The sequence below is a fragment of the Loxodonta africana genome, chromosome 19, assembly GCF_030014295.1.
Source record: "Loxodonta africana isolate mLoxAfr1 chromosome 19, mLoxAfr1.hap2, whole genome shotgun sequence".
NCBI classification, from domain to species: domain Eukaryota; kingdom Metazoa; phylum Chordata; class Mammalia; order Proboscidea; family Elephantidae; genus Loxodonta; species Loxodonta africana.
The window spans coordinates 50,135,497-50,279,675 of record NC_087360.1 but is presented as its reverse complement, the minus strand read 5'-3'; positions in this window follow the sequence as shown (position 1 = coordinate 50,279,675).

The following is a 144,179-nucleotide window of genomic DNA, read 5'->3' as shown; positions in this document are numbered from 1 at the left end:
ATTTTTCTGTTATTGATTTCTACTTTTATGGCCTTGTGGTCTGAGAAGATGCTTTGTAATATTTCAATGTTTTGGATTCTGCAAAGGTTTGTTTTATGACTTAATATGTGATCTATTCTAGAGAATGTTCCATGCGCACTAGAAAAAAAAGTATACTTGGCTGCTGTTGGGTGGAGTGTTCTGTATAAGTCTATGAGGTCAAGTTGGTTGATTGTAGTAATTAGATCTTCCGTGTCTCTATAGAGCTTCTTACTGGAAGTCCTATTCTTCTCTGAACGTGGTGTGTTGAAGTCTCCTACTATAATTGTGGAGGCGTCTATCTCACTTTTCAATTCTCTTAAAGTTTGTTTTATGTATCTTGCAGCTCTGTCATTGGGTGCATAAATTTTTAATATGTTATATCTTCCTGGTAAATTGCCCCTTTAATCATTATATAGTGTCCATCTTTATCCTTTGTGGTGGATTTAACTTTAAAGTCTATTTTGTCAGAAATTAATATTGCTACTCCTGCTCTTTTTTGCTTGTTGTTTGCTTGATATATTTTTTTCCATCCTTTGAGTTTTAGCTTGTGTCTCTAAGTCTAAGGTATGTCTCTTGTAGGCAGCATATAGACGGAGCGTGTTTTTTTATCCAGTCTGAGACTCTCTGTCTCTTTATTGGTGCATTTACTCCATTTACATTCAGTGTAATTATAGATGAGTGTGAGTTTAGTGCTGTCATTTTAATGTATTTTTGTGTGTATTGTTGGCTATTTCATTTTTCCACTTACTTTTTTGTGCTGAGAAGTTTTTCTTTGTAAATTGTGTGTGCCTCATTTTCATAGTAGTTGAATTTATTTTTGCTGAGTCATTATGTTTTCCTTGGTTTTTATTTTGATGTATGGAATTGTTAGACCTCTTTGTGGTTACCTTAATACTTACCCCTATTTTTCCAAGTAAAAACCTAACTCAGATCATCTTGTATCACCTTGGTTTCCTCTCCATATGGAAGACCTATGCCTCCTGTATTTAGTCCCTTTTTTTTGATTATTGTAATCTTTTACATAAAGACTTCAATGATTCCGTGTTTTCAGTATTTTTTTCTTTTTTAGATTAATCTTATTTTGTTTTTGTGATTTCCCCTTTTGAGTAGATATCAGGATGTTCTGTTCTGTGACCTCGTGTTGTGTTGGTAGCTGATATTATTGATTTTCTGACCAAACAATTTCCTTTAGTAATTCTTGTAGCTTTGGTTTGGGTTTTGCAAATTCTCTAAGCTTGTGCTTATCTGTAAATGTTTTAATTTCACCTTCATATTTGAGAGAGAGTTTTGCTGGATGTATGATTCTTGGCTGGCAGTTTTTCTCCTTCAGTGTTCTATATATGTCATCCCATTGCCTCCTTGCCTGCATGGTTTCTGCTGAGTAGTCTGAACTTATTCTTATTGATTCTCCTTTGTAGGTGACATTTCTTTTATCCCTGGCTGCTTTTAAAATTTTCTCTTTATCTTTGGTTTTGGCAAGTTTGATGAAAATATGTCTTGGTGATTTTCTTTTTGGATCAGTCTTGTGTGGGGTTCAATGAGCATCTTGGATAGATATCCTTTCATCTTTCACCATGCCAGGGAAGTTTTCTGCCAACAGATCTTCAACTATTCTCTCTGTATTTTCTGTTATCCCTCCCTGTTCTGGAACTCCAGTCACACTCAAGTTATTCTTCTTGATAGAGTCCCACATGATTCTTAGGGTTTCTTCATTTCTTTTAATTCTTTTTTTTTTTTTAATAACTTTTATTAAGCTTCAAGTGAACGTTTACAAATCCAATCAGTCTGTCACATATAAGTTTACATACATCTCACTCCCTACTCCCACTTGCTCTCCCCCTCTTGAGTCAGCCCTTTCAGTCTCTCCTTTCTTGACAATTTTGCCGGCTTCCCTCTCTCTCTATCCTCCCATCCCCCCTCCAGACAAGAGTTGCCAACACAATCTCAAGTGTCCACCTGATATCATTAGCTCACTCTTCATCAGCGTCTCTCTCCCACCCGCTGACCAGTCCCTTTCATGTCTGATGAGTTGTCTTCGGGGATGGTTCCTGTCCTGTGCCAACAGAAGGTCTGGGGACCATGGCCGCCGGGATTCCTCTAGTCTCAGTCAGACCATTAAGTTTGGTCTTTTTATGAGAATTTGGGGTCTGTATCCCACTGATCTCCTACTCCCTCAGGGGTCCTCTGTTGTTCTCCCCGTCAGGGCAGTCATCGATTGTGGCCGGGCACCAACTAGTTCTTCTGGTCTCAGGATGATGTAGGTCTCTGGTTCATGTGGCCCTTTCTGTCTCTTGGGCTCTTAGTTGTCATGTGGCCTTGGTGTTCTTCATTTTCCTTTGCTCCAGGTGGGTTGAGACCAATTGCTGCATCTTAGATGGCCGCTTGTTAGCATTTAAGACCCCAGACGCCACATTTCAAAGTGGGATGCAGAATGATTTCATAATAGAATTATTTTGCCAATTGACTTAGAAGTCCCCGCAAACCATGTTCGCCAGACCCCCGCGCTTGCTCCGCTGACCTTGGAAGCATTCATTTTATCCCGGAAACTTCTCTGCTTTTGGTCCAGTCCAATTATTTTTTTTTAATTCTTTTATCAGATTTTTCTACAGCTACATTGGTGTCAATTGCCTTATCCTCCAACTCCCCCACGCTACATTCCAATTCCTCGATTCTGCTCCTCTGACTTCCTACTGAGTTGTCTAATTCTGTAATTTCACTGTTAATCTTTTGGATTTCTGAATGCTGTCTCTCTATGGATTCTTGCAGCTTATTAATTTTTCCACTATGTTCTTGAATAATCTTTTTGATTTCTTCAACTGCTTTATCAGTGTGTTCCTTGGCTTTTTCTGTAGATTGCCTTATTTCATTTCTGAGGTCATCCCTGATGTCTTGAAGCATTCTGTAAATTAGTTTTTTATATTCTGCATCTGGCAATTCCAGGATTGTATCTTCATTTGGGAAAGATTTTGATTCTTTAATTTGGGGATTTGTAGAAGCAATCATGGTCTGCTTCTTTATGTGATTTGATATCGACTGCTGTCTCCGAGCTGTTTATAAGATATTGTAATGATTTATTTTATATTTGCTTACTGAGTCTTATCTTCTTGTTTTGTTTTGTTTCAATATACCCAGATGGGCTACTAGATTGTGCTGTCTTGATTGTTGTAGCCTTTGAATCACTTATGTTCCATTACCAGTTGGTTTGAGCTGTTACCAGATATATAAGCCTAAGAGTCTATTCACTATTCTTGAATAGAATCAGCTTAGGTGTTCTGATTTTGGGTCACCAAAAGTGTGGTGTAGACTGCCACCTATTAACTTAAGGGAGTAGTGGTGATAGTTGTGTGCACCAGATTCTGGTAGCAGCAGGGGTCACACTCCGAGGAAAGCAGGACGCTGACAGCCTTCCCCCATGTGCCAGTGAGGTAGGTGTGTCTCTATTCCTAGAGAACTTTGGTGGGTGGGCCCTGCAGCTGTACCTTAGGCACCCAATGGTTGTACCTCTAAAGATTGGTAGATGTCACTATCCTCAGACCCCTTTAGCAGGTGGCTAGGTGGTTTGGGTGGAGCTTCAGCCCTCAGTTCCCCACTGTGGATCAGTGAGGGCTCTGTTTAATAGGCAGAGAGGTATCAGAGATTGAAAACTTGTCTTTCCACTGCTCCCCTAAAGCGATTACAGTCAGATCTCTATCAGAATTGCCTTTGCATTGTAATAGCCACCTTGTTCCCTGTAGGGATGAAAGCCAAAGACTGTGGATCTCATATGCTTGGCTGGAGCTGGTTCTGTATTTTTATTCCAGTTTAGGGTAGTCAGGGAAGTGTCCCCCCCCCCCGCCTGGGTTGTTAGCTGCTGCTTCTCTCAGGCCAGGAGAATGGGTTAGGGTAACCCCCACCCCCACAGAGCACTTCAGTCCCTGGCCCAGGAAATTCCAATGTTAATGAAGCCACCTGGGGCAGGGAGGGAAGAGATCAGATAGATAGGAGAGAGTAGCACAGCAATATACACAAAGCTTATCTTGCTTGGTGATGAGTGTTTTATCTGAGATTCCGGAGGGGTGTGTAGCCTGTGTGTGCTGGCTGGGTCGAGATTGCCCCCGAGGTTCAGGCCTGCATCCCGTGCTTGTGCCATCTCAGGAAGCTGTGATCAGCTTCTCCGCTCCTAGTCCAAAGCCCAGCGCCAAGGTTTTCTGGCTGGGACACTGCATTCCAGGCTCCAAAAGCAGTCGCTGCTTTTCGGTGATTTCTCCTCCTGTCAGCCACATCATTGTGCAGCCTGCGTGCACTGGCTGGGTTTCTCCCAAGGTTACTTCAGGGGGCTAGGGCTGCGTCACATGCTTGCGCCATCTCAGGAAGCCATGCTCAGCTCCTCTGCGCTTAGTCCAAAGCCCAGGGCCAAGGTTTTCTGACTGGGATGCTGGCTCCAGGCTCCAAAAACAGTCGCTGCTTCCCTGTGGTTGCTCGTTCTCTTGTCAGCCACGTCAGCGTGCAGCCTGCTTGCACAGGCTGAGTCTCTACCGAGGTTACTTCAGGGGGTTAGGGGTTAGGGCTGTGTCCCGTGCTTGCCCCGTCTCAGTAAACCACAATCAGCCCCACCTCTCTGGCACCAGGGAACCGCCAGGGCTCAAGGCTGTGGCATGGGATGCCAGTTCCAGAAGCAGTCGGTGCTTCAGGGCATGGATTTTCACTCTCCCTTCACTCAGGTCAACTCTTTAGTTCTGTGTTAGATGGTCAGGGTTCGTAGCTTGTCATGTATGTGATCAATTCACTTGTTTTTCTGAGTCTTTGTTGCAAGAGGGATCCATGGTAGATTCTACCCAGTCAGCCATCTTGGCCCCATCTCTATTTCTAGCTTTTTAAGGAAGTGCCTAATTGATTTAATTTTACTATCAGTGTATAAGTGTTTCAATCTCTCCACGGTCTCTCCAACATTTATTATTCTCTGTTTTTTGGATTAATGCCAACCTTGTTGGAGTGAGAAGGAATCTCATTGTATTTTTGATTTGCATTTCCCTAATGGCTAAGGATTGTGAGCATTTCCTCAGGTATCTGTTAGTTACTTGAATGTCGTCTTTAGTGAAGTGTCTGTTCATATTTTTTGCGCACTTTTTACTTGGATTATTTGCATTTTTGTAGTTGAGTTTTTGCAGTATCATGTAGATTTTAGAGATTAGGCACTGATTGGAAATGTCATACCTAAAAGCTTTTTCCCAGTCTGTAGGTAATCTTTTGACTCTTTTGGTGAAGTCTTTGGATGAGCATAGGTGTTTAATTTTTAGGAGCTCCCAGTTATCTAGTTTTCTTCTGCTCTGTTAGTAATGTTTTGTATACTGTTTATGCCATTTATTAGGGCTCCTAATGTTGTCCCTGTTTTTTCTTCCATGATTTTTATCATTTTAGATTTTATATCTAGGTCTTTGTTCTGTATGAGCTCATTTTTGTGCATGGTGTGAGGTATGGGTCTTATTTCATTTTTTTGCAGATGGATATCCAGTTATGCCAGCACCATTTGTTAAAAACACTGTCTTTTCCCCATTTAACTATTTTGGGGCCTTTATCAAATATCAACTGCTCATATGTGGATGGATTTATGTCTGGATTCTCAATTCTGTTCCATTGGTCTATGTATCTGTTGTACCAGTACCAGGCTGTTTTGACTACTGTGGAGGTATAATAGGTTCTAAAATCAGGTACAGTAAGGCCTTCCACTTTGTTTTTCTCTTTCAGTAATGTTTTACTTCTCCGGGACGTCTTTCCTTTCCAAATGAAGTTGGTGATTTGTTTCTCCACTTCATTAAAAAATGTCATTGGAATTTGGGTTGGAATTGCATTCAATCTATAGACCATTTTTGGTAGAATAGATGTTTTCACAATGTTGAGTCCTTCTATGCATGAACAAGGTATTTTTTTCCAGTTACGTAGGTCTGTTGGTTTCTTGCCAAAGTGTTTTGTAGTTTCCTTTGTATAAGTCTTTTACATCTCTGGTAAGATTTATTCTTAGGTATTTTATCTTCTTGGGGGCTACTGTAAATGGCACTGATTTGGTGCTTTCCTCTTTGATGTTCTTTTTATTGGTGTAGAGGAATCCAACTGATTTTTGTATGTTTATCTCGTATTCTGAGACTGCTGAACTCTTCTATTAGTTTCAGTAGTTTTCTTGAGGATTCTGTGTATAAGATCACGTCAATCTGGGTGCCCTTTATTTCTTTATCTAGCATAATTGCTCAGGCTAGAACCTCCAGCACAATGTTGAATAAGAGCAGTGATAAAGGGCATTCTTGTCTGGTTCCCGATCTCAAGGGAATGCTTTCAGGCTCTCTCCATTTAGGTTGATGTTGGCTGTGGATTTGTATTAATGCCCTTTATAATGTTGAGGAATTTTCCTTTTATTCCTATTTTGCTAAGAGTTTTTATGATGAATGGGTGTTGAACTTTGTCAAATGCCTTTTCTGCATCAACTGATAAAAGAGGCTTCTTTCCCTTCCATATGAAGTCGGTGATTTGTTTCTCTATCACCTTAAAAAATGACATTGGAATTTGGATCAGAAGTGCATTGTATGTATAGATGGCTTTTGGTAAATAGACATTTTTATTATGTTAAATCTTCCTATCCATGAGCAAGGTATGTTTTTCCACTTAAGTAGGTCCTTTTTAGTTTCTAGCACTAGTACTTTGTAGTTTTCTTTGTATAGGTCTTTTACATCTTTGGTAAGATTTATTCCTAAGTATTTTATCTTCTTGGGGGCTACTGTGAATGGTATTGATTTGGTGATTTCCTCTTCGATGTTCTTTTTGTTGATGTAGAGGAATCCAAGTGATTTTTGTATGTTTATCTTATAACCTGAGTTATAACTCTTCTATTAGTTTCAGTAGTTTTCTAGAGGATTCCTTAGGGTTTTCTGTCTATAAGATCATGTCATCTACAAATAGAGATAATTTTACTTCCTCCTCGCCAATCCAGATGCCCTTTATTTCTTTGTCTAGCCTAATTGCTCTGGCTAGGACCTCTAGCACAATGTTGAATAAGAGCGGTGATAAAGGGCATCCTTGTCTGGTTCCCGTTCTCAAGGGAAATGCTTTCAGGCTCTCTCCATTTAGAGTGATGTTGGCTGTTGGCTTTGTATAGATGCCCTTTATTATGCTGAGGAATTTTCCTTCAATTCCTATTTTGGTGAGAGTTTTTATCATAAATGGGTGTTGGACTTTGTCAAATGCCTTTTCTGCATCAATTGATAAGATCATGTGGTGTTTGCCTTTTGTTTTATTTATATGGTGGATTACATTAATGGTTTTTCTAATATTAAACCAGCCTTGCATACCTAGTATAAATCCCACTTGTTCGTGGTGGATTATTTTTTTGATATGTTGTTGAATTCTATTGGCTAGAATTTTGTTGAGGATTTTTGCATCTATGTTCATGAGGGATATAGGTCTGTAATTTTCTTTTTTTGTGATGTCTTTCCCTGGTTTTGGTATCAGGGATATTCTGGCTTCATAGAATGAGTTGGGTAGTATTCCGTCATTTTCTATGCTTTGAAATACCTTTAGTAGTAGTGGTGTTAACTCTTCTCTGAAAGTTTGGTAGAACTCTGCAGTAAAGCCATCCAGGCCAGGACTTTTTTTTGTTGGGAGTTTTTTGATTACTGTTTCAATCTTTTTTTGTTATGGGTCTATTTAGTTGTTCTACTTCTGATTGTGTTAGTTTAGATAGGTAGTGTTTTTCTAGGAATTCATCCATTTCTTCTAGGTTTGCAAATTTGTTAGAGTACAATTTTTCGTAATAATCTGATATGATTCTTTTAATTTCAGTTGGGTCTTTTGTGATGTGGCCCATCTCGTTTCTTATTCAGTTTTTTTGTTTCCTTTCCTGTATTTCTTTAGTCAGTCTGGCCAATGGTTTATCAATTTTGTTAATTTTTTCAAAGAACCAGCTTTTGGCTTTGTTAATTCTTTCAGTTGTTTTTCTGTTCTCTAATTCATTTAGTTCAGCTCTAATTTTTATTATTTGTTTTCTTCTGGTGCCTGATAGATTCTTTTGTTGCTCACTTTCTGTTTGTTCAAGTTGTAGGGACAGTTCTCTGATTTTGGCTCTTTCTTCTTTTTGTATGTGTGCATTTATCGATATAAATTGGCCTCTGAGCACTGCTTTTGCTGTGTCCCAGAGATTTTGATAGCAAGTGTTTTCATTCTCGTTGCATTCTATGAATTCCTTTATTCCCTCCTTAATGTCTTCTATAATCCAGTCTTGTTTCAGGAGGGTATTGTTCAGTTTCCAAATATTTGCTTTCTTTTCCCTAATTTTAATGTTATTGATTTCCACTTTTATGGCCTTGTGGTCTGAGAAGATGCTTTGTAATATTTCAATGTTTTGGATTCTGCAAAGGTTTGTTTTATGACCTAATATGTGATCTATTCTAGAGAATGTTCCATGTGCACTAGAAAAAAAAGTGTACTTTGCAGCTGTTGGGTGGAGTGTTCTGTATAGGTCTATGAGGTCAAGTTGGTCGATTGTAGCAATTAGGTCTTCTGTGTCTCTATTGAGCTTCTTATTGGAAGTCTTGTCCTTCTCCGAAAGTGGTGTGTTGAAGTCTCCTACTGTAATTGTGGAGGTGTCTATCTCACTTTTCAGTTCTGTTAGTTTGTTTTGTGTATCTTGCAGCCCTGTCATTGGGTGCATAAATATTTAATATGGTTATATCTCCCTGGTCAATTGTCCCTTTAATCATTATGTAGTGTCCTTCTTTATCTTTTGTGGTAGATTTAACTTTAAAGTCTATTTTGTCAGAAATTAATATTGCTACTCCTGCTCTTTTTTGCTTGTTGTTTGCTTGATATATTTTTTTCCATCCTTTGAGTTTTAGTTTGTTTGTGTCTCTAAGTCTAAGGTGTGTCTCTTGTAGGCAGCATATAGACGGATCATGTTTCTTTATCCGGTCTGAGACTCTCTGTCTCTTTATTGGTGCTTTTAGTCCATTTATAATCAGCGTAATTATAGATAAGTATGTGTTTAGTGCTGTCATTTTAATGCCTTTTTATGTGTGTTGTTGACAATTTCATTTTTCCACCTACTTTTTTGTGCTGAGACGTTTTTCTTTGTAAATTGTGTGTTCCTCATTTTCATAGTATTTGACTTTATGTTTGCTGAGTCGTTTTGTTTTTCTTGGTTTTTATCTTGAGTTATGTAGTTGTTATACCTCTTTGGGGTTACCTTAATATATATATATTTTTTAATATTTACCCCTATTTTTCTAAGTAAAAACCTAACTTGTCGTATATCACCTTGTTTCCCTCTCCATATGGCAGTTCTATGCCACCTGTATTTAGTCCCTCTTTTTTGATTATTGTGATCTTTTACATATTGACTTCAATGATTCCGTGTTTTGAGCGTTTTTTTCTTTTTTAAATTAATCTTAATTTATTTTTGTAATTTCCCTATTTGAGTTGATATCAGGATGTTCTGTGGCCTTGTGTTGTGCTAGTATCTGATATTACTGCTTTTCTGACCAAACAATTTCCTTTAGTATTTCTTGTAGCTTTGGTTTGGTTTTTGCAAATTCTCTAAGCTTGTGCTTATCTGTAAATGTTTTAATTTCACCTTCATATCTGAGAGAGAGTTTTGCTGGATATATGATCCTTGGCTGGCAGTTTTTCTCCTTCAGTGCTCTAAATATGTCATCCCATTGCCTTCTTGACTGCATGGTTTCTGCTGAGTAGTCTGAACTTATTCTTATTGATTCTCCTTTGTAGGAGACCTTTCTTTTATCCCTGGCTGCTTTTAAAATTCCTGTTTATCTTTGGTTTTGGCAAGTTTGATGAGAATATGTCTTGGTGATTTTCTTTTTGGATCAGTCTTAAATGGGGTTTGATGAGCATTTTGGATAGATATCCTTTCGTCTTTCATGATGTCAGGGAAGTTTTCTGCCAACAGATCTTCAACTATTCTCTCTGTATTTTCTGTTATCCCTCCCTGTTCTGGGAGTCCAATCACACGCAAGTTATTCTTCTTGATAAGAGTCCCACATGATTCTTAGGGTTTCTTCATTTTTTAAAATTCTTTTATCTGATTTTTTTTTTCAGCTATATTGGTGTCAATTCCCTTGTCCTCCAGATCCCCCACCCTGCATTCCAATTGCTTGAGTCTGCTCCTCTGACTTCCTATTGAGTTGTCTAATTCTGTAATTTTACTGTTAATCTTTTGGATTTCTGAATGCTGTCTCTCTATGGATTCTTGCAGCTTATTAATTTTTCCACTATGTTTTTGAATAATCTTTTTGATTTCTTCAACTGCTTTATCAGTGTGTTCCTTGGCTTTTTCTGTAGATTGCCTTATTTCATTTCTGAGGTCATCCCTGATGTCTTGAAGCATTCTGTAAATTAGTTTTTTATATTCTGCATCTGGCAATTCCAGGATTGTATCTTCATTTGGGAAAGATTTTGATTCTTTAGTTTGGGGAGTTGTAGAAGCAAACATGGTCTGCTTCTTTATGTGGTTTGATATTGACTGCTGTCTCCAAGCCATCTCTAAGATATTGTAGTGATTTATTCTATATTTGCTCACTGAGTCTTATCTTGTTTTGTTTTAGTATACATAGATGGGCTACTAGATTGCACTGTCTTGATTGTTGTAGCCCTTGAATCACTTATGTCATATTACCAGCCGGTTTGGGCTGTTACCAGATATGTAAGCCTAAGAGTCTATTCCCTATTCTTGAGTAGAATCTGATTTTGGGTCATCAAGTGTGTAGTGCAGACTGTTACCTATCCATCTAGAGAAGTAGTGGTGATAGTTGTGTGCACCAGATTCTAGTAGCAGCAGGGTTTCACACTCCGGGGGAGGGGGCAGGATGCTGACAGGCTTCCCCCAAGTGCCAGTGAGGTAGGTGTGTCTCTATTGCTAAAGCACTTTGGTGGGTGGGCTCTGCAGCTGTACCTTAGGCCCCCAATGCAAATACCTCTACAGATTGGTAGGTGTCACCCTCCTTATACCCCTAAGGCAGGAGGCTAGGTGGTCTGGGGGGAGCTTCAGCCCTCAGTTCCCTGTTGTGGATCAGTGAGGGCTCTGTTGAATATGCAGAGATATCAGACCTGGGAAACTTGTCTTTCCAGTAATCCGCTAAAACAATTACAGTCAGATCCCTATCAGAATTGCCTTAGCATTATAATAGCCACCTTGTTCCCTGTAGGGATGAAAGCCCTAGGCGGTAGATCACATATGCTTGGCTGGAGCTGGTTCTGTATTTTTAGTCCAATTAGGGAAGGATTTTTGGTCCCTGGGTTTTTTGTAGATGCTTCTCTCAGGTCAGGAGAATGGGTTAGGAAAAGAACAAAAAAAAAAAAGGAAAAACTGCAGCGCACTTCACCCTCTGGTCCAGGAAATTCCAATGTTAATGAAGCCGCCTGGGAATGGGAGGGGAGGGTTCAGATAAATAGGGGAGAGTAGCACCCTGGAATATGAACAAAGTTACTTATCTTGCTTGGGATGACTGTTTTACCTGAGATTCCGGAGGGGTGCGTCAACTGTGTGCACTGGCTGGGTACAGATTGCCCCCGAGGGTCAGGCCCACATCCCGCCCTTGCACTGTCTCAGAAGCCATGGTTAGTTCTTCCACTCCCAGTCCAAAGCCCAGAGCCAAAGTTCCCCAGCTGGGATGATGCACTCCCAGCTCCAAAACCAGTTGCTGCCTCCCAGTGACTTCTCCTCCTGTCAGCCACATCATTGCTCTGCCTGTGTGCACTGGCTGGGCTTCCCCCGAGGTCACTTCTGGGGGATAGGGCTGCGTCCCGTGTTTGCACCGTCTCAGGATGCCGTGCTCAGCTCCCCTGTACCCAGTCCAAAGCCCGGCTCCAAGGTTTCCTGACTGGGACGCTGGCTCCAGGCTCCGAAAACAGTCGCTGCTTCCCCATGGTTGTTCGTTCTCAGTCTCTGTCACTCAGGTCAACTCTTTAGATCCGTGTTTGATTGTCAGGGTTCTTAGATTGTCATGTATGTGATTGATTCACTTGTTTTTCCAAGTCTTTGTTGCAAGAGGGATCCGAGGTAGCTTCTACCTAGTCAACCATCTTGGCCCCGCCTCCAGCTTCTTACCTATGTTTTTAATGACCTTTTGATTTCTTCATGTATGATGTCCTTGATGTGATTGCACAACTTGTCTGATCTTCTTTGGTCATTTGTGTTCCATGTATCAAATTTATTCTTGGGATAGGCTCTAAATTCAGGTGGGAAATACTCAAGGTTGTACTTAGGCTCTTGTAGACTTGTACTAGTTTTTTCACCTTCAGCTTAAACCTGCGTATGAGCAATTGATGGTCTGTTCCAAAGTTGGCCCCTGGCCTTGTTCTGACTGATGATATTGAGCTTTTCCATCATCTCCACAGATGTAGTTGATTTGATTCCTGCGTATTACAGTTGCTGTTTATGTTGTTGAAAGAAAGTATTTACAGTGAAGAAGTTGTTGGTCTTGCAAAATTCTTTCATCTGATTTCCAGCATTGTTTTTATCACCAAGTCTGTATTTTCCAACTACCAACCCTTCTTCTTTGTTTTCAACTTTCACATTCCAGTTGTCAGTAATTATCAACGCATCTTGATTGCATGTTTGATCAATTTCAGACTGCAGAAGTTGGGAATAATCTTAAATTTTTTCCATTTTGGCCTTAGTGGTTGGTGTGTAAATTTGAATAGTATTTATTTTATGTATTTTATGGGCTTAGTAGGTAATAAATACATGCAACAGTGACATAGTTTCATTTGGTAATAAGTTCTGTGTAGTATACTCTAAAGGAAGTTTTTTAATTTTTCTGAGCCTCAGTTTCCTCATCTGTAGAAATGAAGGTGTTGATTTACCTGCCTTTTAAGCTCACCTCCAACTTTAACAATCTAGGAGTCTAAGAATCTATTGGATACGTATTAATAAAATATATAAACAAATAAAATGAAAAGAAAGTTATAAAATAATCATTACACTTGGTGTTGTCAAAGTGGTGGAAGATGAGTGGTCACTAAAAAAGTATTTATGGAAAATTCAGTACTGATGATCAGCACCACCTTTGCAATTTTGGGAAAAGACAGCTTTTAGGGAAAACTGAGAACTCAGAGGTGGTTAGAATAGTTGACCAAGAGCTGACGACATGGAAAAGGCATGGAACTATGTTGACCAGACCAAAATAACTAAATCAGAAGGGTTAGGGCTAGGTGGAGTACAGAGGAATGAGGACTCGACTCAAAAGACCTGCCTTACCACTTTCCAGTTAGTTGTATAACTTTGGGGCAGTGACTAGAGCTCCGTGAGCCAATGTCCTCCTCATTTATAAAATGGAGATGAAAATATCTATAGTTTTTTTGAGAATTTTACATAAGTATAAATAAAACATGAAAGACACAAAAAAAATATTTTCTTTTTTAAGCAAGGACTTACTGAATGGTTATAGGCTCTGAAACTCATCTGCAGATTTCATTCATTTCTTTGAGGCAGAGTGGTGTGGTGAAAAGATCTGCTTAGGAGGCAGATCTCAGTTTGAATCCTGACTCATGTACTTGGAAAATCACACCTCTGAATCTCATTTTCTTTCAGTGCAAATATGAATATTTGCTTTCTTTTTTCCTCTTTCTCTCCATTTTCCTCTCTACCTTTGACCTACCTACCCTCTTTCCTTTCTCCCTTCCTCTCCCTCCCTGCTTTCCTTCCTTCCTTCAGTTCTTTCGCAGAGTTGCACATTGTAAATATTGAAACCTACCAGACCCTGGAGGAGAAGGGTGGTACCAGTACCAGTTAAAGGAGCGCTTGGCCACATAGAACCTTTGATTTATATGTGAAGAAGTCAAGCCTTCCTGAAGAGTACGACTTCTTGGAAACCAAGTGTGATGGTGGCAACTACAACCCCAGCTGGAGATTACAGCAGAGTTTACTAGATAACACAGGGAAAACCTGTTAAGAGGAAGATTCTGTAACAGCTTAAATCCTGAGCTGTTTCCCTACAGCAATGGCTCTGCCTTTAGTAAACATCAGCATCACCCAGAGGACTTGTGAAAATGTGGATCGCTGGGCCCAGCCCATGAGATTCTGTTGCAGTAGGACTGGGATGAGGCTTGGAATACCATTTTTAAAAAGTTCCCAGTGGTGTTAATACTGCAGACCCAGGGATCACCTGTGAGAATTACTACCTTACTGGTTGTTCAGTTTACTAACCTAACTTCGCTTGTCTAGCTTTGCATTTCTCAATTATGTTGAGATTAATGGGGATGTGTCTCAAAAGACTTTACAGTTTATGAACAATTTACATCTTCTGATGGGTTGAAATGACTTCAAGGTTGTCTCTATGATAACACTACTAACTTATGGGAATTCTGGCATGTCTTCCTGAGTTGAGTCATAGCGACATTTCAGGAAATGTACAAAATCATGGGCAGAGCTTTAGGGGAGGAGAGGGGACATGTCCACCATGCCCACCAAAATGGCAGTGCTAGCTGGAGATAATATTCTCTGCTGGACACCATGCTTAGAGCCAAAAATAATAATAAGCAAGATGTTGTTCCTGTATTCAAGAAGCTTATAGATCAGTGAGGGAAACAGATGAAATAACTGATTAAAGTGTAGCCTGATGAGAGGCATAAATAAAAACAAACCCTATGGGAGATTACAGGGCCTGAGGGATGCTAAAAGCTGAAGTAGTCAAGAAAGGCTTTTGAGAAGACTGTGCATTTAAACTGGCCTTAAAACATTCACACAATGGAATACTACACATCCATAAAGAACAGTGAGGAATCTGTGAAACATTTCATAACATGGAGGAACCTGGAAGGCATTATGCTGAGTGAAATGAGTCAGTTGCAAAAGGACAAATATTGTATAGGACCACTATTTTAAGAACTTGAGAAATAGTTTAAACTGAGAAGAATACATTCTTTTGTGGTTACGAGAGCGGGGAGGGAGGGAAGGTGGGAGAGGGGCATTCACTAATTAGATAGTAGATAAGAACTACTTTAGGTGAAGGGAAAGACAGCACACAATATAGGGGAGGGCAGCACAATTGGACCAAACCAAAAGCAAAGAATTTTCCTGAATAAACTGAATGCTTTGAAGGCCAGTGTAGCAGGGGCAGGGGTCTGGGGACCATGGTTTCAGGGGACATCTAAGTCAATTGGCATAATAAAATCTATTAAGAAAACATTCTGCATGCCACTTTGAAGAGTGGCATCTGGGTTGTTAAATGCTAGCAAGCAGCCATCTAAGATGCATCAATTGGTCTCAACCCACCTGGATCAAAGGAGAACGAAGAGCACCAAGGACACAAGGTGATTACAAGCCCAAGAGACAGAAAGGGCCACATGAACCAGAGACTACATCATCCTGAGACCAGAAGAACTAGATCGTGCCCAGCTACAACCGATGACTGCCCTGACAGGGAACACAACAGAGAACCCCTGATGGAGCAGGAGAGCAGTGAGATGCAGACCCCAAATTCTCATAAGACCAGACTTAATTGTCTGGCTGAGACTAGAAGGACCCCAGTGGTCATGGGCCCCAGACCTCCTGTTGGCCCAGGACAGGAACCATTCCCAAAGCCCACTCTTCAGACATGGATTGGACTGGACAATGGGTTGGAGAGGGATGCTGGTGAGGAGTGAGCTTCTTGGATCAGGTGGACACTTGAGACTATGTTGGCATCTCCTGCCTGGAGGGGAGATGAGAGGGTGGAGGGGGTTAGAAGCTGGCGAAAGGGACACAAAAAGAGTAGAGGGAGAGAGCGGGCTGTCTCATTAGGGGGAGAGTGATTGAGAGTGTGTAGCAAGGTGTATATGGGTTTTTGTGTGAGAGACTGACTTGATTTGTAAACTTTCACTTAAAGCACAATAAAAATTATAAAAAACAAAAACATAGCAACAGATAACTAATTCCCAGGCACTATGCTCAACAACTAATTAAGTTGCTGTTGTTATCCCCATTTTATAGATGAGGTAACTGAGTCAACAGATTAGAAACTTGCCCAAGGTCACACTGGTAGTGTTTTAGGCTGCATTCTTTACAGAAGCAAAACCAGTGAAGCATATATATGGAAATGGATACAAGGATATTTTGTTTTATTACACTTTGTTTTATTGTGCTTCATAGATATTGCATTTTTTATAAATTGAAGTTTTATGCAACCCTGTGTTGAGCAAGTCTATTGGTGCCATTTTTGTAACAGCTTGTGCTTACTTCATGTCTCTTGTGTCATATTTTGGTAATTCTCACAGTATTTCAAACTTTTTCATAATTATTATCTGTTATGGTGATCTGTGATCAGTGATCTTTGATGTTACTATTGAAATTGTTTTGGTGCACCATGAATGACACCCATATAAGATGGTGAACATAATCAATAAATGTTGTATGTGTTCTAACTGATCCACTGACTGGTCATTCCCTCATCTCTCTCCCTCTCCTTGTGCCTCCCTATTCCTTAAGACATGACAATACTGAAATTAGGCCAATTAATAACCATATAATAGCCTCTAAGTGTTCGAGTGAAAGGAAGAGTCACTTGTCTCTCACTTTAAATCAACAACTAGAAGTGACTAAGCTTAGTGAGGAAGGCATGTCAAAAGCTGAGATAGGCCAAAAGCTAGGTCTCTGAAGCCAAACAGCCAAGCTGTGGATGCAAAGAAAAAGTTCTTGAAGGAAATTAGAAGTGCTACTCTGTGAATACACAAATGAAAAAGTGAAGCAGCCTTATTGCTGATATGGAAAAAATTTAATGGTCTGGATGGAAAATCAAACCAGCCAGAACATTCCCTTAAGCCAAAGCCTAATCGAGATCAAGGCCCTAACTTTCTTCAATTCTATGAAAGCTGAGAGAAGTGAGGAAGCTGCAGAAGAAAAGTTTGAAGCTAGCAGAGGTTGGTTCATGAGGTTTAGGGAAAGAAGCCATCTCCAGGCCATGAACATGCAAGGTGAAACAGAAGTGCTGATGTAGAAGCTGGAGCATGTTAACCAGAAGATCTAGCTAAGATAATGAATGAATGTGGCTACACTAAACAACAGATTTTCATTGTAGACGAATTGGCCTTATACTGGAAGAAGATGCTATCTAAGACTTTCATAGCTAGAGAGGAAAAGTCAATGCCTGGCTTCAAAGGACAGGGTGACTCTTTTTTTTTAGGGGCTAATGAAACTAGTGGCTTTAAATTGAATCCAGTGCTCATTTACCATTCCAAAAATCCCAGGGCCCTTAAGAATTATGCTAAATCTACTCTGCCTGTACTCTGTAAAGGGAAGAACAAAGCCTAGATGGCAGCACATCTGTTCACAATATGGTTTACTGAATGTTTTAAGCCCACTGTTGAGACCTACTGCTCAGAAAAAAAGATTCCTTTCAAAATATTAGTGCTTATTGACAATGTACCTTGTCACCCAAGAACTCTGATGGAAATGTACAAGGAGATTAATGTTGTTTTCATGCCTGCTAACACAACATCCATTCTGCAGCCCATGGATCAAGGAGTAATTTCAACTTTCCAGTCTTACTATTGAAGAAATACATTTCATAAGGCTATAGATAGTGATTCCTGATAGATCTGCCATAGATAGTGATTCCTGATAGATCTGGGCAAAGAAAATTAAAAAATTTCTATAAAGGATTCATCATTCTAGATGCCATTAAGGACATTCATGATTCATGGGAGGAGGTCAAAATATCAACATTAACAGGAGTTTGGAAGAAGTTGATTTCAGGCATCATGGATGAGTTTGAGGGGATCAAGACTTCAGTGGAGGAAATAACTGCAGACGTGGTGAAAATAGCAAGAGAACTAGAATTAGAAGTGGAAACTGAAGATGTAACTGAATTGCTACAATCTCATAATAAAACTTGTACAGATGAGGAATACTTCTTATTGATAAACAAAGGAAGTCTTTTCTTGAGATGGAATCTAGTCCTGGTGAAGATGCTGTGAACATTGTTGAAATGACAACAAAGGATTTAGAATATTACATAAGCTTAGTTGACAAAGCAGCAGCAGGGTTTGAGAGGATTGACTCTAATTTTGAAAGAAGTTCTACTGTGGGTAAAATGCTATCAAAAAGCATCACATGCTATGGAGAAATCTTTCTTGAAAGGAAGAGTCAGTCAATGCAGCAAGCTTCATTGTTGTCTTATTTTAAGAAATTGCCACAGCTATCCCAATCTTCAGCAACCACCACCCAGTTCAGTCAGCAGCCACCAACATTGAGGCAAGATCCTCCACCAGCAAAAAGATTACTACTCGCTGAAGGTTCAGGTGAGGTTTTAAATTTTTTAGCAATAAACTGGAAACTATTATTTAATTTAAGTGTGTAAATTGCTTTTTTTTTTTTTGACATAATGCTATTGCACACTTAATAGACTATGGTATAGTGTAAACATAGCTTTTATAAAATATGCAGTGGGAAACTAAAAAAGTCATGCAACTTGATTTATTGTAACATTTGCTTTATTTCAATGATCTGGAACTAAACATGCAATGTTTCCAAGGTATGCCTGTATTGAGAGATTTATCTCAAGGATATGGCTCAAGCAGTTGTGGAAGCTGGAAAGTCACAAACCTATGGCTTAGGCATCAGGCTGGAGGCTTCTCCTGACTCACATGGTTGCAGAGGCTGACAAACCCCAAATCAGCAGGTCAGATGGCAGGCTGCTGGTCTATGGGGCTGTGGAAGCTGGCAAATCTCAGAACTGGCAAGTCAGATGGCAGACTGCTGACTCAAGTCCCAAGAACCAGGGGTCAGATGATGACGAGCCAGACGCAGGGTCCAGAGCAACAGAGAGCTTTGCCAAAGCATCTGTATATATTGGATGCAGGCCACACCCTCAAGGAAACTTCCCTTACATCAGATACTTGAGTAAGGGTGTGACTTGAGTAAGGGTGTGGCTTGAGTCACACCCTCTAGTAAGGATGTGGCTCAAGATACACCCCACACTAATTCTGCCTCATTAATATATTGATGCTCTGATTTACAACACATAAAATGGAGGATAATTACATAATATCACAAATGGAGGATACATCAGATCACAAAATGAAGGAGGATTACACAATACTGGGAATCATGGCTTAGCTAAATTGACATATAACATTAACCATCACAATTCATACCTTGTCAACTTGACACTTGTACAATTCTCCTTAAGCCATACATAAGCTCTAAATAAAGATAATTATAAGGTCATACTTGCACCTAACGTGATACAACTAGCATGCATACAACCAAAACACGCTAGCCCCATTTACATGTTATATCTTATAGGTTATGGGATAAAGAAGGAAAGAAAGCAAAAATATTTGCTATATATAAATATATATGTATATTATACATGTATGCATGCCTATATATGTATATATGTCCATGCATACATGTATAATAAAACAAGGAAGAAATACTCCTAACAATTACACTCCTTATTTCGGCAGCTGGTCACGTGGTTGTAACTGGTATTTAGAACTACCTTCTTCCACCCATTCCATATTCCCTTTGCCCTCAGTTAGTCATGGTTCTTTGCTTGGTAGGGTGACCCAAACCTTCATTCCTGAAGGGCCTGGGCCACAGTTAGCCATGTCAGAATTGGGTTGCTGTAGTTTTCCATTGATACTACTAAAAGACTACCAATGGGACTACTAACAGACGCCCTAAAGGACATCTTGTATTCCAGACATACTCTTGTTTACCTCCATTATGCAATATCAATCCAATTTTCCCTTGGTAATCAGATCAATCACACCAGCCAAAATGATAATTCCCTTTTTTCCTGTTGATCCAGAGATATGAGGAACTCAAAGTGGGAAGGTGACATTCTTAATTTCTGATTCAATGAAATCCATGTTGTGTCTCCAGGTGGGAGCATTCCTCACTTTGGAACTAAGACCTCTAGGTCCACAGAGCATAGGGTTGCAGAGACAGGAAACAAAAATATTCTGAGTGGGTCAGTAGAGGTAATAGTGATCGGTGCCACTCCTATCTCCACCTCTTGATTACTCCACGGATGAATCTGGGGTATGGGAGAAATAGCACCATATACTGGATGTTTGTTAGGCCATATACAGCACTCTGGTTGCACAGTGGTTAAGAGCTTGGCTGCTAATCAAAAGGTCAGCAGTTTGAATCCACCGGCTACTCCTTGGAAACCCTGTGGGACAATTCTACTCTGTCCTATAGGGTCACTATAAGTTGGAATCGACTCAATGGCAATGGGTTTTGGAGAACACTGCTCCAAGCCTACAAAGTACTGCCACATAGCTGGTGCTATAATTATGTCTTTAGGAAGCCATCCAATGTTCTAATCAAGCCATCTACTTCAGAACAATGAGGAAACATTGTAAGACCAGTGAATTCCATGAGAATGGACCTACTGCCACACTTCATTTGCTGTGAAATGCATCCCTTGATCTGAGGCAATGCTGAGTGGGATACCATGACAGTGGATAAAGCATTCTATGAGTCCTGTTCTGTTGTGCATAGGGCCGCTATGAGTCAGAACTGACTTGACAGCACCTAACAACACCACCAACAACATGAGTCCATGGATGGTAGTTTTGATAGAATCATTGTGTGCAATAAAGGCAAATTCATATCCACAGTAAGTGTCTATTCTAGTAAGAATGGAACACTGGACTCTCCATGATGGACATGCTCCAATGTAATCAACCTGCCACCAGGTTGTTGAATAATCCCCTCAAGGAATGGTGCCGTGTTGGAAACTCAGTGTTGGTCTCTACTGCTGGCAAATTGGGCGCTCAGTAGTGGCTAAAGCCAAATCGGCCTTGGTAATTGGAAGTCTATGTTTACGAACCCATACCTAACCTCCACCTCTGTCAAAATGCCACTTCTTTAATAAGCCCCTTGGGTAATGACAGGAGTGGCTGGGGAAAGATAATGACAGGTTTCCACAGAACGATTGTGAAAGTCCTTCTCTGCAGAGGTCACCGTTTGGTGAGCATTCATATCAAACAAATATCTTTACTTTCTTGGTCCATTCACAGAGGTCTATCCACATAACCCTTCCCCATACCTCACTGTCCCCAATTTTACAATCATGTTCCTTCCAAGCCCCCAACCATCCAGCCAAACCATTGGCCCCAGACCATGAATCAGTATACAGTCACACATCTGACCATTTCTCCTTCCAAACAAAGTGAACAACAAGGTGCACTGCTTGAAGTTCTGACAATTGGGAGTATTTCGCTTCACTAGTGTCCTTCAGTGAGGTCTCAAGGGGCTGCAGAGCTGCCACTATCCTCATATGAATGGTCCCTGAATATCGTGCAGAACCAGCTGTAAAAAGGGCACAAGCTTTTCCTTCCTTAGTCAACTGATGGTAAGTAACTCTCCATGAGGCCATAGGTGCAGACTAGGAGAGGGCAGATAATGTGACAAAGGTGGAGACCATGGGTATTGGGCCACTTTCTTATGCAACTTACTTGTGCCTTCAGGTCCTGCTCTGGCCAGATCTCGTACACACAAGTTCCATTTAATGATAGTGTGTTGCTGTACACTTCTGAATTTATGGCTTTGCGAGTCAGACAACATCCAGTTCATGATGGGCAGGTCATGCTGCTTGGTAACTTGGTGGCCTAAGGTTAAGTGTTCAGTCTCTACTGTGGCCTGGTAACAAGCCAAAAGCTGTTTCTCAATTGGAGAGTAGTTATCTGCAAAGGATAGCAGGGATTGCCTACAAAATTTTTAGGGTCTGCTCTACGATTCACCAATAGAGGCCTGCCAGGGACTCCAGATAGCATCCCTATCTTCCACTGACACTTCAGCCATCACTGGATCAACAAGATCATATCACCCAAGTAGAACAGTGGCTTGCATGGCAGCTTGAACTTGTTGCAGAGACTTTTCTTGTTCTAGACCCCACTCAAAACTTGCAACTTTTCAAGTCACTTGATAAATAGGCCAGAGTAGCATACCCAAATAAGGAATATGTTGCCTCCAAAATCCTAAGAGGCCAACCAAGCATTTTGTCTCCTTTTTAGTTGTTAAGAGGAGCCAGATGTAATAAATTATCCTTAACTTTATAAGGAATATCTCAACATGTTCTACACCACTGGACCCCTAGAAACTTCATTGAAGTGGAAGGTGCCTGAATTTTTGAGGAATTAACTTCCCACCCTATAGCAGCTAAGGCTCCCACATGTCAATCAGTTTGTTGCACTGTGGGGGCTTGGGTGTTGCTGTGATGCTGGAAGCTATACCACCTGTATTTAGATAGCAGCAGGGTCACCCATGGAAGACAGGTTTCAGCTGAGCTTCTAGACTAAAGCAGATTAGGAAGAAGGATCCGGCAGTCTACTTCTGATAAGAATTAGCCAGTGACAACCTTATGAATAGCAGCAGAACTTTGTTTGATACAGTGCCGGAAGAAGAGGCCCCCATGTTGGAAGGTGCTCAAAAGATGACTGGGGAAAAGTAGAGTTGACCTTAATGACGTGGATGGAGTTAATCTTTTGGGACCTTCATTTGGTGATGTGGCACGACTGAAAATGAGAAGAAACAGCTACAAACATCCATTAATAATCGGAACCTGGAATGTAGGAAGTATGAATCTAGGAAAATTGGAACTTGTAAAAAATGAAATGGAACACATAAATATCAATATTCTAGGAATTAGTCAGCTGAAATGGACTGGTATTGGCCATTTTGAATTGGACAATCATATAGTCTACTATACTGGGAATGACAACATGAAAAGGGATGGTGTTGCATTCATCATCAAAAAGAACATTTCAAGATCTATCCTGAAGCACAATGCTGTCAGTGATATGAAAATATCCATACATGTACAAGGAAGACCACTTAATATGACTATTATTCAAATTTATGCACCAACCACTAAGGCCAAAGATGAAGAAATTCAAGATTTTTATCAGCAGTCTGAAATTGATCAAACTTCCAATCGGAAGGCATTGATAATTACTGGTGATTGGAATGAGAAAGCTGGAAACAAAGAAGAAGGACCGGTAGTTGGAAAATATGGCCTTGGTGATAGAAACAATGCTGGAGATTGCATGATAAAATTTTGCAAGACCAATGGCTTCTTCACTGCAAAAACTTTTTTTTCACCAACATAAACGGTGACTATGTGCATGGACCTCGGCAGATGGAATACATAGTAATCAAATCAACTATATCTGTGGAAAGAGACGGTGGAAAACCTCAACATTATCAGTCAGAACAAGGCCAGGGGCCAACTGTGGGACAGGCCATCAATTGCTCACACGCAAGTTCAAGTTGAAACTGAAGAAAATCAGAGCAAGTCCACGAGAGCCAAAGTACGACCTTGAGTATATCCCACCAGAATTTAGAGACCATCTCAAGAATAGATTTAACACATTGAACACTAATGACTGAAGACCAGATGAGTTCAGGAATGACATCAAGGACATCATACATGCAGAAAGCAAGAGGTCGTTGAAAAGACAGGAAAAAAAGAAAAGACCAAGATGGATGTCAGAGGAGACTCTGGAACTTGCTGTTGAATGTTGAGCTGCTAAAGCAAAAGGAAGAAATCATGAAGTAGAAGAACTGAACAGCAGATTTCAAAGGGCAGCTCGAGAAGACAAAGTAAAGTATTATATTGACGTGTGCAAGGAGCTGGAGATGGAAAACCAAAAGGGAAGAACACATTCGGTGTTTCTCAAGCTGAAAGAACTGAAGAAAAAAATCAAGGCTTGAGTCTCAATTGTGATGGATTCTATGGGGGAAAATATTAAACGATGCAGGAAGTATCAAAAGAAGATGGAAGGAATACGTAGAGTCATTATACCAAAGAGAATTAGTCAACGTTCAGCCATTTCAACAGGTAGTATACGATCAGGAACTGATGGTACTGAAGGAAGAAGTCCAAGTTTCACTGAAGGCATTGGCAAGAAACAAGGCTCCAGGAATTGACAGAATATCAGCCGAGATGTTTCAACAAACGAATGCAGCGCTGGAAGTGTTCACTTGTCTATGCCAAGAAATTTGGAAGGCAGCTACCTGGCCTATCTACTAGAAGAGTTCCATATATATGTCTATTCCCAAGAAAGGTGATCCAACCAAATGCAGAAATTATCAAACAATATCATTAATTTCACATGCAAGCAGAACTTTGATAAAGATCATTCAAAAGCGGCTACAGCAGTATATCGACAGGGAACTGCCAGAAATTCAGGCCAGGTTCAGAAGAGAATATAGAACCAGGGATATCATTGCTGATGTCAGATGGATCCTGGCTGAACACAGAGAATACCAAAAGGTTGTTTACCTGTGTTTTATTGCTAATGCAAAGACATTTGACTGTGTGGATCATAACAAATCATGGATAACATTGCAAAGAATGGGAATTCCAGAACACTTGATTGTGCTCATGAGGGACCTGTACATAAATCAAGAGGCAGTTGTTCAGACAGAACCAGGGGATACTGAATGGTTTAAAGTCAGGAAAGGTGTGCATCAGCATTGTATCATTTCACCATACCTATTCAATCTGTATGCTGAGCAAATAATACAAGAAGCTGGACTATATGAAGAACAGAGCATCAGGATTGGAGGAAGACTCACTAAGAACCTGTGTAATGCAGATGAAACAACCTTGCTTGCTGAAAACAAAGAGGACTTGAAGCACTTACTAATGAAGATCAAAGACCACAGCCTTCAGTGTGGATTACACCTCAACATAAAGAAAACAAAAATCCACACAACTGGACCAATGAGCAACATCATGATAAATGGAGAAAAGATTGACGCTGTCAAGGATTTCATTTTACTTGGATCCACAGTCAACAGCCATGGAAGCAGCAGTCAGGAAATCAAATGATGCATTGCATTGGGCAAATCTGCTGCAAAGGACCTCTCTAAAGTGTAGAAAAGCAAAGATGTCACCTTGAAGACTAAGGTGCGCCTGACCCAATCAATGATGTTTTCAATTGCATCATATGCATGTGAAAGCTGGACAATGAGTAAGAAAGACTGAAGAAGAATTGATGCCTTTGAATTGTGGTGTTGGCAAAGAATATTGAATATGCCACGGACTGCCAAAAGAATGAACAAATCTATCCTGGAGGAAGTACAACCAGGATGCTCCTTAGAAGCAAGGATAGCGAGACTGCGTCTTACATACTTTGGACATATTGTCAGAAGGGATCAGTCCCTGGAGAAGGACATCATGCTAGATAAAGTACAGGGTCAGTGGAAAAGAGAAAGACCCTGAACAGGATGGAATGACACAGTGGCTACAATAATGGGCTCAAACATAACAAGAATTGTGAGAATTGCACAGGACCGGGCAGTGTTTCACTCTGTTGTACCTAGGGCCACTATGAGTCGGAATGGACTCGATGGCACCTAAAAACTATGACCACAGCAGTTAAGAGCTTGACTGCTAACCAAAGGTTGGCAGTTTGAATCCACCAGCTGCTCCTTGGAAACTCTATGGGGCAGATCTGCTCTGTCCTATAAGGTCCCTATGAGTTGCAAACAACTCGATGGAACATAACAACAACAAGCGCATACATATTTTACCAATAAGTCCAGAGTCACTGATACTTCTTCCTTCCTCAGTCCAGTCAGCATGTCATCAAAGTAATGTACCCATGAGATGTCTTCTGGAAGGGAAAGGTGATCAAGGTCCCTGCACACTAAATTGTGACATAGGGGTGGAGAGTTCATATACCTCTGGGTAGGACAGTGAAGGTGTATTGCTGGACTTGACAGCTGAAGGCAAGCAGCTTCTGGTGTTTGTTTGAAAGCGGAATTGAGAAAAAGGCATTGGTCAGATCAATTGCTGCATACCAGGTAGCAGGCCATGATGTATTAACTTCCTTAAGAAATGAAACCACATATGGAAAAACAGCTGCAATTGAAGTGACCACATGGTTAAAAACCCAAACGAAACCCAGTGCTGTCAAGTTGATGCCAACTCATAGCAACCCTATAGAACAGAGTAGAACTGTCTCATAGGGTTTCCAAGGATCACCTGGTGGATTTCAACTCCCAGTCTCTTGCTTAGCAGCCTGTAGCTCTTAACCACTATGCCATTGGGGTTTCCACCATATGGTTCTGTCTATGATAATCGACTCATTCTCCAAGATCCATCTGTTTTTTGGACAGGTGAAATAGGCAAGTTGTAAGAGGATGTGGTGGGAATCACCACCCCTGCATCCTTCAAGTGCTTGATGGTGGCAGTAATGTCTGCAATCCTTCCAGGAATGCAGTATTACTTCATATATGTATATATATAATTTTTATTGTGCTTTAAGTGAAAGTTTACAAATCAAGTCAGTCTCTCACACAAAAACCCATATACACCTTGCTACACACTCTCAATCACTCTCCCCCTAATGAGACAGCCCGCTCTCTCCCTCTACTCTTTTTGTGTCCCTTTCGCCAGCTTCTAACCCCCTCCACCCTCTCATCTCCCCTCCAGGCAGGAGATGCCAACATAGTCTCAAGTGTCCACCTGATCCAAGAAGCTCACTCCTCACCAGCATCCCTCTCCAACCCATTGTCCAGTCCAATCCATGTCTGAAGAGTGGGCTTTGGGAATGGTTCCTGTCCTGGGCCAACAGGAGGTCTGGGGCCCATGACCACTGGGGTCCTTCTAGTCTCAGTCAGACAATTAAGTCTGGTCTTATGAGAATTTGGGGTCTGCATCTCACTGCTCTCCTGCTCCATCAGGGGTTCTCTGTTGTGTTCCCTGTCAGGGCAGTCATCGGTTGTAGCCGGGCACGATCTAGTTCTTCTGGTCTCAGGATGATGTAGTCTCTGGTTCATGTGGCCCTTTCTGTCTCTTGGGCTCGTAATCACCTTGTGTCCTTGGTGTTCTTCGTTCTCCTTTGATCCAGGTGGGTTGAGACCAATTGATGCATCTTAGATGGCTGCTTGCTAGCATTTAACAACCCAGATGCCACTCTTCAAAGTGGCATGCAGAATGTTTTCTTAATAGATTTTATTATGCCAATTGACTTAGATGTCCCCTGAAACCATGGTCCCCAGACCCCTGCCCCTGCTACACTGGCCTTCAAAGCATTCAGTTTATTCAGGAAAATTCTTTGCTTTTGGTTTAGTCCAATTGTGCTGCCCTCCCCTATATTGTGTGCTGTCTTTCCCTTCACCTAAAGTAGTTCTTATCTACTATCTAATTAGTGAATGCCCCTCTCCCACCTTCCCTCCCTCCCCGCTCTCGTAACCACAAAAGAATGTATTCTTCTCAGTTTAAACTATTTCTCAAGTTCTTAAAATAGTGGTCCTATACAATATTTGTCCTTTTGCAACTGACTCATTTCACTCAGCATAATGCCTTCCAGGTTCCTCCATGTTATGAAATGTTTCACAGATTCCTCACTGTTCTTTATGGATGTGTAGCATTCCATTGGGTAAATATACCATAATTTATTTATCCATTCATCCATTGATGGGCACCTTGACTGCTTCCGTATTTTTGCTATTGTAGACAGTGCTGCAATAAGCATGGGTGTGCATATATCTGTTCGTGTAAAGGTTCTTATTTCTGTAGGATATATTCCAAACAGTGGTAGTATGGTAGTTGTAGTTCTATTTCTAGCTTTTTAAGGAAGCACCAAATCGATTTCCAAAGTGGTTTACCATTTGACATTCCCACCAGCAGTGTATAAGTGTTCCAATCTCTCCACAGCCTCTCCAACATTTATTCTTCTGTATTTTTAGATTAATGCCAGCCTTGTTGGAGTGAGATGAAATCTCATTGTAGTTTTGATCTGCATTTCTCTAATGGCTAATGATCATGAACATTTCCTCATATATCTGTTAGCTACCTGAATGTCTTCTTTAGTGAAGTGTCTATTCATATCTTTTGCCCATTTTTTAATTGGGTCATTTGTCTTTTTGCAGTTGAGTTTTTGCAGTATCATGTAGATTTTAGAGATCAGGCGCTGATCAGAAATGTCATAGCTAAAAACTTTTTCCCAGTCTGTAGGTAGCCTTTTTACTCTTTTGGTGAAGTCTTTGGATGAGCATAGGTGTTTGATTTCTAGGAGCTCCCAGTCATCTAGTTTTTCTTCTACATTCTTTATATCATTTTGTATACTGTTTATGCCACATATTAGGGCTCCCAACGTTGTCCCTATTTTTTCTTCCATGATCTTTATCGTTTTATATTTAGGCCTTTGATCAATTTTGAGTTTGTTTTTGTGCATGGGGTGAGGTATGGGTCTTGTTTCATTTTTTTGCAGATGGATATCCAGTTATGCCAGCACCATTTGTTAAAAAGACTGTCTTTTCCCCATTTAACTGTTTTGGGACCTTTGTCAAATATCAACTGCTCATATGTGGATGGATTTATATCTGGGTTCTCAATTCTGTTCCGTGGGTCCATGTATCTGTTGTTGTATCAGGCTGTTTTGACTACTGTGGAGGTATAATAGTTTCTAAAATCAGGCAAAGTGAGGCCTCCCACTTCGTTCTTCTTTTACAGTAATGCCTTATTTATCCGGGGCCTCTTTCCCTTCCGTGTGAAGTTGGTGATTTGTTTCTCCATCTCACTAAAGAAAGTTGTTGGGATTTGGATTGGAATTGCGTTAAATGTATAGATCGCTTTTGGTAGAATAGACATTTTTATAATGCTAAGTATTCCTATCCATGAGCAAGGTATATTCTTCCACTTATGTAAGTCTCTTTTGGTTTCTTGCAAAAGTTTACTGTCGTTTTCTTAGTATAAGTATTTTACATCTCTGGTAAGATTTATTCCTAAGTATTTTATCTTCTTGGGGGCTACTGTAAATGGCATTGATTTGGTTATTTCCTCTTCGATGTTCTTTTTGTTGGTGTTGAGGAATCCAACTGATTTTTTTTTATTAACTTTTATTGAGCTTCAAGTGAACGTTTACAAATCAAGTCAGTCTGTCACATATAAGTTTATATACATCTTACTCCGTACTCCCACTTGCTCTCCCCTTAATGAGCCAGCCCTTCCAGTCTCTTCTTTCGTGACAATTTTGCCAGCTTCCCACTCTCTCTATCCTCCCATTCCCCCTCCAGACAGGAGATGCCAACACAATCTCAAGTGTCCACCTGATATAATTAGCTCACTCTTCATCAGCATCTCTCTCCCACCCACTGTCCAGTCGCTTTCATGTCTGATGAGTTGTCTTCGGGGATGGTTCCTGTCCTGTGCCAACAGAAGGTCTGGGGACCATGGCCGCCGGGATTCCTCTAGTCTCGGTGAGACCACTAAGTATGGTCTTTTTATGAGAATTTGGGGTCTGCATCCCACTGATCTCCTGCTCCTTCAGGGGTTCTCTGTTGTGCTCCCTGTCAGGGCAGTCATCGATTGTGGCCGGGCACCAACTTGTTCTTCTGGTCTCAGGATGATGTAGGTCTCTGGTTCATGTGGCTCTTTCTGTCTCTTGGGCTCTTAGTTGTCGTGTGACCTTGGTGTTCTTCATTCTCCTTTGCTCCAGGTGAGTTGAGACCAATTGATGCATCTTAGATGGCCACTTGTTAGCATTTAGGACCCCAGACGCCACATTTCAAAGTGGCATGCAGAATGTTTTCATAATAGAATTATTTTGCCAATTGACTTAGAAGTCCCTTAAACCATGGTCCCCAAACCCCCACCCTTGCTCCACTGACCTTTGAAGCGTTCAGTTTATCCCGGAAACTTCTTTGCTTTTGGTCCAGTCCAGTTGAGCTGACCTTCCACGTATTGAGTGTAGTCCTTCCCTTCACCTAAAGCAGTTCTTATTTACTAATTAATCAGTAAAAAACCCTCTCCCACCCTCCCTCCCTCCCCCGCTCGTAACCACAAAAGTATGTGTCCTTCTCAGTTTATACTATTTCTCAAGATCTTATAATAGTGGTCTTATACAATATTTGTCCTTTTGCCTCTGACTCATTTCGCTCAGCATAATGCCTTCCAGGTTCCTCCATGTTATGAAATGTTTCACAGATTCGTCACTGTTCTTTATCGATGCGTAGTATTCCATTGTGTGAATATACCACAATTTATTTACCCATTCATCCGTTGATGGACACCTTGGTTGCTTCCAGCTTTTTGCTATTGTAAACAGAGCTGCAATAAACATGGGTGTGCATATATCTGTTTGTGTGAAGGCTCTTGTTTCTCTAGGGTATATTCCGAGGAGTGGGATTTCTGGATTGTATGGTAGTTGTATTTCTAACTGTTTAAGATAACGCCAGATAGATTTCCAAAGTGGTTGTACCATTTTAGATTCCCACCAGCAGTGTATAAGAGTTCCAATCTCTCCGCAGCCTCTCCAACATTTATTATTTTGTGTTTTTTGGATTAATGCCAGCCTCGTTGGAGTGAGATGGAATCTCATTGTAGTTTTAATTTGCATTTCTCTAATGGCTAATGATCGAGAGCATTTTCTCATGTATCTGTTAGCTGCCTGAATATCTTCTTTAGTGAAGTGTGTGTTCGTATCCTTTGCCCACTTCTTGATTGGGTTGTTTGTCTTTTTGTGGTTGAGTTTTGACAGAATCATGTAGATTTTAGAGATCAGGCGCTGGTCGGAGATGTCATAGCTGAAAATTCTTTCCCAGTCTGTAGGTGGTCTTTTTACTCTTTTGGTGAAGTCTTTAGATGAGCATAGGTGTTTGATTTTTAGGAGCTCCCAGTTATCGGGTTTCTCTTCGTCATTTTTGGTAATGTTTTGTATTCTGTTTATGCCTTGTATTAGGGCTCCTAAGGTTGTCCCTGTTTTTTCTTCCATGATCTTTATCGTTTTGGTCTTTATGTTTAGGTCTTTGATCCACTTGGAGTTAGTTTTTGTGCATGGTGTGAGGTATGGGTCCTGTTTCACTTTTTTGCAAATGGATATCCAGTTCTGCCAGCACCATTTGTTAAAAAGACTATCTTTTCCTCAATTAACTGACACTGGGCCTTTGTCAAATATCAGCTGCTCATACGTAGATGGATTTATATCTGGGTTCTCAATTCTGTTCCATTGGTCTATGTGTCTGTTGTTGTACCAGTACCAGGCTGTTTTGACTACTGTGGCTGTATAATAGGTTCTGAAATCAGGTAGAGTGAGGCCTCCCACTTTCTTCTTCTTTTTCAGTAATGCTTTGCTTATCCGAGGCTTCTTTCCCTTCCATATGAAATTGGTGATTTGTTTCTCTATCACCTTAAAAAATGACATTGGAATTTGGATCGGAAGTGCGTTATATGTATAGATGGCTTTTGGTAGAATAGACATTTTTACTATGTTAAGTCTTCCTATCCATGAGCAGGGTATGTTTTTCCACTTAAGTATGTCCTTTTTAATTTCTTGTAGTAGCACTTTGTAGTTTTCTTTGTATAGGTCTTTTACATCCTTGGTAAGATTTATTCCTAAGTATTTTATCTTCTTGGTGGCTACTGTGAATGGTATTGATTTGGTGATTTCCTCTTCGATGTTCTTTTTGTTGATGTAGAGGAATCCAAGTGATTTTTGTATGTTTATTTTATAACCTGAGACTCTGCCAAACTCTTCTATTAGTTTCCGTAGTTTTCTGGAGGATTCCTTAGGGTTTTCTGTGTATAAGATCATGTCATCTGCAAATAGAGATAATTTTACTTCCTCTTTGCCACTACGGATGCCCTTTATTTGTCTAGCGTAATTGCTCTGGCTAGGACTTCTAGCACAATGTCGAATAAGAGCCCCATGTCATTTCTTATTTGGGTTATTTGTTTCCTCTCCTGTTTTTCTTTTGTCAGTTTGGCCAGTGGTTTATCAATTTTGTTGATTTTTTCAAAAAACCAGCTTTTGGTCTTGTTAATTCTTTCAATTGTTTTTCTGTTTTCTATTTCATTTAATTCAGCTCTAATTTTTATTATTTGTTTTCCTCTGGTGTCTGTGGGTTTCTTTTGTTGTTCTCTTTCTATTTGTTCAAGTTGTAGGGATAATTCTTTGATTTTGGCCCTTTCTTCTTTTTGCATATGTGCATTTATTGATATCAATTGGCCTCTGAGCACTGCTTTTGCTGTGTCCCAAAGGTTCTGATAGGAAGTGTTTTCATTCTCATTGGATTTAGTGAATTTCTTTATTCCATCCTTAATGTCTTCTATAATCCAGTCTCTTTTGAGCAGGGTATTGTTCAGTTTCCAAGTGTTTGATTTCTTTTCCCTGCTTTTCCTGTTATTGATTTCCACTTTTATGGCCTATGGTCAGAGAAGATGTTTTGTAATATTTCACTCTTTTGGATTCTGCTAAGGCTTGCTTTATCACCTAATATGTGGTCTATTCTAGAGAATGTTCCATGTGCACTAGAAAAGAAAGAATATTTTGTTGCTGTTGGGTGGAGTGTTCTGTATATGTCTACGATGTCAAGTTGGTTGATTGTGACATTTAGATCTTCCATGTCTTTATTGAGCTTTCTGGATGTCCTGTCCTTCACCGAAAGTGGTGTGTTGAAGTCTCCTAGTATTATTGTGGAGCTGTCTATCTCACTTTTCAATGCTGATAGAGTTTGTTTTATGTATCTTGCAGCCCTGTCACTGGGGGCATAAATATTTAATATGGTTATATCTTCTTGGTGTATTGTCCCTTTAATCATTATATAGTGTCCTTCCTTATCCTTCCTGATGGATTTAACTTTAAAGTCTATTTTGTCAGAAATTAATATTGCCACTCCTGCTCTTTTTTGATTGTTGTTTGCTTGATGTATTTTTTTCCATCCTTTGAGTTTTAGTTTTTTTGTTTCTCTAAGTCTAAGGTGTGTCTCTTGTAGGCAGCATATAGATGGATCTTGTTTTTTAATCCATTCTGCCACTCTCTGTCTCTTTATTGGTGCATTTAGTTCATTTACATTCAGGGTAATTATGGATAGGTATGAATTTAATGCTTTCATTTTGATGTCTTTTTTTGTGTGTTGACAGTTTCTTTTTCCCACTTGATTTTATGTCCTGAGTAGATTTTCTTTATATACTGTCCTTTCCTCATATTTGTTGTTGATTTTGTTTCTGCTGAGTCTGTATTTTTCCCTTGTATGAGTAGGATAGTATGTCTCCTTTGTGGTTACCTTATTATTTACCTCTGTTTTTCTAAATTTAAAACTAACTTTTACTTCTTTGTATTGCCGTATCTTCCTCTCCATATGGAAGGTGTATGGTTACATTTCTTAGTCCCTCTTTATTCTTTTAATGTTGTCTTCTTTATGTAATAACATCACTGTTACCCTGTTTGGGGCTTTTTTTTAATTTAATAAACTTCCTTTTTTTTTTTTTTTTTTTTGGATTTCCCTGTCTAGGTTGACTTCTGGTTGCTCTGCCCAGTGTTCTAGTCTTGGGTTGATACCTGATATTTTTGATTTTCTAACCAAAGAACTCCCTTTAGTATTTCGTGTAGTTTTGGTTTGGTTTTTACAAAGTCCCTAAACTTGTGTTTATCTGGAAATGTCTTAATTTCACCTTCATATTTAAGAGACAGTTTTGATGGATATATGATTCTTGGCAGGCATTTTTTTTCCTTCAATTTTTTGAATATGTCATCCCTTTGCCTTCTTGCCTGCATGGTTTTTGCAGAGTAGTCTGAGCTTATTCTTATTGGCTCTCCTTTGTAGGTGACTTGCCGTTTATCCCTTGTTGCTCTTATAATTCTCTCTTTATCTTTGGTTTTGGCAAGTTTGATTATAATATGTCTTGGTGACTTTCTTTTCAGATCTACCTTATGTGGAGTTTGGTGAGCATCTTGGATAGATATTTTCTCATCTTTCACAATATCAGGGAAGTTTTCTGCCAATAAATCTGCAACAATTTTCTCTATATTTTCTGTTATTCCTCCCTGTTCTGGTACTCCAATCACTCGTAGGTTATTTCTCTTGATAGAGTCCCACATGATTCTTAAGGTTTCTTCATTTTTTTTTAATTCTTCTTTTATCTGATTTTTCTTCAAATATAATAGTGCCAAGTGATTTATCTTCAAGTTTAGAAATTCTGGCTTCTACATGCTCAATTCTGCTTCTCTCACTTTCTATTGAGTTATTGAATTCTGTAATTTCATTATTAATATTCTGAATTTCTGATTGCTGTCTATGGATTTTTCCAGTTTATTAAATTTTTCATTATGTTCCTGAATAATCTTTCTAATTTCTTCAGTTGCTTTAGCTGTGTGTTCCTTGGCTTGTTCTGCGTATTGCCTCATTTCCTTCCCGATGTCTTGAAGGGTTCTTTATATTAAACTTTTGTATTCTGCATCTGGTAATTCCAGGAATGCACTTTCATCTAGAAGATCCCTGGATTCTTTATTTTGAGAGCCTGCTGAGGTGATCATGGTCTGCTTCTTTATGTGACTTGATATTGACTGTTGTCTCTGAGCCATCTATAAGTTAATGTGTTAGTTTATGCTTGCTTACTGTGTCATAGCTCCTTGCTTTGTCTTGTTTTGGTATACCCCTATGGGTTGCTTGAGTGACCTAGCTTGATTATTTTCACCTTTGGAGCTCTGGTGTCCTGTCCCCAGCTGGCTAGAGCTATCATCAGGTATATCAGTCTAGGAATCCATTCAGTTTTCTTGTATGAATTCAGCTCAGGGTTCCAGGTAGCTAATATCAAGTGTGTGGTACAGGCTCTGACCTACAGTCTTAGATGCGCAGGGGTGATTGGCTTATGTACCGGTATCTGATTGTAGCAGGGGATCACGCTCTGAACAAGGGGGGGGGCTGATAACTGACCCCCAAGTGTCTCTGAGGAAAATGCATCTCTGTTCCCTAGAGCAAGCTGGTGGGTGGGTTCTGCAGAGGGACCATGGGCACCCAAAGTTTTTGGTTGTAAGGACTGGGAGGTACCAGTTATCTTTGGACCCCTGTCGTGGATGGCTTGGTGACCTGAGTGGAGCTACCAGTCTTTAGGTCCCTGATGTGGGTGGGTGAGGACCTTGTTTAATAGGCAAAGCATTGTCAAAGGTCAAACACCCACCTCTCCACCACACAGCTGAAATGGTTGGAGTTTGCCAACAAGGGCCTATTCTCCTGAAATAGGCCCACACAGGTCCATGCAGAAGGGAAAGGTGCTCAAGTTCCACGGACAGTTTATGCCTGGACAGGAGCCGCTACTGTCCTGAGCTTCCCCCATTAATGGAGCTAGCAAGTTATTTTTTCCCCCCAGTTGCAAATTTTTTCCTTCCCCAAGGCTGGGAGAATGGCTCTAGGTGCTCACCAGGGTCTATCTTATCCCCAGGGATTCAGCCGCTGAAGCTGGCTTGGGGGGGGTGCAGGCACGGTAAAATATACACAAGTACTTAGCTTTTGCTGAGAGTTCGTCATTCTCCTCAGGTTCTGGAGGTGTGAGTAGGCTGTGTGGCTGGCTGTTTCTCCCAGAGGAAACTGTGGCCCAATGCTAGGACCAGCCTGCCACCACCGCCTCCAGGTCTTTGTTGTAAAGAGGGCTCCTCGGCAGCGTCTGTCTATTCCACCATCTTGGCTCCGCCATCAATCCCCCCGTATTACTTTTGGTTTACTATTTTACTGGGTATGGGCAGTTCTAATGTCTTCCATGTGGCTTTTCCTACATCATAGCCCTTTGTCCACGTGTCAGAGATCCAGTGTGACAGTTCTGCCAATTGCTGAGTAAGTCTATTCCAATTATACATTCTGGAACTAGGGAAATCACTACTGGATGGGGCTGGAGACCCAGTGTACCCACTCTGAGTCAGACTTGAGCAAAAACCCCATAAGTAACCTGACCTCCTTACTTCCCCACTCTCACTGGTGAGCCATGGTGATGTTTTTGGTCACCAGAAATTAGTGTCAATTCAGAGCCAGTGTCCAGTAATCCCCTGAATGTCTGATTAGTCCCTTTTCCCCAATGAACTCTCATAAAAGGCTGTAGATACCTTTGGGGAAGGCTGGGAGAAATATTCAAGTATAAATTTTTGGCAGTGCAGTGAGTTCCTTCTTCAAAGGGATATGGCCTCTCCTTCATTCATGGGGTTGTGGGTCTGCAAACTGGCTGAAGTCTGGGAATTGATTAAGGGACTATCACACTCTATTCTGGCTATTCAAGTTAGACTGCCATTCACTTGACCTAGAATTCTTCTGCTTGTACAGATCAAGTAAACACTTAGTATATGTCACATCTATCTCACTCCTAGGAATACCATGACTAAGTAGCCAACACCATAAGTCCATACAAGTCAGACTATTCTGATTACTGCTTCCACTCTGCTGTCCATTATGGTAACCATGTCTACCTTGTCTTTGTTGATCAAGTGCCACCACTAGGTGCCTAATACCACGGAGTCCAGTCAGCCCCATTGTAGTTAGGTGTCTTAATTCAGATAGGGCAGTTTCTACTGTCAGATCTGATTTACATAAGATAGCAATCATAGCAGTCTTCAGAAATGCTGGGGCTCCCTTCAAAAACTCGTTCCTCACCTTTGTGGTAAAAGGTATGTCCTCTGGTCCAACCTGATAAATCCACTCTAAAATGCCAATTTCCCTAAGCCTTTGGATACCTTCTTCTACAGTATTCCAAGGTAGGTCTGGCACTTCAACTTGATTTAGCGTAGGCCACTGCTTAATTCATGCTTCAATGAACCAACAAAATAGACTGTTAGCTCCTTTTGTAACCTCTTGAGCTGAAACATTGGATGAAGGATCTGTGCTTAGTGAACCCATATCAATAAACTCAGACTGATCAAACTTCATGTTCTTTGCATGATTGTCCCACACCCTTAATAGCAATTCCTGCATATATTCCCTAGGTTTCTGTTTGTATATATTAGAAAAGTCAAGCAGTTCTTTTGGAGTGTATCGTACTTCCTCCTGGGTGACAGTTGGTAATTCACTTTTGGGGGCTTGCTGGGACTTAAGCCTAGTTGTAGGTCTAGAAGCAAAAATGGATGGTGGGGTGGGTCCTGGAAACATTCAGCAATAGCTTGTAAGGCATTGCCTCCGGTGATATCTCAGGCAATGCCCAGGTACCACCCTAGGCAACATCTCAGAAAAAGACTCTCCAGACACAGCTGGGTTAATCTCATCAAAGGGTGTGGAAAGGATAATGGCTGTCCTTACTCCATCCTTAGCAGACAAAGATGGAGTAATCTCTTCCAACGGGAGGGGTACTGCTGTTTGCAGCACTGATTCAGCAGAATTTAGGTGTCCGGTGTTCCCAGTCTCCCAGTTTCCCAGTTATCTGCCCATAAGTTCCCATCCCAAGTTTCAGGATCCCATTTCTTCCCAATCAATGCCCTAACTTTAACTCCAGACACCATTAAACGTTGGGAATTCAATTGGCATCATAATTCAGGCACTCTTATGATAAGACTCTGGGATTGATTTTCAGCAATATCAGGTCTGTTACTACAAGAAATAAGACTTTCTTTCAGGTCACAAGTGGCAACTTTTAGATCTTTTATGTGGCATTCGAAGTGTGACTCTGAAGCCCTGAGCTTATCTCTTTCTTTCAGCACTTTGTCTAGTGAAAGTAGGACCAACCAACCAGCTTCCTTATACTTCTCATTCTGACAAAATGGTAGAAAAGTATCCAGTATGCAATCATCCAGAGCCTTTTTTCTCACAAATATTTGTGAGAAAATTTTGTGTATTTCTATTACCACTTCATGTCATAGATTAGCAGTGCCCTCTTTACTACTGGAAGAAGAGTCATCATTGCATTTAAGATGAGCCAGACTTGATAACCAATTTAGAAAATTACAAAATTGTACATCTTTGCAATTTCACTTTTCTGTAACCACTCTCTGTACAAATGTCTTGAACTGCATTCATATACATACCAGTATATAAAAAAAGATATAGAAATATTTATCTTGAGAAAATGGCTCACACAGTTGTGGAGGCTGCAAAGTCCCAAATCTGTGGATCAGGCATCATTCTGGAAGCTTCTCCTGACTTACATGGTGCAGGGGTTAATGAACCCCAAATCAGCAGGTCACATGGCAGCCCCTGGCCAATGGGGCTGTGGAAGCTGGTGAATCCCAGAATCGGCAGGTCAGATGATAGGCTGTTGGCTCAAGTCCCAAGAGCCAGAGGTCAGATGTTGAAAAGCCAGATGTAGGATCCAGAGCAAGAGTGAGGTTTGCCAGAACATCCGTATGTATTGGATGCAGGCTACACCCTCAAGGAAATTTCCTTTTCATCAATACTTGAGTTAGGGTGTGACTTGATTCAGGTGTGGCTGAAGATACACCCAACACTAATTCTGCCTTATGAATATCTAGAGGTTCAGATTTACAACATATAAAATGGAGAATAATTATATAATATCACCAATAGAGGATAATTATATCAGATCACAAAATGGAGGAGGATTGCATAATACTGGAACTCATGACCTAGCCAAGCTGACATATATAACATTAACCATTACAGGTAACAGTTGATAAAAATGTGTGGGAATTTCTACAGTCTAGCTCCCGAGACTGTGTGTTTGAACACATTAATATACTAGCTGCTTTGAGGAAGAAGGAAGAGCATCTCTAAGCAGAGTGATCAGTAGATCCTAAAAAGCACAGCTAGGTGAAAACGTTCAGTGTATTTAGGGAATCAGAAAAAGTACATTGGAAAAATGGGAGGTGGATAAAGCTAGTTTTATATGACATAATAAGTAGTTTTAATTTATGTAGTAGACAATCAGAACGAACAAAAAAATCTTCACAACTGGACCAATGGTCAAAATCATGATAAACAGGGAAAAGATTGAAGTTGTCAAAGACTTTGTTTTGCTTGGATCCATAATCAATGCCCATGGAGGCAGTAGTCAAGAAATCAAATGATGGATTGCATTGGGAAAACCTGCTGCAAAGGACCTCTTCAAAGTGTTAAAAAGTAAAGATGTCTCTTTGAGGGCTAAAGTGTGACTGACTCAAGCCATGATGTTTTCAATCGCCTCATATGCATGTGAAAGCTGGACAATGAATAAGGAAGACCAAAGACACCTTTGTATTATGGTGTTGTCAAAGAATGTTGAATATACCATGAACTGCCAAAGTATGAACAAATCTGTCTTGGAAGAAGGACAATCAGAATGCTCCTTAGAGGCAAGGATGGTGAGACTTCGTCTTACATAATTTGGACATGTTTTCAGCAGGGATCAGTCCCTGCAAAAGGACATCATGCTTGGTAAAGTAGAGGGTCAGTGAAAGAGAGGAAGACCCTCAGTGAGATGGATTGACACAGTGGCTGCAACAATGGGCTGAAGCATGACAATGATTGTGAGGATGGTGCAGGACGGGGGAGTATTCTATTCTGTTGTACATCGGGTTGTTATGAGTCAGAACTGACTCAACAGCACCTAACAACAACTACAAGTAGACAATGGGATGCCATTAAGAATTTAAGCAAAAAGTGATTGGAACAATATAACTCTGGAAGAAGTGAGAAGGTTAGATTTGAAGGTTAATTTATTGGTAAGATATGGAATATTTTATCTAGGTCAAAAAAAAGAAAAAAGCCATTGCTGTTGAGTTGGTTCCTACTCATATCTAGGTTAACTTAGAGTCTTCAAAATAGGATACGCAACCCTGGCCCACTGGAATGAGAACAGAAAATATTAGAATTGCTATTTTTATTAATGTTTTATTTTAAAATTAAGATTTTAAAATGTTTAATATACAGATTAGATATAGCATATTGCATAGTTTATGAACAAATAGACATATACTGGTGTGCGTTTTCAAATTTCTTTTTATTGGTGAATGAAAAAAAAGTTAGGAGATAGGATTGGTCTAGATAGGTGATTCTTACCTTGTTTGAGGTAATTGACTCCTCTGAGAATCTTAATAAGATCTTTATATTTCTTGCCTGAATATTGCACGTTTTATTCATTTGTATATGTTTGAGATACAATGTAATAAATTAAAAACAGATAAAACATACACATTTAAAGATAATGTTTTAGGTAAAATTTCAGGAAGTTTATAAAACATCCAAGACCAAAATAATGAACCTTTAATCTGCAGTAAAGGAGGTTGGGACTGAAGAAAATAGGGAAATTCAAGAAATATTTAGATAGTAGCCAGAGATTTGGCAATAAATTGGGTTTTGTGAGTGAGCAAAAGAAGTGATTGTGGTTGACTCTCAAGTTTCTCTTTCAGCATATGTGGAGATGGTGATATGATTATTTAGATAGGAAAGAGGGTCATGTTTCTGGTGGTACAATGAGTAGAGTTTGAGACATTTTGAATTTTAAACTTCACTGTCCAATATCTGTGAGGATAAAAAAAAGAAACCAGTAGATTTTTGGAGCTGAAAGTTCTGGGATTCAGGGGAACAGTGCATTTGGAGGTACATATTTGAAAGTCAATTGCATATATAAAATAAAACCCTTGACACGGATGAGATTCCCCAAGAGCATGTGTAAAGTAAGAAATAATATTCTAGGAAAGAACCCGAATGAATACCAACATTTTAGGGCAGGAGCCAGTGCAAAAAGACTGCGATGGACACTCCAGGGAAGCAAGATGAGAACTAAAGATATAGCAATATCATGGACGACAAGTCAGTGGAGTAGACATTCTACCAAGGTATGGATGGTCAGTGTTGTCAAGTGCATAGAGGTCAGTTAGATCTAATGAGAATATTAGACCTGAGGACCTTAAAGAGGACATTTTAAAAAATTGAGAAATAAAATTCTAATGGCTTAGGAATGAAAAAATGGAAAATGTAGTTTGTGTTTTAAGGAATTAGGTTTGCACCTGGACCAAGAGGAAGAATCGGGGAAAGTAGGTTTGTTTGTTTGTGTTTAAGAACTGAGTGCATTGGCCTTAAAGTCTTAACTGTGAACCTCCGGACATGTTGCTCTAGTTGATGAGACATTTTCCCTCTCCCACAGCTTTACTTGGTTAACTCTGCTCATCCTTTAGGTCTCAGCTTAAGGACCATTCTTTCTATAAAAGCTTCCCTGACCTCTCAGACTAGGACAGAACTCCAGAACCTCTTCAGTGTTGTTCTGTAGAGCCCTCTGGTTTGTCTTTCATGGAATTCATTATGTTGGCACACAGCAGATTTTCAATAACTTATAACAATTACGTTGAGTTTGAAGTGACCTTAGGATGTCTAAGCAGAATGGAGTGAATAGGATACAGTTGCAAAATGTGTTTATTTTTGTTGCTGTTTTTGTGTTTGTTTTGTTTTTTAATGCCCTGGGTGACTTTTGGGCACCAAGAAAAACATTCAGAGGCACACTTCTTTTTAAATTAGTACTTTAATTATTAAAGTTACAAATCCTCGCAACTGATCTTAAACTTTTAAATTTAGCTTATCCATCAATTTTTCTATTTATAAGTTTAGGTAATTTTACAAATTACTTTTTAGGAAGCATCTGATTAATATTTGATGCCACTTATAAGCTTAAGCTTAGTTAATTAAAGCTTTTTAAATATTTTAAAATGTATTCATCATTTTAATATATCGTTTCTTTTTAAAGTACTTCGGTTATCGGACAAAACTTCCCAAGTTCTTAAGTAGTTTTTATAGTCTGATAAATTAACCTTTTCTAAAGGTCTCTTGGAGCCCCAGTGGAGTGGTTGTTAAGAGCTCAGCTGCTAACCAAAAAGTCGCCGGTTCAAATCCACCAGGCACTCCTTGAAAACCCTATGGGGCAGTCTATAGGTCGCTCTAAGTTGAAATAGCCTTGATAGCAATGGGTTTGCTTTTTGTTTAAAGGTCTCTTAAAACTTTTAGTTTGTATAGAAGATATCAAGACTTAAAATATCAGTTATTCAATCTATCAATTATTCAATTATATATTTTAAATTTGGAATCATAAGACTAATCAGCCAAATTATCTTAGTATTACTTGTTATTATTGACTATTAATTCTCTTGTTATATAAATGGTCTAAAGATGGCTCCTGTGAATTGGCCTAAAGTGGTCTCCAGGTGTTTACTCCCACGGTGAGCTATGATCATTAGCCCAAAGCCCACAGTGCCAAACTCAAATTCTCATGCTTCCATTTGCTTTAAATATGGTCCAAATACATATTTTTAGCCATTTAGAGCCTACCTACTTTCCATATCCCATGAAACTAGACCCAATATCTGCTAAACAGAGGTAAAGCAAACTCTGTAGCTGTAAAAGACCCCATATGGCTGCTGTCCTTCAGAGGAGCTCTGTGACCCAGAGATTTCCAATCTTACTGCTGAATGACATCAGCTAGACATGTAAGCCCCCTGTTTGATTTCCGCCTTTCCCCAGGGAAATCCCTAGCTCTATTTCCCCTTCTGGGTGGTGGCCTCCCGCCATTGTCTCTGAAAATTCTCTTACAGGGAGTCACTTCTCTGCTCATGCAATCCTGTCCAAGTCCACCCAATAGAACTTATCGTGTGTTACTGCCTCTTGTGGTCCAGTGTCTTCCTTGATCAGCCCCCAAACCCTCAAACATACCACACACCTAAATACAAAATAAATATTGTTTAGGACCATAAATTCATAATTCTACCGACAGTAAAGAAATAAAAACCACATATGTACAACTTTTTCAAGAAGTCATCAGAGATTTTCTTAGATATCTTGTTCTTCCCCCACCCAATTTGGAACCCTATTACTTTATGGAACAGCTTAACCTGGCATGACTTAGCCTTAGTGAAATATGCTGCTTCCTGTTGATCAGCAATTTATTTTGGTTATCTCGAGAATGAATTTTCTCATTATATTATATTATATTATATTATATTATATTATATTATATTATATTATATTATATTATATTATATTATATTATATTATATTATATTATATTATATTATATTATATTATATTATATTATATTATATTATATTATATTATATTATATTATATTATATTATATTATATTATATTATATTATATTATATTATATTATATTATATTATATTATATTATATTATATTATATTATATTATATTATATTATATTATATTATATTATATTATATTATATTAATTATGGATTTTCAGTCTTCTCCTTATCTTCTGTTGGCTAGCAGCAGGTACAAGAGATAGGGAAGATTTTGCTCTTGTAAATGCAGCACATTGATGATGGAGAGGTATTTTTGAACTTGAGCTCTTCCATCTAATGGCAGTGGGATGGTTTAGGTAGTTTTCAAGGGCAGTGCTGATCATGTTCCTGGCTCATTCTGGCACTTAAGAACTCTGAAAGAGTAGTCTCATTCTCCTTCTGCCCCTCCAGTAGCAGGTGTACCTCAACTCTTCAACTGAGGTAGCCAGAAAAATATCTCCAGCATACTTTACAGCTCTCTCCCATATCTTTTTGAAAATCCCAGTTTACTATAAAGCTTCCCCTGCAGCCCCATTGTTTTCTTTGATATTTTCTTTCTCTGTAGAGTTTTTTCTTGATTATTACAAAGTTTTGGTTAACATGATCATTTGCCCCCAAGATTCTGTTCACTCTAAATAAATTCTTTTCCTTTGGTCTGAATTAAAGTGAAAGAAGTATTTTATTTTTTCTTTCCTTTTCCTTCTGAGAATTTAAGTTGACTTTAGGGCAACTTAGGAATGTACCTGATATATCTGATTTTAGCAGAATTAAACCTTGAGTTGATCCCTCCCCTCCATATTAATTATATCATTGTTATATTTTGCTTCTCTAAAAATTCCTATGGCATCATCATCTACAGCTTCCATAATGACAAATCTATAGTCATACATAAAACAAAATCTTTGTATATCTCTTATCACATTAGACTACCTGACCCCCTATTTGGTGCAGTGATGCAAACAGTTAAGTGCTAAGCTGCTAACTGAAAGGTTGGCAGTTTTAACCCACCAAGGGATGCCTCAAAAGAAAGGCCTGGCAATCTGGTTTTGAAAGGTCACAGCAATGAAAACACTTTGGAGCTCAATTCTACTCTGAAATACATGGAGTTGACATGGGTTGGAATCGATTCTACAGCAACTTATTTTTTTTAGTTATGGAATACAAGAAAATATTTGAAAAATACTTTAGTTCATGTTAATTCATTTTTAATGTATATAAGATAATAATAAAAATTTTAGAGCAATACATGGCTAATTACCATATCATATATTGAAAATGTTGAAAATGAGTGCTGTAGGCATTCAGAAGGAGAGATGGTATCAGGATGAGGTTGGCATATATGGTCTTAGGGAAGAAATGGCATTCAAGCAGATAGAAGAAAGGTAAGATTCAGAAAGACAGAACAGCATTGGGTGGTAAGAGCAAAGTCTGAAAGTATAAGGTGAGATTTGAAGCAATTTGGAGAAAGCTGACTTGTTGAGCTCCAATGGAACATTTGGGGAGGATTGATGCAAGATGTATACCTGTAGGAGTTCAAGTGGAAGAGAAACAGAATGCTAGAGATGGTTGAAGTGTTGACACTTAGAGCAATGAAGACTGAATGGCACTGATCTCTGTAAATGGAATGTTGAATATGTGAGGAGAATAAGAGAGTGAAGAATAGCATGGACTCTGGAGTTTAACATTAACTGGTGCAAAGCCATCCTGTTTGAGATAACTTATAAATAGGAAACGTGGCAGAAATGAATGGATGGAGACTATTCATGGGTGAATCCCATGATGTGGTGTCTGCAGACATTTATATAAGCTCACAGGGTCTTGTTTGTGTAAACGTTTAAAAATTATGTTGCTCTTCCTTCTCATCCTCATACTGCTTTACAGTTCACCTGGAAACTTTCGCTTGCACAAAAAGGCTCGTGTCATGCTGGGCATCTCAAAAGCCAGAGATTAATCTGATATTGAATCTGGGTTGGCTTGCATGTAGAGATGAAGAGATGTTCGTGTCCAAGTTTGGCAGTCTCTTAGATGTTGAGGTCCCAATGTTTCAAACTCAGTTCAAAACCCTTTGGTGTGTTTTGAGTTTGGCTCTTGGCAAGGGATGATTTCCTGTTTCTAAGAAAAAAGACTCATGAGAGAGCCTCAATAAAGCTTCTTGGACATCAAAACAACATTTTGATGAATTAATTGTAAATGAATCAGAAACATATGGATTCATTTTCTTGAGACACACACGTGTTTTAAAAAATGGGGAGTTGTTGCTCAGGACTAAATGTGTTTTAGGTTTTATAAAATGCAAAATGCTTAGGGAAAAAAAGAATGAGAAGGATGAATTGGAACTTCTGCCTTGTCTTTAAATAAAGGCCATTTACAATCTTATTTGCTGCCACCTATTGTTCCAGACGGAATTCAGCAGTCATGACTAATCACAGCCAGCCAGCCTGGAAGCTTATATCATTACACAGTTTTTAGTCTTAGTGTCTTGAGAATCTGTTTTCGTTGTTAAGTGCTATCAAATTGGTTCGGACTCATAGCAACCCTATGTACAGTGGTATGAAATACTGCCCTGTCCTGCTCTATCCTCACAATCCTTGCTATGTTTGAGCCCATTGTTGCAGCCATTGTGACAGTTCATCTCTTAAGGATCTTCTTCTTTTTCGCTGACCTTCTGTTTTACCAAGCAGGGACTGTTCCCTCTTGATAACATGTCCCAAGTACGTAAGACAAAGTCTCGCCATCCTCCCTTCTAAAGCTCCTTCCCACACACACTTGCTTTAAGCAAATGGAAGTAAAGCCAAAACAAACTAGATTGCCAAATTCCTTTGTGTATATAGTAGTCATTTTCAGCCCACAGATGACATCCCAGTCTCCTTCCCCCTCCCCTTTGCTAATGTCCCTGTTCTTTTAATTAAAGAAAGCATTCTTTTTGGACCCTTCCATGAAAGAACTCAGAGGCACTGTAATAAAGATTTTTACATTCCTTTTAGCAAAATACCAAGGTTACACTAAAAATAATCCTGTCCACCAGTTTTAGATTAGGACCATCACAGGCAATGTTGTGGAGAATTACTGTAAATGTGTGTATGATGATTGCTCCAAGTTCTACCAGTAAATTACCATGAACTCTACAAAAAAAACAAAAAACAAACAAACAATAAAAACGAAAACAAGACCTATTTTGTAGGGCAAGACACTGGGGGCTTAGGAGAATAGGTCTTGTTTTCTTTTCTTTTACTGTAGAGTTGAACTCAGACTATCTGATTCGGGTTGTTTTCTCTTATGAAGCACATGTAAATCTTCTCATCCTTTATTGAAAATTCTTTGTCATATTAAATATAATGGCAGAAATACAGAGCAGTGTTTACAGAAATCCTGCTTCAAAGACTAATGGACCCTTACTTGAACACAGTTGACCAGAGTGGTCACAAGAATATATGAGTTCTGTGATCCCAGGGATTTTGTTCTATGGCCCTACAGGGTTCAATTTCTGAACTAAAAGGATTTGATTATACATATCAGTAGATGTATACACACACACACACGCTCACATGCTTACATGCATGCGTACACATCTCCTGCTCTAACCTCCTTCAACGATGCCCTCAGACTAAAAGTTCTATGGCATTTCCCAACACACGCTCTGGCACCAAAGGCTGTGCTTGGTGTTCGTTTTAATGAGATGCCGCCTGAAAATTAATTTTGTGCTTGAGGGAGGGAGAACTTTTTATTTTCCAGGTTCTGCTTCCTCAGTGGTGGTCCTATTTATTTCTGCTTATGATACGCAACTTATTTCACTTACTAAAGACATTACCGACATTCAGGGAACAAAGGAGAACATTGTTTCTTGACTAAACATCATGAATGACATTCTCACCACTACATATAATACGTTTTCCCCTTGATGCTTCTTTTTAGTTTATGCCCATAAACGTTTTATATTTTCTCAAGGAAAAATGCATGGCTTATAGATTATATAATTGATTTATACTGTAATTCATTCCAAAAAGAATTCAAAGTAATATACAAATAAGGGAAAATGAAAAGAGAAAAAATAAGTTGGTGATAGGGCTGAGATAGGAGCCTGGGTGGTGTAAGCAGTTTGAGACAGATTGCTGATTTAAAGGCTGGCAATTTGAACGTACCCAGTGGCCTGGTGAACTGCTTCCACAATGGCTACAGCCAAGAAGTGAAGTTAGACCAGGTGGGGCTAGCACTTGGGGTTGTTTTATTTCTACCCTCTGTGACAGTATGACAAGTGGTTTCTCTGTGTCTATTTCCTAGAATCTGACACAGACAGAAGGTCCCTAGGTGGTACAAATGTTTTGTGTTTGACTACTAACCTGAAGGTAGAAATTTCAAACCCACCCAGAGGAGCCATGGAAGAAAACCCTATGGAGTGGTTCTACTCTGTAACACCAAGATCGCCATGAGTAGGAATCCACTTTACAGCAATGAGTTTGGTTTGGGTTTGACACGGGAGGGTGGATAGATGGTTTCTTAGGTCCTTCTCAACTCTACATTAAACACGTCATTTAATCTGTCTGCTCAGAGAAAACTCAAGTACAGGAAAATATCTTTTGGTGTAGTATTCATTTTTAATAATATATACTTTAGCTGAAAAATGTTGGTGATGAAAGGACTACTTAACAATGCCTCTGAATTTCTTTCAGGGAAGAGACCAAGAAGAATGCTTTTTTTAGTTAAGAAGGTAGGTGTAACAATAGACACATAGACCAATGGAATCAAATTGAAAGTCCAGGAATAAACCCACACATCTGTGGTCAACTGAGTTTTTTTTTCTAAGTCCATTTGATGGGGAAAGAAGAATCTCTTCAATAAATGGTGCTGGGAAAATTGGATTTCCACATGCAGAAAAGCGAAATAGGATCATATCTGACACCATACACAAAAACAAATTCAAAATGGATTAAGGACCTAAATGTGCAAAATAAAACCATAAAATTCTTAGAAGAGCAAGCAGGGGCAATGCTGTCAGGCATAGCCTTCAACAATGGATTATCTAACATAAGAACAAAAACACAAAAAGCAAAGGACAAAATAAATGAGACCCCATAAAAATTAAAAAATTTAGTTCATCAAAAGATTTTACCAAAAAAAGTGAAAGACAAGCTACTGACTGGGAGAATATCTTTGGAAACCATATATCCAACAAGAATCTAATAACCAAAATATATATAAAACTCCAACAACTTAACAACAAAAAGACAAATAACCCAATCATAAAATGGGCAAAGGACTTGAATAGACATTTCACTAAAGAAGACATTCTAATTGCCACCAAACACATAAAAAGATGCTCAACATCATTAGCCATCAGAGAGATGTAAATCAAAACCACAGTGAGATACCATTTCACTCCCATTAGAAGGGTTAAGATAAAAAGAAAACAAAACAAACAAAGAAAATAACATGTTGGCAAGGATGCGGGGAAATTGGAACCCTTACCCATTGCTGGTGGGAATGCAAAATGGTACAGCTGTTGTAGAAAACAGTGTAGTGATTCCTCAAAAAACTGAAAATAGAACCACCATATGATCCAGCAATTCCACTCCTAGGCATATACCTAAAGGACTTGAAAGCAGAGACTCAAAAAGAGACTCAGACAACAACGTTCACTGCACCGCCATTCACAATAGCCAAAAGGTGGGAAGACCTAAATGCCCATCGACAGATGAATGGGTAAACAAAATGTGGTACATTTATGCAGTGGAATACTACTCAGTCAGTAGGCAAAATGAAGTTTAGACACATGCTGCAGTATAGACGGAGGTTGAAGACATTAAACCCAAACCCAGTGCAGTCAAATCGATTCCGACTCATAGCGACTATGCTGAGCAAAATATGCCAGTCACAAGAGGACAAATATTGTATGACCTTACCCATATTAAAAAAAACAAGAAAAGGTAAATATATAGAGAAAAAAGTTTATTAATGATTACCAAAGGCGAGAGGAGAGGGGAAGGGGAGTTGAAGGTGATGGAAGAACACATTGATTAAGGACAGGGTTGCACAGCCAATTATTGTAATTGCTGTCAGTAAGTTGTACACCTGTAAAAAGTTGAAATGGCAAAAGTTGTGTGATAGATATATTTACAATAACAACAAGAACAAAGACAAAGAGTAGCTGCTCAGGCTGCTTATGTACAACCAAACACCTCATGGGATTTGGTTCTTTGGTTTGGAAGTTTAAGGTCATGGTTTCAAGGAACATCCTAGTTAATTGGCCTAGTAAACTGTTCAGTGCCTCTGTTCTACCTCCTCGTTCTTTGCATAGTGCCTGAGGTCTTAAAAGCTTACAAGCAGCCATCCAACATGCAACGATTGCCCTCTATTCACCTGGAGAAACAGAGGAAGAAGAAGAGTCAGGAAAAGGAGGATATGCAATGTGTGGTTAATTGCCTCCATGAACAACTGTCTCCTTTGCCATGAGACCAGAACTGGATGTGCCTGGTTACCATTGATGAATATTTTAATCAAAGATTCCATAGAAGAATCCTGATCAAAAGGGAGAAAATGCAGAATAGAATTTCAAATTCTCAAGGGACTTTAGATTTTCTGGAGCCATGAAGGGTGGATGAACCCCTGAAGCTGTTGCCCTGAGATAATCTTTAAACCTTAAACCAGAAATATCTCTTGAAGTCATCTTAAAACTGAACAATAGTTTAACTTAACTAGTAACAAAGATCTGCCTTGAGCATTATCCTCTTGTAAGAACTATCTTTATGAGATCAAATTGACAACCGCAACTTGAAAGGTTAGATGGGATCCACAGGGGGCAATGAGTTTATGTTATGAGGGAGAAACAACTCAGAAAAGAAGGGTGAAAACCATTGCACAATTCAAAGAATGTAATCAGTGTCCCTAAATTGTACATGTAGAACCTGCTGGTGTAGGTTTTGCTGTGTATATTCTCAACAACAACAAAATAAATAAAATGTATAAGAAAACACAAAACAAAAAATTCTGCTGGAACACTAAAAAAAAAAAAACAGGACAGAGACATTAGCAGGGGAAAAGACTGGGATGTCATCTGTGGGCTGAAAATGACTACTATATATACAATGGAATTTGGCAATTTAGTTTGTTTTGGCTTTATTTCCATTCACTTAAAACAAGTGTGTGTGGGAAGGAGTTTGTGGGAAATGGGGATGGAGGAGATATAATTTATTTTGGGTATTGTGTATTAGTCATTTTTCATCTATGAATTTACCACCTGCAAGAAACATCAGACAGCAACAGACGTCATTCATAAGCAATACATTTTGTTTTAAGAGAGATTTTTATGGATGTGAGTAAGCCCTGTTAAACATCCTATGCTACTGGGGGCGGAAGCATTCTCATTGTGTATTCTCACTTGTGAAATGCCACGACTCAGGAAGCACAAGAACTTTTAACTATGCTGGCTGCATCCACATATGCACTGGGAGCTGTGGAAAGGGAGATAGAACAATCTGATCACTCAAGCCTTGATTATTTGGAAATTTAATCTTAAATTGCCCAGATGATTTCCTCAATTTTCCATTTTCTTTTTTTTTTTGGATGTAGATGCTATTGCTTCTGCATCCAAAAGCAACTTATTTTTTCATTTAGCTATAATACTTCAAATTCCGTCCATGGTAATTTACTGGTAGAGCTTGGAGCGATCATTATACACACATTTACAGTAATTCTCCACAACGTTGCCTGTGATGGCCCTAATCTAAAACTGGTGGGCAGGATTATATTTGGTGTAGCCTCAATATTTTGCTAAAAGGAATGTAAAAGTCTTTATAAAAAGAGAGGACAAACAGCTCTTTTATTAAAGTGAAGCCCTGAGTTAAAATATATCCAGATTACTCACTGACTCAGAATTTACACTGGTGAATAGGCTGAAAGGGGTGCAGTCAGGAGGTGAACCTGTGAATTGAGTTTCCTTTCTCAAGTTTGGCCATAATTGTAAAACTGTCTCAGACTTCACTGATACCCCAAATCATCAGATGCACATTTGATTAGAATTTTGCAATTACAAAATATTTTCAAAATATTTTGAGAATGCGCATATGTTGAATAATGGCATTTTTTGGTAAACTTGAGTTAAAATTAAATCTCCAGATATAAATCTTTTCTGGAGATACATTGGAATTCTGATCACTAATTTCTATCTATGTGAGATTGCCTTCTAATACTAAACTGTTGATACTTTAAAACTGGTTCCATTTACAGTTTAATTGAGTGTAAAATATAAAAAGTTTTAATTTGCTCTACCCCTCACCGGTTTGACAAAGGCTGTCATGTAATGAAAACCCACAACCAAAATAACAAAACGTTGGTAAAAATAAGAAGTCAGGTGACATGTATTTCCAAAAACAAATGAAACGAAAAACCTCTTGATACATTTTGTAAGTTTAATTATTTTACAAACATCTTATTGATTCGAAGAAAAGCTCAAATATAATCAATTCATATGGAGGATCTGAGTTAGGTTCTAAGAACATACCATCAGGGCAGTCTTTGGCATACTCAAAGTTTAAATTGGTGAGTGACTTTGGGAAAGTTCCGATACCAGGTGCTCCTGGAAGGCTTGTGTTTCCAGACTGTGAATTGACATTAACCTCTCAGGTTTGAAGAGTCCAGGCTGCTTTCTGATTGTATCCTAGTAGCAATCCTCATTGTAGTTCAAGTTACATAACATCCACCCGAAAATTCTACTGGAAAAATTATTCAAGTATCTCTCTAAAGAGTGAGCTGTGAGTCTTGCCAATTTGTTTACCTTCAGCACACAACTACAAAAATGTCACCTATTCCAGAAGAATTTCATTTAGTTGAGTTGAAAGTACAACCTATCTCATTTTCTTTTTTAATTAGAAGTTTTATTCTTTACAGATTGAAGAAGAAACAGTTTCTGAGACAGTCAATCTAAAATGTGTGCTTATTCATTTCTTAGTATGTCGTGACTGTAATTCATAGACTGGCTATCCCTTGAATGAGCAATGTTACACTAGTGAAGAATTTCTGTGTGACCTGCATAAAGTAAATGGTAGTGATACTGACCTTTCCATAGCATTTAACAAAAACAAGTTATAGATTAAACTAAATGAGATCAATTTAGAACTCTGATGATTAAAACGAAATCAAAACCTATCCTTGATTCTACTTTGAGAATCATGGTACATTGGAATTCCCTTTTATAAATCAGATATAAATTTTCAGTTGAGTAAAATAGGGATATGTTCAAATTTCCCCTTCTTTCAAATTGCACCTTAATAACCTAACAGCATTTTTTTCATTCGTTATGCATTCACTAATTCTGCATACATTCCTGGGTGCTGGGCACCAATGCAAGCAAGATCCAAGCCTACATAATGCTTATGTTGAATACAGACAATAAACAAGTAAACAACTCCGCACCCCAGAATAATTTTTCGGTTATGGAAATAAACCAGAACTGTATAATGGCTTGGGTTTTATATGAAGTGCAGTATGAAATTCCTGGATAGTTCTGAGCAGGAAAGTGGCATGCTCTGATTTAGATTTAGATCATGCTGGCTTTTTTTTTTTTTGGTAACATAAAATTTGCCATTTTAACTTTTTTTCTGTCATTTTTTTCTTTGTTGCTGTTGTTGTTTTGTATTTTAGTTGAAGGTTTGCAGAACAAACTGGCTTCTCATTAAACAATTAGTATGCATATTGTTTTGTGATATTGATTACCAATCCCACAATGTGTCAACACTCTCCCCTCTCGACCTTGGGGTCCCTAATACCAGCTTTCTTGTTCCACCCTGCCTTCTAGTTCTTGCCCCTGGGCTGATGTGGCTCTTTAGTCTTGTTTTGTTTTATGGACCTGTCCAATCCTTGGTTGAAGAGTGAACCTCAGGTGTGACTTCATTACTAAGCTAAGAGTGTCCAGTGGCAACACTCTGGGGTTTCTCCAGTCTCTGTCAGGCCAGTAAGTCTGGTCTTTCTTTATGAGCTAGAATTTTGTTCTACATTTTTCCCCAACTCCGTCTGGGACCCTCTATTGTGATCACTGTCAGAGCAGTCAGCGGTGGTAGCCGGGCACCAATTAGCTGTACTGGACTCAGTCTGGTGGAGACTGTGGTAGTTGTGGTCTGTTAGTCTTTGGACTACTCTTTCCCTTGTATCTTTGGTTTGCTTCACTCTCCCTTGCTCCTGACGGGGTGAGACCAGTGAAGTAACTTAGATGGCTGCTCACAAGCTTTAAAGACCCCAGACACTACTCACCCAAGTAGAATGTAGAACATTTTCTTTATAAACTGTTATGTAATTGAGCTAGCTATTCCCTGAGACTATGGTCCCCACAGCCCTCAGCCCACCAATTCCGTCCTTCAGGGAGTTTGGATGTGTCTATAGAGTTTCCATGGCCTTGCCTTGGACAAGTTGTGCTGCCTTCCCTAGTATTGTGTACTGTCTTACCCTTCGCCAAAGTTACCACTTGCCTATTATCTATTTAGTGTTTTTCCTTCCCGACCACTCTACTCCCTCGTAACCATCAAAGGTTATTTCTTTTTGTGTGCAAACCTTATCATGAGTTTTTATATGATCTCATACAATATTTGTCCTTTTGTGATTGACCTTTTTCACTCAGCATAATGCCCTCCAGATTCATCCATGTTGTGAGATGCTTTGCAGATCCATCATTGTTCTTTATTGTTGCATAGTACTGTACCAGAGTTTGTTTATCCATTCATCTGTTGATGGGCATCTAGATCTTTTCCATCTTTTTGCTATTGTGAACAATGCTGCAGTGAACATGGATGTGCACGTGTCTATCTATTCGTGTGACAGCTCTTATTTCTCTAGGATACATTCCCAGGAGTGAGATTGCTGGATCATATGGTATTTCTATTTCCATCTTTCTAAGGAAGTGCCACATCGTTTTCCAAAATATTTGTACCATTTTGCATTCCCACTAGCAGTGCGTAAGAGTTCTGATCTCGCCGCAGCCTCTCCAACATTTGTTGTTTCCTGTTTTTTTAATTTGGACCAGTAATGTTGGTGTGAGATGCTATCTCATTGTGGTTTTGATTTCCATTTCTCTAAAGGCTAGTGATTGCAAACATTTCCTCATGTGTTTGTTAGCCCCTTGAATGTCTTCTTTGGTGAAGTGTCTGTTCATTTCCTTTGCCCCTTGTTTTAATTATTTGCCTTTTTGTTGTAGAGGTGTTGGATTTTCCTGTAGATTTTAGAGATTAGATCTTGGTTCGATTTGTCATAGCCAAAATTTTTTTTTTTCCAGTCTGTAGGTTCTCTTTTTACTCTTTTGGTGAAGACTTTTGATGAGCATAAGTGTTTAATTTTTAGAAGTGTTTAAATTTTAGAAATATTTAATTTTTATCTAGCTTATCTTCTGGAGTTTGTGTGTTGTTAGTTATGGTATGTGTCCTGTTAATAACGTGTTTTAGGGCCTCTAACATTGATTCTATTTTTTCTTCTATGACCTTTATAGTTTTTGGTTTTATATTTAGGTCTTTGATCCATTTTGAATTAGTTTTTGTGTATGGTGTGAGGTATGGATCTTATTTCATTTTTTTGCAGAAGGACATCCAGTTTTGCCAGTACCATTTGTTAAAAAGACTGTCTTTCCCCATTTGATGGACTTTGGGCCCTTGTCGAAGATCAGGTGACCGTAGGTGGATGGTTTTACGTCTGGGTTCTCAGTTCTGTTCCATGGTCCATATAATCTTTCATCGTACCAGTACCAGGCTGTTTTGATTACCATAGCTCTATAGTAGGCTCTGAGGTGAGAGAAAACAAGTTCTCCTACTTTATTCTTCTTCTTCAATAGTGCTTTACTTATCCAGGGCCTCTTCCCTTTTCATATAAAGTTAATGATTAGTTTTTCCATCTCTTTAAAGAATGTTGTTGGTATTTGGATCAGGATTGCATTGCACTTGTAGATTGCTTTGGGTAGAAATGACATTTTCACAATGTTGGGTCTACCTATCCATTAGCATGGTATGTTTTTCCATTTATGTAGCCGTCTTTTGTTTTCTTGCAGTACTGTTTTGTAGTTTTCTTTGTATAGGTCTTTTACATCCCTGGTTAGATTTGTTCTTAATTATTTTATTTTTTTAGGGACTGTTATAAATGGTATTGTTTTCCTAATTTCCTTGTCGTTGTTCTCTTTATTGGTGTATGGGAATCCAACTGATTTTTGTGTTTATCTTGTATCCTGCTAATCTGCTGAATCTTTCTATTAGTTCCAGTAGTTTTCTCTTGAAGTCTTTGGGGTTTTCTATGTATAGTATATCATCCACAAATGGGGACAGTTTTACTTCCTCATTACCAGTTTGGATGCCCTTTCTTTCTTTTTTTCCTTATTGCTCTAGCTAGGACTTCTAGCATATTGTTAAATAGGGGTGGTGATAAAGGGTATCCTTGTCTTGTTCCCGTACTCAAGAGAAATGTTTTCAGCCTCTCTCCATTCAGAATGATGTTGGCTGTTGGTTTTGTATAGATATCCTTTATTATGCTGAGGAATTTTGCTTCTGTACTTATTTTATTGAGAGTGTTTATCAGGATTGGGTGTTGGATTTAATTAAATGCCTTTTCTGCAACAATTAAGATGATCATGTGATTCTTATCTTTTGTTCTATTTATTTCATGGATTATGTTGATTGATTTTCTAATGTTGAACCATTTTTGCATAGCCAGTATGAATCCCACTTGGTCGTGATGTATTATGATGCTGAATTCTATTGGCTACAATTTTGCTGAGAATTTTTGCATCTATATTCATGAGAGATATTGGTCTGTAATTTTCTTTTTTCTGTGGTGTATGCCTGGTTTTGGAATCAGGGTTATGCTGGCTTCATAGAACGAATTTGGAAGTATTCCTTCCTTATCTATGTTCTGAAATTGTTTGAGTGGTACTGGTATAAGCTCATCTCTGAATGTTTGGTAGAATTCTCCAGTGAGCCATCTGGGCCAGAGCTTTTTTTTTTTTTTTTTTTTTTTTGCTAGGAGCTTTTTTCATTACCTTTTCAATCCCTTCTCTTATTATGGGTCTGTTCAGATTTTCAACTTCAGTCTATGTTAGGTTGGGTAGGTATTGTTTTTCTAGAAATTTGTCCATTTCATCTAGGTTTTCAAATTTGTTGGAGTATAGTTTTCCATAATACTCTGTTCTGATCCTTTTTATTTTAGTTGGGTCTGTCGCAGTGTCCCCATTTCATTTCTTATTTGGGTTATTTGCATCCTCTCCTGTTTTTCTTTTCTTATTTTGGTCAGTGGTTTGTCCATTTTGTTGATCCTTTCAAAGAACCAACTTTTGGGTTTGTTGGCTCTACTGTTTTTGTATTCTCTATTTCATTTATTTCTGTTTTGATTTTTCTTTACTATTTCCTGTCTTCTGGTGGCTGTGGGCTTCTTTTGCTGTTCTCTTTCTCTTTGTTCAAGCTGAGCTAATGTTTTGATTTTGTCCCTTTCTTCTTTTTTTAATGTGTGCATCTATTGCTATAAATTGACCTCTGGGCACTGCCTTTGCTGTGTCCCAAAGATTTTGCCATGATGAATTTTCTTTCTTGTTTGATTCTAGGAATTTTTTTATTCCATCTTTGATTTATTCTATTACCCAGTGGTTTTTAAGCAGGGTGTTATTCAGTTTTCATGTAATTGATTTTTATTTTCCTTGCTCTTCCTGTTAGTTTCTGCTTTGATAGCACTGTGATCAGAGAAGATACTTTGTATTATGTCAATGTTTTGGATGCTGTTGAGGGTTGCTTTGTGGCCTAAAATGTGGTCTATTCTGGAGATCGTCCCATGTGCATCAGAAAAGAATGTGTACTTTGCAGCTGTTGGGTGAAGTGTTCTATATATGCCTATGAGGTCTAGTTGGCTGATTGTGGCCTTTAGATCTTCTGTATCTTTGCTGAGTTTCCTTCTAGATGTTCTGTCCTCTACTGAGAGTGGTGTGTTGAAATCTCCTCCTACTACTGTGTAACTGTCAATTTCTCTTTTCAGTGCTGTTAGTTTGTTTTATGTATTTTGTAGCTCTGTCATTGGGTACATAGATATTTATTATGGTTATGTCTTCATGATGGATCACCTGTTTAATCATTTTATAATGCCCTTCTTCATCTTGGAAACCCTGATGGCATAGTGGTTAAGTGCTATGGCTGCTAACCAAAAGGTTGGCAGTTCATATCCACAAGGCACTCCTTGGAAACTATGGGGCAGTTCTACTGTGTCCTATAGGGTTGCTGTGAGTCGGAATTGACTCGAAGGCAATGGGTTTTTTTGGGGTTTCTTTGTCTTTTATGGTGGATTTTGTTTTAAAGTCTATTTTTTCTGAGACTAGTATTGCCACTCCTGTTCTTTTTTGGTAGCTGTTTGCTTGGTATATTTTTTTCCATCCTGTGACTTTTAATGAATTTATGTCTTTGTTATTAAGGTATGTCTCTTGTAGACAGCGTATTGATGGATCATCCCGTTTTTTAAATCTATTCTGTCACTCTCTGTTTCTTTTTGGGTGCATTTAAGCCATTTATGTTCAGTGTAATTATTGATAGGTGTGAGTTTATTGCTGTCATTTTGTAGTGCTTTTTTTTTTTTGTGGTGCTGATGTTTTCCTTGTTCCTCTTATTTTCCTGGCTGAATTCCTTTAGTTTGTGGATTCTTTTTTTCATTTCTTTTGTTTTTGCAGATTTTGTGCTTACTGAGACTTTCTGTTTTTCTTCTTTATTGTGTTGAGTAGGTTTGTTAACTTTCTTTGTGGTTACCTTGAAATTTACCCTTATCTTCCTAAGTTTGGATCAGTTTTTTTTTTATCACTTGATATTGCCTTGCCTTCCCCTCTATTTGAAAGTTCTACACCTACACCATATATTCCCTCTTTTATTGTTCTGTCTTTGTTATCATTTACAGATTAACCTCTCTGCTTACTTGCTGTTAATCTTTTCATTTTGGTTAATCCTTGAGAGTTCCTTACCTAGGTTGGTATCTGGCTGATGCAGTCTTGCATCCTAGATTCAGGTTGCCTTCTTATACTGTTTATTTTCAAACCAAAGGATTCCCTTTAATAATTCTTGTAAGTTTATTTGATTTTTACATGTTTCCTTAATTTCTGTTTATCTGGAACTGTCTTAATTTCACCATCATTCTTGAGTGAGAGTTTTGCAGGATATATTATTCTTGGTTGGTGATTTTTTTTTCTTTCAAGGTTTTATATGTGTTATCCCATTACCTTCTTGCCTGCATGGTTTCTGCTGAGTAATTAGGGTTAGTCTTATTGTTTCCCCTCTACGTGACTGTTCATTTTTCTTGAACTGCTCTCAGGATTCTTTCTTTGTCTTTGGTTTTAGTGATTACGGTATACTTTGGTGATTTTCTTTTGGGTTCTATCCTACATGTGGTTTGTTTTGCTTCTTCGATGGTCATCTTTTCATTTTTCATGATATTAGGGAAGTTTTCTGTCAACAATTCTTAAGTGAAGCTCTCTGTGTTTTCCATTTTCTCCCCGTGTTCTGGAACTCTGATCATTTGAAATTTTTCTTTTGATTGTATGCCACGTCTTTCTCAAAGTTTCTTCATTTTTCTACATTCTTTTCTCTGGTTTTCCCTTAAACAAAATAGTATCCAAAGATTTGTCATCAATTTCACTGATCCTGTCTTCCATTGTTTTAAACCTACTCTTCAGACCTTCTATGACACTCTCCATTTCTGAAATCTCGTTATTTATCTTTTGGATTTCTAATTGCTGTTTTTGTGTGATTTTTAGTTGTGGATTTATTTGGACATTACATTCCTGTATTATTTTCCTGAATTCTTCCATTGTTTTGTCTGTCTTTTCCATGATTTTATCTGCCTTTTCTGTGATTTTGTCTATTTTTTTCCTCATTTTTGCCTGCTTTTTCCTTCATTCTTGGATAGCTCTGAATATTAGAGATTTGAATTCCCTATCAGGTAGTTCCAGTGCCTTTTCTCCTACTGGAAGATCGTCTGGTGTTTTATATTGGATACCTACTGGAACCATCTTGCCTGTTTTTTATGTTTAAATATTGTCTGCTGTCTTCTAGACATTCTGTAGTTATTTTCTCTATTTATTGTTTGTAGATTTGTTTGGTTCATCCACTTTTTTGTTTTATTTGATTATGTCTGAGCAGGCTGGCTGGGCAGTCTTTGTTGTTTGCTTATCTGTGGGTAAGATACTTCTCACCACCTTGTCCAATGGGCAGGGGCAGTTGCTCAGCTATGGTACAGCAGGGAAGGTCCAGTGGAAGGGGATGGGCTGAGATGGGCTGTTTGTGGAATGTACCGGGGCTGACAGGGTGAGGCCAGGGGTCAGTGCAGGGCAGGTTACAGTAGACCATGCCTGTGCTGCTGGGGTGCAATGTTCAGCGCACAGTGCAGATAGGCAGGACAGAGGGGAGAGGTTATGATGTGTTGAGCTAAGTGGGTGTCAGATAGAAGAGAAAGAGGGGAGAGAAATAGGAGCCAAGAAAAGAAAAAGCACCAAAGGAACCTGCCTTTCGGGTGGGACAGACTTAGGGAAGCTGTGTGCTGGTGGCTTTCTAGACAGGCAGTGAGGCACAGCCCATCAAGAAGGGACAGATACAGCACACAGTGCAAGATAGGCAGGAGAAAGGAAAGGAAGGAAGGGAGAGAGAGGTAAGAAGCCAGATTAAAAAAAATAAATAAAAGGGAGAGAGAAAGGTACATGTCACTAGGTGGTCTGGAGAAAGGAATGAAAGAAATGTAGAGATAGACAAGCAACTGAGGGAAAAAAGATGCTAGGTGGTTGGGAAGAAGGAAATAAAGGTAGGTAGAGAGGGCCAAGAAACCAAGAAAAAAAGAAGATAAAATGTAAAGAAAAAAAATGCCCCAAGGGAGCCCACTGGAGCAGATACCCAGCCAAGTGGCACTGCACAGTCCATCAAGAAGGAGCGGAGATGGCACACAGTGCCAGGTGTCCAGAAGAAGGGCAAGGAAGGAGGGTAGAGGGAGATAGGAAATTGAGAAAAGAAGAGAGAGAAACCAAAAAAGATGCCCCGAGAGAGCCCATTAGTGTGGTGTTGTGGACTGGGCAAGTGGCTTCCCAGCCACGTGGCGCTGCACAGCCCATCTAAAAGGAGCAGAGATGGCAGGTGGTGCCAGGTGTTCAGGAGAAAAGAAGGGAAGGATGGTAGAGAGAAATAGGAAATTGAGAAAAGAAAAAAAATGCCAATGGAGCCCACTGGCTTGTTGGCATGGAGCAGGGAAGTGGCTCCCAAGTTGCTATGCACTGCACAGATCATCTAGAAGGATGGAACACAGTGCCAGGTATACAAGAGACAGGAAAAGAAGGAAAGTAGAGAGAGACGAGAAAATGAGAAATGAACAAAAAACAAAAGAAAAAGGAGGAAAAAAAATACCCCCAGGTATCCCATCAACATGGCATCGAAGATTGAGGAAGTGGTTACCCAGCCAAGTAACACTTCACAGCCTGTGAAGAAGAAGTGAAGATGGCACACAGATCCAGGCATTTGAGAGAAAGGAAGGGAAGGAGGTGAGAGAGAGAGGAAACCAAAAGAAGCCAAAAAAAGCAACAGCAGCAACAAAAAAATGGCCCCAAATGAGCCAGCCAGTGGGGACAGGGCAAACTGAAGCAGCAAGGAGCCAGTGTCTCCCCTACTGTGCAACTGCAGCCCACCTGGAAGCAGCAGAGGCTGAGCAGGAGGAAAAGAGTGGGAGGTGGGAAAGCGTGTATCGCTTGTTTCTTGGTGGTCTGTCTCCTGCTGGGAGCTCTGTGAAGCTGCCTTCCCATACTCCCTGTCTGCTGATCTCTGTGGCTTAGGAGCCCAAGATGGCAAGTCCATCCCACATTAGCTGATAGGGGACCTCCACTCCATATCTCTCCTCTTTCACTCTTCTCTGTCAGAGAACGTTCAAAAAAAAAAAAAAAAAAAAAAAAAAAGAAAAGAAAACAGACCTACTCATCAAAATAAAGAAGAAAAATATAAAGTCTTAGTAAGCACAAAATCTATAAAAAGGAAAGAAATTTAAAAAATTCATAAACTAAAGGAATTCAACACAGGAGAGTGAAAGGAACAGAGAAAACATCAGCACGCACACACACACACACACACACAAAACACTACAAATGACAGCAATAAACTCAAACCTATCAATAATTACACTGAATGTAAATGGCCCATAAAGAGACACTTGGTGCTTGGTTGAGCTTTTTATCTCTTCATTTGATGCTTAGGGTTCCAGGATTGACGTTTGTCTCTGCTTCACTTAGTTTTCTGGGTCTTTACTGTGGAGGGATGACATGGTGATTCTGTCTATAGCATCATATTGTCATGCTGGCTTTTGAGTGGAGAATTTGGAGGCCAAGGAATAAGGCCAGCAATGTTGTTGCTGTGTGTCTTTGAGTCCATTCTTACTCAAAACCCAAAACCCACTGCCATCCTGTAGATTGCAACTCATGGTGAATCTATCCTTTACAGGAAGGACACCTGGTGGTGCACTGGTTAAAGTGCTCTGCTGTTAACCTAACAGTTGGCAGTTTGAACGCACCAGCCACTCTGTTGGAGAAATGTGGCAATCAGCCTTGGAAACACTATGGGGGCAGTTCTACTTTGTCCTATAGAGTCACTATGATTTGCAATAGATTTGATGGCAAGGGATTTGGCTTCTTTTTATTTTTTTAATCTTTGCAAGAGCAGACCACCAGGTCTTTTCTCCTGCAGAGTGGCTTGTGGGTTCCAGATATCTACCTTTAGGTTAGCAGCTGAGAGCTTAAACCGTTGCTGCCGCCAGGGCTTTTTATTAGTCTAGATAAGGGATAATGGTGACTTGAACTAGAGCTGTAACATTGGAAATGGAGAGAAGTATAGATATTTAGGATACATTTTGGAGGAAGGGCTGATGGTACCTATTTCCACCCTACCCTGTTCCTGGCACCACATAAACACACACAGGCGTACTCCATACTACATAGACCTATCTGTTATAATGCTTTTTGAAACAAGTGCTTAAGAGCTCACGCTGCTAACCAAAAGGTTGGCAGTTTGAATCCACCAGTCACTCCTTGGAAACCCTTTGGGGCAGTTCTACTCTGCCCTATAGGTTCGCTATGAGTCAGAATAAACTGATGGCAACAGGTTTTCTTTCTTTTTTTTTTTTTGGCTTTATTCTTTAATTCCTTTTTCTTTCTTTCTTTCTTTTTTTTTTTTTTTGAGACTTTGCTTGATATCACACTCAAGCTTGGCCTCCTTTCCTTCCTAGTTCCATTTCCCAGCTGCCTGTCTGGTGTTTTCTAGGAACACTTCCTGACAAAACATCTGCTTCTGGGACCCTAGCCTAAGGCAACGGCCAATCAATTTTAAGTACCATTTCACCTTGACTCTTTTTAAAAAAATTTATTGTGTTTTAGGTGAAAGTTTACAGTGCAAATTAAGTTTACAGCGCAAATTATTATCTCATAAAAAAATGTATACAAAAATTGTTTTGCAACAAAGGTTACAATCCTCACAATGTGTCAGTGCTCCCCCCCCTTTCCCTTTCCATCCCAGGTTCTCCATGTCCATTCGTCTAGTTTTCCTGTCCCTTTCTGCCTTCTTGTCCTTGCTTTTGGGCAGGTGTTGCCCGTTTGGTCTTATATATTTATTGAACTAAGAAGTATGGTCCTCATACGTGCTATTGTTTATTTCAGAGGCCTGTCTAATCTTTGGCTGAAAGGTAGACTTGGGGAGTGGCTTCAGTTTTGAGTTAGCAGCGTATCTGGAGGCCATAGTCTCAGGGGTTCCTCCAGTCTGGTCTTTTTTTGTGTATTTCAATTTTGTTCTACATTTTTCTCTGCCTCTGTCTGGAATCCTCTATTGTGATCCCCATCAGAGTGGTTGGTGGTGGTAACTGGGCACCATCTAGTTCTTCTGGGCTCAGGTTGGTGGAAGCTTTGGTGCATATGGTTTATTTAGTCCTTTGGACTAATATTTTCCTTTTGTCCTTGGTTTTCTTCATTCTCCTGCACTCCAAACTTAGTGGGACCAATAGGTGTATTTTAGATGGCCACTTGCAAGCTTTTAGGATGACAGATGCTACTCACCAAAGTAGGATGTAGAGCATTTTTAAAAATTTTTATTGTGACTGGAGGCGGAGCCAAGATGGCGGACTAGGCAGACGCTACCTCGGATCCCTCTTACAACAAAGACTTGGAAAAACAAGTGAATCGATCACATACACAACAATCTACGAACCCTGAACAACAAACACAGATTTAGAGACGGAGAATGAACTAATACGGGGAAGCAGCGATTGTTTCCAGAGCCTGGAGCCAGCGTAGCAGTCAGGTACGGCACAAGCACAGAGAGCTGCTCCACCCCCCTGAACTAACCCCGGGAGGGGGACCAGCTGGTTCCACGGGTGGCATGGGACGCAGCCGGTAGGAGAAGTCCCCGGGAGGCAGTGACTGGTCTTGGAGTAGAAAGAGCAGCGTCCGAGCCGGGGAACCGTCCTGCAGGGATTTGGACTGGACGCAGGTATGGCATAAACACGGAGAGTTGCTCCACCCCCCTGAACTAACCCTGGGAAGGGGCCCAGCTGGGTTGCACGGGCGGCGTGGGACGCAGCCGGTAGGAGAAGTACCTGGGAGGCAGCGACTGGTATTGGAGCGGGGAGAACAGCGTCCCAGCCAGGACACTCGGTCACGGCACAAGCACGGGGAGCTGCTCCACCCATCTGAACTAACCCCAGGAGGAGGCCCAACCGGTTCTCGGGGGCAGCACGGCCACGTGGCTGGAGGGACGAGAAGTCCCTGGGAGGCAGCGACTGATTTTGGAGTCGAGAGTGCACCGTCCCAGTAGGGGAGCCTTGAGGCTGGGCATGGGGCTGGAAGCGGAGGATCTGACCGTGACTCCAGCGGGCCAGACCCCCTGGGGGCAATCTCCACACAGCCAGCACCTATAGGCGAGGCGCCCGCGGGAATCTCAGATATAATAGTCATTACAAGCAAGACAAGCAACTCTGGCTATATTCTGAGGTGCTACTCTCCTATCTCTCTGTTCCCTCCCCCACCCTCCCCAGGCGGCTTCATTAACATCTGAATAGCCTGAGCCAGAGGGAGAACTCTCATAGGGATCTGACTGCATTTTTTTTTTAGCGGATTTTCTGGAAAAACTAGTTTCCCAGTGATGGCTCGGAGACAACAATCCATATCAAACCACTTAAAGAAGCAGACCATGACAGCTTCTCCAACCCCCCAAACAAAAGAATCAAAATCTTCCCCAAATGAAGATACAATCTTGGAATTATCAGATACAGAATATAAAAAACTAATTTACAGAATGCTTAATGATATCACAAATGAAATTAGGCTAACTGCAGAAAAAGCCAAGGAACACACTGATAAAACTGTTGAAGAACTCAAAAAGATTATTTAAGAACATACTGGAAAAATTAATAAGTTGCAAGAATCCATAGAGAGACAACATGTAGAAATCCAAAAGATTAACAATAAAATAACAGAATTAGACAACGCACTAGGAAGTCAGAGGAGCAGACTCGAGCAATTAGAATGCAGACTGGGACATCTGGAGGACCAGGGAATCAACACCAACATAGCTGAAAAAAAATCAGATAAAATAATTAAAAACAATGAAGAAACCCTAAGAATCATGTGGGACTCTATCAAGAAGGATAACCTGCGGGTGATTGGAGTCCCAGAACAGGGAGAGGGGACAGAAAACACAGAGAAAATAGTTGAAGAACTCCTGACAGAAAACTTCCCTGACATCATGAAAGACGAAAGGATATCTACCCAAGATGCTCATCGAACCCCATTTAAGATTGATCCAAAAAGAAAAACACCAAGACATATTATCATCAAACTCACCAAAACCAAAGATAAACAGAAAATTTTAAAAGCAGCCAGGGAGAAAAGAAAGGTTTCCTTCAAGGGAGAATCAATAAGAATATGTTCTGACTACTCAGCAGAAACCACGCAGGCAAGAAGGGAATGGGACGACATATACAGAACACTGAAGGAGAAAAACTGCCAGCCAAGGATCATATATCCAGCAAAACTCTCTCTGAAATATGAAGGCGAAATTAAGATATTTACAGACAAACACAAGTTTAGAGAATTTGCAAAAACCAAACCAAAGCTACAAGAAATACTAAAGGATATTGTTTGGTCAGAGAACCAATAATATCAGATATCAGCACAACACAGGGTCACAAAACAGAACATCCTGATATCAACTCAAATAGGGAAATCACAAAAACAAACAAATTAAGATTAATTAAAAAAAAAAATACACATAACAGGGAATCATGGAAGTCAATAGGTAAAAGATCACAATAATCAAAAAGAGGGACTAAATACAGGAGGCATTGAACTGCCATATGGAGAGTGATACAAGGCGATATAGAACAATACAAGTTAGGTTTTTACTTAGAAAAATAGGGGTAAATAATAAGGTAACCACAAAAAGGTATAACAACTCTATAACTCAAGATAAAAACCAAGAAAAATGTAACGACTCAACTAACATAAAGTCAAGCACTATGAAAATGAGGATCTCACAATTTACTAAGAAAAACGCCTCAGCACAAAAAAGTATGTGGAAAAATGAAATTGTCAACAACACACAAAAAAGGCATCAAAATGACAGCACTAAAAACTTATTTATCTATAATTACCCTGAATGTAAATGGACTAAATGCACCAATAAAGAGACAGAGAGTCACAGACTGGATAAAGAAACACGATCCATCTATATGCTGCCTACAAGAGACACACCTTAGACTTAGAGACACAAACAAACTAAAACTCAAAGGATGGAAAAAAGTATATCAAGCAAACAATAAGCAAAAAAGAAGAGGAGTAGCAATATTAATTTCTGACAAAATAGACTTTAGACTTAAATCCACCACAAAGGATAAAGAAGGACACTATATAATGATAAAAGGGACAATTGATCAGGAAGACCTAACCATATTAAATATTTATGCACCCAATGACAGGGCTGCAAGATACATAAACCAAATTTTAACAGAATTGAAAAGCGAGATAGATACCTCCACAATTATAGTAGGAGACTTCAACACACCACTTTCGGAGAAGGACAGGACATCCAGTAAGAAGCTCAACAGAGACACGGAAGATCTAATTACAACAATCAACCAACTTGACCTCATTGACTTATACAGAACTCTCCACCCAACTGCTGCAAAATATACTTTTTTTTCTAGCGCACATGGAACATTCTCTAGAATAGACCACATATTAGGTCATAAAACAAACCTTTGCAGAGTCCAAAACATCGAAATATTACAAAGCATCTTCTCAGACCACAAGGCAATAAAACTAGAGCTCAATAACAGAAAAACTAGGGAAAAGAAATCAAATACTTGGAAAATGAACAATACCCTCCTGAAAAAAGACTGGGTTATAGAAGACATTAAGGAGGGAATAAGGAAATTCTTAGAAAGCAACGAGAATGAAAATATTTCCTATCAAAACCTCTGGGACACAGCAAAAGCAGTGCTCAGGGGCCAATTTATATCAATAAATGCACACATACAAAAAGAAGAAAGAGCCAAAATCAGAGAACTGTCCCTACAACTTGAACAAATAGAAAGTGAGCAACAAAAGAATCCATCAGGCACCAGAAGAAAACAAATAATAAAAATTAGAGCTGAACTAAATGAATTAGAGAACAGAAAAACAATTGAAAGAATTAACAAAGCCAAAAGCTGGTTCTTTGAAAAAATTAACAAAATTGATAAACCATTGGCTAGACTGACTAAAGAAATACAGGAAAGGAAACAAATAACCCGAATAAGAAATGAGAAGGACCACATCACAACAGAACCAAATGAAATTAAAAGAATCATTTCAGATTATTATGAAAAATTGTACTCTAACAAATTTGAAAACCTAGAAGAAATGGATGAATTCCTGGAAAAACACTACCTACCTAAACTAACACATTCAGAAGTAGAACAACTAAATAGACCCATAACAAAAAAAGAGATTGAAACGGTAATCAAAAAACTCCCAACAAAAAAAAGCCCTGGCCCGGACGGCTTCACTGCAGAGTTCTACCAAACTTTCAGAGAAGAGTTAACACCACTACTACTAAAGGTATTCCAAAGCATAGAAAATGACGGAATACTACCCAACTCATTCTATGAAGCCACCATCTCCCTGATACCAAAACCAGGTAAAGACATTACAAAAAAAGAAAATTATAGACCTATATCCCTCATGAACATTGATGCAAAAATCCCCAACAAAATTCTAGCCAATAGAATCCAACAACACATCAAAAAAATAATTCACCCTGATCAAGTGGGATTTATACCAGGTATGCAAGGCTGGTTTAATATCAGAAAAACCATTAATGTAATCCATCACATAAATAAAACAAAAGACAAAAACCACGATGTTATCAATTGATGCAGAAAAGGCATTTGACAAAGTCCAACACCCATTCATGATAAAAACTCTCAGCAAAAGAGGAATTGAAGGTAAATTCCTCAACATAATAAAGGGCATCTATGCAAAGCCAACAGCCAATATCACTCTAAATGGAGAGAACCTGAAAGCATTTCCCTTGAGAATGGGAACCAGACAAGGATGCCCTTTATCACCGCTCTTATTCAACATCGTGCTAGAAGTCCTAGCCAGGGCAATTAGGCTAGACAAAGAAATAAAAGGTATCCGGATTGGCAAGGAAGAAGTAAAGTTATCACTATTTACAGATGACATGATTATATACACAGAAAACCCTAAGGAATCCTCCAGAAAACTACTGAAACTAATAGAAGAGTTTGGCAGAGTCTCAGGTTATAAAATAAACATACAAAAATCACTTGGATTCCTCTACATCAACAAAAAGAACACCGAAGAGGAAATAACCAAATCAATACCATTCACAGTAGCCCCGAAGAAGATAAGATACTTAGGAATAAATCTTACCAAGGATGTAAAAGACCTATACAAAGAAAACTACAAAGCTCTACTACAAGAAATTCAAAAGGACATACTTAAGTGGAAAAACATACCCTGCTCATGGATAGGAAGACTTAACATAGTAAAAATGTCTATTCTACCAAAAGCCATCTATACATTCAACGCACTTCCGATGCAAATACCAATGTCAGATTTTAAGGGGATAGAGAAACAAATCACCAATTTCATATGGAAGGGAAAGAAGCCCCGGATAAGCAAAGCACTACTGAAAAAGAAGAAGAAAGTGGGAGGCCTCACCTTACCTGACTTCAGAACCTACTATACAGCCACAGTAGTCAAAACAGCCTGGTATTGGTACAACAACAGACACATAGACCAATGGAACAGAATTGAGAACCCAGACATAGATCCATCCACGTATGAGCAGCTGATATTTGACAAAGGACCAGTGTCAATTAACTGGGGAAAAGATAGCCTTTTTAACAAATGGTGCTGGCATAACTGGATATCCATTTGCAAAAAAATGAAACAGGACCCATACCTCACACCATGCACAAAAACTAACTCCAAGTGGATCAAAGACCTAAACATAAAGACTAAAACGATAAAGATCACGGAAGAAAAAATTGGGACAACCCTAGGAGCCCTAATACAAGGTATAAACAGAATACAAAACATTACCAAAAATGATGAAGAGAAACCCGATAACTGGGAGCTCCTAAAAATCAAACACGTATGCTCATCTAGAGACTTCTCCAAAAGAGTAAAAAGACCACCTACAGACTGGGAAAGAATTTTCAGCTATGACATCTCCGACCAGCGCCTGATCTCTAAAATCTACATGATTCTGTCAAAACTCAACCACAAAAAGACAAACAACCCAATCAAGAAGTGGGCAAAGGATATGAACACACATTTCACTAAAGAAGATATTCAGGCAGCCAACAGATACATGAGAAAATGCTCTCGATCATTAGCCATTAGAGAAATGCAAATTAAAACTACGATGAGATTCCATCTCACACCAGCAAGGCTGGCATTAATCCAAAAAACACAAAATAATAAATGTTGGAGAGGCTGCGGAGAGATTGGAACTCTCATACACTGCTGGTGGGAATGTAAAATGGTACAACCACTTTGGAAATCCATCTGGCGTTATCTTAAACAGTTAGAAATAGAACTACCATACAACCCAGAAATCCCACTCCTGGGAATATACCCTAGAGATACAAGAGCCTTCATACAAACAGATATATGCACACCCATGTTTATTGCAGCTCTGTTTACAATAGCAAAAAGTTGGAAGCAACCAAGGTGTCCGTCAAGGGATGAATGGGTAAATAAATTGTGGTATATTCACACAATGGAATACTACGCATCGATAAAGAACAGTGACGAATCTGTGAAACATTTCATAACATGGAGGAACCTGGAAGGCATTATGCTGAGCGAAATTAGTCAGAGGCAAAAGGACAAATATTGTATAAGACCACTATTATAAGATCTTGAGAAATAGTAAACCTGAGAAGAACACATACTTTTGTGGTTACGAGGGGGGGAGGGAGGGAGGGTGGGAGAGGGTTTTTTATTGATTAATCAGTAGATAAGAACTGCTTTAGGTGAAGGGAAAGACAACACTCAATACATGGAAGGTCAGCTCAATTGGACTGGACCAAAAGCAAAGAAGTTTCCGGGATAAAGTGAAAGCTTCAAAGGTCAGCAGAGCAAGTGCGGGGGTCTGGGGAACATGGTTTGCGGGGCCTTCTAAGTCAATTGGCAAAATAATTCTATTATGAAATCATTCTGCATCCCACTTTGAAATGTGGCGTCTGGGGTCTTAGATGCTAACAAGTGGCCATCTAAGATGCATCAATTGGTCTCAACCCACCTGGAGCAAAGGAAAAGGAAGAACACCAAGGCCACACGACAACTAAGAGCCCAAGAGACAGAAGGGGCCACATGAACCAGAGACCTACATCATTCTGAGACCAGAAGAACTAGTTGGTGCCCGGCCACAATCGATGACTGCCCTGACAGGGAGCACAGCAGAGGACCCCTGAGGGAGCAGGAGATCAGTGGGATACAGACCCCAAATTCTCATAGAAAGACCAAACTTAATGGTCTGACTGAGACTGGAGGAATCCCGGCGGCCATGCTCCCCAGACCTTCAGTTGACACAGGACAGGAACCATCCCCGAAGACAACTCATCAGAAATGAAAGGGACTGGTTAGCGGGTGGGAGAGAGACGCTGATGAAGAGTGAGCTAATGATATCAGGTGGACACTCGAGATTGTGTTGGCAACTCTTGTCTGGAGGGGGGATGGGAGGATAGAGAGAGAGGGAAGCCGGCAAAATTGTCAAGAAAGGAGAGACTGAAAGGGCTGACTCAAGAGGGGGAGAGCAAGTGGAAGCAGGGAGTGAGATGTATGTAAACTTATATGTGACAGACTGATTGGATTTGTAAACGTTCACTTGAAGCTTAATAAAAGTTATTAAAAAAAAAAATTTTTTTATTGTGCTTTAAGCTAAAGTTTACAGATTGAGTCAGTCTCTTATACAAAACTTTATATACAACTTGCTTTATACTCCTAATTGCTCCCCTACTAATGAGACAGCACACACCTTCCCTCCACTCTATATTTTTGTGTCCATTCAGCCAGCTTATGACCTCCTCTGCCTTCTCATCTCCTCTCCAGGCAGGAGACGCCAATGTAGTCTCATGTGTCTACTTGATCCAAGATGCTCACTTTTCACCAATACCATTTCTATCCCATAAAAAAAAAAAAAAAAATTTTTTTTTTTTTTTTTTGTAGACCAGTCCAATCCTTGTCTGAAGAGTTGGCTTTGGGAAAGTTTCCTGCCTTGGGCTAACAAAAGGTCTGGTGACCATGACCTCCAGAGTCCTTTGAGTCTCAGTCAGACCATTAAGTCTGGTCTTTTTATAAGAATTTGGGGCCTGCATCCCACTGCTCTCCTGCTCCCTCAGGGGTTCTCTGTTGTGTTCCCTGTCAGGGCAGCCATCGATTATAGCCAGGCACCATCTAGTTCTTCAGGTCTCAGGCTGATGTAGTCTCTGATCTATGTGGTCCTTTCTGTCTCTTGGGCTCATAATTACCTGTGTCTTTGGTGTTCTTCATTCTCCTTTGTTCCAGGTGAGTTGAGACCCATTAATGCATTTTAGATGGCCGCTTGAAAGCGTTTGTAACCCCAGAAGCCACTGTCCAAAGTGGGATGCAGAATGTTTTCTTAATAGATTTTATTATGCCAATTGACTTAGATGTCCCCTGAAACCATGGTCCCTAAAGCCCCACCCATGCTACAGTGACCTTCGAAGATTCAGTTTATTCAGGAAACTTCTTTGCTTTTAGTTTAGTCCATTTGTGCTGACCTTGCCTGTATTGTGTTGTCTTTCCCTTCACCTAAAATAATTCTTATCTACTATCTAATTAGTGAAAACTCTTTCCCTCCCTCTTTCCCTCCCCCCTCCCATAACTATCAAGGAATATTTTCTTCTCTGTTTAAACTATTTTTCCAGTTATTATAATACTGGTCTTATGCAATATTTGTCCTTTTGTGACTGACTAATTTCACTCAGCATAATGCCTTCCAGATTGCTCCATGTTATGGAATGTTTCATGGATTCATCATTGTTCTTTATTGATGCTTAGTATTCCATTGTGTGAATATACCATAATTTATTTATCCATTCATCCATTAATGGGCACCTTGGTTGCTTCCATCTTTTTGTTATTGTAAACAGTGCTGCAATAAACATGGGTGTAGATATATCTGTTCATGTAAAGGTGCTTAATTCTCTAGGATATATTCCAAAGAGTGGGATTGCTGGATCATATGGCAATTCTATTTCTAGTTTTTTAAGGAAGCGCCAAATCGATTTCCAAAGTGGTTGCACCATTTTAAATTCACACCAACAGTGTAAAAGTGTTCCAGTCTCTCCACAATCTCTCCAACATTTATTATTTTGTGTTTTTTGGATTAATGCCAGCCTTGTTGGACTAAGATGGAAATTCATTGTAGTTTTGATTTGCATTCCTCTAATGGCTAATGATCGTGAGCATTTCCTCATGTATCTGTTAGCTACCTGAATGTCTTCTTTAGTGAAGTGTCTGTTCATATCCTTTGCCCATTTTTTAATTGGATTATTTGTCTTTTTGTAGTTGAGTTTTTGCACTATCATGTAGATTTTAGAGATAAGACACTGATCGCAAATGTCCTAGCTAAAAACGTTTTCCCAGTCTGTAGGTAATCTTTTGACTCTTTTGGTGAAGTCTTTGGATGAGCATAGGTGTTTGATTTTTAGAAGCTTCCAGTTATCTAGGTTCTCTTCTGCACTGTTACTAATGTTTTATATACTGTTTATGCCATGTATTAGGGCTCCTAGCATTGTCCCTATTTTTTCTTCCATAATGTTTACCATTTTATATTTAGGCCTTTGATCCATTTTGAGTTTGTTTTTGTGCGTGGGGTGAGGTATGGGCCTTCTTTCATTTTTTTGCAGATGGATATCCAGTTATGCCAGAAATATTTATTAAAGAAACTATCTTTTCCCCGTTTAACTGGCTTAGGGCCTTTGTCTAATGTCAGCTGCTCATATGAGCTTGGATTTATGTCTGGATTCTCTATTCTGTTCCAATGATCTATGCATCTGTTGTTGTACCAGTACCAGGGTGTTTTGGCTACTGTGTTCTAAAATCAGGTAGAGTGAGACCTCCCAGTTTGTTCTTCCTTTTCAGTAATGCTTTACTTATCCAGGGCCTCTTTCCCTTCCATATGAAGTTGGTGCTTGTTTCTCCATCTTATTAAAAAATGTCATTGGAATTTGAATTGGAATTGCATTGTATTTATAGATCGCTTTTTTTTTTTTTTTTTTGGTAGAATAGACATTTTTACAATGTTAAGTCTTCCTATCCATGAGCCAGGTATGTTTTTTTCCACTTATATAGGCCTCTCTGGTGTCTTGCAGTAGTGTATTGTAATTTTCTTTGTATAGGTCTTTCACATCTCTGGTAAGATTTATTACTAAGTATTTTATCTTCTTGTGGGCTACTGTAAATGGTATTGATTTGATGGTTTTCTTCTCCATGTTCTTTTTGTAGGTGTTGAGGAATCCAACTGATTTTTGTATGTTTATCTTGTACTCTGATACTCTGCTGAACTCTTCTATTAGTTTCAGTAGTTTTCCTGAGGATTCCTCAGGGTTTTCTGTGTATAAGATCATGTCGTCTGCAAATAGAGATACTTTTACTTCTTCCTTACCAATCTGGATGCGCTTTATTTCTTTATCTAGCCTACTTGCTCTGACTAGGACCTCCAGCACAATGTTGAATAAGAGTGGTGATAAACAGCATCCTTGCCTTGTTCCCGATCTCAAAGGGAATGCTTTCAGACTCTCTCCATTTAGGATGATATTGGCTGTTGGCTTTGTGTAAATGCCCTTTAATATGTTGAGGAATTTTCCTTCTATACTTATTTGCTGAGAGTTTATCACGAATGGGTGTTAAACTTTGTCAAATGCCTTCTCTGTATCAATTGATAAAATCGTGATTCTTGCCTTTTGTTTTATTTATATGATGGATTACATTAATTGTTTTTCTAATGTTGAACCATCCCTGCATACCTGGTATGAATCTCACTTGGTCATGGTGAACTATTTTTTTGATAAGTCTTTGAATTCTGTTGGCTAGAATTTTGTTGAGGATTTTTGCATCTAAGTTCATGAGGGATATAGGTCTGTAATTTTCTTTTTTTGTGTAGTCTTTACCTAGTTTTGGTATCAGGGACATGCTGGCTTCCTAGAATGAGTTTGGGAGTATTCTGTCCTTTTCTATGCTCTGAAATACCTTTAGTTGTAGTGGTGTTAATTCTTCCCTGAAAGTTTGGTAGAACTCTGCAGTGAAGCTGTCCGGGGCAGGGCTTTTTTCGTTGGGAGATTTTTTATTACCTTTTCAATCTCTTCTTATATTATGGTTCTATTTAGTTTTTCTACCTCTGTGTTAGTTTAGGTAGGTAGTGTGTTTCTAGGAATTTTTAGGTTTTTAAATTTGTTAGATTACAATTTTTCATAATAATCTGGCATGATTCTTTTAATTTCAGCTGGATCTGTTGTAATATCACCCATCTCATTTCTTATTCAGGTTATTTGCCTCCTCTCCTCTTTTCCTTTTGTTCGTTTGGCCAATGGTTAATCAATTTTTTAAATTTTTTCAAAGAACCAGCTTTTGGTCTTGTTAACTCAATAGTTTTTCTTTTTTCTATTTCATTTAATTCTGCTCTAATTTTTACTACTTGTTTTGTTCTGGTGCCTAAGGGTTTCTTTTGTTGTTCTCTTTCTATTTGTTCAAGTATTAGGGATAATTCTTTCATTTTGGCATTTTCTTCTTTTTGTACGTGTGCATTTATTGATATAAATTGACCTCTGAACACTGCTTTCCTGTGTCCCAAAGGTTCTGATAGAAAGTGTTTTCATTCTCATTGGATTTGGTGAATTTCTTTATTCCAACCTTAATGTCTTCTATGACACAGTCGTTTTTGAGCAAGGTGTTGTTCAGTTTCCAAGTGTTTGATTTCTTTTCCCTCCTTTCTCTGTTATTGATTTCTACTTTTATGGCTTTATGTTCAGAGAAGATGCTTTATAATATTTGATGTTTTGGATTCTGCTAAGGCTTGCTTTATGACCTTATATGTGGCCTATTCTAGAGTATGTTACATGCGCACTAGAAAAGAAAGTATACTTGGCTGCTGTTGGGTGGATTGTTCGGTATAAGTCTATGAGGTCAGGTTGGTTGATTGTGGCATTTAAATCTTCCGTGTCTTTACTGAACTTCTTTCCGGATGTCCTGTCCTTCACTGAAAGTGGTGTGCTGAAGTCTCCTGCTATAATTGTGGAGCTGTCTATCTCATTTTTCAATGCTGTTGGAGTTTGCTTTATGTATCTTGCAGCCTTCTCATTGGGTGCATAAATCTTTAATATGGTTGTATTCCCCTGGTATGTTGTCCCTTTTATCATTATATAGTGTCCTTCCTTGTCTTTTGTGGTGGATTTAACATCAAAGTCTATTTTGTTGGAAATTAATACTTCCACTCCTGCTCTTTTTTGATTGTTGTTTGCATGATATATTTTTTTCATTCTTTGAGTTTTAGTTTGTTTGTGTCTCTAAGTCTAAGGTGTGTCTCTTGTAGGTAGCATATAGATTGATCGTGTTTTTATCCCTTCTGCCACTCTCTGTCTCTTTATTGGTGCATTTATTCCATTTACATTCATTGTAATTATAGATACATATGAGTTTAGTGCTATCATTTTGATGTCTTTTTTTGTGTGTGTTGTTGACAGTTTCTTTTTCCCACTTAATTTTTTGTGCTGAGTAGACTATCTTTGTGTATTGTCTTTTTCTCTTATTTGTTGTTGATTTTGTTTCTGCTAAGTCTCTATTTTTTTCTAGTATTTTATTTTATTTTCTTGATGAGTAGGATAGTTAGTCTCCTGTGTGGTTGCCTTAATATTTACCCCTATTTTTCCAAGTTTAAACCTAACTTTTATTTCTTTATATTGCCTTGTCTTCCTCTCCATATGAAAGATCTGTAACTACATTTCTTAGTCCATCTTTACTTTTTTAGTGTTGTCTTCTTTCACGTAATATCATCGCTGTTTCCCTGTTGTGAGCATTTTTTTAATCTTGATTTACTTTTGTGATTTCCCTGTCTGGGTTGACATCTGATTGCTCTGTCCAGTGTTCTAGTCTTGGGTCGATACCTGATTTTGTTGATCTTCTAACCAAATAACTCCCTTTACTATTTCTTGTTTAGGTTTGGTTTTTTCAAATTCCTTAAACTTCTGTTTATCTGGAAATGTCCTAATTTCACCTTCATATTTGAGAGACAGTTTTGCTGGATATATGATTCTTGGTTGGCAATTTTTTTCCTTCAATGCTTTATGTAAGTCATCCCATTGACTTCTTGCTTGCATGGTTTCTTCCAAGTAGTCCAAGCTTATTCTTATTGACTCTCCTTCGTAGTTAAGTTTTCGTTTATCACTAGCTGTTCTTAAAATTCTCTCTTTATCTTTGGTTTTGGCAAGATTGATTATAATATGCCTTGTCGACTTTCTTTTAGAATCTGTCATATCTGGAGTTCAATGAGCATCTTGGATAGATATCTTCTCATCTTTCACAATAGCAGGGAAGTTTTCCACCAACAAATCTTCAACAATTCTGTGTTTTCTGTTGTCCCCCCCGTTCTGGTGCTCCAGTCACTCATAGGTTATTTCTCTTGATATAGTCCCACATGATTCTTAAGGTTTCTTCACTTTTTAAAATTCTTTTATCTGATTTTTCTTCAACTATATTGGTGCCAAGTGCTTTATCTTCAAGCTCACCAATTCTGACTTCTCCTTCCTCAATTCTGCTCCTCTGTGTTTCTACTGAGTTGTCTAATTCTGTAATTTTATTGTTAATCTTCTGAATTTCTGATTGCTGTCTTTCTGTGGATTCTTGCAGCTTATTAAATTTTAACCTTTTTAATTTCTCCAGCTACTTTATCTGTGTGTTCCTTGGCTTGTTTTGTGTATTGCGTGATCTCCTTCCTAATTTCATTCCTGATGTCTTGTATAGCTCTGTATATTAATCTTTTGAATTCTGCATCTGGTAATTCCTGGAAGGCACCTTCATTCAGAAGGTCTGTTGATTCTTTATCTTGAGAGCTTGTTGAGGCGATCATGGTCTGTTTTTTTATCTGACTTGGTACTGACTGTTGCCTCTGAACCATCTATAAGTCATTGTATTAGTTTATTTTATGTGTGCTTACTGTATCCTAGCTTCTTGCTTTGTTTCATTTTAATATGCCCAGATGAGTTGCTTGAGTGAGTTGGCTTGTTTATTTTCACCTTTGAAGCTCTGATGTCCTGTCACCAGATGGCTAAAGCTGTTATCAGATATATCAGTCTAGGAGTCCATTCACTTTTCTTGTATGGATTCAGCTCAGGTGTCCAGGTAGCTGATCATCAAGTGTGTGGTACATGCTCTGTCCTACAGTCTTAGAAGAGCAGGGTGATTGGTGTAGGTACTAGTATCTGATTGCAGCAGGGGTTCAAACTCTGGACAAGGCAGGGGGCTGAGAATCATCCCCCGAATGTCTGTGAGGAAAGTGCTTCCTTCTCCCCTAGATCATACAGGTGGGTAGATTATGCAGATGGCCCGTGGGGACCCAATGCTTTTGTTTGTAGGAACTGGAAGGTACCAGTTATCCTTGAACCCCTGTTGTGGGTGACTAGGTGACCTGAGTGCAGCCACCAGTCCTTATGCCACTGATATTGGTAGGTGAGGACTCTATTTAATAGGCAAAGTGTTGTCAAACATCAAACACTCACCTCTTCATGACACAGGTGAAACAGTTGCAGTCTGCCAACAAGAGCCTATTCTTCTGAAATAAGCCACATAGGTCCATGCAGGTGGGATAGGTATTCAAAGTCCACGGACAGTTCAGGACTGGACAGGAGCTGTTTCTCTCCTGAGCTCTCCAGGTTAGTGGAGCTGGCAAATTATGTTTTCCCCCAATTGTGAATTTATTCCTACTCCAAGGCCGGGAAAATGGCTCAGGGTGTTTAACATGGCCTATCTCAGGCCCAGGGAAATCAACAGCTATCAAATCCATCTTGGGGGCTGGGAGTGAGGTAAAATATTCGCAAGTACTTAGCTTTTGCCATGAGTGCTGTTCTTCTCTGGTTCCGGAGGTGTGAGTAGGCTGTGCAGCTTGCTTCTCCCTGGGGAAACCACAGCTGAACAAACACTACCACCAGCCCACCGCAGCTGCTCCTGGGAATGGTGCCTGAGGGATCACAGCGATTCAGGTCCTGTAACTCCTCTAAGCTTCTGAACCGTCTCTTCCTCCCCCTGCTGCTCAGTCTGTTTTCTAACTTTGCCTTTGATGTTCAGGGCTCCTAGCTTGTCATAAATATAATCATTTCACTTGTTTTTTGGGTCTTTGTTATATGTTGTAAGAGTGTTCGCAGGAAGTGTCTGGCTATTCCACCATCTTGGCCCCGCCTAGAACATTTTCTTTATGAACTCTGTTATGCCAATTGAGCATGAAGTCCCTCAAGATCATGCTCCCAGACCTCAGCCTCAGTTACTTGGTCTCTAAAGGTGTTTGTATGTGTCTAGGAAGCTTCTGTGTCTTTGTACAGACTTCCCTGATACTGTGTGTTGTCTTTCTCTTCATCAAAGTTAATACTTGTCCACTATCTAGTTAGTGATTTTACCTCTTTACCTCTCCCCTCCTAATAAAACCATCAAGGATTGTTTTTTTGTGCGTGTGTTTATTGCTATAAATTGACATCTGAGCACTGCATTTGCTGTGTCCCAAAGGTTTTGGTATGATGCATTTTCATTCTCATTTGATTCTAGTAATTCTTTTATTCACTCTTTGATTTCTTGTATTACCTAGTTGTTTTTAAGCAAGGTGTAATTCAGTTTCTACGTAACTGATTTTTTTTTTCCTTGCTTTTCCAGTCATTGTTTTTATGGTGTTGTGATCAGAGAAAATGGGTTGTATTATTTCAGTGTTTAGGTTTTCATTTAGGGTTGCTTTGTGGCCTAAAATGTGGTCTATTCTGGAGAATGTTCTGTGTGCAATAAAAGAATGTATACTTTGCTGCTGTTGGGTGGAGTATTCTATATATGCCTATGAGGTCAAGTTGGTTGATTTAGGCCTTTAGATGTTCTCTATCTTTGTTGAGTTTCTTTCTAGATGTTCTGTCCTTTACCTAGAGTGGTGTGTTGAAGTCTCCTCCTATTATTGTGTAACAGTCTATTTCTCTTTACAGTGCTGTTAGAGTTTATTTTATATATTTCGGATCCCTGTCATTTGTTGTATAACTATTAAGGTTATGTCTTCTTGGTGTATTGTCCCTTTAATCATTATATAATGTCCATTCTTGTCTTTTATGATTGATTTTGCCTTAAAGTTTATTTTATCTGAGATTAACACTGCCACCCTTGCTCTTTTTTTGCTTGCTGTTTGCTTGATATATTTTTTCCATCCTTTCCTTTTTAATATATTTATGGCTTTCTGTCTAAGGTCACGTCTTGTATACAGCATATTGATGGGTTTTGATTTTTTATCTATTCTGTCACTCCCTGTCTCTTTGTGGGTGCATTTAAGCCATTTACATTCAGGGCAACTACTGATAAAAAAAAAAAAAAATTGATAGATATGAGTTTATTACTGTCATACTGTGCTTTTTTTGTGGTGCTGAATTTTTCTTTGTTCCTTTTACTTTCTTGTGCTGATTTCCTTTTGTTTGTGGATTTACTTTTTTTTCTTTTCTGTTGCTATAGATTTTTTGTTTACTACACCATTTATTCCCCCTTTTATTGTTTTGTCTTTGTCATTATTTACAGGTTGATGTCTCTCTTTCCCTGTTTTAAGTCTTTTAGTTTTGTTTTCTTATTGAGAATTTTTTACCTAGGTTGGTATCTGGCTGAATGCTGTCCTGTGTTGGTTTTTGTGGTTGTTGTCTAAAGCTTTTGGTTCTCTAATCAAAGGACTCCCTTAAGATTTCCCATAAGTTTTGTTTGGTTTTTACAAATCCCCTTAATTTCTATTTATCTGGAAATATCCTAATTTCATCATTGTATTTGAGAGAGAGTTTTGCAGGACATATTATTCTTGATTGGCAGGTTTTTTCTTTCAAAGTTTTATGTGTGTTGGCCCCTTGTCTTCTTGCCTGCATAGTTTCTGCCTATTAATCACAGTTTGGTCTTATTGCTTCCCCTTTGTAAGTGACTTTTCATTTTTCTCGAGCTGCTCTCAGAATTCTGTCTTTGGTTTTGGTAAGTGTAAGTATGGTATGTCTTGATGTTTTGGGGGGTTTATCCTACATGGGGTTCGTTAAGCTTCTTGGATGATCAGCTTTTTGTCTTTCGTGATATTTGGGAAGTTGTCTGCCAGCAAATCTTCAACAATCTTCTCTGTGTTTTCCATTTTCTTCCACTGTTCTGGAACTGTTATCACATGCAAATTTTTGTTTTTGATTATGTCCCACATAATTCTTAAGTTTTCTTCATTCTTTTCTCTGATTTTTCCTCAAGAAAAGTGGCGTCCATGAATTTTTCTTCAGTCTTGCTGATTCTCTCTTCCATTGAGTTGTCTGTATCTGAAATTTTGCTGTTTATCTTTTAGATTTCTATTTGTTGCCTTTGTATGATTTCTGATTATTTATTTTGACCTTTTGCTCATGTACTATTTTCCTGAATTCCTCTATTGCTTTGTGTTTTCCTTGATTTTAACTGTGTTTTCATTGTTTTTGTCTGTGTTTTCCATGATTTTGTCTATTTTCTCTTGTTTTTGTCTTTGTTTTCCTTGCTCTCTTTCATAACCTAGAGCCCTAAATATTGGTCTCTTGAATTCCATATCAGATAGTCTCACTGCCTTTTCTCCTACCAGAAAGTCATCTGATTCTTTATTTTGGTGACTTGCTGGAGACATCTTGTCCTGCTTTTTAAATATGTTTTGATATTGTCTACTGTCTCTGAGACATTGTTTTCTTTATTTATTGATTATATGTTCATTTGTTTGGTCCTATTTTTTTGTTTTGTTTTGATATGTCAAGGTGGTGGGCCAGGCATCCTTTGCTGCTTTGTCATCTGTGGCCATGATAGCTCTCACTACCTTGTCCAGGTGGGCAGGGCATCAGCAGGCAGGGTGAGCCCACTTTGCTGTACACTTGTTTAGTGAGGTGACTGAGGGTGAACTGGGCAGGAGCTGTCTGCCTCCTGATGTTGTCCAGCAGTGTAGAAATGTTTGCAGTTCCTCACCAGATAGGTGGAAGTGTCAGAAGGGGTGTGGTATGGGCTTGCTTCCCACTTTTCAGCAGCTAGTTGAGTGTTGGGATGGGAGGGGTGATGCGGTCACTGTGTGGTGGCAGGGTTGTACTCCTGGGATGCTCTAGCCATGGTAAAGTGGTGTGGGCCAGTAGGATGGGGTGCTGGTGTCAGGAACTGTGTGGTGGAGGGAGAAAGAAAAGAGAGAGAATGGATAGAAATATGTAGCTGGTGAGTGGGGGGTGGAGTGGACCTGGGGGCTGGTGGGAAGGGTAGTAGGTGGCATATGGGGCTAGGTGGGAGTTAGAAAGAAAGAAAAAGAGCAAAGAATAAAATATGATGTGGTGCAATGGGGACCAATGGGTGGATGTGGGGCAGACCTGAGGCTGTTGGAGGTGGTGAGCCAGTGGCACTCTATCTGCAGCTGTGCAGCAGGAGCAGGATGGAAGGTGGAAGGTAGCCTACAGGGCTAGGTGGGAGGGATAAAGAAAAGTAAAAAAGGGGGAAAAAAAGAAAAAAATAGCACTACAGTGGGCGCCAGTGACTGGGGGCAGACCACTCCTGGGTTCCAGTCAGTAAGGAGTGGAGGTGGCTTTCAAGGTAGTTGGGAGGGGAAAAGAAAATAAAAGAATAAAAAAAAAAAAATGGCAGCATGCTGGGAGTTTGCAGGTAGTGGCAGGACAGACCTGGGGCAGCAGTGGGACTAGGTGGTATATTTGGCTAGGTTGGAGGGAAACAAAAAAGGAAGAAAGAGAAAAGGAAACAAATAATAAAAATAAACTGGTGGGATAGTGGGGCTGGCAAGTAGGGGTATAGTGGCGTCAAGGGCCAGTTGGAAGGAAGGAGGTGTGATTGATGTATGAGGCTAGATGGGAGTGGGAGCCAGTGGGTGGGGAGCAGGCAGGCCTCGGTTGGTCGTGGGCTGGTGGCTGTCTAGCCATGGCACTGCGGCATTGCCTGGTGGCAAGAGGAGGAGGAGGCATATGGGGCTAGGTGGGAGGGAGTAAGAAAAGGAAGAAAGGGACAAAAATGGCACAGCAGGAGCTGGTGGGTTGGGGGACGACTGGCCTGGTGTGGTGGTGGGCCTCAGAATATTGGTTCTGCCCCTTACTATCTTAGTACTCTGTCCTACAGGGTTGCTATGAGTTGAAATTGACTTGACGGCAATGTTTTCTTTCTTTTTTTTTGGTTAAGTCATACAAATGCTGTTTTCATTGCTGTGGCTTTACAGTATGTTTTATTCTGTCTTAGGGTTCTCTAGAGAAATAGAACCAGTAAGGTTCTATTAAGGTGTATACAAAGATATAGATATAGAGATATACATATGGAATCGAATCTAGTCAGATGGGTATATATACATTTATATGCATAATCATCATTCTCTTTATATTTCTAGATAAATAATCACAGGTGTAGATAGATATAAGCAGATTTATTAAAGGAACAATTGTGAGGGGTAGCAAGTCCAAAATCCAGAGGTCAGATGATAGGCTGGAAATTCCGGCAGTCTTGTGTCCCAAATCAGTAAGTTAGGCAGTGGGGGAACAAGAGGAATTCTGTCAGGGTGTCTATTTATAATCTAGAGGTAGAACTATCCCTCAGGAAACCTTCGGTTTTTCTATTAAGGTATTCAACTGATTGAATAATTATAGAAGATAATCTGCTTTACTTAAGGCCAATTGATTTAAATGCTAATCACATGTAAATATTTCATAGCATCATCTAGGCTACTATTTGATCATGCAACTGGACACCATGGGCTAGTCAAGTTGACACAAAATTAACCACTACATACTATTTGGGAGAATATAAAATTCTCTCTTTTTGGCTTTTATTCTTCAGCAGTTTGACTGCTATCTCTTCTTTTGTTTTTCTTTCTCAAAGAAGTGTAGAATGTCTTAAGAGAAAAAAGATAAAAAAATGAAATCTTTATTCCAGGCTGCTGATTTTTATTCTAATTTTTAAAAATTTATACATAAATTTAATGAAGATTATTCTTTTTATAGCATTTTACCACCTGAGAGCATTGTGTATAAGAGTATAGAAAAACATTAAAATATATACCTATATTTAATTAAGAAGATTTTATTTTCTGCCCTTAAAGTATAGTTATAAGAGTAGTTTTTGTGTGTAGACCTCTTGCTGTTTAGATAATGTATGGGTGTAAAATAATTATGCATTCTTGGAAATTTATTATTTTAATTTAAATTATTTTGAATTTAAATGAAACAGTTTTCCTTATCTATCAAATAGTTGCTGGTATATATCAATACCACTGGTTTTCAGAAATTTATTTTTCATCTGAACTTCATGGTAAATTATCCTGCCTTAAGTAGAACATCATTCTCTTTAGATTTCTAGACAGACACTCATATTGTCTGCAGATCTATAGTACTGTTCTTTCCTTTTGCAATAGAAATTACCTTTTTTTCTGTTTTACTTACTTAGCTTGCACTTATAATATAGTGTTAAATAAATGCAGTGAAAATTATTTCACCTTAATGAGACACCCTCTTGTTTCACATGCATAAATATTGCTATTTTCTCTATGTTTAAGGAAGAACAATTGGTCTTTTAATAAATCAGGAATGGGGTTTAACATTATCAGATTATAATTAAAAAGTGATTATTCAATACTTACTCTGAACTCAGTATTAAGTACTTCACATGTATTTAACTCTATAAATCAGGTACTATTGTAATTCTAGTTATACAGATAAGAATATCAAATTTTAAAAAGCTTAAAAAAGTAATAAAACCTGTTCAAGTACTGTGTTTGAAAGTGGTTATTGAGTTTTAGACTCCTGCTCTTAAATAATACTCTATATTGTTTCCTTTTGAAGCATTTATAAACCTAATTATATTATTTGTTTCCTTTGACTTATTGTAGTAATAAACTCTAACTATAAATAATTTACTATTAAAATTTTTCCTTTGAATTGCTGCAAATTGCCATGTCAATTGCTATCTATGTAGTGTGTATATATACATACATATATATATATATATACACACATATATATATGTATTTGGCCTGTATTTGTTTTGCGTGATTTGGAAAACAAGTGTTAAAGAATATTTATACTTGGGATCTCCATTTCCCTACATTTCATTCTTTCTAGTCCACACTCCAATCTGCTATTTCTACCCCATCGTTCCAATTAAAAGGCACTTGTCAATACTATCAGCTACCTGCATGCTGTCTGCCAGACTAATAGTCAGGTCTCAGTCCTCACTCAATAACTTTCAGCAAACTTTCAGGCAGCAAACTAATTCGACTTTCATTACATTTTTTCACTTGGTTTTTGAAACAAAGCACTGTCAAGAGTTCTTTCTCCTTCACAGACTGCCCCTTTCAATTGTCTGTGCTGAGTCATTTTCCTCTTTTTTATGTCTAACTGTTAGACTTCTAAGATCAGTGCTTAGGCCCTTTATTTCTCAACTTTTTCTCTTTGGATGATCTTGTGGCTTTAAATGTCATTTATGTGCTAATGATATTCAAATGTTTTCGGTCTAAATTTATCTGCTGAGGTTCAGACTTGTTTATGCAACTAACTTTTTGACTCTTCCACTTGGATATCTAGTAGAAATTCAAAATCGGTACTGTCAAAAGGAAACTGTTAGATAAATTTCTGTTTTAGTGATTAAAAATCAGAAAAAAAATGTGTTTTATATTTACTTCATTTTTACCATTGCCCACAATCTTTCACTTTCACATTCTGTCTGGTATCATATTCATCTGCCTAAAGAACTTTCTCTGACAGTTTATGTAGCTCAGACATTCTGGCAAAAAATTGTTTGAATTTTTGCTTTTCTAAAGGGTTTCATATTTCACTTTGACTTTTGAAGGATATTTTTGTTGGGTATAGAATTCTGGGTTGCCATTTTTTTCAGTACCATAAAAAAGTCTCTCCACTGTTTTCCTCTGAGTTGTATAATTTTTAATGATACATGTGCTGTCATTCTTATGTTTGTTCCTTTGTGTGTTTTCTTTGTTCCTTTTTTTCTCTGACTGCCTTGCAGACTTTATATTTGTCTTGGGTTTCATCAGTTTTACTACTTGTTTGGTGTTTATCCTACTGGGGCTGTCTGAGATTCTTGGATCTGTACCTTAAGGTCTCATTATTTTTGTAAAATTCTTGGTCATTTTTTTTTCATTTATTTCTTTTGCATCATTCTTTCTTTGTTCTCCTTCTAGGATTTCAATTACATGTACAATAGACAATTCAATATCTTCCAAGAGCTCTTGGATTGTCTATTTTGTTTTGTTTTGACTTTTATTCCTTGGTATTTCAATTTGCATAGTTTTTAAAATAATTTTTATTGTGCTATTTTTTAGGTCACTGACTTTTTTTTATTGCCTATGATAAATCTACTGATGAGCCTGTTGCAAGAATTCTTTATGTCATATAGCGTGTATGTGTATGTTTATAGAATTTTATTTGACTCTTCCTCATAATTCCCATTCTCTGCTGAAATTTCCCATATGTTTTCCATCCTTTACATTAGAGCCATTGGCATATTAAACACAGTTATTTTAAGCACCCAAGAGCTGGCAACTAACAAGAACATCAACGTGAAGGTAGTACTTTAGAGTGCCATGTTGATGTCAGGCTGACCACATTCAAATATAGGCTACACCCCTTATTACTTGTATGATTTTAGGAAATTTCCTTTCACTCTAAATGTTGCTCTTCTGAGCTATCCAATTTTGAGAAAAAATATACACCTCTGTTTGTTGCCGTGAAGCACACAATTAACGGCAGTTACTGTTAATATGAATGTTGTCACTGGAGAGGTAAATGAGATGGCCCTAAGGAAATGATTTCTATTATATAGATGCGTCTACTCTAATCCCTAATCTCTGTCCATTATTTGGTTATAATTAATCGTCTTTTTTGGTTAGACCCATTACCTCTGACTTTAAAGATTTATTTGTTGCACAAAAATTTAGACTTCTTTTATGACCCCAAAAGATAAAACGAGAAGATTTTCCTTCACAATAAGGAAGAATTTCTGAGACTAATTCTCACTATCTCTGGAGACCTGAGCAGGTCCCTCAAGCTTTCTGAACCAGAGCATCTTCATTTATAAAACAGAAATAGTGAGACATATCTCAGAGCATGGTTGAAAGATAAAATGAGATACAAAGTGTCAAGCACTAACTGGAAATGTTATTTCCCTTTGTGACTCCCTGTGATTCTCTTTCCTTTGGCTTATCTGAAAGGAAAATCTTAGTTTCCCATATGAGAAACACCCATAGTCATCAAGGTACTGCATATTCAACATAGATAGTCTCTATTTCCACCTTCCACTTTAATGGGGAACCTATTTTCATGAAATTTTCATGAAGCTAAGGCAAATATAAATATAGAAGCACATTCTTGAGGATGGAATTTTGTTAAAAACGTAAAAAAAGTCTACTATCCCCTACTATTTCTTTACCACCTTTCCTTTTGTGTACGTGTGAGTGATAGGAATGAAAGCTAAAGACAAACAGATAAAACCTTCTTCTCTCCAAGGTTGTTGTTGTGTTAGTTGCCATCCAATTGATTCCAATTCATGACAAAGGAAGGGAACTGAATTAAGTGCTTCAAACATGGATGCATGAGCGTGAATGGAGGTGATGATACAGGAAACAGAATTCTCGTACATGTTTCCTTAGCTTGCTCCGGAATGCAAGTATATCCCCCTGGCTGGGGTCAACAAGTGTATTTGAAATAGCCATCAGGAAAGAATCAGCCGGCTTTACAATCAGTACACCTGGGTTGGAATTATTACATTGACACTTACCAGCTATGTGGCCAAGAGCAATTTCACATCTGTGAACCTGAATTTCTACATCTGTGAACCTGAATTTCTTCATCTGTGAAAAATTATACCTGCTTTCCAGTGTTCTTGAGGGGAGCAAGTGAGGTAATGCACATGCATGGTGTTGTAGTTAGTTGCCATTGAGTTGATTGAGGCTCGTGGTGACCCCATGTGTGCAGGGTAGAACTGTGCTCCATACAGTTTTCAAGGCTGTGACTTTTCAGAAGCAGATTGCCAGGCCTGTCTTTCGAGGCTCCTCTGGGTGGCTTCAAACCACCAACCTAGTTAAGTAGTTAAGCACTTAAACATATTCTCCACTCAGGGACTCCGGTGAAGATAAATGTTTGTTTGTGACTATAAATCAGAAAACACTGTGTGAGCTTGTCAGAATATACCAGCACCCATGTGGGAGAATATTTCCTCAATTCCTATTGTTCTAGTCGTCTACAGTGGAAAACCCATCTTTCAGAGAATAGTTGATTGTAGAACATGAAGTGCTTGATGTTCATAATTTTCATGCCATGAAAAACGCTTGTAAGTGCATATTTATATGCATTTCTAAGCAGGGCCTTAATAAGAAAGTGAATATTAGAATTGCTTATTTAGTCCTGTACAGGTACCCCCCCCCCCGCTTTTCGAAAGTTCACTTTATGCCACTTTGCTTTTAAGAAAGACATACACTAGTATCTGTTTTCAGTAACCGAAAGAAATCCTAAGAGAATTTTTGTTTTTATGGTGAAAAGCGAAAATAGCGTTCAGCAGGAGAGCCACATCCACTGTCAAGCCTTTCAAACAATGACGACTCTCAGAAAAGTGTCTATGTCTACTTGTTCACGGATGTTTCACGTAAGGGCTTAACCAAGCTCCTCCTTTCAAACATCCGCCCAGCCACATCAATCAGACGCTTGGTGATGTATAAATGCACCGTACATCGCGAAATGTCATCTCTGACTTGTCTCCTGTGGCTAACTGTAGGACTTATCCCTGAGCAGGAACAGTTAATATAATTCTCGCTTTTCTGTGGAGTTTGAAGCCCAGCCCTACAACCCAGCCCAATATGCTAAGGCCAGCTAGGCTACTGGGGCTGCCATCATCACCGCCTCCACCTCTCAGCCTTCCAGTGTGCTCGCTGTCTTCCCGATTCAGGTAAGTGAAACTATGCTATATATACATTATTTCTACTTTATATAGGCTGTATGTTTATCATATCTTTCCTACTTTTACTGGAAATGTTATTTTAGGTTTCACGTGTTATTTGGTGGGTTATTTTTTGGATCTGGGAATGCTAAACATTTTTTCCATAGAAATTAATGGTAACTGCTTTGCTTTACACCATTTTGGCTTACCAAAGATTTCATAGGAACGTCCTAGTTTTGGATAATGGGGGAAACCTGTGTTCTTTTCCCAAAACAGATGTATTGTGAGAACACAGAATTACCTTCATGGTGTCTATTTTGCAAATTTAGGGAATTCCTTGCTCCCAGTTTTAAATTATTGTAATAAATATATATAATTCTGTCATTGCGCTGTTTATTCACATCACTTACAACCTTCCTTTCTGAAGAGAAGGAGAATAGTACAGGATAAAGTAGCACATTTGTGGCATATGCCTCACAAGTCCTCTCTCATGCCCATAGCAGACATCACCAATCAATAAAAGGACTCAGCTTCAGAATTCTTCACAAACCAGTGTTTCAGGCAGCCACTACCAAACTATACATTTGGCAACTGAAGTGAAATCTGTATGTTATCCTGTTTATAGGGAAAGGAAGAATGCGTAGGAAGTTAACAGGATGGCTTTACTCCCAATGCTTTTAGAGATCTTAGATATATCACATAACGTGTTGAAGAGCTACTTTACATATCTGTAAAACCAAGGGAGTGGTAGTGGCTTTGCAATGTTTCAATTGAGCTATGTTGAACTACATTCCCCAGATTTTCCTTTCCTGTATGTTTCAGGTTAGGGTGGGCCACAGAATATTCTGGTAGGAGATGTGGAGGGCAGAAGAAAAGTAGCAGCCGTGTTATAGATCACACATTCTCACTGATCTGTAGACTCATCTTGCTGGTGTGAGACAACAGCGATTGCTCCATCTTGCCTGAGATCCTCCATCACCTTCTTCAAGTCCTGGGCCAAGTGTGTGTGTTTATTTCCCTGACAAAGGGGCCTGGCTTCTGCAGGATATCTTCCCTATCACAGTCAGAGGCAACAAGATCTGATGTGGTTTTTAGATCGTCCTTATGGAGCTCCAACTTATACTTGTGAGTACCAGCTTGTTCTTACTCATCCTCACCTACCATTTACCTTCCCTTCCTAACTACCTGTTCTGAACGTCAAACTTCAGTATCAGACCTGAAGACAACAATCTTGTAAAAAACACTGCTAAACCAGACCCACAACTGCATATGACCAAGTCCCTGTAACAAATCCATATACAATCTGATGGCATTCTGCCTCTGTGATTGAACCCTGACTGATAAAGGAATTAAAATCACATGTCAGATAATTTATAAAGGTCCTTCCAGTTCCTTTTTCTTGTCCTACTGGAGGGCCAGATAGCAGAGTGGTGTAGAATACAGCCTTTGAAGTCTCAGCTAACCCAGGTTCAGATCTTAGCTTGACATTTGTTTCTCATTTGTCTTTTAGATGAGTTTTTTGTTTGTTTGTTTCTGCTCCTCCAGGCCACTGCCTTTATTTGTTGTAAAGCTATATACCTGAACTGCTACACATGCAGAAGACACTCAAAAAACTTTATTTGAATTAATTAGTGGTTCCAGGATTTTATTCTTAACCTTTTTGAGCCTCAGATTTCTCATCTGCAAAAGAGGAGTAGTAATATTTACATCTACCATAAGGTAATTATGAGGATTAAAGGAAAGTATGCTTATAAATCACTTAGCATAGTTCCTGGCACTCAATAAATCGTGTTGTTGTTGAGTACTGTCGAGTTGATTCTGACTCATAGTGATCTCATGTGTTATACAGTAGAACTTCCCCATAGGGTTTTCTAGGCTGTAATCTTTTTTTTTTTTAATCTTTACAGAAGCAGACAACTAGGTCTTTCCCTGAAGAGCCACTGGATAGGATTGAACAGCCCCCTTTCAAGTAAGCAGCTGAGTGCTTAACCATTGTGCCACCAGGGCTCATTCAGTAAATGGTACTTAAAAAAAATAAGAATAGGTTTTTAGTCTCACTACATTTTGAAATGACAGAGAATGCTGAAATAATATATCTAAAAATCTTTGTTTAATTCAGCTGTGAATAATCCATGTACGAGAAGGAAAAAAAATTAAAAATTTTTTTAGGGTATTGTGCTCACTTGGATATACATGGACCAGTAGGCAGCCGTTTAAACAGAAGAAGAGGATACTGCATGGTTTAAAATAAGGAAAGGTGTGCATCAGGGTCCTTTCACCATACTAATTCAACCTGTATGCTGAGCAAATAATCCCATAAACTGGACTTTGTGAAGAACAAGGCATCAGGATTGGAAGAAGACTCATTAATGACCTACAATATGCAGATCACACAACCTTGCTTGCTGAAAGCGAAGAGGTCTTGAAGCATTTACTGATAAAGATCAAAGACTGTAACCTTCAGTATGGATTACAGCTCAACATAAAGAAAACAAAAATCCTCACAACTGGGCAAAAAAGCAACATCCTGGTAAATGGAGAAAATATTGAAGTTGTCAAAGATTTCATTTTATCCACAGTCCATACCCATGGAAGCAGCAGTCAAGAAATCAAACAACTCATTGCATTGGGCAAATCTGTTTGCAAAAGACCTTTTAAAGTCTTAAAAAGCAAAGGTGTCACTTTGAGGACTCAGGTGTGCCTGACCCAAAAAAAGCCACCGTATATTCAATCACCTCATATGCATGTGAAAGCTGGACAATGAATAAGGAAGACCAAAGAAGAATTGATGCATTTGAATTATGGTGTTGGTGAAGAATATTGACTATACCATAGGCTGCAGAAGAATGAACAAATCTGCCTTGGAAGAAATAAAGCTAGAATGCTCCTTAGAAGCGAAGATGGCGAGACTGTCTCACACATTTTGGACATGTTATCAGGAGGGACCAGTTCCTAGAGAAGGACATCATGCTTGGTTAAGTAGAGAGTTAGTGAAAAAGACCCTCAACAGGATGGATTGATACAGTGGCTGCAACAATGGGTTCAAACATAGCAATGATTGTAGGGTGATGTAGGACTGGGCAGTGTTTCTTACTGTTGTACATAGAGTTGCTGTGTGTCAGAATGGACTTGATTGCACCTAACAACAACTACAACTTATTTTTTACATTATGGGGGTAACTTGGAAAGTGTGAAGTCCAAATGGAATCAAGTCTTTTTCCTACCTATAAAAAAAACAGTAACATATATGGTGTATATTGATTATTTAAACATTTTGGAAAACATGTAGAGGAGAAAAACAGAACTCAGACATCTCCATTATACTTATTTCATGTTGTAGATATTTATTTTGAATATATGAATAATTGAATTGTAGTACTAAAAAATAAAAATAAAGAAAATGTTAACATACATTTATTCAGTAATTAAATGCTGTGAGAAGAGTTGCAAAGACAAATTCAATGGAGTCTCCATTTCCAAAGAGCAAAGGACACAATAGGGAAGATAGATCTTATATAAAAATAAATATAATTCACAACAGAAAATGAAATTCTCACAAAGGGAATTTTTATTCTTTATACTTTTAGTATCACATTTACTCAAATTGAACGAGAGTCTTGATTAAAAAAAAGAATAAAAATAGAGAATAAAAGAAAATATGGCTCCATTGTACGTGTCCCTTAGTGAGGCTGTTATGAAGGCTGGCAAGAGATGATAAACAAATCTATTTCTTGATCTTATTGGTTAGAGAAGAAAGTTAAGTCTTGATAAAACGTAGACCATTTAAATAATGAAAATGGCTGGTGTAAGGAAAAGGGATTTACCTAGAGCAGCCGTTAATATTTTGAAGGAGAAGGAGTTTAACCTTGGTAGTGGGAAATAAGTTTTAGTGGAAACAGGGCCCCGATAATTTCTCATGTTCATAGTTTAAACGTGGGTAGAAATTATCGCTAATATTTAGGTCAGTGTCGGGTTTGCCCTTACTAAGCCGATGGGGCATGTCAGTCCCAAATTTACGGTCTTGGCACATGCAGGGTCATTCCTTCCAGACCTCTCCAACATCCCTAGAATAAAACTAGACCAAACTGATTGCCATTGAGTTAACTCAGACTCACGGTGACCCCATGTGTTGCACAGTAGAACTGTACTCCCTAAAGTTTTGAATGGCAGTGACCTTTCGGAAGCAGATAACCAAGCATTTCTTCTAAGGTATTGCTGGGTGGGTTTGAACCAGGGGGAAAAAAACTCGTTGCCATCGCTGAGGCGATTCCAACTCATAGCAACCCTATAGGACAGAGTAGAGCTGCTCCATAGGGTTTCTAAGGAGAATTCAAACTGCTGACCTTTTAGTTAGCAGCTGTAGCTCTTAACCACTGCACTACCAGGGCTCCTTATATTATTACTAGTTTATCGATTCTTTTGCAATATCTTATTTCAATAATTTGTCAACTAGCATGGATTTTTAAAAAATTCAAATTTGTGAAATATAATACCCGTTCCAAAATGTGAGTAAAGCATACATGTCTAGTACAAAGAATAACTAAAATAAAAAAAAAAAAAACCTGTATAACTACCACAAAAGCTGAAAGAAAGAAAGGAAGGAAGGAAGGGAGGAGGGAGGGAGGGAGAAAGAGAAGAAGGGAAGGGGAGAGAGAGAAAGAAAGAAAGAAAGAAAAAATCCAACATTGCCAGCATCCTAGAAGCTCTCCTTGTGTGATTCTCCTGGATTTTCTATGTTGAATATCAAATGGTTTGTTCATTTAAAAAAAGAAAAAAATTCTTCCTTTCCAATTAATATATATATATTTTTTATGTTGAATAGAGCATTACACTGATTAGAATTAGGAATAGGAATTTGGATTTCTCAGGGACATATTTAAATGAAGTGAAATCCATGTAGAATTTTTGAGATATTAGATTTTGACAAATTTTGAAATTTCTGAGAGAATAACTGGCTAGTGGTGTCTCTTTGGTTGTTACGGAATCTCTTTTTGTCCTGGATTGGTAGTGTCTGTTTCTAATTTACCTCAGTACCAGCATTTTTCATTTGATAATTATTTTTCGTTCTTTTATTCAATAAATGTTTATTAAAAAAAACCCAGTGCCATCGAGTCGATTTAGCAGTTAATAAATGGACTTACCAGTCAAGAAGCTTATGATATAGCTGGGGAGATAAGACATGCATATGTAATTTCAACATTTATAGTAATTAAATAACAATATAGGCAGTAAATGCTTTGCATTTTCCTTGAGGTGATATGTGAAGAGAGCTGATTTACAGCTGGGGTGTAAATGCTCAGTCTTTATCTCTGGGAACTGCTGGAAGTCTGGCTTTTGACTTTTGGCCAAGATAATGGCAGCAATATTTATGATGTGCTGTTTAAAATCCAAAACTCCCTTTTACTGGTGGTTTGCAACTGACCTGACTGGTTCGATAAGCCTGGCTTGACTACTTAAAGAATCACTGAGAGCTTTTTTTGGGTTGTTTCCCCAAGATTCCTTGCATGGATCTTCTGGTTTAAGCCAGAGGGTCAGCCTGTTCCTGGTGCCCAGAGAGAGGGCTCAACAAAGTTTGGACTGCAGGATGTCTCTAGGACCTCTAATGTGTGTCTGCATTCTCTTCTTGCTGCCGTGTATCCTTTTCCTTTAAATAAAAACCTCACATGAGTACACTCTGTAGAGTCTGATGAGCCTTTTCAAATACTCAGACTGGGGAAGACCACACAGTTGGTGGCCCAGATGTGACATTTGAAAGGATTCCTGCACCCCCCCCCCCACACTCTGTAATTTAGATAATAGTGGCTAAGATATTGTTTGTGAAAAATAAAGTTGGGCCTGGGGTAAACACATTGTTTCCAGGATGGCTTCTGCTTGGCCATTCCTAGGCTGAGGTCACAAAAAATATTCAGTCCACTGATGGGCAGAAAAGCATTTGTAGATCAATCCAAGGCCAGGGGAGATAGCTAAATGGGTAACAAAAGAAATTCAAACTGAGGGGAAGTCTGCTAAGAATAAGTGCATTAACTGCTTCTATCTGTTCTAGCTAAAGTCAAGATCGCAGAAAAGCCAATTGAAGCTGCTGGAGCCATGGCGTTAGGGCCATTGACTGGAAGGAAGAATGACGGAATGCCCAAGAGAAATTGGGTGGTTATTCGCTTTGACTGGAATTTGGTCAGAGAGTTAAACTACTTTTAAGATCCACTTTGCACCTTTTTCACAATTGTTTTTGAAATGGAAGTTGAGTTTGGGAGATCAAGGAGTGATTTCCTTATTTTCCTCATTGTTGAAATTAACCAAATGCTGTCTTATTTAGTATCCTAAATTGGCTACAGCTTTGACAGAAATGTGGCTAGAGGGGTAAAATCTCAATCTATTAAGTTGCATAAAGGCAAGAATACCCTGAAAAGAGGAATTGCCCAACTCCCTTCTTAGATTTTAGGTGGAATTCTCCCAGGCTACTGAAATGCAAGTAACTTTAGATTGGTTGTTTGATCATGTTAAAGCTCCTAGTGCTATGACTGACTCAGGTGAGGATTGATGCTTTGAAAAAGGGCGCTCCAGCAACTTGTTTTCCTTATGTGCCTATGTGGATCTCCTCGCTTATCTCCTCCACATGGGGCTTAATAATGGGAAAGAACCTTGGGACAATTGAACCAGGTGAAAAATGTGGCATAGTTGATTACAAATAGCATGAAAAGTGAGGTTGGAGGTGTGGGAGGGAGAGAGGGAATCATTCTAGCAGAGTAGTGAGTTTATGTTGACGGTGATGGAAAAATTGGCATCCATTAAGGGTGACGGTTACACAATTTGACTGATATAACTGATATCACTAAGATGTACACCAGAAAGAGGGAAAAATGGCAAATGTTGTGTTAAATATAATTTTACAATAGCAACCAAAAAATAAAAATAGAAGAGAGAATGCAGGTGCAGAAACTACTTAAGCACAACAAAACACCTCATGGGATTAGTTCTCTTGTCCTTAGGGTCATTGCTTCATGGCTTGGTTCAGCCGATTGACCTAACACTGTTTTTAGAGTTTCTGTTTTACCCTCAGTTTGATGAGTAGTGCCTGGGGTCTTAAAAGCTTGTGAGGGGTCATCCAAGATACAACAATTACTGTCTACTTGCCTGGAGCAGCAGAGGAAAAGAGGACCTAGGAATCAGAGAAGGAACTGGATTGCAGATTTAGTTGCCTCCATGAACTACTGTCTCCTTTGCCACGAGACCAGAGGAACTGGATGGCACCCAGCTACCATTACTAAATGTTATAATCAAGGGCTCAGTAGATGAGTCCTAATCAAAAGGGGGGAATGTGAAACATAATTTCAAATTTCTTATAGAATTTAGACTTACTGGACTCATCGAAGCTGGAGAAATCTGAGTTTGTTGCCCTGAGAAAATTTTTGAACCTTGAGCTGAAACTACCTCCTTAAGTCATCTTCAAACTAAACAATAAAAAAAAATATTTATTTATTTTTTATTTTATTTTCTAGTGTAGCCTAATTAATAAAAAACACTCACCTTGAACATTACACTCTTTTCAAGATTCATCTATTTCAGATCGAAATTGACAATAGTAACTGTGAAACATTGAAGAGTAGTTTATGGGGCAGTGACTCTAAGTCAATGGTGGTGAAACAATGTGGGGAGGAATAGTGAAAATGATGATACAACATGAAGAATGTACCCAATGTCATTGAACTGTACATGTTGAAATTGTTGAATGAGTGCATGATCTGTTGCTTATATATTCACCAAAAATAAAATAAATATAAAAAAATTCAGAAATGGCATGAAAGGGAGAGGCAGGTGAAGTAGCCACTAAAGCGTTGATGAATCACTAGTAAACACTAGGTGGACAGGCTGTATTACCAAATCCTCAGATTGTAAAAGGACCAAGACAGATTCACTCAGTTTATTTTAGCCTTCAATTAATTTGAAAATCTGGGTATTACAAAAAAGTGGAGTCTAAAAATCTCTTCTTGAGTGATGGGAGAGCTAGGATCTCTTGGAAGATCTCCCAACTGGGACCTGAAACCATTTGCATTGGTATGGGTCAAAATAACCCGGTGGTGATGAAGAAATTTTATTAGGATTGCTGGACACTTGTACCTAAACCTGCTAATGAAGTGTTAAAAGGCAACGTAATTAAATTAGGGGGATATGGTGGTATATCTGTAGGAGGTTTGTAAGGAAAAGAAAGTATGGCCAAATGTAGAAATTTATGACTGGAAATTATTGTTGTTGCCTCACCCTTACCAGAGTGTCATTGAAATGAATGTGATATCTAAATGGGACACTATTATTGAAATCACTGGGGAATAGATGTTCTGTAGGTCTTCTTCCCCTGTTTTAATAAGGAAAGCTAGATGGAAACCTTAGAATTACCTGAGCCCACTGAAGTGACTAATTTAATGTACAATATAGGGTACTCTGGAGGGCATAAATAAGTTTTGGCCCTAATTATGGATCTGTTATATGCAGGGGGGTAGTGCCCACCAGTTCCTTATTTCATAGTCCAGTATGGTGGTTTATTTATTTATTTATTTTTTTTTTATGGTGGTAAGAAAAGGTAATGGAACCTGGAGGCTAACTGCTAAGAGATGATAAGAGCACTGAGTAACATGAAGATAATTTTGGAAGTTTCTGCAGCTTACAGTTATGGTGTCTGGTGCTTCTGGCAAAAGTCTGCTACTGCCACCCAGCGGCAACATGTGGGATTTTGGACTAGGAGCTAATGGACTGGCAGTGTAATTTGGAAGATGGGTCTTAGATGACTGAAAGATAAAAGGAATGCCAGTGTGCATTGCTGTGTTACAGAAAACATTCCATAATGTTTGGAAGGTGGAACCAAAATGGGACATGTTCATGGCCATAATCAAAAACAAAAACAAACCTTTTTGATTTCGGAGGAGAACTGGAACTAGCAAGTGAATGCCAGTATGGAGGTGGTCTTTTGGGTACATGGATGAACCACCAGAGAGTCGTTCAAGCAACAGTGAGCAAGGAAAAGATGTATCCACATTTTTCCCTCAGAAGCTTGAAATGTGACTGAAAATTTCTCTTTGTGAACAGGAACATCAAAGACTAAAACAGCTATGAGCCGTATATCAAGAGGATCCAGGGCAGCCCGTAGCTGGCAGGTGATCCTATGTATAACACAATGAAATGTTGCACAGTCCTGTACCATCTTCATAATCATTGGTAATTGGACAATATTCTGTTGTGATTCACAGTGTTTTCATAGGCTAATTTTCAGAAGTAGATTGCCAGGCTTTTCTTCTTAGTCTGTCTTAGTCTGGAAGCTCTGCTGAAAACTGTCTACCATGGGCGACCCTGCTGGTATTTGAAATCCTGGTGGATAGCACCCAGCCTCATGGCAACATGTAAACCACAACAATACGTCAAACTGACAGATATGGTGCCATACCTGGAGCAATTAAAACCCACTGATATCCACCCCAGAACCATTAGAGGCCTAGAACAGAAAATATTTCAATTTGGACTTTCTGGTTATGTATCATCTGATCAAAGAACCAATTTTACCACCGGGGCAGTACAACATGGGCTAAAATACATCATATACATTGAAGTTGACTACCCACAAAGTGGTGGCTGATTGAAAATTGGAATGGACAATTGAAGCACCAGCTTACTAAATTGAAGGATGTAATGAAGGGTTGGCTTGCATTATTGAATACATGTGTGTTAAGATATCATATGTGTGGAAGTAAATGATTTTCCATTGAATAGATAGATGATTGAGGTATTGTGGAGAAGACAAGGAAGAGAGAGATGTCATAGGAACTTATATACATTTCTCTTAAGGAAATTTTTAGAATTTTCCAGGACCTGAATTGCATTTTAACAATTACAGAAAAAGGATCAATTGCTAAGCATGACACTATAACAATATCCCTAAATATCAGTGTGCGAATTCCTAAGGGAATGATAGATTGTTCCTTGTCCTCATCTGTTTAAACTGGGTCTGTTTCTACTTCTTTCCCACCTGTGGAAAGGAGAATCCTGTAAGTTCATACTTGTCCAACCCTACTTCATTTGACTAAAATTGACAAAGGGGGACACATTAGTAAGACTCATATCATTGCCACCTCTATAGGCCAGTTCTCTGTTGAATCTGATGGTCCTGCCCTAGGCAAGGATAGGAAAGGGAAAATCAGGGTGAAAATCAATGATGAACAAATATAAAGAGAAGTTACTGCTGATTGAAAGGGAGCTAGTAAATGGATAATGCAAAAAAGGAAGAGCTAATATTAACTTGATGCCTCATGAAAGGCTGAGAACAAGAGAATGATACTATCTCTTATCTATATTTACTGAGATGTCCATGCCTCTGAGCCTTGGTGGCGCAGTAGATAAAAGCTTGGCTGCGAACCAAAAGGTCAGCAGTTTGAATCTACCAGCTGCTCCTTGGAAACCCTATGGGACAGTTCTGCTGTGTCCTGTAGCATCACTATGAGTCAGAATCAACACAATACTAGCGGGGTTTATGAGGGTGAAGATAGTGGCTTGTGGAAACCTCCTCCTTTGCTTGAATCTGAAGGTCCAGGATGGGCTCCAGGGGATTAAAGAAGCATTCAGCCTGGAGTCATCTTTATTATGCATCTCAGTGACATCATCTACCCTGTGGATGAACACTTGGAGTAATTCTAATGTTACTTCATACTTTAGTTTACATTTTACAGATTATATCTATTCCAGAGGATAGCTTTCAGAAAGTAACATGCAAGAGCTTGTACTACCCTGAAAGAGCCACAAATCACTGCAACTTTTAACCTAAGTGATATTGAGTGCCTGGATATGATGGATGTGAACTAACTACCACATGTTGAATTTGTCATAGTATTATATGCCCTAATATATATAAACCATGTTTTTATGGATAGAGGCAATCATCAAAATAAAGAATACTTGACTAACAAATATCAATGTTTAGTTTAGGGATGACTTTGTGGGCTTATATAAGTACTACTGATAGCCCCAATGTCTTCCAAGGTACTATGGGAAACTTTTTAGCATACTCAAACTAAAGTATATTTGGGAGTGATTACTATCTATGTGTGTTGTGGAAAAGGTCTGCCTCTATGCCTCCTATCCAGGATGCCTAAGTAAAGGCCTTGGGCCCAGAACATTCTTTGATAAGGAGGCTGGAAATTGGGTCACTCCCTCTCTCCCAGTCCTCCTAGTCTACAGGAATTCCTAAATGGAGAATGTGATCTGTATAGGTGCTCCTGAGCTGCCAACGTCCCATGAATAATCAAAAACCAGATGTACCCAGTACTGCAGCTGATTGAAATTGGAAGCCTATTAAACTCAACCAGGATTTTACCAGTGGGACAAAGAAGGGCATTGCCTTATAACGCTCACTGGGAACCTGTGCCAGTAAAACATTTTAATTTGAAACAGGGCGTATTGCTATGCCCACAAAGGAGTTTAAAAAAATCCAGAATTAACTGAGACTTTGCCCTTTATTTATACTCTTATCCATGACATCACTAGATATGTGGGCAAGGGCCATTTTTGGGGGGAAGGATGAGAAAACCTGTTGTAATTTTAATTGGCTTATTTTGTAATCATCTTATTTTGACTCATAATATATTAACTATTTGGTGTAATGCTGATTTAATTGGTTAGGTTAATTTGATGGATTTTGGCAAGAACTGTGATAATTATGATATTGATGATCAGTTATATTGGGAGATTAAAACCTCCACAAGATGTTCTTCCAGTAGAAGCTTATTGGGCAGAGGAGGAAGTAGATTTTTAGTTGACACTCGATTAGTTATTACATGGAATCACTCTGTTGATACCTTTGATAAAGTTCAAATTTTGGTGGTAGAAGGAGGTAAAAAAAAAGTTGTCAGCTTGTGGATAATTATGCACAAGCTTGTTTTGGAATCTTTGGTAGTTTGGAGTATTTCTTTAATATTCAAACCTCATTTGGTGATATAAATAATTAGTGTCCTATCAGTTGTCCATTTGCTTTTTATGTTAAGTGGTACGGGAAAAGAGACAATTTATAATTAAAAAGCCTTGACCAAGAGTCAGAGGGTAGGCTATGTAGAGAGAGTTGGTTTACAGCTATAATGGAAATGCTCAGTCTTTATCACTGGGGTATCCAGATGTCTGGATGTGTTTTGACTTTTAGCCAAGATAAGGGGCATTTATGAAGTCCTGTTTAAGGTCTGAATCTCCTCTGGAGAACCCCAAGGTTAGCTTCTTTGATCTTCTGCAACTGGCCTAACTGGTTTAATAAGCCTGGTTTGACTGAAAGAGCCACTGCCCTTTTTTTTTTTTTGGAGAATTGTTTTGAATCCAAGATTCCTTTCACAGATCATAGTGGTTCAAACCACACACTCAGCCCAGTCTTGGTGTGCAATATAGGACCCTGGGAGTTTAGCCTGTGGGTGTCTCTTGCACCCCTAATACTTGCCCACATTTTCTTTCTCTTGCTGCCCTGTGTCCTTCGCCTATAAATACAAGTCTCACATGTGTACACCCTGTAGGGCTAGTGAGTCCTGTCAAGTATTCAAACTAGGGAATACTGTAAATGATGTTTCATTGGAAAAGGTGGGATTGAACAAAGCAGTTCTACTAAAACAAATATAATTTGGGGATGCTTAATTTTAGATAGCCAGTAGTATTTATCCAGAGCCAGTAGTGAAGGAGACCAGTTAGGTTTGGCTAAGACCAACCTTAGTAGTCTGCAAAGCAGGGCATTAGACTGGTATATATAAAGGACAAGACAAAAACAAACAAAAATCAGCCTCTAAGGAAGTCCATGGGAGCAGAGTGCCACATCTTTCTCCTGCAGAGCAGTGGGTGGATTCAAACTGCTGACCTTTCTGTATGTTTATGTGTGTGTGTATATATATATATATATATATATACACACACACATATATACATTTGTGTGCATGTGTGTATAACAACTGACAAACTGCAGTGAGAAATAAATAGAAAGAGGGGAGAAATCTACACTCAACAAAGAATATATGTTTATGAGAACAAATGTAACATTTACATATCATGATCATGGATTGCTCCTCAAAGGCAGTCTATAAGTTCACCCTGAGTCAAAATCAACTTGGCAGCAACTGTTTGGTTTGTGGTTTTGGCTATAAGTTAAATAGCATACAAGCTGTATCCTTTGAATGTAATGCAACAAATTAGAAAGCAATAATGAAATGATTTTTTAAAAATAATATAACAGTATAACTATTAATTTATTCATAGAATGCAAACAAGTTGCAAAATTTGAAAAATTAATCAATATTATTCATCCTATTAAGAGACACTAAGAGAATATTCATGATTATCTTAACTGTGGAAAGTGATTTTATTGTAAAAACAATAATAATTAAAACAAACAAAAATAACCTTTTTAGCCCGTTGGGGCTAGAAGGTATTGCTGTAATTTTAGAAAGAGTGTACTTAGTGGAAGAAATTTAGACATTCTTTCAGATAAGAAGTAAGATGAACAAACTCACTGTCACTGTTATTGCTACAGTTCACCATATACTATATACTATAACATTACTATGAGCCTGATTCTGTTGTAATATTATTACACCTGTTAACTCATTTAATATTCATACCCACTCTACTAGATAGGTACTACTATTATCCCTATTAAGAGATGAAACAATGGAGACACTAACTGGTTAAATAACTCACCAAAGGCTACACAGTTTGTAAGAGTTGGGACCAGGATTCAAATCCAAGCAGATCTGCCTCCAGAATCTACACTCTTAACCATTATGCTGCAAAGTGTTTTGAGTCAGTACAACAGAACGAAACACTGCTCAGTCCTGCACCATCCTCACAAATATTGCTATGTTTGAGCGTGTTGTTGCAGCCACTGTGTCAGTCCATCTCATTGAGGGTCTTCCTCTTTTTTGATGACCCACTGCTTTACCAAGCATGATGTCCTTCTCCAGGGACTAGTCACTCCTGATAATGTGCCCAAAATATGTGAGACAAAGTCTTGTCATCCCTGCTTCTAAGGAGCATTCTGGCTGTACTTCTCCGAGACAGATTTGTTCATTCTTCTGGCATTCCATGGTATTTTCAATATTCTTTGCCAACACCATAATTCAAATGCATCAATTCTTCTTCAGCCTTCCTTATTCACGATCCAGATTTCCCATGCATATGAGGCAATTGAAAATACCATGGCTTGAGTCAGGCACACCTTAGGCCTCAAAGTGACAACTTTGCTTTTTTTTAGAAATTGAAGTTCATGGAAGATATGATTTGCAAATCGGAGTATTCCGAAGAGAGAACTTCCAAAATTCTTATACCAATTCTTATCAGCATTGCCATGGAAAAAAGAGTGGGGACAGAACTGATAAACAAATCTGTGGTCAGGAAGGATTTTCATACAGCATTGCCTTGAGAAACAAAATAATTACTGACTTACCCTTACTCTAGCTCCCAGTCTAACATTTGGAATCTGTTTCCCAAACTGACTGAATTTTTCAACCAGCACAATGCCCAAAACAAAACGTCTTACTAGTTTATCTGGACATTGTTTGACTCAAAAGTGGCTTTTATGAACCCATTTTTTCAAGGCAAAAGGTTCAAAGGACACCTAGGGGCAGTGGCCTATGTGGGTTACCCCAACTTCCATGAAAGCCAGAAATCTGGATTCCAGGAAAATTAAAACTTGTTTGTCATTCCCCCTTTTGGTCATGATTATGTTATAGACTCTTTGATCAAAAAATGTTCAGTACTGGTATCTAGGTACTCTTTGATTCCTTCTGGCCTCGTGGCAAAGGAGACAGCTATTAACAGATAATCAGACATGGAGTCTAGTTCCTGGACTGATTCCTGGATCTCCTTTCTTCTCTGCGGCTCCAGACGAATAGAGACAAATTGTTGCACCTCAGATAGCTGCTCACAAAATTTTAAGACCCCAGGTACTACACAACAAAGTAGAAGGTAGAACAGAAATGCTAACAACGATATTAAGCCGATTGTCTGAAATAACCCATGAAACCACAACCCTGAGGCTTTGCAGAATGTGGTTGTCGCTAAGGCACATGAAAAGCACTAACTGATGCTGCTTACGTTAAACATCTTTGCTTTTTAATACTTTAAAGAGGTCTTTTGCAGCAGATTAGCACAATGCAATACATTTTTTTGATTTCTTGACTGCTGCTTCCATGGGCATTGATTGTGGATCCAAGAAAAATAAAATCCTTGACAATTTCAATCTTTTCTCTGTTTATCATGATGTTGCTTATTGGTTCAGTTGTGAGGATTTTTGTTTTCTTTTATGTTGAGGTGCAATCCACACTGAAGGCTATAGTCTTTGATCTTCATCAGGAAGTGTTTTAAGTCCTCTTCACTTTCAGCAAGCAGGGTTGTATCATTTGCATATCACAGGTTGTTAATGAGTATTCCTCTAATCCTGATGCCACATTCTTCATATAGTCCACCATCTCAGATTATTTGCTCAGCATACATATTGAATAAGTATGGTGAAAGAATACAGCCCTGATGCACACCTTTTCTGATTTTAAACCACATAGTATCCCCTTGTTCTGTTTGAACAACTTTTTACCTGTGTTTTAGTAACTATCCAAAGGCGTTCAACTGTGTGGATCATAACAAATTATGGATAACATTGAAAAGAATGGGAATTCCATAATACTTAATTGTGCTCACGTGGAACCTGTACATAGACCAAGAGTCAGTCATTTGAACAAAAAAGCATCTTAGTGTAATACTAAGTATCCTTTCCAATACTATATATACAGAAAAAAAAAAATAGGTGTATAATTGGAAAAGAAAAAGCAAAGCTTTATTATCCTCAGAAAAAATCATCTACTTTGAAAAATCAATAGAGAATTTAGCAAGGCTTCTATGCAGGATATCAGTTTTGAAAAATCAATATCATTTTTCTACACAAGCAATGGCAGACAAACAACAAAAATGCATGCATGTATGCAAACATGTTTATAGATATACATATATACCACCCACAATAGCAAGAAAACCTGTAGTAAACTTTATGGAAATTAAATTAACAAAGAAAATATAGGACCTTTATAGAAAGGATTTCAGAATACTATTCAATGAGAGGAAACTCATTAGATGAGACAAGCGATAAGCTGAATACATGAATAAATGCTTGTTGTGCCCTGCATAAGGGTATCTGGTGAAGAGAATAGGCTGAAATGTGCCTCATACTCAGCCTGAGGGCCAAGAGTGGGGGTACTTTTCTAAGTTTTACAAAGGTGCCATATGGACTAGAGGTGGATTCCTTTTCCATGATTTTTGATGGGGTAGTCACAATTTAAAAATAGCAATTCTTTTAAAATTAATGTATAAATTAAAAAAATCAAAATTCTAATTGGATTACTTAAATAAAATTATTCTAAAACTTATAGCTAAGATAATTTTGAAAAAAAAAAAAAAACGATGCTGAGAAGGGAAACTTGCCCTATGATATATTAAGTCATACTATAGAGCCATAGTAAGAAACATTCTATGGTAATTGGCTCAAGAACGAATACAGTTCAAGACAGGTCATGTACATATGGGAACTTAATATACTATAAAGTCAGTGTCACAAATTTGTGAGAAGGGATAATATGCTTAGCATATGATGTTGACAAAACCGGATTATTACATAGATAAAAATAAAAATGGATCCTTGCCAAATACCATATAGAACAGGGGAGATCTGAGGGATTAATTTTGAGCAAAAAAACCATAAAGCTATTAGAAGATAATCTAACAGAATATCTTTCTAACTTAAAATTGGTGAAAAACTTCTTGAATAAAAATCTTAAGTGCAGAAACCATACAAAAAAAAGTGACAAATTTTGTTTCATAAAAATTAAAAATATCTTTTTTCTTTCTTTTTAAATCTTTATTATTGCAAAACTATAAAGAACACATTTCCCAATTCAACATTTTTATGTGTAAAATTCAGTAAATCCAATAACATCAATCATGTTTTGCAACCATCACCAATATTCATTGCCAAACTTTCCATCGTCATAAACAAAAACTGTGTTACCTAAACAGTGATTCCACCCTTTTTCCTTCCCTCTCACCCCAGGTAACCACTATTAGATCCTAATCTCTATACCTGTGCGTATTCTAGATACTTCATATTAGTGAAATCATGCAATCAATATTTGTCCATTTGTGACTGATTACTTTCACTCAGCATAATATTTTCAAGGTTCATACATGTCATAGCATGTATCCGTACTTCATTTCTCTTTATGGCAGAGTAACATTTCATTGTATGTACTGTTACAATGGACACTGGTGTACTTGTGTCTGTTTGTGTCACTGCTTTCAAGACTTGTGTGTATATACCTAAGTGAAATTTCTGTGTTAGCTTTATATTTAACTTTTTGAGGAACTGCCATACCATTTTCCAGAGTAGCTGTACCATTTTTGCATTCCCACCAACAATGGATGAGGGCTCTAATGTCTCTACATCTTCACAAACACTTTTTATTTTCCATTTTTTAAACCTTAGCCATTCTAGTGGGCGTGAAGTGGTATTTCACTGTGGTTTTGATTTTCATCTCCCTAGTAGCAAATGATGTTGAGAATCCTTTCAGGTGCTTGTTGTCCTTTTGTGTATCCTCTTTGGTAAAATGTGTATTTAGATCCTTGGCCCATTTTTTGATTGTCTATCTTTTTTCTTGTTAACTTGTAGAGTTAAATGAAGGACATTATGGGCAATGTGGACTGAAAGTATTATCAGTGTCTAAAACTGACAAGAGATTAACATCTAAAGTGTTTAAGAAACACTTGCAAATAACAAGAAAAAAACATGAACTCCCAATAGAAAATGGGTAAAAGGTATGAACAGGGAATTCATAGCATAGGAAACCTCAAAGATTACAAGATTGTAAAGAAATATACATTAATAGATCAATGAGCTATTACTTTGTGCCCATCAGACTGTGGTAAATTAGAAAACTGATATTGGCCAGTGTGATTGTGGGTATATAGGAACCCTTACATCCTGCTGTTGAAGGTGGACTGGTATAGCCTATTCTATAGAACCATCTGGCAATACTTTGTTGTTGTTAGGTACCGTCAATCCTACATACAACAGAATGAAACACTGCCCAGTCCTGTGCCATCCTCACAATTGTTGCTATGCTTGAGCCCATTGTTGCAGCTACTGTGTCAATCCATTTCATTGAGGGTCTCTGTCTCGTTGCTGACCCTCTGCTTTACCAAGAATGATGTCCTTCTCCAGGGACTGACAGATCCCTCTTCATAACATGTCTAAAGTACGGGGACAAATTCTTGCCATTCTTGCTTTTAAGGAGCATTCTGTCTGTGCTTCTTCACTTAGGCAATACTTAGCCTAATTAAATCCATGTATTCTCTATGACTCAGGACTCCTACTCCTGGGCATACAATCACAGAGACGCTTTCAAACGTATCCAGTCATATTCATTGAAGCATTATTTGTGTTAGTGTGTCGTTGGAGACAATATGGGTTGTCCATACCTGAGGGAGGAGGTAGGTAAAATGTGGTAGGTAAACAGCATAGGATAAGAGGCAAAGTTAGAAGCAGCAACACACTAGATGTATACATAGGACATGAATATATCCTAAAAACACTGATGAGTTATAAAGTAAAAAGCCTGACGGGATCTCTAACAGGATACCAATTTATGTAAATTAAAAAAAATGCATGTTTACAATACAGCAATATACATTTTACAAGAACACATACACACACACAAAAACTGCATTTCACATTATAATGGTTTTCTATGGGGAGAATGGGGAGAGATATAAGGAGATGAGGAAAACTGAGTAAATGTACAAATGAAATAAATGAATGAATGGATGAGTCAGCAAAAACAAACCAAGAGAATTGAATTGTGCAGACCAATGATGATCATGTGCCATGAACTGAAGATTGATTAACTTAGTTCTTTGAATCCAGGATTTCTCTTATTCCCCAGTACACACACACACACACACACACACACACACACAACACACACACCCCATATCCCCAAAAAACAGCTAGCATTAGTCCCTAGACATTCTGAATGAAAATTCTCTTCACCTAATAAGGATGCTACTTGACAAAAGTGTGCATTATCTGCTCAGTAATTTGGCGTCTTGGAGAATGCGATGTTGATGGAGCTTTAGCCATGAGCTTACTCAGAAGAGCACTTTGCCTCTGTGTAGGTTTTATTTTATAAAAATGAGAAAACCATTGTGTCTAGTCCACTTGCCTCCTCATGTCCTGGTTATGGCTATGTTTGCTTTCATTTTTAGTGAACTCAATTTTGCCCAATAAATTGGGAAATAGCCCTGCCATACAAAAGAGGAGGCATCACACTCTGGGGAGAATCTGCTTCAGAAGGCAGCACAGGTACCCATTAGGTTTCTGTTCAATGTCACTGTCAGTGCCCTTGGCACCCTGATTCTGGGAGCAGCTGTTCAATGTCTTTTAGAGGAAATTCTAAGTGTGCTATTCTGCATCTCTTCTCTGGTCCATTCTTGCGTTGAGGTCATGACTCCCAAGAGTGTTAAGTTCTGCTGGAGATTCTTGCTTACTATCTCTGATCATTACTATGGAAATGGAAGTAACCTTCCTTTAATTTTGATTACATCTCAACTATGTCTGGAAGACAACTCTTGACTCTTTCTCCTTTCAGTTCTCAGATTTTGCCTCATGTGTTTTGAGGACTCAGTCGTTAGGTGAATACAGATTATAGATTTTTATGTTCTCTTGGATAATTGACTCTGTTATCATGATGTAATGCTGGTCTTTATTCCCAATAATTTTCTTGATGCTGAAGTTGGCATCATCTGAAATTAATGTAGTTATTCCAGCTTTGATTTGATTTGTGTTAGCATGGTTTATCGTTCTATATCCTCTTACTTTTAACCTATCTGAGGTTTTTTTATTTAAAGTGAGTTTCTTGTAGACAATAGTTAGGCTGTATTTTCTTATCCACTGGATAATCTTTGTTTTTTAATTGGTGTATTTAGACTATACATATTTAAAGTGATTGCCTTTGCATTTGGGTTAATATCTACCATGTTTGTAACTGTTTTCCTTTTGTTGTACTTGTTCTTTGTTTTGCTCCCCACCCGTTTTTCTGCCTTCTCTGGTTTTAATTAAACATTTTATATGATTTCCTTTAACCTCTGTCTTAGCATATCAATTATACTTAAAAAGATTTTTTTAGTCATTGCACTAGTGTTTGCAATATACATTTTTAGCTAACTTAAATTCACGTTTAAATAAAACTGTACTGCTTCATGTGTAGTGCAGATTCTTTACAGCAGAGTATTCCCAATTCCTCCCTCCCATCCTTATGATATTGCTGTTTTTCACTTCTCCATATGCTATCATCCTTCAACACATTGTTACTATTATTACTTTAAACATGTATCTTCTATATCAATTAAGAATAATAATAGTAACAATATTTTATTTTATCTTATTTCTTTTCTGACACGCCTTTCTTTTTGTAGATACGAGTTTCTGACCTATATGACTTCCCTTCTCCCAGAGGGACTACATTTAACATTCTTGAATTCCTTCAGTTTTTGTTTATCTGAGAAAATTTTTATTTCTCCTTCACTTTTGAAGAATAACTTCACTGGATACGGAATTCTAGATTGGTAATTTTTTTTCAATACTTTAATTCACTCCACCCTCTAATTGCTTGTATGGTTTCTCATGAGAAGTCTACTGCAATTCTTATCCTAGATGACTACATGTAAAGTGTTCCCTCCTCCCGATGGCTTCTTTCAAGATTTTCTTTTTGCCTTTGGTTTTCTGCCGTTTGATTTTTACATGCCTAGGTGTGGATTTTTTAGTAATGATGCTATTTGATATTATCTGAGCTCCCTGGACCTGTGCCTGTGATTAATTTTGGAAAACTTACCATCTTTATTAACTTCACATATTGCTCTGGGTCTGTTCTCACCTTCTTCTCTTTTTGGTATTCCAATTCAATGTATATTACACCTTTTTAGGGTTGCTATGAGTCAGAATCGACTCAATGGCTGTGGGATTTTTTTTTTTAAGTAATAAATTCATCACATATTTATTCAACATCACCATGTACCATTTTAACTGTTGGAAATACAGCAGTTAACAAAAGAGACAAAAAAATATATTAGGTGAGCAAAAAACTGTATAGACAATAGTAAGGACATTTTCTAAATAATTTACCTTTGTTCATTTAGAAATTTTATGCAGTGTTCAAAACTATCAGTATGTATTTTCAAAAGTTATTCAGACTGTTTTATGGCCTAGCATGTGGTATATCCTGAAGAATGCTCCATGTAACTTGAGAAGAATGTGTATTCTGATGTTATTTTGGGATATTCTATAGATGTCTGTTGATGTCGTTAGGTGCTGTCGAGTCAGTTCCAACTCATAGCGAACCTGTGTAAAACAGAACGAAACACTACCTGGTCCCGTGCCACTCTCATAATCGTTGTTATGCTTGAGCCCATTGTTGCAGCCGCTGTGTCTATCTATCCCTTTGAGTGTCTTCCTCTTTTTCACTGACCCTCTACTTTACCAGTCATGATGTCATTCTCCAGGGACTGGTCCCTCCTGAAAACATGTCCAAAGTACGTAAGAAGACTCACCATCCTCCTTTCAAAGGACCATTCTGGCTGCACTTCTTCCAAGATAGATTTGTTCAGTCTTCTGGCAATCCATGGTATATTCAATATTCTTCTACAACACCATGATTCAAAGGCATCAATTCATCTTCAGGCTTACCCATTATTCATTGTCCAGCCTTTGCATGCATATGAGACAATTGAAAATACCATGGTTTGGGTCAGGCACACATTAGTCCTCAAAGTGTTATCTTTGCTTTTTAACACTTTACAGAGGCCTTTTGCAGCAGATTTGCCCAATGCAGTATGTCGTTTGATTTCATCACTGCCGTTTCCATGGGTGTTGATTGTGGATACATGTAAAATGAAACTCTTGACAACTTCAATATTTTCTCCATTATCATAATGTTGCTTATTGGTCCAGTTGTGAGGATTTTTGTTTTCTTTATGTTGAGGTGCAATCCATACTTAAGGCTGTAGTGCTTCAAGTATTTGCATATCACAGGTTATTAATGAGTCTTCCTCCAATCCTCATGCCATATTTTTCTTCATACAGCCCAGGTGCTCAGTTAATTTGCTCAACATGCGTGTTGAATAAGTATGGTGAAAGGATACAACGCTGACACACACCTTTCCTGATTTTAATCTATGCGGCATCCCCTTGTTCTTTTCGAATGACTGCCTCTGGGTCTATGTACAGGTTCCACATGAACACAATTAAGTGTTCTGGAATTCTCATTCTTTTCAAAGTTATCCGTAATTTGTTAAGATCCACACAGTCAAATGTCTTTGTATACTCTATAAAATACAGGTAAACATCTTTCTGGTATTCTCAACTTTCAGTCATGATCCATCTGACACCAGCAATGATATCCCTTGCTCCACATCCTCTTCTGAATCCGGCTTGAATTTCTGGCAGTTCCCTGTCGATGTACTGCTGCAACTGCTTTTGAATTACCTTCAGCAAGATTTTATTCATAGTTCAATAATTTCCTCATTTTCTTGGATCACCTTTCTTTGGAATGGGCACAAATATAGATCTCTATCAGTCGGTTCACCAGGTTGCTGTCTTCCAAATTTCTTGGCACAGACGAGTGAACACCTCCAGGACTGCATTTGTTTGTTGAAACATCTCAATTGGTATTCCATTAGTCCCTGGAGCCTTGTTTTTCACTGATGCCTTCGGTGTAGCTTGGACTTCTTCCTTTGGTGCCATTGGTTCTTGATCATATGCTACCTCAAGAAGTGGTTGAACATCAGCCAATTCTTTTTGGTACAGTGTCTCAGTGTATTCTTTCCTTCTTCTTTTGATACTTCCTGCATCATTTAGTATTTTCCCTGTAGAATACTTCAGCATTGAACTCGAGCCTTCAATTTTTTCTTTAGTTCTTTCAGCTTGAGAAATCCCAAGTGTGTTCTTCCCTTTTGGTTTTCTAACTCCAAGTCTTTGCATATTTCATTATAATACTTTGTCTTCTCAAGCCTTCCTTTGAAATCTTCTGTTCAGCTCTTTTACTTCATCATTTCTTCCATTCTCTTTAACTATTTTAGATTCAAGAGGAAGTTTCAGAATCTCTTCTGACATCTATTTTGGTCTTTTCTTTCTTGTCTTTTTAATGACCTTTTGCTTTCTTCATGTATGATGTCCTTGATGTCATTCCACAACTCGTTTTGTCTTCAGTCATTAATGTTCAATGAGTCAAATCTATTTTTGAGATGGTTTCTAAATTTAAGTGGGATGTATTCAAGGTCATACTTGGCTGTTGTGGACTTGCTCTAAATTTCTTTAGTTTCAGCTTGAACTTGCATATAAGAAATAGATGATCTGTTCTACAGTCTGCCCTGGCCTTGTTCTGACCAATGATATTGAGCTTCTCCACTGTCTCTTTCCACAGATGTTGTCAATTTGATTACTGCATTTCATCTGGTGAGGTCCATGTGTATAGTCATCTTGTATGTTGTTGAAAAGGTATTTACAATGAGTAAATCATTGGTCTTGCAGAATTCTGTCATGTGATCTCTGTTATTGTTTCTCTCACCAAGGCCATATTTTCCAACTACTAATCCTTTTTTTGTTTCCAACTTTAGAATTCCAATCACCAGTAATTATCAATGCATCTTGATTGCATGTCTGATCAATTTCAGGCTGCAGACATTGGTGAAAATCTTAAATTTCTTCATCTTTGGCCTTAGTGGTTGGTGCGTAGATTTGAATAGTAGTAGTATTAACTGGTTTTCCTTGTTGGCAAATGGATATTATCCTACCACTGAAAGTGTTGTACTACAGGATAGATCTTGAAATGTTGTTTTTGACAATGAATGTGATGTCATTCCTCTTCAATTTGTCATTCCCTGCATAGTAGACCATATGATTGTCCAGTTCAAAATGGCCAATACCAGTCCATTTCAGCTCACTAATACCTAGGATATCAGTCTTTATGCATCCCTGTTCATTTTTGATGACTTCTAATTTTCCTAGATTCATACCTCATACATTTCACATTCTAATTTTTAATGGATGTTTACAACTGTTTCTTCTCATTTTGAGTCATGCCACATGAAGATCTACTCCATCCACATCATTAAGGTCGAGTCTACTTTGAGGAGTCAGTTCTTCTCCAGTTGTCTTTTGAGTGCCTTCCAACTCAAGGGGCTCATGTTCTGGCAGTGTATCAGACAATGTTCCGCTGCTATTTATAAGGTTTTCACTGGCCAGTATTTTCAGAAGTAGACTGCCAGGTCCTTTTTCCTAGTCTGTCTTAGTTTGGAAGCTCAGTTGAAACCTTGCTGCCATAAGTGACCCTACTGGTATTTGAAATACCAGTACCATAGCTTCCAGCATAACAGCAACACACAAGCCTTCGTAGTACAACAAACTGCCATATGAGTGGTGATGTCTGTTAAATCATGTATTTGTATAGTGTTGTTCCAGTCTTCTGTCTCCTTATTTGCTTATTTTTTTCTGTCCTGTTGTATCAGTTATTGAAAGTGGATGTTAAAGCCTCCAACTAATTATTGTTGAACTTTCTATTTCTCCACATAATTCTGCCAGCCATTGATTCACATATTTGGAGCTCCATTGTTAGGAGCATACATATATATAATTGTTATAACTTCCTGTTGGATTAACCTTTTTATCATTGTAAACTGTCTCTCCATTTTTTTGTTTTAAGTCTATATTGTTTGATACTAATATAGTTACTCCAGCTTTTTTATAGTTGCTGTTGGCTCAATATATTTTTTCCATTCTTTTAACTTCAACCTATTGGTATGTTTGAATCTATAGTGTGTCTACTGGAGGAAGAATATAGTTGATCTTTTTTTTTCTTTTTAATTCAGTCTGACAAATCTGCTTTTTGATTGAATGGTTAATTCTCTCATATTTAATGTTATTGATACCATTGGATTTATGTCTCCCATTTTAATTTTTGTTTTCCATATGTCTTGTGTCTTTTTTTTCTCTATTCCTCCTTTACTGCTTTTTTTTTTTAATTAAGTGAATATTTTATATTATAACATTTAATTGTTTTAATAAAATTTTCACTGTTTATTTTGTGTTGTTTTCTTAGTGGTTGTTCTAGGGATTGCCATATACATCATAATGTATCAGAATATGTTTCAGATTTATGCTAACTTAATTCCCATGAGATATAGAAATGTTACTTTTATATAGTTCTACCATCCCCGTTTTGATGTTATTACTGCTATATATATGGCACCTTAGATATTAAAAACCCAGTAATACATTGGTGTAAGTATAACTTTATTTGCTTTTATATCTTTTAAAAATAAATAAAAGAAAGGGGAGCAAGTACATATTTATAGAGTTTGTGATATTAACTTAGATATTTATTATTTATTGTTCTGTTCATTTGTTCCTATGGATTCAAATTAACATATGGTGTAATATCCTGTTGTTGTTGTTGTTGTTGTCATCATTGTTGTGTGCCATCAAGTAGACCCTGACTCATAGCTACCCTATAGGACAAAGTAGAACTGCCCCATAGGGTTTCCTAGGCTGTAATTTTTTTTTTTTTCATACTTTAGATGAAGGTTTACAGAACAAACCAGTTTCTCATCAAACAATTAGTACACACATTGTTCTATGACATTGGTTAACAGCCCCACGACATGTCAACACTCTCCCTTCTCAACCTTGGGTTCCCTATTACCAGCTTTCCTGTTCCCTCCTTAGACTATAATTTTTATGGGAGCAGATTGCCAGGTCTTTTTTCCATTGATAGAGCTGGTGGGTTTAAACCACTGATCTTTCAATTAGAAGCCGAGTGCTTAACCATTGCACCACCAGGGTGCCTTACTCCAACACAACTCTACTCCCATCCACCTCCTTTATGCTGTTGTTGTCAAATATCTTACATTTCTATATGCTAAAGGCCCAAAGGTAAAGTTATTTACATATTGTTTCATACAAGTGCTTTTTAAATCACTTTAGAAAAGAAGAAAAAATATACATTTATACTGCCTTTTATAATTACCGTTACTGGTGCTCTTTGTTTTTTTTCTGCATGCAGATTCAAATTTCCATATGGGTTTACTTGTTTTCTGTTTGAAGAGCTTACTTTAGTATTTCTTGTAATGCAGGTCTGCAAGAAAACAATTTTCTCGGTTTTTGTTTAACTAGGAATGTCTTTATTTAGCCTTTATTTTTGAAAGATAGTGCTGCTGGATATAAAGTTCTTGGTTGGCAGCTTTTTCTTTCAGTACTTTGAATATCTCATCCCATACTACCTTCTAACTTTCATTGTTTCTGGTGGAAAATCAGTTGTTAATCTTCTTGGGGTTTCACTCTACACAATGAGTCATTTTCTCTTTCTGCTTCCACATTTTCCTTATCTTTGTCTTTCAGCATTTTTACTATGATATGTTTGAGTGTTGGTGTCTTTACAGTCATCTTACGTGGAGTTTATTTGAGTTTCTTAGATATGTAGGCTAATATTTTTCAGCCAGCTAGGGAAGTTTTCAGCCATTATTTCTTCAACAATTTTGCCTTCTTTACCTTTCTTTTTTACTTTGGGTGCTCTCATTATGCATATGTTGGTGCACTTAAAGGTCTTCACATTTCTCTGATGTTTTGTTTATATTTCTTAATTCTTTTTTTTCTGTTCTTCAGATTGCATCATCTATTACCCAAAATGTCCAGCTTTTAACAAAACGTTATGAGACATACAAAGAAACAGAAGTGTGTGACTCATACACAGGAAAAAAGCAGGCAACATAAACTGCCTGTGAGAGGAAACAGATATTAGATTTAACAGACAAATTTTTCAGAGCCACCACTATAAATATGTTCAAAGAAGTAAAGGAAACCATACTTAATAAAATAAAAGAAGGTGTGAGGACAAAGTCTCATTAAATCTAGAATATAAACAAATTGATGAAAAGTATTTGAAAAATAAAATTCTGGAGTTGAAAAAGCAACAACTGAAATAAAAAAAAATGATTAAAGGGACTCAAGAGTAGAGCTGAATTGGCAAAAGAATGAATGAGCACACTCGAAGATAGATCAACAGACTGGGAACTTAAAGGAAAAGAAGCCCTGTCTTCTTGATCACAGCTGTCTAGAGCGGAGATTCTGTCAAGATGAGTTGGGGGAGAGCGGAGAGAGTTAGTGGGTCAAGGCTCAAATGACTCAGTCTCTTTGTGTTCTTAATAAGTTTTCGTAGATTTTTATGAATAGTTTTCTTCATTTGCCATATGTTCTTATGGAAATTTCCAGTTACTTGAAGTGATTGTTTTCTCCAGCTTTGCTTTTTTTGCTGTAGAGTACGTCCACAAAGATCTTCATGCTATCTTCACAGAAGTCCATGTTAACACTTTTTGAAATTGTACTATTGTTCTTAGATGTTCTGTACTGTTTTCCCATCTTTTTTTCTCTTTGCTTTTCAGTTTGGGAAATTTTTACTGACATGTCTTCAAGCTCACTGATTCTTTCCTTGGTCATGTACAACCTATCGATAAGTTCATCAAAGGCATTCTTTATTGCTGTCGCAGTGGTTTTGATTTCTGACGTTTACTTGTGATCCTTTCTTAGAGTGTCCTCTCTGATTACGTTTTCCTTTTTTTTTTTCACATGTTTACTTTTTCAATTAAATACCTTAAAGTAGTAATCATACCAAAAAACCAGTTGCCACAGAGTCAATTCCGACTCATAGCAATAATCCCTTAGGGCACAGTAGAACTACCCCATCGGGCTCCTAAGGCTGTAATTTTTACAGATACAGACTGCTAAATCTTTCCCTAGCAAAGCAGCTGCTGGGCGGGTTTGAACTGCTGACCTTGCAGTTAGTAGCCTTGTACTTAACCGCTTTCTCACCAGGGCTCCCTCAACATATTAATCATAGTTATTTAAAATTCTCTGATAATTTCAGCATCTGATGCTTGCTTTGTTTTTCAGGCTTTTTTTCATGTCTTTTATGATGCTTTGTATTGTTTTGTTAAAAACTAGACAAAGTGTGTTGGATAATGGCAATTGTGCTAAATAGGCCTTTAGTATAAGGTTTTTATTAATCTGAGTAGAAATGGGGCTGTAGGTGCCAGAGGCTTCAAATTCCTCTGGTGCTCTAGTTTTTGTCTTTTTTTTGACTTTGGACTTCAGTAAGATCTCCTATTGTGAAAAAGACTTCTTTAGTGTAAAAAACTAAGATTTAATCACAGGATTATAGAATGCTTTCCCTCTCCCATACTTTACCACCACACCAACAGGACTTCAATATATAACTGTGTCTTATAGAAATTTCAGCTATAATCCCCAGGTATTATACTGTAGTCCTGTTGGTATGATGGTAGAGTGTGGGAAACAGGAGCATTCTATAAGCTTATGATTAAATCTTAGTCTTCTAGTGGACCTGTGTCACTGAGCTGTGACTGTCACAGGTATTTCTTAGCTTTTTACTCCCCCCGCCCCCCCCCAAGTAAACGGCATATAAAGTTTAAGGTGACTGAATAAGAGAAATACCCTTCCCTAGCTGGGATAAAGTTCTGGTAATATTTTTCATCTAGACAGTAGACCTTTGTGATGAAGAACACTTTGGAGATATTTCACAATGGTTACTCTTCATATCTCCCTGCCTGAGCCAGAAGATCTTTCTTGGCTTTTTACCGTGAGAGCCTGGTGCACTCGCAGTAAGACTACATCCCCCAGGAGTTCTGTCTCTCACGTTGTTCCAACTGAGCCTCCAGCAAATCATCAAAATTACCAGTTTAAGTCTTCCTACCAGTTTATGACACTAATGACATCTGCTTTGCAGGTAAGCAAATCTTGGTTGTGACTCTATGGCATCACAAGATTTTGAGGTGTCAGTTTGCCCTACAACCTCAGTTCTCGGATTAGTCCAATAAAGGTTGTTGAGTTTTACTTTGTTCAGTCTATTGTGATTGTAAGGATCAGAGCGATGGCTTCTAAGCTCTTTACATGTTGGAGCTACTGAAAGATATATCTTGAAGTATGGGCTATAGAATGTTGTTCTTTATTTCTTAATTTCCAGGATGGATGCATCACCACCTTGAAAAAAATATTCCCTGTCAGTCTAGATGATTTTTCGTTTTGTTTGGAGGTGGCTGGTAATGGCAGTTCATGTAATCAAAGGCAGGATAGGCTAAAGTTAAACCCTTGACCCTGAAACCTAAGTATGAGAATTTGAATTCTGGCTCTATTTTTTTCCAGGTATGTTTCTTTGAGAAAGACATTTCACCTTGTTATTCCTTAGTTGCTTCATCTATAAAATAAGGTTAATAATAGTAATTTCCTTTCAAAGCGGGGATTAATTGTGTTAGTGCATACGAACAACTTAAAACAGTACTTGGTACAAAACAAGTGCTTAATAAAACAAGTGCTATTCTTAAATTTCACAGAAGTTTATCTCTTTCCCTTTGGCTTGATAGTATGGTTGGGTTTTTACGATGTCTCAGTGCCCTTTTAGAGTTTAGGGAACAGGTTCAGAACTGATGTAAATCAGCAGGCAATTTCAAGGCATGAGGCCAGGCAAATGGTTTTCTAATTAACAGACATGCTTTTGTCCCTGACAGCTTAGGGCAAAGGTCCAACAACTTTGTTTGTTTTTTTTTTTTGCTGAAATTTTCATGTGTTTGAGGAATTATCTTCATGGATGGTTTATGGATACTGGAACACTCGCTACAAAGACAAGACTCTTTGATCCACAAATGTTTGTTTTTATCTTAAAACAAACAAACAAAAAAATAAGTTTAAAAAAAACCTCACCACCAACAACAAATATGTCTAGTATGAAACTCTAAAATAGAAGTTTTACAGGAGCATGATGGCCTGCCTTTCTCCCTAGAAAATATCTTGCTGTTATGATAAACACAACTGCTTTGCTATGACTGGGAATATGACCAAGGTCTCTCAGACAGAAATGGAGATATTCATGAAAGTCTGGGATGTGTGCTCTGTTCTGGACTCATTGTTTGGTTCCATATTGGCTGTATTTGTCCCTGCCAAGACTGACCTAAGATCATATATTGAGGTAACAAAATTTGTCTTCAATAGTACTCCATGCTCATTTGTGCTACCCTCACCACCTTCGAATCTACCAGTTTCCAATCATCATCAACAGGAAACATTAATCAGTGCCCCCAAGTTGCATCTAAAAGTGTGGGAAATTCTAAGATGTGTCACCTGTGATTCTTAACCCCAAAGCTTTTATAGTCTAGCGCTTTATTTTGGACTTAGTTCTTACCTTCCTTGGATCTTGTCCTCTATTTTCTCTTTAATTTCTTCCCTCAACTACAGATTCTTGGAGAGAAATGTAGGGCTCATTAGACCCCTTTTATTTACATATTCTGGCAAAGATAATGCTATATATTCATCACATTATTTCAGTTTCTTCCTGAAGCTATAGTATTCTCAGCTTACTTAACATCTTGAGAATGTAATTCTTTATTTCCCAATTTGCAGTATGGGTGCAGGTTATTCACTCTGTGGATGTGAATAAGTTCTAGCCTGTGGAATGTGGACAGAAATAATCTGACTTATCTTTCTTATTCTTTCTGTCCTTGTCTGTGGAATAAAAAACAAACAAAAACTCCAAGATGACAAAGTCACAATATAGAAAAATATGGGGCTCCTGAAATACTCCTTGGCAGAGTACTATCCCAAGAGCTAACCAAGAGCCATCTGAAAAAGGAAAATCCTCATTGGACTTCCGTGTGATCAGAAACTATGTTTTATTGTGTTAACTCAAGGTTTTGTAGTTGTTGATTATAGCAGCTATCATAAAATAATACACAGATAAAGAATTGAATCTCACAGAGTTGAAGTAATTTGTTCTAGGTGACATATGACTTTGTGCCAGGGGTGGAGCTAGAGCCAAGGGTCCTGACCACTAGTTTAGAGTTCTTTTCTCTTTACTATACTTTTTTCATTACCTAATCTCAGTTGTAAACCCTGGTGGCATAGTGGTTAAGTGCTATGGCTGCTAACCAAAGGGTCGGCAGTTTGAATCCACCAGGCGCTCCTTGGAAACCCTATGGGGCAGTTCTACTCTGTCCTACAGGGTCGCTATGAATCGGAATCGACTCAACGGCACTGGGTTTGGTTTTGGTTTGGTTTAATCTGTTAGTTATTAAAAAAAAATGAGCAACTAACACTAAACTAATATATACTAATTCTACTCAATTACTGACTCTGCATTTAAAACACAAAGTTATTGAATTTCAAGACACACATTCCTTTGGGTATTTGTCATTGATTCTCCCCACATGACTTCTAAAATTGTGGGTGTCAAGGGGCATTGCTAAAAATTGGGAGAGGTACATGGGGACATGAGACAATTATTTAAAGTCAAACCAAAAAATTTACCATTGACTCTGTTTATGAAATAAGACCATTTTCAGTTCCCTGAGGTCAAGTGTCTCTTTGGACTAAAATAATCATCACAAGAGCTTGTGAATCTTTTATTCCATTTAATATCCCATCCATGCGAATAGGGTGAGTTGGACAATTAAAGGTATTTGACAAAAGGAAATGATTCAAGGCCAAAGTAAATTGTCAAGATGAGACTAAATTTAGCTTTGCAACAAAGCAGATGTAAATTTCAGTGAGTTTTCTCACTACTAACTAAGAAGATATCAAAACATTCACGTCCCACAGAAGCATTTTAAAAAGTTGAAGAAAGACAGGGCAACCAAGCTTGCAACCTGTTTGCTCTAAACTGTATGTCTGAGATCAGTTCCAGAAAAGGTGAAGCTTGAAGAAGTCTGACCTGTTTTACACTGGACAGAGTGTTCCCAATGCAAAACTATTTAATTCAATGGCTCTGGAAGTGGATGGTGATGACTCAACCACAGAACGTGACAACTTCTGGCCACCTCAAGTGTTCCAATAAGTGTATGAAGAATGCCAGTGATAGGAGTAATTTTCTTTCTCAATATTTTTTCCAGTGTAGTGAAATATTTGCATAAAGTGGCTCCATCAAAAGCAAGCTGAATGTCTGTTATGAAATACTACATTCTTCTAGAGTGAGGGGAAAGAAGGAAAATAAAAGCAAAGGGGAAGGACATTTTTATTTTATGGGAAAAAAAAAAAAAAAACCTGCATTTTCTCCATGAGCTTTTTCCATAGGAAACTGCCGGGAATCTGGTAGCTGTTATGAACTATATTTCAGTTGTGATCGTGGAATTTTGGTTTTTGTATTTCAGTGTTCTGATTCCTTATTTTCTTAACATTTGTAAAATAATTGCATGAATTAACTTTTGTTTAATCTTTCCACAATTGTTCGTCAAAAACCTCTGAGTAACTTTTCCCTCTGCTGCACACTTAAAGGTCTTTCTTCAGAGCTAATGAGTTACTTAGGTGCCCCACGGCAGGGCTGTATAACCAGGTAAGCACACTATAGCTTTTGAGATTTATTCGTATTATTTTGACATCCTAAAAAGTAAGCTACACACAAAATTGCTTCTAGTGTAAGAATAATTACTATGAGAATCTCAGCACAGGGAATATTCTAATATCAACCATAAAAACCAAAAAACCCAGTGCTGTCGAGTCGATTCCGACTCAGCGACCCTATAGGACAAAGTAGAACTGCTCCATAGAGTTTCCAAGAAGCACCTGGCGGATTCGAACTGCTGACCCTTTGGTTAGCAGCCGTAGCACTTAACCACTATACCACCAGGGTTCCCAATATGAACCATAGGGCAGATACTTTAGAGTAAAGTAAATACATAGAATATACTACATAGTACTTTTATGTTGTTAGCTTGAACTTTGATATTATGTGTAACAAACATGCTGTGAATAAGATAATAACCTATATGTTGTATACATTATTAAAACTGAAGAATCGCCTCATTCAATCCAGGACAGGAGAGGTGTTACAAAAGCTCTTGCTAATGCTGACAGTCAGACTGATTTTGAACTTTGACCTAAAGGGCAGTGGCTCTGGCCCATCCACTAAGGAAGCAACCTCAATTGGAAAAATCAGAAACTCAAAGGAAAGCCACGCCTGTTCTTCAAGTTGGGAAACAGATGATAAATGACATGGTGGACTTTCTCCCATATCCATTATCTATTTTTTCCCCTGTGTAATTATTCAGATATAGGCGGTCCCCAACTTGTAAGTTCACAAAGTTCATTTGTCAAGAGAACTGTTGGAACTCAGAACATAATGTTCCATAAAATCAATGTTATGTGGTTACTGAGGCTGATGACTTTTCTTCTGCCTAATACCCATTCCTTTGGTTTGTTGTTAATAATACCTCCTCCTCTGCCTTTATCCATGTGGTTCTCATGGGGGCTCCCAATCATAGAGCACCTCCAAAGCCCCTTGGCTCCGGTTTCAGTGATTAGTCAAAGGAATGAACACAATTCAGTTTGGACAATCATAGCAATTCACCCAAAGCCATAGTGATTTATCCAAGTGGTGCATATGTAGCTCAAGATGAGCCTGACTAATTGGATTTCTTTCCAGGATTATTTTGAACTGGAACAATGGGCTAAGAACCCTATTTTCTCTGGTCTGAATTTGTGAGGTTGTGAACCCATTGCTGTTAGAGTCAATATCTTCCATTATGTGAAGAAGCAAGTTTATAATAGGAAAGACTAAAACTACTAGTCAGAGAGAAACAGAAATGAGACACAAAGGGAGGGAGAGAGAGAGCAAGAGAGTCTTAACATCATTTGACCCCTGGTTTTTAATGCTTGAGGTCCTCAGAACTGCACTGGTTCTTATTTCCTGATGTTGGTTGTTTAATTTGTTGTTGAGTATGGAAAAACAAAAACTCTCTCCCTTTTCCACATTTTTTTTTTTCCCTCTGAGTCTATCTTAATTGTGTTTCTGTATCTTATGATCAGGTGTCCTACCTAAAATGAGTAGATCCTCATACTAAGCTTTAGAAACCTACTTTATTCACCATGTAGGAAAGCCAGCCGTGAGTATGAGCCTGAAACACTCTCCTTCCTCATTCCTCTGATTGGCTTTCAACAAGGGTCCAATGAGAGAAGATAACCTAAAGAGAGAGAGTTCAGGTGCAGCATTTTGAATCAAATACTGATTCACGAAATTTTTCCAGTTTTCTGGGATCCTCACCCCAAGTACAGCCCAGATAGACCTCCAATATTGTGCAAGTTGACTGTTCATAACACCCAGCATTTATGCAAGGGGTATGTTTAATACTGGCAATAAATGAAACAGTCTGAGCTTTAATCATCTGAGGAGGGCTTTCATGGCATTCATTGCTACTTTTTTTCCTAAAATAGCTGAGTCATCTCAACAATGGAACAAAACATGCTGCTGAAAATAGCAATTGCGCTATGATGATGATGGTGATGGCTAGTCAACACTCATTAGTGTTGATGAGACTATTCCTCATTTTTGGAAAGACATGGATGCTCCCAGGCTCCGATCATATTTTGTTACACTCTGAAACAGACAAAATCAATTTGTATGTAATATTTAATTACAGATGTTTTTCTTATGTGTGTGCTCTGTCATCTCAAAGATGTCTTCAGAATACACACACACACACACACTCTCTCGTGTGTGTCCACTTCCCTTAATGCTTCTTGAAATAACCATGCGCAGGCCATATACCACTACATAACAGTGTGATTGGCAAAAGGGGGATAGTGGTTAGGGAGAAGAGTACACATTTGTATTCATTTCTTCCTCCCCACCACTTTTACCAATTCTCCATCCTGGGTTAGGATATCCTAGTTTCTTTGATGAGTACATTTATTTATTTAATCAATACGATTGAGCACCTGCTCTGTGCCAGGTATCATATTTCACTCCAGGAGTTCAAGACTTAATACAGTCCTTGTAATTTTGTTCTCAATCCAGTGGAAAGGCTGTCACATGATCAGATAATTTTAATAGTGACAATAATGCTTTGAGTGCACAGAGGAGAGGGCATCTAACTGCCTTAATAGGTCAGAGAATGCTTCCTAGAGGAGATGGTAGTTTAACTGCTACCAACAAGATGAGTAAAATTTAACTTCGGAAATGCTCTATGGATGGATGGAGGAATGGAGGTGCTGGGGACTGAGACTAGGACCAAGGTGAGTGTATTTCAGGATACAACATAGGAAAAGCAACACGGTGATGAAGTGATGGTCGAGTGATTTGGTGTTGCAGGATTGATAACTGAAATAGATGATGACTAAAGCTAAGAACTAAGAAATAGATAGGGCCAGATGATGGAGAGCTTTAGATGCCATTTTATGGTGTTTGGACATATTCTTTTTAATAGGGAGCCGCTGAGGGGATCTGGGGAACCCTGGTGGCACAGTGGTTAAGAGCTATGGCTGCTAACCAAGAGGTCAGCAGCTCGAATCCACCAGGCGCTCCTTGGAAACCCTATGGGGCAATTCTACTTTGTCCTATAGGGTTGCTATGAGTCATTTGACAGCAGTGGGTTTTTTTTTTTGGAGGGGATTTGAATAGATCAGTAGCATAAACAAGTTGCCATTTGAATCAGTTACATCAGGTTTGAGAATAGATCTGAGTAGTTCAATGTTAGAACTCTACATGCACAAAAAAGAAACTTAGAGTCATGGGTAGGCTGGTTCCTGCTGGGTGCAATACTGCAGGAGGCCTGAAAGACAGAGGCATCTGGAGGTAGCGTCAGTCACAGAGTCTAGTGTGGTGTTTGATCAAGGCCTTAATCCACAGGGCTGCAGGGACCAGTTGTGAGGCCAGGAGCTGAGTAAGCCAAAGTAGAGCAAAACCAAAAAAAAACCAAACTCATTGCTGTTGAGCCGATTCTGACTCATAGCAACCCTGTAGGACGAGCAGAACTGCCCCATAGGGTTTCCAAGGAGCACCTGGTGTATTTGAACTGCTGACCTTTTTGTTAGCAGCCATAGTTCTTAACCACTATGGTCACCAGGGTTTCCAAAGTAAAAGCAAGTCGTTTCAAACGCTGAGCAGGAAGGAAAACAGAAAAGACTCTGTGAGCATAGTAAATCAAACCAAAACCAAGCTCATTGCTGTTGAGCTGATTCCGACTTATAGTGACCTTATAGGGCATAGTAGTACTGCTGCATAAGGTTTCCAAGACTGTAAGCTGTTTCAAGTCAATTATTTATAGATTAAAACTGCCCTGTAGGATTTACAAGGCCATAGTCGGCTGGTGAGTTTGAACTGCCAACCTATCATAGCCGAGTACTTAACCACTGCACCACCAGGAATCCTGATGTGAGCATGATGACAGGAGGGAATTTTAGGGTTCCTGAGGCCTTTCTGGTATATGTGTGAAAAAGAGAGAAAAGGAGGGCAGCTACTAAGAATACTGAAATCAAATAAGTGAAAAAAATGGGATCAGGAAATCAGAAAGTTTTGAGGTTATTCAAGTGAAAAAACAAAAATATAACTGGGGAAGGTATAGTATAATGGAGGTTTGGAAAGAACAGCTTTATGTTGGAAATATTTAGGACATAAAATTGGTTTTTGATTCAGGGTGGTCAGCTGAGCACATGCATTGATCTCTTAGTTCACATGTTTTCAGAGAAATAACCAAAATGTCTAATGGTAAGAACAAATCGATAGCATGCTGGAAATGTGGGAAGAGGATCATCACAGAAAGTAATGGTGGGAATTTCTCACAGTTATGTTGGTAGGGTCAACTTGACCATAAAGTCAAACCAAGCTGAGGAACCCTCCAAACGAGACGTTTCCCCTAGAAGAACCCAGTGGCTGAACCCATCATGTAGACATAGTGAGATAATTAACTGGGCTGGATATCTGCTTAAGACCACAACTTATTAAACTTCTGACTTCTGTGTTGGCACTGAGTCTCTAAGTAGGATAGACAAAACAGAGCAATGCCTCAGAAAAATTCTGGCTGCTATGAGAGAAGGGACACACTGCACCAATAAGATCTCTCCATGCATTTTAAAAGAAATCTGTCCAGCAGAGCAGTGGCCTCACCATTTGCCACCACCTTCCCATCCCCAGCAGAACCATAGGAGCCAGGCACTGTGATCAAAACTGAATGAATTGCCAGGGCAACAGGGATTTTCATTTTGCTGGGACACTAAACCCCTGGTTATCAATATAATGAGCAATTTGGATTCTCTTACAGAAATATAAAAACAAACTCATCAGACATTTCTTAAAACTTAGCAGCATGAAAAAAAGAAAAAAAAAAAAAACCACACCAAATTCAAAAGCAGAACCAACCACTGGAGAAACAGAATTAATTCAGAGAACATAAAGGTATTTTATGTAACTTACTGCACATACAGTACAAAAACTGTTCTCTAAGTACAGTTAATACCCCTAAGACACTTGAGAACTCTTTAATGTGCAAGATTTCTATGAAAAAAAAAATCTAAGGAACACTTAGAAGACAAACAAATGGGAAATGGAAGGCATAGGTACGTTTGGGTAGTAAGATTGATTTCATAAAGGTGTTGATTCACCCTGGTTAATGAATAAATGCTACATGACCATGATAAAAATATCGGCAATATTTTTTTTTCCAGAATTGACTCCAAATTTTAATCAAATAGGTAGAAAGTAGGGAAATACATGGGGAGGGAAGATTACTAATGGAAAGTAGTCTTCTGAGTGACACAAAAAAGTAATGTGTTCAGCTGCTAACCGATAGGTTGGAGGTTTGAATCTATACAGAGGAGCCTTGGAAGAAAGGCCTGGCAAACTACTTCTGAAAAATCAGCCATTGAAAACCCTATGGAGCACAGTTCTACTCTGACACAAATAGGGTCGCCATGAGCTGGAATTGACTTGGTGGCAACTGGTTTTTCCAGTTTTTGTAATCCCATATTTTAAAACATAGTATAAATTTTAATATTTAAAACACTGTAAAAAAATTTTTTTTTTTTAGTAAGCCAGTCACCATGAAGTTGAGTCCAACTCCTACTGACATCATAGTAGAACTGTGCTTCTTAGGATTTTCAATGGCCGATGTTTCAAAAGTAGCTTGCCAAGCCTTTATTCCAAGGCTCTTCTGGTTGGACCCACACCTCCAGTCTTTTAGTTAGCAGCCTAGCATGCTAACCATTTGAACCACCCAGGGATTACACAAACCGCTGTAATACTGGCACATAAATCAATGGAAGATTTAAAAAAAAAAAAAAGCAACAACTGGAATTGATTTGTGTATATTCTGAAATTTAGTATATGATGAAGATGGCATTATATATCAGTTGTAGTTATATGGATTATTCAGTATATATTGTCGGGATAACCATTTGGAAAACATAAAATTTTCATGCCATATACCATATACCAAATTATTGCATACATGGTTCAAAGAATTACCCATGAAAAATACTACTACTGGAGTGGGAAGGACTTTCTCAGTAAGTAAGACACATAACTTAGAAACAAGTAAAGATAGTATGATTAAATTTAACTGCAAAAAATACCCTTGTATGCATATGTCCATATGTCAGCATTGTGCATGCAGACAGGCTGTGCCCCAGACTTCCAGGCAGCCATAAGGTTGCTGGAATGAGGCACAGACGCTCACTGGTGCTACATTCCATAGGTGCTACATTCTCTGTGATCCAGCTGGCCACACAAGGTACTTACACAGTGTTGGCAAAGTGAAAGCCATTATTACCATTTATAGAAAGTAAATAGTAAACAATAACAGATAACAAATTACCCATGTCTGTTCTTATGTTGCTGGCAGGCACGTTGTGGTTCAGTCAGATGGTGTGTTCATGTCACAGCTATCTCTGGCTACCACCACACTGCTCAAGGCTTGTTCTCTGCCGCTTGGCCTTACTGGGCCTTGCCTCGCTGGGAGAAAGACCCCTGCACAGGGTCTCCCAAGCCTCTTCTGCTGGGCAGCATTAAGCCTCTGCTGCTGGCTGTCACCACATTATCCAGGCCCACAGGGGTCTCTTGCCATCATGCTAACCAGGCTCATGCTGTGGGGGGATGAGGGAGGCATGAAACCCCTGTATAGGGCACACTCATGCCTCTCTTGCCCTGAACAAGCAAGTGTTAATGGCTCTTCTTGCTCTGGTGGCAAGCCTCCTGCTCAAAGGCTTTTGCTCTGTGGGACATTAAGCCCAGTTCATCTGTCTCACTCTGTAAGTTGGCAACTACCATCTTCAGTTTTTGCACTGTCTTCTGGGTCTAGAAGGTTCTCAGAGTGGAGACCCCAGGTCCTTGGCCCAAAGGATGCACTCTGCCCCAGACTCTTCTTTTTGATGCTAGCAAGGTCACCCCTGAACTTCTGTGGGTTCAGCAGTTTCAAAGTATGGTCTCCCACCAAGACTGCAAACTGACCATTGCTTCTGTAGACCACGAGTCACTCAGTTTTCATAGTACCAGCAAATCATTTTGTGGGAGTTACAAGACCATGGCTAGAAAGGCCATATAAAAGCAATTTATTATACCACAGTACTAATATACACCATAAACATAGTCAAAAGATAAGTAACAAATTGGGAAAATGTTCAAGACTCCTATCAAAGACAAAGAGCATTTTTTTTTTCTGTATAAATAGCTCTTCCAATTCAGCAAAAGTCCAGCAATCTTTAGCAAAATGGCCAAAATACATAAACACAAATTTTACAGAAAAGGAAATACAGATGGCTCTTAAACTTATTAATATAAGCTCAAGATCATTTATAATAAGACAGATGAAAATTAAAATCACAGTGAGATATCATTTTTACCTATTAGTATAGGTGAAAGTTTATTAACACTGTGTGTGTGAGAGCATGGGAAAATAGGCACTTTCTTACACTTCTGATAAATTTTAAATTAATAAAATCCTATAAAGTTTAGGAATATATAACAAAATAAGAACTGCACATATACTTTCAATAATCATTCCAGTTCTAGGAATCAGCCTATAATGTACTTACATATGGGTAAAAATGATTTTGTGTGAGGTTATAATTGCAGTACACTCAATGTAAAAGAAAAAATATTGAAAACACCTTAAATAGCAGATAATCAATGATTGAAATTAAAGCATTCTAAGGCTCTTGAATGTTTTGGGGAGAAGGGTGGAGATATTGTTTAACTTTGATACTGTCTAAGAAATATACATGCTACAAAATTGGGCATAACCAGCTAAGGACGGATATAAAATGTATAAATGACTAACTGTGAATAAAAAAGACAATAAAACAAACAAAATCTGTAGCAACATCATGGCAAATCAAAACACAAAATAAGATGATAAACAGAGATTAAATATATCAGTAATAAGACTAAACTTAGCCAAAAACATTGTCAAATTTAATAGAAAGAAACCCAGTTATAGAGCTCTAAATCGAAAGTACAATGAGAGGTTGAAAGTAAAAAAGATTGAACAGTTATACCAGGCAAATCACCAAAAGAAATCTAGTTATGCTATAGCATTATCAGGAAAAATATTGTAAGGCAGAAACAAAGAAATAACATGGTCACTACATAATCACAAAAAGAACAAGTAAGAAAAATATATAGAACTGTATCCAGCTAATAGTAGAGCTTCAAATTGTATAAGGCAAAAAGTGACAGAATTACAAAAGAAGAATACAAATACATCATCGTGGAGGTGACAGATTTAAGTGTACCTCATTAAGTAATTGACTGAGCACACACACACACAAAAACCAATTTAGGATAGTTAAACGATTGTCTGTGAGTCCTAGCCTGGGTAGGTAAGGATTATTATGGGTTAAGTGAGGACTGATGGACTGATGGGTTAGGGATAAAAAAAAAAAAAAAAATGCGATGGCGGTGGTAACAGAGACAAGAAGACAGATTTAAGAAATGTTAAGGAGGTAGAATGAGTCGAAGTTGTGATTAAGTGACTGTGGGCATTCAGAAGGAGAGATATGTCTAAGGTGATGCCTATGTTGCTGTCTTGGACACCTGGGTGCATTTTTAAGGTAGGGAAGCAGGAGCAGGATTAGGAGGGAAAGGATGGGTTCAGCTACAGATCAATTGCATTTAAGGTATAGGTGGGTCATCCAGGTGACAGTGTACAAGGGAATCTTAATTTTGGGAGTATATTAGGCTCTTCGGAAGCAGATTCTGAGACAAAGATTTATGCACAAGTGATTTATTAAAGAAGTCCTTCAAGGATCAGCGGCAGCTATGCAGGGAAGGAGAAGAAGTTAAGCGAGGGAGCAATTTCAGGTGAAGCCTTGGTCTCAACCCCATACCAGGAGGAGATCTAGGGTAAAAATTACAGCACAGAGCTTGTCCCCACTCAAGGCAAGGGAACAGACCTCTTATACTGTTGGATCAATCATTAGCTATGGTCTGCTCCAAGGGACACACTCCCGTGTTCTTGGAGTATCCCGGCAAAGAGGCTGTAGTAGCCCAAGGATTCACTTCTAGAGAAGATTGCAGGTGCGAGCCTTTAGAAGCGAAGCATGGGTGTAGGCACACACAACAGTGAAGGGGACCCAAGAGGGCCTAGTCAGAGCACTGAAGCATCTGCAGAGAAACCTAAATTTAGACTTCATCAGCCTGTTGGTGGTAATTAGGACAGGAAGTGAATGAGTTCCTGAAGGCAGAGATGTTAGAGGAATGATCCTTGAGGATCACTGACGTTTAAAAGGCCCAGAGGCCAATGAAGAAACCTAAGATCCTCAAGACAAACTAGATGAGTGGTGAAAATACTCTCCTGGTCTGCAGATGTAATCAGTATTGGCTTTTGCTTGTTTGTTTTATGATATTCACAAACTCATATTACCGTTTATAATGAACCAATAGTGAGGTCGACAGTGAGGTTATGGTGAGGACACTTGGACGAGCAGGTCATATGTCTCTCCTGGAGGAAGTTCAGTCATCAGCTCGAGGAGGACCCTTCAGCTTCACCACCTACTTTCCAACAGAGCCCCATAATAAAACCAAATAACCCTTAAAGCTGTGACTGGCTCAGCCATATTTGAATGCTGGCAGCCTTCAAAGAGCTCATAGTCTTTTTGACCAGGTGCAGAATGTTTTTAATAAGGCAATCTAGAGATATCAGTAGGAGTTTGCTCTAGCCTGTTGTTATTTTTAATACAATAATTGTTACTTAAAGCACAAACTTTCAGAAGGAGCAATGGGAAGTTGTCTTAGGGAGTGGGAAGAGCCTTGAGAAATATTTACATAAACCAGTAGCTGAATCAGACTGTGCTCAGATCTTCTGGCCTGATTCCCAAACAGGAGATGAAGCTATAGAGATGAATTATGTTGATTCAGAGGCTAATCTCACTAATTACCTAACAGGAAGAAAGAAAGAAAAAAAGATAGGTAGATAGATAGATGATAGGTAGATAGATGGATGATAGATGACAGATAGATGATAGATAGATGATAGATTAGATAGATGATAGATAGATGATAGATAGATAGATAGATAGATAGATAGATAGATAGATAGATAGATAGATAGATAGATAGATAGATAGATAGATAGATGGATGATAAAGAAAAACAAAAGCTGGGACTAGTGAAAAAAAATCATTCGCCCAGTTCAGGAGTCTGTGTTCTTTCTGACGGCACATGCAAAAGTCCTTTGAAAGAACAAACCTCAACAATTCTCATTCTCTTATTTCGTTTAAGCTCCTCCGCCATCTTTTTTTAAATGACCAAGTTTGTTCTAGTCTGCTGTTATTTTTGAAACAATAATTGTTACTTAAACAATAATATTTAATTTATAAAAATGATACAATTCTAAAAATCATTTTTAAAACTCACCCATATTGTCATTATAAACAAATCTTTCAGATATTTCACATATATGAAAGCATTAATTAAAAAAATCACATTGTATCTTCTTTTTATGTAAATATATGTATATATTTTAAAGCATTACTATATGACTATAGAATATACCTTTGTGCATACATCACAATTTGGCTATTTAAAAAAAAAAAAAACCCATTGCCATCGAGTCATTTCCAACTCATAGCGACCCTGTAGGACAGAGTAGAACTGTCCCATAGGGTTTCCAGGGAGTGCCTGGTGGATTTGAACTGCTGACCTTTTTGTTAGCAGCCGTAGCTCTTAACCACTGTGCCACCAGGGTTTCCAATTTGGCTATAGTTTGACCCTTTTTTTTTTTTCTCCTCTTTTTAAACTAAATACAACAAATGCCTTTTCAGTACCAGGTATGTAGCTTGTCCCTGTGTCATGGCTTGTATCTAGTAGGACTTGTATATACTAGGCATAAAAAAAATAGCTATTCATTTATTTTGAGGAAATGCAATATTGGTAGATGTTGCTGTTAGGTGTCACGGAGTTGGTTCTGACTCATAGTGACCCTATGTACAACAGAACAAAACACTGCCTGGTCCTGCACCATCCTCACAATCAGTTTTATGCTTGGTCCCATTACTGCAGCCACTTTATTTCAGTCCATCTCATCGAGGGCCTTCCTCTTTTTCGCTGAGCGTCTACTTTTACCAAGCATGATGTCCTTTTCTGGGGGTTGGTTGCTTCTTAATATTATGTGCAAATTATGTGAGTTGAAGTCTCACCATACTTGCTTCTAAGGAGCATTCTGGCCGCACTTATTCCTAGACAGATTTGTTTAGTCTTCTAGCAGTCCATGGTATATTCAGTATTCTTCATCTAACACCACAATTCGAAGCATCAATTCTTTTTAAAAATTCTTCTTAGGCCTTCCTTACTCATTGTCCAGCTTTTGCATGCGTACAAAGCAATTGAAAGCCCCATGGTTTGGATCAGGTGTACATTAGTCCTTAAAATGACACCTTCGCTTTTTAACACTTTAAAGAGGTCTTTTGCAGCAGATATAACCAATGCAATATGCCCTTTGATTTCTTGACTGCTGCTTCCATGAAGTCTTTGACAACTTTGGTATTTTCTCTGTCTGTCACAAGGATTTTTTTTTTTTTTTCATTTTGATGTGTAGTCCATACTGAAGGCTGTAGTGTTTGGTCTTTATAGTAAGTGCTTCAGGTCCTCTTCACTTTCAGCAAGCAAGGTTGTGTCATCTGCATATCACAGGTTATTAATAAGTCTTCCTCCAATCCTGATGCCGAGTTCTTCTTCATATAGTCAGGCTTCTTGGATTATTTGCTTAGCATATGAATTGAATAGGTATGGTGAAATGATACAACCATGACACACAATTTTTCTGGTTTTAAACCACTCAGTATCCCCTTGTTCTGTTCGAATGACTGCCTTTTGGTGGATATACAGGTTCTGCATGAGCACAATTAAGTGTTCTAAAATTCCCATTCTTCACAATGTTACCCCAAATTTGTTATGATCCACACAGTCAAATGCTTTTGTGTAGTCAATAATACACAGGTAAAGATCTTTCTGTTATTCTCTGCTTTCAGCCAAGATCCGTCTGACATCAGCAATGCTATCCCTCATGCCATGTCCTCTTCTGAATCCAGCTTGAATTTCTGGCAGTTCCCTGTCGATGTGCTGCTGCAACCAATTTTGAATTATCTTCAGCAAAATTTTACTTGTGTGTAATATTGTTTGATAGTTTCTGGATTCTGTTGCATCACCTTTCTTTGAAATGGACACAAATATGAATCTCATCCAATCAGTTAGCCAAGAAGCTGTCTTCCAAATTTCTTGGCACAGACAAGTGAACACTTTCAGCATTTTACCCATTTGTTGAAACATCTCAATTGGTATTCCACCAGTTCCTGGAGCCTTGTTTTTCACCAGTGTATTCAGTGCAGATTGGACTTCTTCCCTCAATGCCATTGACTCTTGTTCAATACGAACTCTTGTTCGTATCTTACCTCCTGAAATGGTTGAACACAGATCAGTTCTTTTTGGTACAGTGACTATGTATTCCTTCCATTTTCTTTTGATGCTTCCTGAGTCTTTCAATATTTTGCGTGTAGTCCAAATTCAGGGCATCTGCTCCAGCAGAAGGCTTTCTTTCTCTGTTGGCCTTCTCGTCAATCTTCTCCCAGACTAGGAGCTTCTCTGTGCAGGAACCCTGAGTCCAAAGAATGCACTCTGCTCTCGGCACTGCTTTCTCAGTGGTATGAGGTCTCCCTTCTCTGCTTGCTTCCCTTTACTTTTTTATCTTTGGAGAGATAAAAGGTGGTGTAAGCCATAACCCAGGAAAACTCTGTTTACGTTGAATCAGGGATGTGACCTGGGTAAGGGTGTTACAATTCCACCCTAATCCTTTTTAACATAAAATTACAATCACAGAATGGAGGACAACCACACGATACTGGGAATCATGGCCTAACCAAATTGACACATATTTGGGGGGAACACAATTCAATCCATGACAAGGCAGCTCTTCCTCAGTCATATTTTGAGTGCTTTCCACCCTGAGAGGCTCATCTTTCAGCACTATATCAGGCAATATTCTGCTGCTATTCATGAGGTTTGAGCTAGCCATTTTTTTTAGAAGTAGATTGCCAGGTCCATCTTTCTAGTCTGTCTTATTCTAGAAGCTCTGCTGAAACCTGCCCCTCATGGGTGACCCTGCCGGTATTTGAAATACAAATGGCATAGCTTCCCACATCACAGCAAATTTCTGCTAGGCAGGGAGTTCTATTTTCTTCAAAGACAGACTTTTTCCACTACATAGTGAAGAGCAGGTCACTCAGTATTTCCCTCGGTCCTGTCTCACCTGTAGATGTATTTCAGATGTTTTTTAGTGTTGGCATGTTGATGGAACTAGTCCCCTATTTCTAGTGTCAATATGCATTTTTTCTTACAATTTTTTTGAAAAGAAATTTTGATAAGGGTGAATAAGAAACGATTCTTCTCATTTTGTATTAAAATAGCTTAAATGGATAGTCAACACACTTTGTTCCTAATTTCTTGTCAGTAACTCATTATGTGAGTCTTTAAATCTACTCCCTGACGAGAAATATGAAACTAAAAATTTTGGTTATTTTGATCAGTTCATGTCTAGTGACCATAGTTGTTATTTCTTGTTACTCTCTGTATCAGTCAGGATATGTGAGATTTGACTGAAGTAGTAAACAACACACCCACAGTCTAAATGGCTTTAAACAACTAAGAAGTGTTTCGCATGCTAGATGCCCTTCGTGAGTTGGCTGGTGACTCTGGTTCACACAGTTTTTTCATGTTTAGACTCAGATTGATGAAGCAGCCATTATCTAAACCTTCAGTGACTATGGCAGAGGAAACAGAGGGGAACATGGGAAAGTTCTCACTGGCTCTCCAAACTTCTAGTCACCTTTCATTAGCATAAGCAAGTCAGGGAAACACAATCTTCAATGTACCACAAAGGAGAGAGAGCTGGAGTATTTATGGACAGTCTAATAACTACCACATTTCCTATCTTTTTTAACCTTTAACACAAATGCCAACTCGAACTTCTAAAAATTTCCTCTTTGTTTTCCATGACACAAAATACCAGTGGCTTCTCTCCCTAGCTCTCTGATTGTTTATCATATTTTTCTCCAACTTCTTTTCTTTTTGCAGTGACCTAAGTTTTTTTAAGTGTAGTTGATCCTTAAATTTTTCTCCTTGTTCATTTTCCATTTTATCTGTTTTCTCTGTCCTTGAGTGACTTATTTACTCTTTAGAATCACCTCTTTTTTTCTAAGTGAATGACTCTCAGATTTTTCTGGACCTTGTAGCTCTCTTAAGCTGTGATCTCACAGTTACATTGAAACATTCATACAGTTACCCAATCTTTAATGGTCATTTACCAGGGATTTATTGTCAGTCTTATATGTGCTAGGAGCATAGGGATGGAATACGATAAAATTTCTGTCTTTAGTGTTGAAAAGAAAAAAGGTTGGTTTCAGTAAAACACGTTATGTGTTTTAATAGACATGTAAAAAAAAAAAACAAACCCACTGCTGTCGAGTCGATTCCGACTCATAGCGACCCTATAGGACAGAGTAGAACTGCCCCATAGAGTTTCCAAGGAGCGCCTGGTGGATTCGAACTGCTGACCTCTTGGTTAGCAGCCATAGCACTTAACCACTATGCCGCCAGGGTTTCCAATAGACATGTAGCATATGTGATATATGAAATTGTAATTCCAGTGGGAAGGATAACTAATGAATTTGAAACCTGACAATAATCAAAGTTATTCTCATGAAATTATGTTTAAAAAAAATATAAAAAGAAACGATTGAAGCTCTTAAAATCTTCAACAAAGTCTTGAACAAAATCTTTTACTTAATCACTTTCAGGTAAAATTTGCTCTTAAATGTTCATATGCAAGAACTCTGGGTGAAAATTATAAAAAGAAAATTCTAAAAGGGGTGACCATTTTTCAATTTAATGCTATATGTGGCCTTTGTTTTGTCATGAAAACACTTCTAATTGGGAAATTTTTAAACTGCAGGGGCTAAGGTTTAGCTTTTCCTTTATTTCCTCTAATTTTATTAGAAAATATAAGAACCAGTTCTGAGTTTCTGGAAGCTAGGATCCACCTTTCTTCATCTCTGTGTCAAGCAGAACACTACATGCAGTTGTTGTTGTTAGATGCCATTGAGTTGATTCTGACTCAGTGACCCTATGTACAACAGAACAAAACACCACCTACTCCTGTGTCATCCTCACAACCGGTGCCATGTTTGAGCGCATTGTTGCAGCCACTGTGTCAATCCATCTCATCAGGGGTATTCCTCTCTTTCATTGACCCTCTGCCTTACCAAGCCTGCTACCCTTCTCCAGGGACTAGTCCCTCTTGATAACATGTCCAATGCATGTAAGATGAAGTCTCGCCATTTTCGCTTCCAAGAAGCACTCTGGCTGTACTTCTTCCAAGACAGACTTACTCGTTCTTCTGACTGTCCGTGGTATATTTAGTATTCTTTGTCGACACCATAATTCAAAGGTATTAATTCTTCTTCAGTCTTCTTTATTCATAGTCCACTTTTCCCATGTATATGAAGTGATTGAGAATATCACTAGTACACGCAGGAGTGCCTCAAAAATATTTATAGGTAGTGACAGTGGTAGCACAACATGAAGATTGTAACTAATGTCATTGACTTACTGTAAAAATGGTGTGGGGACAGCGTCCGAACTCCTTTAACTTCACAAGAGGAAAGGAGAATCAAGATGAACAGCCCAAGGCTGATCCCTATGAGGCAGAGGTCATACATGCCTCTTCTCCCTACAGTCTTTATCAAATCTGATACCAACTGTCCCTCCTGTGGCACTCTACTTCTCTGCTGGGTTTGATAATTCATTGCAGTGGCCACACACAACTCACAGACACTACTCGTGATTATGGGATTTATTATGGAAATAGCAGGTTACAATTCAGGTTCAGGAAAACAGTTCTTCCATCAAGGCAGCCTCTCTCTGGACCCTCAGCCTCTGACCTTGCTAAGGCAAGTATTCTGAAGCTCTTTTAGCTCTGCTGATAAATGCCCAGAGACACGCCACTTTGCCAGTAAGCCTCAGCCCAATGGCGCTCAGCTCTAGTTCCTAGGGTCGGCAAACCTAGCTTCACCAGGTGCCCGAAGCACTCTACTCCACCAGCAAGCCTCCTGCCCAAAGGCACTGAACTTTCTTGCTCCATGGGCTGGGAAGCCCACTGTGCTCTGTCCTGTCATCCGCTCCTGCTGGTTTGTCCTGCCACTGTTTCTCTGCTACTGCTTCTCACCACCTTCAGTGTTATAATTCTCCCTCCCTGGGTCTCCTGGTTCCAGGAGTGTCTCAGCACAGGGGTCCCAGGTCCAAAGGGTGCTATGTTCTTAGACCTTCCTTGGTGGTGGTGAGAGCCATCCCACCTCCGGGTTGGCTCATTTTAAGCCTAGCAGGATGGTAAAACCGACCAATTCCTTTGTTAGGGTTCCATAGAAGTTATTTGGGTGATTGGGTGGGGCTTACAAGATGGTGGTGAGAAAGGCCAACACAAGAGTGATCCATTGCACTGCAATTATGCATGTAAAATTATTAACTTTACGAATGTTTTGTTATGTATACTTTTACCACAATAAGAAAAGAAATAAAAATAATTTATGGAATAAAATAAAATTGACTCATCCAGTATGTTAAGCAATTTGACTTTTTCATCCTAGTTATTATCTGAAGTTAAAAAAATCCATGTGCAATATGAAAAGATTGATGAAAATAAATAATAGGCTACTTTAGGTAGGAAGCTTGGATCTGCCACTGGCTGTGTGGCCTCATTTTCTAGATTACAATTTGAAGAATCAGTGACTTCAAGTAGGAATTGAATGTTGATAAAGATGAGTCTAAAGTAGTGCTACTTTTTTTTATTATTATTATTTTTAGATTTATGTGTATTTGAATTGTCCAGAGAGTCTAGACACTTTAAAACCGCTAACCTCCAAAGGCGATTCCTGTGTTTTGTATTGAAAGTGGACATGATGTTGCATTGTTATAGGCAGTTTCTAGAGGTCAATTTTCACCAGTCCTTGAAAAGTAAAGATCTTTTTAATTATCTAAATAGGTAAGATAAAAACAACTGTTTTTCCAATAAAATCCAATATATTACTGGAATTTCTCAAATTCAGAATAATGGGGGGAGCAAAAGGAATAAGAGAAAAGAATCATAGTTCAATTTTTTCCCCCCAGGACATTCAGAGTTCCTGAATTGTGTATATTTATAAAATGAAGGCCAGTTAATCGAAAACATATTATTTCCCTACCGCTTTGGAGAAACCCATATACAACAGCTATGTGTTAAGATTATTTCAACTATTAATTTTTTAAAGAAGTCCTAGTCAAGCACCGTCTGAAATTTAAAGAAAAAGTATATTCGTTGAAAACAGATGACCCAAGGGTGAGTCTGGTGGGACTTAACCTATGAAGGAACAGTCAGCCTCAAATATAAATGTGAGTAAATGCCCATGTCCTAATTTATAGGTTAAAGGCACATGTTTAGTCTTTCAAGAAACCTTGAGCCCTTTCTTTAGTAGATGAGACCCTAAGTCACGAAAGCCTCTTACTCAAGTATTGCACATCAGTTGCAAATGCTCCCACTGGTAAAGCTTTCATTACAGCTCTCTTCTCAGATGATGACTAAGCCACAAAGCTAGTTGTTAATCAAATGCTGTCATGATGTTTTTCTACTAAATCACAGTGGAACATTTAGTTAACACATTAAACCCTGAAACAGTCCTTTCTAATGTGGGACAGCAGATTAGCTTTTATTAACTCAAGTTTAGTTTGTTCTTTACCCTTCCTATTACTTTTTTTTGTCAATGGATAAGTAAAAAAATGGATGCTTTAAAATACAAATTTGAGTAAATCTGTAACAGAGGATTATTTAAGCTATGGTATTTTTATGACGTGCTTTGGAAAACGTTATGTTCAACTTGCCATCTTATAACCAGACTTAGGTTTTTTTTTTTTTTTGTCTCTCTCAATTATAGTTCCCTCCTTGGCTCCGAGGCGTGTGATTTCTTTGCCTAGTAGAACTTATGAGTTTTTCTTTTTAATACATTTGAGTTTAGGACTCTGACTCCTCAGCTTATTGTTTCTAAGGAAGTGGCCAGGAAAGGTCACACATCAGCTTCTTAGAAGAAAAATAATGAATGGGGGATTTGAAATGAATAAGAATTAGCCTTACCCTCTGTCCCACCTAGGCCACGTGTTTGCCTTGTGCCTCATTTCCCACAACTGGAAGCTCCCAGCTGAATAATCATATCCAAACATGCTGAGCTAATTGAACAAAGGTGCCATGTAAACACAAGGTACTATTATTATGGTCATTTTCCCAGACCTTGGGCTTCCCCACCCACTTCCTCTAAATGTACAATGAATAGGAAAACTTAATCTCCTCTAAATGGATGCAGACATTGAGAGCAATGCCTTTGGTGCCCTCAAGTGGTTTCCTCTGTATAGAAATCACTCCTTTGGTGCCCTCAAGTGGTTTCTACTAAGTAGGAATCTCTAGAATTAAGGTGTGGAATCTTAACTCACAACATAGAAATTATTCCCTTGAACATAGCAGTTTAGAAGGGGAAAGATACATACCTAAAGCATATAAATCTTTGTAAATTAGTATTTTTAAAGCAAAAATATTTGTATGAAAATGTCATGGCAGCCTTTCAGTATATTTTAAGAGTAATATTACCATCTATTCTAAATGGAAAAGGACATCATGCACAATGAATATTTTTCTTGATACTCTGCTCACTCAAAAAGTTGATGTCAGGACAGATCTTCCATCTCTAAACAGGAAGCTGCATGGTGGTACGTGGTGGTAGATGGGGGTATGTGGAAGTACTCGGCAGAGAGTCTGCACTTTATAAATGTTTGCTGATGACTACCTTGTCTCAAGTCTGCCACTACCTAGCTGGGTGAAGTCAGACAAATTACTTGTCCTATCTGATCCTTTGCCTAAGCCAAATTAGTGGTTTTCAAAGTTATCAATCGATTTAATCAGCTGAACTTTTTATGGAAGAAATATTCCATAAAACCCACAAATATAGAACAAATAGCCATGGTTTAGGCCATGTTGAGGAGACAGAGCTTCACCTACTTTGTTTTGCTTTCATCCTGGAAAAAAGCCCTGATACATCTTCAAGGAGCCTCAGAGTTTCTTGGAACATAGTTTAAAAATCATTGTACTACAGTAAAACCTGCAAAAGCTAGAACCTATGTAAGGTGGAAACTCCACGAAAATGAGTGACAGAAAAGTGGTAAAAGGCAGAAAACTTGTGAGACCCAGAAAAACAAGGCAGTCCCATCGAGTTCCCACACTCAACAGGATTCACTGTAGTATTCTCTATTTTTTTTTTTAAGCCTCCACTTAAAAAAAAAAAAATTGCTTTAAAATATTTTTATTAATTTGGTTATGTTGTTGCTACGTGCCATGGTGTTGGCTTCAATTTGTGGTGACCTTATGTATTAACAGAATGAAATGTTGCTCCGTCCTTGTCATCTTCAAGATGGTTGGTATGTTTTGAGTCCATTGTTGAGGTACGGTGTCCGTCCATCTCCCTGAGGGTTTCTCTGGCCTTCACTGGCTCTCCACTTTACCAAACATGATGTCCTTTTCTAGTGGTTGGTATTTTCTGATGAGGAATCTAAAGTAAGTGAGCTGACGTCTTGCCATCTTCACTTCTAAGGAACATTGTGATTTTATTTCTTTTAAGACTGATTTGTTTGTTCCTTATGAACACTTAAAAATTTTAACTTTTCTATTAATCTCTTTTCTTCAGTCTTCAATGTGTACAAAGAGGAAGTGAGGTAGAAAAGATGAACTTCCCAGGTTCCTATCTGTCTGTATGTTTTTGAGACTTTATGACTACAACCAATTCTGTTAAGCACATATACTGTTGAGTATCAGATACTTAAGCTCAATGCTGCATTTTGTCAGGATAAAGAAGATGGCTGAGACATAATCAAGTTGACAAGATTTCTGAAAGCTATAAAGTATCATACCCAGACCCATCATCATATAACTAGATAATACAAAAAAAAAAAAAATACATGAGTGCTGCAATTTATGTGATAGTCAGAGTTTTACAATTGTTCAGGAGAAAGGGAGACCAGTGAAGTTTTGCAGCAGAGAAAAGACAAACAGAAATGAGCTGAGCAGACAGAGGTATCAGAGGTTAGTGAGTTCTTTGTAAAAGTTTTGGGGGCAGGACTGAATGCACTGAGACTAATTTGTGAGGCTGTGTAGTAGGGTGGAGGACCATGAATCTGGAAACAAGAGCTCTGTGGCTTGATCCTAGCTTTGTTCCTTAATCAATGGGAAAATGTTTGTAAAAACATAAGCAATAAAAAAAGCAATATCTAGCACTAAAAACCATTTCTTCTCCTCCCTTAAAGATAGCAAGAGTGATATGAAGGAAACATTAACCTACTTTGTTTGCATCTGTATGTCATTTTTACTATGTAAATATATTAAAAGATCATAATAAATATATTAAAAGATCATAATGTATTTTTGGTATAAGTATGTAATTTATGGGAGTCCCTGAATGGTGGAACCAGTCAACATGTTTGGCTGCTAACCAAAAGGTTGGAGATTCAAGTCTACCCAGAGGTACCTTGGAAGAATGTCCTGATGGTCTACTTCCAGAAAAATCAGTCATTGAAAACCCTGTGGAGCACAGTTCTGCACTGACACACAGAGGGCTGCCATGGGTCGGAATTGACTTGATGGCAACTTGTTTTGGAGCACGCATTTATACTTAGGAATGCATTTAGGTCTTTAACCCTTACTCCAAGCAGATAATTAATTTTCTGTATGTAAATAATGGATGTTGAGAATCATTACAATATTTTTAAACATGTGTACGTATGTATAGTTATAGGAAAAGTTCCTCACTGTCAGGTAAGCACGTCTAAGGAGCCCTACCTGCTAGGTGAATGCTGTCCTTAACAGGTAGCACAAACCATCAGGGTCAGCTACTCCAAAAGAGGAATATATGATGATGTTGGAAATCTAACCTTTCAAACATGAGAGATAAAACATGACTAAAATAAAAAAAAACTAAATTTTTTTTAGTTTTTTTTTTTTTATTAAAGAGTTTTTATTTATTTTTTCAGTGTCACCATTTACGTGTCATTTCCAAGGAAAAAGGTCAGATAGTTAAGGTGAGAGGTAACATGGAGGTTAGTTGATGTGTGTAAAATCATCATAGATTCAATTTGGTCAAGAAACAATAAAAATTCACCTCTCCATAACACAGTTAAATGGCTTTTCTCCTCTTAGATTGCTATTGTTACTTTTTCATTTCACACCCTATCTCATGTGCTTTCTGACTCTGGAACAGGATGAACTGAGAGCAGGAAATCATTTCGCCTGCTCTGTTTCCTGCCAGGTCAGCACTAGGAAGTGCTAAGGACCTGGAGGTGTGGATTCAAGTCAGTTCCTGAAATCTTTGTAAATTAGTTTGGTTCATTCCCTGAGAAGGAGACTAGCAGTTAATAAATTATTGTGGCCTAGGCTAAGAAAGAGCACTGATAGAAAATCTATTAACATATTTTATTACGTTAATAGGCCAAAGGAAAGAAAAGCATGGTAATCTCATAAGGCACTAGAAATATATTTGAAAATAAGAAGTCAACATCTATTCACAACTGAAAAAGATTTTAGTATACTTGGAATTAAAAAAAAAAAAAGTACCCAAATAAATAGAAATTGTTTCCTAGGGAAAAAAAGATATGTAAATATTGGAAAGGAGGATAAAGAATTATTATCATATGCAGATAATGTACCTAGCAGGAACATTCAATATATTATTTTGACAACCGTTTAGAAGCAAGAAATTGAGTTTAAGTGAATGACTATGATATCTACATGTGAAAATCAGCGGATGTCTTTTTTAATAGCAATAACAAGCTATAATGTGAATGGAAGAATATTCACAGTAGTAAGAAAAATGTATACACCATGAATAAAGATAAGAAATATTTTGGGAAAAAAAAAAAACTTTAACGAGAGACATAATAAATGATTTAATGGGGATGTGGCCTAACATGTTTCTGAAACTTGAATTTCCTTTTTCTTTTGCTATTCCAGTTTTGGGGCTGTAAGAGTTAAGAGATCATTTTTAACACAGTTATTCATAGTTTTTCAGTCCAAGCCTTGAGCTGAGAATTTCAGATTTTTTTTTGTGTGTGTGCTTTAGATGAAAGCTTACAGCTCGAGTTAATTTCTCATACAAAAATTTATACACATATTGTTATGTGACCCTAGTTGCAATTCCTATAATGTGACAGCACACTCGCCGTTTCCACCCCACATTTCCTTTGTCCATTCAACCAGCTCCTATCCGTTTCTGCCTTCTCGTCCCACCTCCGGACAGGAGCTGCCCATTTAGTATCATGTATCTACTTGTTTTATCTACTTGAACTAAGAAGGCACACTCTTCACGAGTATTATTTTATGTTTTATAGTCCAGTCTAATCTTTGCCTGAAGAGTTGTCTTCAGGAATGGTTTTACCTCTGGGTTAACGGAAAGTCCGGGGACCTTGTCTCCTGGATTCGCTCCAGTCTCAGTCAGACCATTAAGTCTGGTCTTTTTACTAGAAGTTAAGTTCTGCACCACAATTTTCTCCTGCTCCGTAAGGCACTCTTTTGTGTTCTCTGTCGGGGTAGTCATTGGTAGTAGCACCATCTAGTTCTTCCAGTGTCAGGCTGATAGAGTCTCTGGTTTATGTGGCCCTTTTTTCTCTTGGGCTAATATTTTCCTTGTGTTTTTGGTGTTCTTTGTTCTTCCTCTGCTTCAGGTGGGTTGAGACCATTTGATGCATCTTAGATGGCCAGTTGAAAGCTTTTAAGATCTCAGATGCCACTCATCAAAGCGGGAGGCAGAACGTTTTCCTAATAAAGTTTTTTATGCCAGTTGACCTGGATGTCCCCCGAAACCATGGTCCCCAGACCTCTGCCCCTGCTACTCTGTCTCTCAAAGTGTTTGGTTGTATTTGGGAAACTCCTTTGCTTTCGGTTTAGTCCACTTGTGCTGACTTCCCTGTATTGTGTGTTGTCTTTCCCTTCATCTAAGATAATTCTTGTCTGCTTTTTTTTTTTATCTAGTTAGTGAACTCCCCTCTCTCACCCTCCCCACCCTTGTAACTATCAAAGAATGTTTTCTTCTGTGTTTAAACCTTTTCTTGAGTTTTTTATAATAGTGGTCTCATACAATATTTGTTCTTTTGCAACTAATTTCATTCAGCATAACGCCTTCCAGATTCACCCATGTTGTGAGATGTTTCAAGGATTCATCATTGTTCTTTATCTTTGCATAGTATTCCATCGTGTGACTATACCATAATTTGTTTATCCATTCGTCTGTTGATGGGCACCTATGTTGTTTCCATCTTTTTGTTATTGTGAACATTGCTGCAGTGAACATAGGTGTGCATATATCTATTTGTGTAAGGTCTCTTATTTCTCTAGGATGTTTTCCAAGGAGTGGGATTGCTGGATTGTATTGTACTTCTATTTCTAGCTTTTTAAGGAATCACCAAATTGATTTCCAAAGCGGTTGTAATTATTTTACATTCCCACCAGTAGTGTATAAGTGTTCCAGCCTCTCCACAACCTCTCCAACGTGTATTATTTTCTGTTCTTTGAAGTAATGCTAGCCTTGGGGTGAAATGATATCTCATGGTAGTTTTGATTTGCATTTCCCTAATGGCTAATGATCGTGAGCATCTCCCCATGTATTTGTTAGCCACCTGAATGTCTTCTTTGGTGAAGTGCCCGTTCATATCCTTTGGCCATTTTTTAATTGGGTTATTTGTCTTTTTGTTGTTGAGGTTTTGCAGTGTCTTATAGATTTCAGAGGTTAGACCCTGATCAGATGTGTCTTGGCCAAAAGTTTTTCCCCAGCCTATAGGTTGTCTTTTTATTCTTTTGGTGAAGTCTTTTGATGAGCACAAGTGTTTGATTTTTAGGAGCTCCCCGTTGTCTAGTTTCTCTTCTGGTGTTTGTTCATTGTTATGATTTGTATTCTGTTTATGCCATGTATTAGGGCTCCTAGAGTTGTCCCTATTTTTTCTTCCATGATTTTTCTATGGTTTTAGATTTTATATTTAGGTCTTTGATCCATCTGGAGTTAGTTTTTTTTTACATGGTGTGAGGTATGGGTCTTGTTTCATTTTTTTGCAAATGGATATCCAGTTATGCCAGCACCATTTGTTAAAGAGACTATTTTCCCCTTTTAATGGACTTTGGGCCTTTGTCAAATATCAGCTGCTTATAAAATATAGGTGTATGCATTTACATCTAGATTCTCAATTCTGTCCCATTGGTCTATATATCTGTTGTTGTACCAGTATCAAGCTGTTTTAACTACTGTGGTGG